Here is a 144,179-nt window from a genome sequence, read left to right on the forward strand (position 1 = left end):
AAGCCAGATCAGAATCCCAATTTGCAGACACGGTGTTTCGGGGTGCTTGCCCCTCGTCAGTGCAAAGTATGGGGGTGTCTGATCTGGCTCATGAGAAAGCTATGTGGGGACCACGGGGGAACACTATTCTCCTTAAGGAGACTTTGCAAGCCAGTCTGGCTGCCAGGTAAGGGGACTTATAGCTGCAATGCCCCTAAAATTCCACGGGGGAACACTATTCTCCTTAAGGAGACTTTGCAAGCCAGTCTGGCTGCCAGGTAAGGGGACTTATAGCTGCAATGCCCCTCTGGGAAATATTCAAATTGTCTCTCCAGTAAAGGAGACAAACTCTAGCACAGCGCCACCTATTGGAAGTAGCGATCCTAAAAGTCACAAGTGGATTTTTGACAATCCTTTGCAATATGACTCAGGATATATAAGCCAGATCAGAATCCCAATTTGCAGACACGGTGTTTCGGGGTGCTTGCCCCTCGTCAGTGCAAAGTATGGGGGTGTCTGATCTGGCTCATGAGAAAGCTATGTGGGGACCACGGGGGAACACTATTCTCCTTAAGGAGACTTTGCAAGCCAGTCTGGCTGCCAGGTAAGGGGACTTATAGCTGCAATGCCCCTAAAATTCCACGGGGGAACACTATTCTCCTTAAGGAGACTTTGCAAGCCAGTCTGGCTGCCAGGTAAGGGGACTTATAGCTGCAATGCCCCTCTGGGAAATATTCAAATTGTCTCTCCAGTAAAGGAGACAAACTCTAGCACAGCGCCACCTATTGGAAGTAGCGATCCTAAAAGTCACAAGTGGATTTTTGACAATCCTTTGCAATATGACTCAGGATATATAAGCCAGATCAGAATCCCAATTTGCAGACACGGTGTTTCGGGGTGCTTGCCCCTCGTCAGTGCAAAGTATGGGGGTGTCTGATCTGGCTCATGAGAAAGCTATGTGGGGACCACGGGGGAACACTATTCTCCTTAAGGAGACTTTGCAAGCCAGTCTGGCTGCCAGGTAAGGGGACTTATAGCTGCAATGCCCCTAAAATTCCACGGGGGAACACTATTCTCCTTAAGGAGACTTTGCAAGCCAGTCTGGCTGCCAGGTAAGGGGACTTATAGCTGCAATGCCCCTCTGGGAAATATTCAAATTGTCTCTCCAGTAAAGGAGACAAACTCTAGCACAGCGCCACCTATTGGAAGTAGCGATCCTAAAAGTCACAAGTGGATTTTTGACAATCCTTTGCAATATGACTCAGGATATATAAGCCAGATCAGAATCCCAATTTGCAGACACGGTGTTTCGGGGTGCTTGCCCCTCGTCAGTGCAAAGTATGGGGGTGTCTGATCTGGCTCATGAGAAAGCTATGTGGGGACCACGGGGGAACACTATTCTCCTTAAGGAGACTTTGCAAGCCAGTCTGGCTGCCAGGTAAGGGGACTTATAGCTGCAATGCCCCTAAAATTCCACGGGGGAACACTATTCTCCTTAAGGAGACTTTGCAAGCCAGTCTGGCTGCCAGGTAAGGGGACTTATAGCTGCAATGCCCCACTGGGAAATATTCAAATTGTCTCTCCAGTAAAGGAGACAAACTCTAGCACAGCGCCACCTATTGGAAGTAGCGATCCTAAAAGTCACAAGTGGATTTTTGACAATCCTTTGCAATATGACTCAGGATATATAAGCCAGATCAGAATCCCAATTTGCAGACACGGTGTTTCGGGGTGCTTGCCCCTCGTCAGTGCAAAGTATGGGGGTGTCTGATCTGGCTCATGAGAAAGCTATGTGGGGACCACGGGGGAACACTATTCTCCTTAAGGAGACTTTGCAAGCCATAATAAGGACCCTACATCTTTTTTGCCTTTCTTGTCCTTTCTGAATGGAGTGTAACTGTGACGCCCTGGACTAGCCAGGTAGTCACAGGTAGGCCCTTACACAAACACCTCCCCCCCGTAATAAGGTGACAGCAGCCAACCTACAAAACCCTTGCCACCTCTCTCAGGGTTCAATGGGCACACCAGGGGGCAGGGCCAGGTGGTTGGCCATGCCCACCTAGGAGTCCAGAGAGCCTGAGACAGGAAACAAACAGTTAGTTCGAGTTGAAGTTAAAGTTGAGTCTGGACAGTGAAGTGAAGAGTCAAGTTCAAGTGCAGCAGGCCTGAGGTGTCAGGCTTGCAGCGTCAACACTGACCGGTGCCGGGGTCGTAGCCTGGTACTGTGGCAAGGAGGCAGATGGTGGTAGCCGCCTGCAGGAGCTGGGATTACAGCCGGTGGAACCGTAAGGGACCGGGACCGGGTAGTGGCCCGCCGGTACCAACCCGGGGAACCGATTGGAAACCGGAGCACCAGGAGGGGTACTCAGACCCAGTACGAGGCCCAGAAACAACTGGACCAAGTCGAATCAACTGATTGAGGTCTGGACTTTAGGCCCTTTCCCACCTAAGACCCGACTGAAGACAACAGCCCAACGATAGGGGTAGAAAGCCACCGCACAGGCATCGAGACCCCACGGGCCAGCGTCTGCGGACACACGGCCTCTACTGGCATACATCAGGCTGGGGAGTGGACTACCGTTGCTCAGGCATAGGAGTCATCATTTTCTATAAAAGTGAGGTGCAGGAGAAAGGCGGAAACCACCAACCTGAAAAGGGGAAAAGCGCAGCCGGCTGCGGGCACTGTCCACCATCTTGTTTCATTTACCAGAGACTCCAGCGTATTTGTAATAGTGAGTACAACAGTACCTTTGGGCCACGCACCACGCCACACCTGCACTGACACGCCAACACGCATCATTTCTCCCGCCTCAGCATCTCCCTCGGGCCCCTGGGACCTGGGACCATCATTCCCCCTACCCACAGAGGGGTCAACACCAAGCTGCGCAACACAGTCCCCAGGAGCCTAGTCTACGGCAGCGGTGTCCATCCATTCACCACAACCCGTGGGTGGTGTCACGAACTTAATCCCAGAACAACCGCGGCCCCGGCCGTGGACCTCTCCACCGAACACCACCCCTCACGTAGCACCAGCGACTCCATTTCAGAGCGACGTGACCCCCCGGGTCCGTGAGGAGCTCGAGCCACCCACCAACGAGCACGGATTTGAGCGGCTGGGCAGCTGGTTGAGCCCCGGGGCGGTACACACCGACTCTTCTGGCGTCATGAACAGGATTGAACCCATCCACTTACCTGTGGAAGTGCACCTTGAAGTTATCGTCAGCGGTGTCCCGTTGAAAAATTTCAGAATTTGCCATCTTGTCACTGTCCAGTGGCGCGAAGTTTCCTGCCCAAGCCGTCTCCTCCAAACAAAAGGGCGCGAAAGTGAAGCCCCGCTCCCTGAGAACAGAGCGGTGCATAAAGAGAGCAGAGTGCCCCGAAAAGACCAAGGGGGGACGGAGGGAAGATGTCCATGCCTAACAGGGATGGCGGAGGGACATCAGCTGCGGGAGTGGCGGTGCTCGAAGACAGGAATGTAGCGGCCCTCGCTCCGGTTGCAGGAGTGGGGAAGGCCGCGGGTCCGGCGGTCACCCAGGTAATGCCGATCTCCTTGCCCTACATGCCCGGTGCTACCTGGCTACCTCAGTACGATGGGAAGCCTGATGCCTTGCAGGTGTTCCGGAAAAAAATAAGCACGATCCTTGACTTGTATGCCATGACCGTCAGACAGCGTGCGACGGTAGTGCTAGGGCAGCTGACCGGTGCGGCTGAGCAGGAGATGGAGACCTGAGCAGACGCGGACCGGGCCTCGGTGACCACTATCTTCAAGAACCTCCAGACCACCTTTGAAACCCGCACCGAGGCTGAGTTGCGGATGCAGTTCTACCAATGTCGGCAACGGCCCGCGAAAAGCATAAGAGACTATGCCTTGTGCCTGCAGACAGCCCTCCGGACGCTGAGGCAGGTGGACACCATCAGTCAGGCCGACAGCAACAAGATGCTAGTGGAGCAGTTCCTGCAGGGACTGGGGTCTGCCGAAGATCGCAAACAGCTGCGGTTATGGACTTTGGAGCACACCGACCTTGACTTTGCAGTATTAAAGGAGCGGGCCATCAAGGCCCTACAAGCCCCAACCATTGGCGCTCCTGATGCGGCCCCTTGGCCGGTCGAGACCGCTCCCGTCTTGGTAGCGCCCCCTCCCTTGGCTCTACCGGCCTCTGCCGCACCCGTCGGGATTATGGAAGCGCTGGCCGCGCAGGTCCGATGCATGAACGAAGACCTCACCCTGATCCTCGTCGCACTCCAGCTACCGACAAGAGCCAAGTTCCAGGAGAAGATTCAGCTCGCTGACAGTCTGGAGGATGTCACTTGGATGCAGCGGAGAAAGAACAACGACCCGCGGTATGGGCAACCTGTCTGCTACAGGTGCAAACAGCCTGGCCACTACTCTAGGCGATGCCCGTTAAACTAGCAATCCCTGAGGCCAAGGGCCAATCCTCAGGAGTAGACCCTCACGGCCTGACTGATTGGCGAGACCGGTATGTTGGAGGTCGCCCCATCATCGCCTTGGCAGTGGATGGCGTTCCGACCATGGCCCTGTTGGACACTGGATCGCAGGTAATGACCATGCCTTACACATTATACCAGCGATATTGGGATGATAGTGAACTTGCCCCTCCCGATGATAGCATGACTATTATTGCGGCCAATGGGCTCACTATGACCCAGGTGGGATTCAAGGAGGTGACCCTGACTGTGGGACGGTCCGAGCTGAAATACCAATGGATGATTATGGTGCTGAATGAGTCCAGTAATCGTAACCCGAAAGTGGTCCTGGGGACCAACGTGATTGAGCACTGTATGGGAGAAGTGTTGAGCCTTTTGCAGCAGCTGTCTACCACAGCAGGAGGGGGTCGGCAGAGGGCACTGCAGCGTGAAATCCGGGCCCTCCTGCATCGATAGCAAGTAAATTTGATGGGTGGAGAGATTGGCAGAGTGCGGGTGATGGACGCAGCCCCTTTGGTGGTCCCGCCAAGGAGCGAGATGATGATTTGGTGCAGGGCAGCAGTAGGCCCCCAGGGATGGGATTACCCGGCGATAGTGGAACTCTCGCCTTCAGAGCACTGGCCCACAGTAATGGCAGCCAGGGGGGTGATTAACATCAAGAAGGGGGGAGTGCCTGTGAGAGTGCTGAATTGCGGGGAGGAAGAGGTTAGGCTCCCCCGCTATGCCACCATAACTAAACTGTTCACCATAGACACCTACGCCATCCATGAAACCATTCCCACTACCCTTGCACCCAACATGAGCAGTGACACCCCATCCATGCAGCTAGAGGAGTGGTGCTGGGAGTTACATGTCGGCACTGAGTCCACACCGATACACCACAAGGATGGGGTATACAGGGTAGCACAGGAGTATGAGCAGGTTTTCAGCAAGCACCCGCTAGACTTCGGGAGGATTAAGGGTGTTCAACATCATATCCCCACAGGCACACATTCACCCATTAAAGAAAGGTATAGGCCGATCCCACCAACACACTATCAATGCGCCGAAGACATGTTGAGGAACATGAAGGAGGCAGGGGTCATCCGAGATAGTTGTAGTCCCTGGGCAGCTCCACTGGTGCTGGTAAAGAAGAAGGATCGTACCATGAGAATGTGTGTGGATTACCGGAAGATCAATCAGATAACGCATAAAGATGCCTACCCTCTCCCCCGCATCGAAGAGTCGCTGGCTGCATTAAAAACTGCTAATTATTTCTCTACCCTTGACCTTACCAGTGGATACTGGCAGATGGCGGTTGCACAGGAAGATCATGAGAAGACCGCATTTGCTACCCCATGGGACTCTGTGAGTTCAACAGTATGCCGTTCAGGCTGTGCAATGCCCCTGGGACCTTCCAACGGCTCATGGAGTGCTGCTTGGGGCATCTCAACTTCGAGACTGTTCTATTGTATTTGGATGACGTGATCGTGTATTCCAAGACGTACGAGGCCCACCTGGAGCACCTGGCAGAAGTGTTTGTGGCCCTCTCCAAGTACGGAATGAAGCTGAAGCCCTCCAAGTGCCATCTGCTGAAACCCAAGGTGCAGTACCTTGGACACGTGGTGAGCGCAGAAGGTGTAGCCCCGGATCCTGAGAAGGTTGCTGCTATCCAAAGCTGGCTGTGACCGACCACGGTGAAGGAGGTGAGGCAGTTCCTGGGCCTAGTGGGCTACTACCGCCGTTTCATCAAGGGGTACACGAAGATGGCCAAGCCCATGCAAGACCTCCTCGTGGGACAGACCAAGAATGGGAGAGCCCTGGGCCCCCGTTTGTCTGGGGCAAGAAGCACGAGGGGTCTTTTCACCAGTTGAAGTCAGCCCTGACAGGGAAAGAATTCTTGGCCTACCCCGACTATGGCCTCCCGTTCGTCCTCTACACTGACCCCAGCAATGTGGGCCTGGGTGCGGTCCTGTCCCAGGTACAGGACGGGAAGGAGAAAGTGATCGCCTACGCTAGCAGAAAACTCCGGCCAACGGAAAGGAACCCCAAAAATTACAGCTACTTCAAGCTTGAGTTCTTAGCCCTCGTGTGGGCAATAACCGAAAGGTTTAAGCATTACCTCGCAGCGGCGAAGTTCACTGCCTACATGCGCTGTCTCGGATGCCGCACCTACCCGATGAAGGGGTGGAGGACGACGACCTTGAGGAAATTGAGCTACCTGCGTTCCATCGGCCACGGGATAAGAAGCCCTGCGTTAAACAACAGCAGGTGAACCTTGATCCGCTGCCCAGCCAAGGGTGGCAAGAAGCTCAGGACCAAGAACCTGCAGTCCAACTGGTCAAAACCATGATTGCGCAGGGTTCTTCCAGGATGGGCCACACAGCCCCCTCAAAAGCTCAGCGGTTGTGGAAGGAGAGAAATCGGCTGTACTTACCTCAAGGGAAGCTGTATAGGGAGCTGATAAACCCAAAGACCCATGAGAAGGTTCGCCAGCTGGTGGTCCCCCAGGCCAGCGTGCCCAGGGTCCTGCAGGCCTACCATGATGGCGCAGGTCACTTCGGTTGGAAAAAGCTGGAAATGTTGCTGAGAGAGCGGTTCTGGAGTGGGATGCGAGAGTCTGTGGAGGCCTGGTGTCGAGAATGTAGCCCCTGTACACTGAGAAGGCGGGACGAGGCCAGCCAGAAGGCCCCTCTGCAGCCGATCATCACTCACCAGCCACTTGAGTTGGTCGCCCTGGACCACGTCAAGCTCACGCCCAGCCGAATCGGGTATACCTATGCTCTGACCATTGTAGACCACTACTCAAGGTTCATGGTGGTCGTCCCCATTAAAGACTTGACGGGCCGTACTGCAGCTAGACCGCATGGCTACCCGGAAAAGATGCTCACGGATCAGGGCCAGGCTTTTGAAGCAGAGGTGTTCCAGGAGTTTTGCCACTTGTACGGATGCAAGAAGATCCGGACCACACCGTACCACGCCCAAACTAATGGGATGTGCGAGCAAATGAACCACCTGGTCCTGAACCTCCTCAAGACACTACCGTTGGAGGAAAGGAATCTGTGGCCGGAGAAGCTGCCTGATCTGGTGGACATGTACAACAATATCCCCTGCAGTTCCACCAAGTGCACCCCCGCGTACCTGAGAGCCCGACTGGGAGGGCTGCCAGTGGACAGAGGCACCGAAGCACTTCCCTCCACCGTCAACTGGGATGCCAAGCGACAGACACAATTCCGACGGATTCAGGAGTATGTGGAGAGGAGTCTGCGCAGAGCCGAGAAAAGCAGGAGCAGGACTTTAACAAGCGGGCTCCTGCTTCCCCCTTTGAACCCGGGGATGTGGTACTGAAGCGCAAGAGAAGGATGCATAAGCTCGATGATCAATGTAAAAGGACTCCCTATGTCATACAGCCTACTGGATGGGAAAACGAGAAAACCTATCTGATCAGTCGCGACCAGGGGAAGACCACGGCTACCGTTTCCAGGGACCACCTGAAGAGATGCCCAGATTCCTTGAGACAGGTAGATGAGACTCTGGTTCCCGTGCCGAGCGGGGAAAAGAGGAAAGAGGTTATTCATACCGTGATGGGTGATTTCCCAGCAGACTGGCCCATGCAGAATGGCGCGGTGATTGTTCCCGTAATAATGCTCCCACAGCCAGTGGAAGAAATGGAGACGGAGACGCCCGCCAGCGAGCCACCTGAACAAGCGCCCAGGGATGCTCCTATACCACACCCCCGTAGGACTCTACCTGCTATACCTGACACACGGGAAGAGAGACCGGTCGTCCCCACTGTCCTGCTGCCTCCCCCTGACAACACTGGGCCCAGGAGGTCCACACGCCCCAACCTAGGTAGGCCCCCGCTTAGGTACATGGAGACTGCCATCTAGGGGTGCAACATGTTGATTGTGTAAATAGCTGAATGAGTAAGCAGCAATCATCCGAGACTTTCACCTGATTAAGATGAAAATTAAAGGTAGCGGATACCGGCTACCAAGTTGAAAAGTCCCCGTTGGGACCATACTGCCCGTCCCCGTTGGGACTTTGTTTTGCCCCGTCTTAAAATGAACATGGCTGAGAACTTGCAGGCCACCCAAAAGCTTTTGGGCTTGTAAATAATTCCTGGACCGACCTACCCCGTTTCACTACCTCTGGAGAGGCAGACTGGAGGATGGGCCCGCGGGAAAGTGATGGCTGAGGCCCCGTCACCAATGCAACTGGTGGCGATCCTCCGGATCCCGGGGGTCCCCTGGACGTGGGGCCCCTGAGAGACAACCGGGTGTGGAACGCTGTACCCGTCCCATGAAGCAACACCTGGGCCCGTTCCTGGACTGGGGAAAAGGGGTGCTGCCCGTTTCTTAGGGGCAGCATCAAGGCTAGGTTTGTTTGGGTGGGTAACAGAAGGACACGGTCCCGTTCCCGTGTTAATAAAAATGTTATAAGTTTGCAATGTTTAAGAATATGCCTCCTGTCAAGGGAAGAAACAGAAACCTTTGTGATTGTAAATATGTTATTATACTTGTAATATGTTATTTTTATCTTTTCCAGTTCAGAAAAATAAACCGGTGGTGGACGGGCAGCCCGCGGACGGTCTGCATTAAACCAAAGGGAAGTGTGACGCCCTGGACTAGGCAGGTAGTCACAGGTAGGCCCTTACACAAACACCTCCCCCCCCTTAATAAGGTGACAGCAGCCAACCTACAAAACCCTTATCGACCTCTCTCAGGGTTCAATGGGCACACCAGGGGGGCGGGGCCAGGCGGTTGGCCATGCCCACCTAGGAGTCCAGAGGGCCTGAGACAGGAAACAAACAGTTAGTTCGAGTTGAAGTTGAAGTTGAGTCTGGACAGGGAAGTGGAGATTCAAGTTCAAGTGCAGCAGGCCTGAGGTGTCAGGCTTGCAGCGTCAACACTGACCGGTGCCGGGGTCGTAGCCCTGGTACTGTGGCAAGGAGGCAGACGGTGGTGGCCGCCTGCAGGAGCTGGGATTACAGCCGGTGGAACCGTAAGGGACCGGGATCGGGTAGTGGCCCGCCGGTACCGAACCGGGGAACCAATTGGAAATCGGAGCAGCAGGAGGGGTACTCAGACCCAGTACGAGGCCCAGAAACAACTGGACCAAGTCGAATCAACTGATTGAGGTCTGGACTTTAGGCCCTTTCCCACCTAAGACCCGACTGAAGACAACAGCCCAACGATAGGGGTAGAAAGCCACCGCCCAGGCATCGAGACCCCACGGGCCAGCGTCTGCGGGCACACGGTCTCTACTGGCATACATCAGGCTGGGGAGCGAACTACCGTTGCTCAGGCATAAGAGTCATCATTTTCTACAAAAGTGAGGTGCAGGAGAAAGGTGGAAACCACCAACCTGAAAAGGGGAAAAGCGCAGCCGGCTGCGGGCACTGTCCACCATTTTGTTTGGTTTACCAGAGACTCCAGCATATTTGTAATAGTGAGTACAACAGTGCCTTCGGGCCATGCACCACACCGACACGCCATCACGCATAATTCCCCCCGCCTCAGCACCTCCCTCGGGCCCCCGGGACCATCATCCCCCCTACCCACGGAGGGGTTCAACACCAAGCTGCGCAACACTGTACCCGGGAGCCTAGTCAACTGCAGCGGTGGTGTCCATCCATTCACCACAACCCGTCATCAATTCCATGGAGCTTTACATGTGAAAGGGGTATACATAATAGGGACAAGTACAATAATCATAAACAGTACAAGACACAGACAGGTACAGGAGGAGAGAGGTCCCTGCCCACGAGGGCTCACAGTCTACAAGGGATAGATGAGGATGCAGTAGGTTAGGGTAGAGCTGATTGTGCGGCGCTGTATCAGACTGAGGGTTACGGCAGGTTGTAGGCTTGTCAGAAGAGGTGGGTCTTCAGGTTCCTATTACCCATTCTTTGAAAACAACTTTGGTCAAAAAAAATACAAGAAAAACTGCCATGAAAACCACAGTGATTTCCACAAGATCGTGGTATGTGATAGCACCTTTATATTTCCTTGGGTTATTTGTTCTCATAAAAGACCCAGTAGCACCATGCATGAATACAGATGTATATAATTTTATGTTGACATTTTACAGCTGAGCAGGTGAGGACATTTAGAGAGGACAGGAAGATAGAGTAGATTAGTTGTACTGGTACCTACTGTATAAAGTCATCAGTCATCATTTGTACTTTACCACTTTCATTTGGCACCTGGACTGGCATCTAATAAAATATTGGAATATAGAATAGTTAGTTTTATATAAAAGTACAGTCTATAGTCTGAATCATAGTCATGATTTACAGACATTAAGAATTTTACAGCATCACATGCAAAATATGACATTACAAAAAAAATAAAGCTTTTCAGAACCAGTCTCAGATATAATAGTGTTCTGTTTCCATTTGGTAGTGCACCAGGACTGTGTGCATCACTTTCAGGAACAACACACCAACAAAGAACTCCAGGACTTACAATTTCCACATTAATTCAGCTAACACTCTCCATACTCGTGATGTAGGTTAGAATTGTGCTAATCATTTCCCAAAAAAGAAATACAATTTGCTGCAGTTTAGAGGGTTGTTTTCTCTTTTTTGCTTTCAAACAGTTCTTTTAAATTTTCCTTTGCCTACATCTTACTAAAAAAAATCCTGAAGTTATAATAGGTCACAAAACCTCCCACGTAAAGGTAGGAGATATTGAAAGACACAACAGCATGTCAAACCTTTACAGTAGCAAAATTAAAAGATTATTTGAAGATGAATTCAATGATTTGTACCACCATTTGTTGCAGGCCATCAAATGCCAAAATGCCTTGTACAGTGGTCTGCGGTTACAAATGCTAATGGCTACAAAATGGGGGAAAAGCTACACATTTTGTGGTGCTTATTTGCTCCTCATACACATACATACTGTACAGACATATAGAACATAGGAAGAGACTTACTGAAATAAAACATTATATATCATAATTTTATTCATTTATATATACGTTGGCAATACTGTCCCCATTGGGACTCACAATCTAGAGTCCCTAGCTGTATGTCTTTGGAGTGTGGGAGGAAACCGGAGTACCCGGAGGAAACCCACGCAAACACGGGGAGAACATACAAACTCCTTGAGATAGTGTCCTTGGTGGGATTTGAACCCAGGACCCTAGCGCTGCAAGACTGCAGTGCTAACCACTGAGCCACCATGCCACCAGTGTTAGAGTGGTACATGTATGTTACATATATGTGCACAGCTGCCAGGGCAGGGTGGGAGGGAGAGGGTTGGACTACCAGACTTTACATAAGTGGTGGGGCCCACCTAGAGCAACAACTATTCTGCATATGTGGTGGTGTGACTCCCTGGACCCCAGGGGTCACAGGTCATTACACACGCACACACCCCCTTCCCTGGACAGGTCACACCAGTGAAACTCAAAATCCTTGTTGCCACCCTCCAGGGCAGATGTTCACACCAGGTGGGGCGGAGCCAGGCGGTTGGCCCAACCCACCGAGGAGTTCACAGCCTGAAGGCGGGAAAAACACAGCAGTCAGTCCAGTTGTGGTCTGTAGTGAGTAAGGAGTGAAAACTGTTGGTGTCTTTCACATTCAGCAAGGTCGGCAGACGGTGGTGGCCATCTGCAGGAGTTGGCGAAGGTCAGCGGAACCGTAGGACAGGGGTCGGGCGGTGGCCCGCCGGTACCGAACCGGGGAGCCGATTGGAGCCAAGCACCAGGCAGGGTACTCAGACCCCGACTAGCCTTAACCCCTTCATGACCACGGGCAGTAAAATTACGTCCTATTTTAACGTGACTTAACGACCAGGGACGTAATTTTACTGCCTAAACTTAATTTGATTGCCGTGGCCATAGCAACGGCTTTCAAATGATGTCCCCTGCTGTTTCTTACAGCAGGGGACCTTTGCTTGACCCCAGGGGGGGTGGCATCGCCACCCCCATAGGCGATCGATGTGATTGGCTGTTCAAATCGGAACCGCCAATCACATTGATCACGCTGTTTTCGGCAAAAAAAAATGCCAAAAATAGTGTGATCTTGTAAAATCCAGCTAGGACCGGGGCTGCAGCAGCTCCGATCATTGGCTGGAAGCAAGCAGACACCGTGGCCCCCCTGCAGCACTGATTGGAGCGATCGTGCGATGACGCGCAATCGCTCCAATCAGTGTGCAGTGGGGCGGTCTGATCTGCCGGTGGCCGCCCTCCCCAGGCCTGTGCTGGTCTGGGGACCCTCCCCCAACATGTCTGCAGCGTGGAGCACTGGCTGGTATCTGCATCCGTGGTCAGTTTTCGGCGGGACTTTTTTTCCCGTATTCCCGACGCTTTTTGTATCGCATCTGTCCGTGCGTCCCGCCGAGCGCTGATCAGGGATGCACATAACGGATCGGCATCCCTGCTCAATTTTTGGCGTGACAAAAAGCATCGGGGATACGGAAAAAAAAGTCACGCCAAAAATTGAGCAGGGATGCCGATCCGTTATGTGCATCCCTGATCAGCGCTCGGCGGGACGCACGGACTGATGCAATACAAAAAGCGTCGGGGATACGGAAAAAAAAAGTATCGCATCTGTCTGTGCGTCCCGCTGAGCGCGGATCAACATTCCTGCTCAATTTTTGGCGTGACTTTTTTTTTTTTTCCGTATCCCCAGCGCTTTTTGTATCTCATCCGACCGTGCCTCCTGCAGCGGCCGATCAGTGCACTGCGTCTGTGCGTTTCAAAAGTCAAATGGCATTCCTTGTCTTCTGAGCCCCGCCATGCGCCCAAACAATTGATTTCCACCACATGTGAGGTATCTGCGTACTCGGGAAAAATTGCACAATACGTTTTATGGTGCATTTTTTCCTGATACCGTTGTAAAAAGAGAAAAAAAAAAACTACCTTGTTGTTGCAAAAATTTAAAAAAAAAAATAAAAAAAAAAAAATAATTTTCATGGTTCAACGTTATCAACTTTCAGTGGAGCCCCTGGGGGTACAAGGGGCTCACTAAACATCTAGATAAATTCCTTGAGGGGTCTAGTTCCAAAATGGGGTAATTTGTGGGGGAGCTCCACTGTTTAGAAACAATGGGGGGGGTCTAAAAACGTGACATGGCGTCCGCTAATGATTCCAATCAATTTTTCTGTCAAATGGTGCCCTTCTCTTCTGAGCCCCGCCATGCGCCCAACAATTACTTTCCACCACATGTGAGGTATCTGCGTACTCAGGAGAAAATGGACAATACGTTTTATGGTGCATTTTTTCCTGATACCCTTGTGAAAAAAAAGCTACCTAGTTGAAGCAACAGTTTTGTGGTAAAAAATGTTTTTTTTCTTTTCACGGCTCAACGTTATAAACTTCTGTGAAGCCCCCAGGTGTTCAAAGTGCTCACCAAACATCTAGAAAAAATATTTGAGGGCTCTAGTTTCCAAAATGGGGTCACTTGTGGGGGAGCTCCATTGTTTAGGCACCTCAGGGGGTCTTCAAACCTGACATGGCGTCCGCTAATGAGTGCAGCTAATTTTGCATTCAAATGGCGCTCCTTGCCTTCCGAGCACTGCCGTGTGTCCAAACATTTGATTTCCACCACATATGAGGTATCTGCGTACTCAGGAGAAAATGGACAATACATTTTACATTGCATTTTTTCCCGATACCCTTGTGAAAAAAAAGCTACCTAGTTGAAGCAACAGTTTTGTGGTAAAAAAAATTTTTTTTCTTTTCACGGCTCAACGTTATAAACTTCTGTGAAGCCCCCAGGTGTTCAAAGTGCTCATCAAACATCTAGAAAAAATATTTGAGGGCTCTAGTTTCCAAAATGGGGTCACTTGTGGGGGAGCTCCATTGTTTAGGCACCTCAGGGGGTCTTCAAACCCGACATGGCATCCGCTAATTAGTTGCAGCTAATTTTGCGTTCAAAAATTCAAATGACGCTCCTTGCCTTCCGAGCACTGCCGTGTGTCCAAACATTTGATTTCCACCACATATGAGGTATCTGCGTACTCAGGAGAAAATGGACAATACATTTTATGTTGCATTTTTTCCCGATACCCTTGTGAAAAAAAAAGCTACCTAGTTGAAGCAACAGTTTTGTGGTAAAATTTTTTTTTTTTCTTTTCACGGCTCAACATTATAAACTTCTGTGAAGCCCCCAGGTGTTCAAAGTGCTCATCAAACATCTAGAAAAAATATTTGAGGGCTATAGTTTCCAAAATGGGGTCACTTGTGGGGGAGCTCCATTGTTTAGGCACCTCAGGGGGTCTTCAAACCCGACATGGCGTCCGCTAATTAGTGCAGCTAATTTTGCGTTCAAAAATTCAAATGGCGCTCTTTGCCTTCCGAGCACTGCCGTGTGTCCAAACATTTGATTTCCACCACATATGAGGTATCTGCGTACTCAGGAGAAAATGGACAATACATTTTATGTTGCATTTTTTCCCGATACCCTTGTGAAAAAAAAGCTACCTAGTTGAAGCAACAGTTTTGTGGTAAAATTTTTTTTTTTTCTTTTCACGGCTCAACGTTATAAACTTCTGTGAAGCCCCCAGGTGTTCAAAGTGCTCATCAAACATCTAGAAAAAATATTTGAGGGCTCTAGTTTCCAAAATGGGGTCACTTGTGGGGAGCTCCATTGTTTAGGCACCTCAGGGGGTCTTCAAACCCGACATGGCGTCCGCTAATGAGTGCAGCTAATTTTGTGTTCAAAAATTCAAATGGCGCTCCTTGCCTTTCGACCTCTGCCGTGCACCCAAACAATTGATTTTTACCCCATATGGGGTATCAGCGTACTCAGGAGAAAATGCATAATAAATTGTAGGGTGCACTTTCTCTTTTCTCCCTTGTAAAAATGAAAATTCTATGGCTAAAGTAACATTTTTGTGTTAAAAAGTAAAATTTTCATTTTTTCCTTCCACATTGCTTTGGTTCCTGTGACGCACCTAAAGGGTTAATAAACTTCTTGGATGTGGTTTTTAGCAGTGTGAGGGGTGCAGTTTTTAGAATGGGGTCACTTTTGGGTATTTTCTGTCACCTCGGCCTCTCAAAGTCACTTCAAATGTGATGTGGTCCCTAAAAAAAATATTTTGTAAATTTTGTTGGAAAAATTAGAAATTGCTGATGAACTTTGACCCCTTCTAACTTCCTACCGAAAAAAAAATTTCTTTCGAAAATTGCGCTGGTGTAAAGTTGACAAGTGGGAAATGTTATTTAGTAACTATTTTGTGTGACATATCTCTCAGATTTATGGCCATAAATTTTCAAAGTTTGAAAATTGCAAAATTTTCCAAATTTTCGCACAATTTCCTAAATTTTCACAAATAAACGCAAAAAATATCGGCCTAAATTTACCACTGACATGAAGTACAATATGTCACGAAAAAACAGTGTCAGAATCGCCAGGATCCGTTGAAGCGTTCCAGAGTTATAACCTGTCAAAGTGACACTGGTCAGAATTGCAAAAAATGGCCCGGTCATTAGGGTGTTTTAGTGGCCGGGGGTGAAGGGGTTAAAGCCATCCTCTAGTCAAATTCTCTGATTGCGGTCTGGACCTCAGGGGTTCATTCCCAACCAAGTCCCAATTGAAGGCAACAACCCAACCAGTACGGATAAGCGTCACCGCCAAGGGCCAGAGATCCAAAGGGCCAGCGTCTGCGGACAAAGGGGCTCCTCAGGCACATACACGTCGGGGAGCGGACTACCGGTGCCCAGGCATTGGAGTCAACATTCAAACACAGGTGCAAGGAAACGACAGCCACCACCAACCCATCCAGGGAAACACTGCAGCCGGCTGCGGGCCCCGTCCATCCAGCCGTTTGGTTTACCAGAGACTCTGTCCATCTGTATCTGAGTGAGTACACCAGTGCTATCCTGCACCGCGCTGCGCTGCACCGCGACCCTGCCTTCTGTGAGCCCCATCCTACTGGAAAGCAATCGGCCACCGGGCCCCGGGACCAACAGCCCCTACCCACGGAGGGGTCAACACCTAGCTGCTCCCCGCCATCGCTCCCGGGAACCCCGTCACCAGCAGTGCTGGTGCCCACCATCACCACAACCCGTGGGTAGCGTCACGAACACTCTATCCATCCCAACAATCCCGCTCCCCTCCCTTTTCACTCGTGGGCGAGGAGCGCTGCTCGAGCCCCCGAGGAGAAGGCACCGGATCCGGGCGCGACCTCCCCGAGCAGCCCCCGCGACGAGGAAGCCGGCCCCCGCCCTCGACAACTTGGCTTCACGAACAGGAATGAACCAGTCTACTTACTGGTAGAACTGTGCCTTGTAATCCTCGTCAGCGGTGTCCCACTGAAAAATTTGAAGATCCGCCATATTGGGAGCAAAGATTTCCCGCTCGAGTCGTCTTCCCGAGCAGTGAAGGCGCGAAAAGTGAAGCCTCGCCCTCGAGAAGGTGAAGTGCTGTGAAAAGACCAAGGGGGGGTGGGCGTAGATTAGGCCCCTTGTGACTCTGCGGATAAGAAGCGGGGATGCCAGGACTCTGCACCCGCCTTGTTCCTGGAACCCGTGCGTGCAACATCCCGAGCAAGAAACATGTCCGCCCCGTCCGGAAGGCCTGAATTCCCGAAGCCCGCGCCTGGAACATCAGTGTGGGTGGAAGCCCGGATGACCCTCATGTGTTGCCGGCTGCAGGTCCAGGTGAGGTACCTGATGGAGCAATGGACAGCCAAGATAGGGGAGATTGCTGTGGCTGTGCGGGCGCGAAAGATGGGGATGAATTTGGAGAAGAGGGCAAGTGACCCACGCCCCTATGTCCTTGAGGGACCGGCCGCTGCGGCTGAGGGACCCGGTCTGCCCCCCGATTCTCCTGTCACCCCTCCACTCCCCTTGTCGGCTCCAGCTTCTCCTCCACTTGGCCCGCCACCCCCAACATTGGCGGCGGAGTCCGACCCAGAAGCCCTGAAGGACCCGCCTGTAGACGCAGCCCGCGGGCGACCGTATGCACGGCCCGCTCCCGTCCCACTCCCGTGGAAGGAAGACTCCCGGAGGAATCCCGTTCCCGAAGAGGCCCTACGGCTCCCGAAAGCAACCGCACCTGAGGAAGTCCAGGCCCCGGCAACCCGCCCAGCCAAGATGGAGGTGCCCGGTGCGCAGAGACCACCCGGCGGGCAAAGCTGGCCGCTGCCCAGATCCAGGCCTCGGCTGAGGCGGCGCTGGGTTGTTGCTTCAGGGCAGCGTCTCAGGCCGCGACACAGCGGGGTTCCCAAAGCAAGGTGCCGATCGTGGTTGGCACGGGGGAACTCCAGCTGGGCCCAACTCGCGCGCCCGAGAGGCAAACAAGCATCCCCTATTGGGAGCAGCAGCGGAGCCAGCTGGGCTGGGAAATTGAGGCCCGGGAGAAGAAGAAGGCCGAGGTCCTGGTCCGCACAATCAAGGAAAAAGACCACTTGAGATGCGCCTCTTTCTTAGTGCAGGGCCCGAGGTACGAGGGCCAGGTTCGGTGCTTTGACCCCGATAAGGGATATGGATTTCTATACGAGCCGGGCCTGGAAAAGGAAGTGTTTGTGGCCCGCCGAGACGTGTACCCTCATCTGCCTTTGGGCCACCCGGACCATGACCTGATCCCCGGTGAGCTGATCACTTACACCCGCCACTGTGGTGAAAGGGGCTGGTTTGCCCTAAATGTCCAGAAGAGGGCACGGCAGGTCGGCCCGCAGTGCTCCCGGACCCCTCCCCACAGTACAGCCCAGATTTAGAGCTGGAGGAGTATGAGGAAAGCGACGTCAAGTAGGCAGCGGATCCCCATTGCAAAAGTATTGTCCCTGTTGGGACCTACAGTTATGTTGTGGCAGCACTGAGCTGTTGAAGCGCCCGTCCCCGTTGGGACTCATATTGTCACCTTTGTCCCCATTCCCCAAAGAACACGGCCGAGAACTTGCAGGCCATCCAAAAACTATTGGGTTTGGAAATATCCTGCCCCACTTGCCCTTCCCACCACTGCCAGTCTCCGGAGAGGCTGGTTGGAGGAAGGACCCGCAGCAGAGAAGGCTGGGGTCCGGTCACCACCAGGAACAGGTGACCATCCTCCGGGTTGGGGGTCCCCTTGGACGTGGGGCCCCAGAGTGACTGCCGGGTGCGAGACACCGCACCCGTTCCTGCTTGGGTAGTCTGGGCCAGGTTCCTGTTTCCAGACTGGGGAAAAGGGGTGCTGCCCATTTCTTAGGGGCAGCATCAAGGTCTAGGTTGCTTTGGTGGGAAAGCAGAAGGACATGGACCCGTTCCCTGTTATTACTAAAAATTTTCCGTTTGTAACGGTTTAAGAATGTGCCTCCCGTAAGGGAAGAAATGAAAAATGCTTAATGTTTACATGTTTTGTTCCTGTGTTTCTTTTATTTTTCAGAAAAATAAAACCGGTGGTGGACGGGCAGCCCGCGGACGATCTGCATTAAACCAAGGGGGAATGTGACGCCCTGGACCCCAGGAGTCACAGGTCATTACACACGCACACACCCCCTTCCCTGGACAGGTCACACCAGTGAAACTCAAAATCCTTGTTGCCACCCTCCAGGGCTGATGTTCACACCAGGTGTGGCGGAGCCAGGTGGTTGGCCCCGCCCACCGAGGTGTTCACAGCCTGGAGGCGGGAAAAACACAGCAGTCAGTCTAGTTGTGGTCTGTAGTGAGTGAGGAGTGAAAACTGTTGGTGTCTGGGTCGGAACCCAGGCACATTCAGCAAGCTCAGCAGACGGTGGTGGCAGTCTGCAGGAGTTGGCGAAAGTCAGCGGAACCGTACCGAACCGGGGAGCCGATTGGAGCCAAGCACCAGGCAGGGTACTCAGACCCCGACTATGCTTAAAGCCAACCTCTAGTCAAATTCTCTGATTGCGGTCTGGACCTCAGGGGTTCATTCCCAACCAAGTCCCGATTGAAAGCAACAGCCCAACCAGTACAGATAAGCGCCACCGCCAAGTGCCAGAGATCCAAAGGGCCAGAGTCTGCGGGCAAAGGGGCTCCTCCGGCACATACACGTCAGGGAGCAGACTACCGCTGCCCAGGCATTGGAGTCAACATTCAAACACAGGTGCAGGGAAACGACAGCCACCATCAACCCATCCAGTGAAACACTGCAGCCGGCTGCGGGCCCCGTCCATCCAGCCGTTTGGTTTACCAGAGACTCTGTCCATCTGTATCTGAGTGAGTACACCAGTGCCATCCGGCACCGCGCTGCATTGCATTGCGACCCTGCACCCTGTGAGCCCCATCCTACTGGAAAACAATTGGCCACCGGGCCCCGGGACCAACAGTCCCTACCCACGGAGGGGTGAACATCTAGCTGCTCCCCGCCATCGCTTCCGGGAACCCCGTCACCAGCAGCGTTGGTGACCATCATCACCACAACCCGTGGGTGGCGTCACGAACACTCTATCCATCCCAACAATCCCGCTCCCTTCCCTTTTCACTCGTGGGCGAGGAGCGCTGCTCGAGCCCCGGGTCCGGCCCGCTCGAGCCACCGAAAAGGCACCGGATCCGGGCGCGACCTCCCCGAGCAGCCCCCGAGACGAAGAAGCCGGCCCCCGCCCTCGACAGTGGCGCCCACCCAGAGCGAATGCCATTACTGGTGGGGCCCACCAAGAGTGACCACCATTCTGTATATGTTCTGGGGCCTATCACGAGTGACCATCATAAGAGATGAGCGAACCGGTCCCGGTTCGGCTCGAGGCCGGTTCGCCGAACGGAGGTCCCGTTCGAGTTCGGCTCGTCGAACGTTCGACGAACCGAACTCGAACTGCATAGGAAACAATGGCAGGCAATCACAAACAGAAAAACACCTAGAAAACACCCTCAAAGGTGTCCAAAAGGTGACAAACAACTCAAACACATGGGAAAGTGACAAGGACATATACTCATGCGAAAACAAAACAGCTGGACAAGGAAAAAGAGGAGGACACACAGATATAGGCATGGCACGCCCTTCTAAAGTCATGTAAAACACCGCAAGGTGACTCCAAGCGGAGTCTCCCTTTTTTCCAAAAATTGGGCCACACTGACACCCACCCCTTCAGTGGCAGCAGTTGTGCCCCAGTTGTACACTTCACAGCTACATTTGCATCAAGCACATTCAAAAATACGCCATTCTTATCCGTCCCCAGGATGACACCGGGGTAGGTAGCAAAGTCTTTCCTGATCCCAGCTCTGTTCATCTTGGCTTCTTTTAAAAACACGGCAAGCAAGGGTTACTCCAAGCGGAGTCTCCCTTTTTTCCAAAAATTTGGCCACACAGACACCCACCCCATCAGTGGCAGCACTTGGGCCCTAGTTGCAAACAGGATGTTTTGATTTGCATCAAGCACATTCAAAAATACGCCATAATTAACCGTCCCCAGCATGACACCGGGGTAGGTAGATAAAGTCTTTGCTGACCCATGACTTGTTCATCTTGGCTTCTTTTAAAAACAATGTAAGCAAGGGTTACTCCAAGCGGAGTCTCCCTTTTTTCCAAAAATTGGGCCCCACACACACCCACCCCTTCAGTGGCAGCAGTTGTGCCCCAGTTGTACACTTCACAGCTAGATTTGCATCAAGCACATTCAAAAATACGCTATTCTTATCCGTCCCCAGGATGACACCGGGGTAGGTAGAAAAGTCTTTCCTGATCCCAGCTCTGTTCATCTTGGATCATTTTTAAAAAACACAGCAAGCAAGGGTTACTCCAAGTGGAGTCTCCCTTTTTTCCAAAAATTGGGCCACACAGACACCCCATCAGTGGCAGCACTTGTGCCCTAGTTGCAAACAGGATGTTTTGATTTGCATCAAGCACATTCCAAATCCACAAGCATTTACTCTCCCCAGGATGACACAGGGGTAGTAAATTCCTTGTGGATCCATGACTTGTTCATTTTGATGAACGTCAGTCTGTCCACATTGTCACTGGACAGACGCGTGCGCTTATCTGTCAGCACACACCCAGCAGCACTGAAGACACGTTCAGAGACAACGCTGGCAGCTGGACACGACAAAATCTCCAAGGCATAACTGGAGAGCTCTGGCCATTTTTCTAGATTTGAAGCCCAAAAGGAGCAAGGCTCCATTTGCAAAGTCATGGCATCGATGTTCATTTGGAGATACTCCTGTATCATCCTCTCCAGCCGTTGACTATGTGTCAGACTTGTTGTCTCTGGTGGCCTTGCAAAAGAGGGTCTAAAAAAATTATGAAAAGATTCCATAAAATTGCTGTTACCAGCACCAGATACGGTCCTACTGGTACGGGTAGACTGTTGAAGATGACGAGACCGTCCCATGTTTGTCAAGTTACAACTGGGAGATTCCCTCCCTGCACCTGCACGGTTGTTTGGTGGAAAAGCCGAGCTAAGATCGAGTAACAGCTTCTGCTGATACTCCTGCATACGTGCGTCCCTTTCTATGGCTGGAATTATGTCACAAAATTTGGACTTGTACCGGGGATCTAATAGTGTGGCAATCCAGTAGTCATCATCACTTCTAATTTTGACAATACGACTGTCATGTTGGAGGTAGTGCAACAAAAAGGCACTCATGTGTCTTGCGCAGCCATGCGGACCAAGTCCACGCTGTGTTTGTGGCATAGAGGTGCTACCCGTTCTTTCTTCCTCTGACATCTCCCCCAACCTCTTTCAACTGAAATTTGACCAAGGTCTCCCTCATCCGCTGAGTCTTCCATGTCCATGGACAGTTCGTCCTCCATTTCTTCATGTTCTCCTGCACCTTGCTCAACATTTCGCCTGCTACTATGCGCCCTTGTCGATCCCTGTCCCCCATGGTCCCATGCCTGCTGCGTTGGTGATGATGAACGTCTGGACCTTGGTGATGTTGTTGTCCCTTGCGCATATGAATCCTCCTGTAGTTCCTCCCCTTCATGTTGTCCCACTCCCTGACTCCGAATAGTGTTTAGCGTGTGCTCCAGCATGTAAATGACTGGAATCGTCATGCTGATAATGGCATTGTCAGAGCTAAACATATTCGTCGCCATGTCGAAACTGTGCAGAAGGGTGCATAGGTCCTTGATCTGAGACCACTCCATCAGGGTGATCTGCCCCACCTCTGCATCTCGTTGGCCCAGGCTATACGTCATGACGTATTGCACCAGGGCTCTGCGGTGCTGCCACAGTCGCTGTAACATGTGGAGAGTTGAATTCCAGCGTGTCGCCACATCGCATTTCAGGCGATGAACCGGCAGGCCGAAAGACTTCTGGAGCGATGCAAGTCGCTCTGCTGCGGCGCTTGAACGGCGGAAGTGAGCAGACAGTTTTCGTGCCCTGTTCAGAAGGCCATCTAGGCCGGGATAGTGTGTTAAAAATTGCTGGACGACAAGGTTCAACACGTGAGCCATACAAGGTACGTGTGTCACCTTGCCCAGGCGAAGGGCCGCACCCAGGTTTGCAGCATTGTCGCACACGGCCTTACCAGGCTGCAGGTTGAGTGGAGACAACCATTTATTAAACTCGGACCGCAGAGCTGACCACAACTCCTCAGCTGTGTGACTCTTATTCCCAAGACATGTCAAGCTAAAGACCGCCTGATGCCGTTGCGCTCTGCTGCCAGCATAGTAATGAGGGGTGCGTGATTCCTTCTGCGCAGTGAGAATGCTGGTGGCCTGACCAGGCAGGCTTGGGGCGGAGGTGGAGGACCCAGATGAGGTGGAGGATGCAGAAGCAGTGGCGGAACTTGGACAGACAGAGGATTGACACACAAGTCGTGGGGACGGCAAGACTTGTGCAGCAGACCCTTCACCATCTATCACCATAGTTACCCAGTGCCCAGTCAGCGACATGTAACGTCCCTGTCCATGCTTACTGGTCCAAGTATCGGTGGTGAAATGCACCCGTTCACACACAGAGTTTCTCAAGGAAGCGGTGATGTTGTGTGCGACATGCTGGTGTAGCGCGGGCACACCTTTCTTAGAGAAGTAGTGGCGACTAGGCATCTGGTACTGGGGCACAGCGACAGACATAAGGTCTCTAAAATCCTGTGTGTCCACTAGGCGGAAAGGCAGCATTTCGGTAGCCAACAGCTTACAGAGGGATAGAGTCAACCTCTTAGCTTTGTCATGGGTCGCAGGAAGTGGCCTTTTATTTGACCACATCTGAGGGACAGAGATCTGGCTGCTGTGTGTAGACGGTGTTGAGTAGGGTGTCCCTGGAAAAATGCAGGTTTGTGAGGAAAGTGCAGGCGGAGACATGATGTTGCCTTCATCCAACGTTGGTGCTATCGATGTCTGAGAGAGCTGTACACACTCACTTGTTTCCCCTTCCAAACCAACTGACGACCTACCAAGCAAACTGCCTGTTGCGGTTACAGTGGTGGAAGTTTTGCGTGGAAAAACAGGTGTGACAGCTGTCCCCACAGTCCTAGAAGATGAAGAGCGCGCGGATGCACTGGAAGGGGCAGGCGGTGGATGGTTCGCTCTGCTAGGCCGCATTGCAGCACAGTGAGCTTCCCACGGGGACCTATGATATTTATTCATGTGACGATTCATGGAAGAAGTTGTCAAACTGCTGAGGTTTTGACCTCTACTAAGAGAACCATGACAAAGTTTACAGATCACATAATTTGGGCGATCTTTTTCTATGTCAAAAAAGGACCAGGCTAGGCAAGGCTTAGAGGCCATGCGACCTGTTGATCCACCCCGAATAATGCTCATAGGCAGAGTGGTGGCTGAGGATGCAGTTGTAGACGTGCTACCAGTGCTCCGACTCTGTCCAGGAAGGCGCAAGGTAACTTCGTCGTCGGTTGCATCCTCCTCCACCGCCTCTGTTGACCTCCTCGAGTGCCTGACTGGGGGTTGACAGTAGGTGGGATCTAGAACTTCATCATCAATTGTTGTGTTTGCACTCCCCTCCCCCTCAGACCGAGCCTCTTCTTGCCCTGACCGAATATTTAAGTTGTCATCCCAATCGGGTATCTGCGTCTCATCTTCATCAGTATGTTCCTCATTGTCTATAACCACAGGTGTTACAGTTTGTGACAAAGGGTCAACATTATGCTCAGAAACTTGGTCCTCACGGCCTGAATCAGACTCACAAAGGTTCTGGGCATCACTGCAGACCATTTCCTGTTCTGTACTCACTGTAGCTTGGGAGCAGACCTCTGATTCCCAGGCTATAGTGTGACTGAAGAGCTCTGCAGACTCAGCCATCTCAGTTCCACCATACTGTGCAGGGCTGATGGAGACTTCAGAGCTGTGAGAAAGCAAGTTTGATTGGGATGACAACTCAGAGGACTGGTGTTTTTTGGATGCGGTACTTGAAGTGGCTGAGAGGGCACTTGTTGGACCACTTGAGATCCATTCAAGCATTTTCCTTTTTTGCCCATCATCTACCTTTCTTCCTGTTGTTCGTGTCCGTAAAAAAGGGAGCACATCGGATTGTCCACGGTAAGTAGTAGACATCTTACTTTTGCTGGTAGATGGTCTATCTTCAGCAGATGATAATGGAGCTTTGCCACCTTCCCCACAGACAAAACCTTTTTTGCCTTTTCCACCACGCCTCTTCCCCTTTCCACCAGCATCTGTCATTTTGCCACTCATGTTGATTGCGACAAGATTGTGGACTGAAAATGTGGTAGTAAAAATTGAGAGGTGGTGAAGATTGCAGTGGTGGTCTAGCTTTATTAACAGCAGAATAATAAAGAATAAATATCCCTGACAATGCAACTACGGCCCTTAAACTGGCAGCAAAAATTGCTAGTATAATGGCTTAGTTATAATGAGTTGGAGTGTGCAATGCAGGCAGACGCGCTCTGCAAATGTCTTTGCACTAGTGGGACTATAGCAAAGTCCAATAGCCACAGATAGGATGCCACTAGGTACACTGAGTGTTTGCTAGTATAATGGCTTAGTTATAATGAGTTGGAGTGTGCAATGCAGGCAGACGCGCTCTGCAAATGTCTTTGCACTAGTGGGACTATAGCAAAGTCCAATAGCCACAGATAGGATGCCACTAGGTACACTGAGTGTTTGCTAGTATAATGGCTTAGTTATAATGAGTTGGAGTGTGCAATGCAGGCAGACGCGCTCTGCAAATGTCTTTGCACTAGTGGGACTAAAGCAAAGTCCAATAGCCACGTATAGGATGCCACTAGGTACACTGAGTGTTTGCTAGTATAATGGCTTAGTTATAATGAGTTGGAGTGTGCAATGCAGGCAGACACGCTCTGCAAATGTCTTTGCACTAGTGGGACTATAGCAAAGTCCAATAGCCACGTATAGGATGCCACTAGGTACACTGAGTGTTTGCTAGTATAATGGCTTAGTTATCATGAGTTGGAGTGTGCAATGCAGGCAGACGCGCTCTGCAAATGTCTTTGCACTAGTGGGACTATAGCAAAGTCCAATAGCCACAGATAGGATACCACTAGGTACACTGAGTGTTTGCTAGTATAATGGCTTAGTTATAATGAATTGGAGTATGCAGAGGACACGAGGGTACAGTGCCAGGATTTTGGGGCTCTGGGTAGAGGAATGGAAGCCTGCCTTTCTATCCCTCCTAATAGGGAAATGCAGGGAGGAAATCCCTGACCTTGGCTACACAGACGCTGGCGCTGTTTTCAGGACCTGTCACCTTAACTCTGACCCTGCCGGTTTGAGCCCTTAAAAGGACTGCTAGAATGTGCTCTCCCTAAGCTGTCTAACGCTGTGTATGCAGTGCATACAGCTGTATCGGCGATAGGACTCAGGAGGACGGAGCTGCGACAGTGATGTCTGACACCAAAGACGCAGAAGAGATAATGGCGTCCTGGAGGAAAATGTCCGTTTTTATAATGCAGGGACATGTGACACGGACATCCTATCACACATGTGTAACGGGGTGCCAGGGGTGCCTCCGGCCTTGTAGTCGTGGCCCTCGGTATCAGGCTTACCCCTGGTTCCACCGTCACTATGGGGACAGGAGCTAACTTGGTGGGGCAGAGTGTGGTCGTGGTGCAGATGTTGTCCGGCGCACAAACACTCTTCAGGCAGGGTACAATGCGATGAACAAACATTCTTTTATTCTTCACAGTTAAAAGTCCAGACAAAGCAATCCGGTCAGCAATAAATCTGGCAGATGACAATTCCTGTGGAGCTGGGGACACCCTGACCAAACGTCACCTCGGGTGGGGATATGCCCTCCGTACTCTACTTCCTTCGGGCACCCACTATTCAGCCAAGCATACACCGGACCCACACCGGTAGAATAGGCTCTGAGGTTACGTCCACCTCCTTCTCTCCGGTGTCCCCTGCTGTTCTGCTCACACACTCTGCCCGACGTGCACACACTGCTGCCCCGGATGCTACTTCTCACAAAGTCCCGAACAAAGCCATAAAGGTGCTGAGACGCTTTCTTAGCTGGGGGAAGCCTGTCCTTGCGTCCCCTCCAGTGGTGATGTGCCTGACTACTCCACTTCGCCCGGCTCCCACTGCTGGCTACCCACAGTCCGGACCCACACCGGACTGCTTCACACTATGAGGTTCCGCTCGCTCCTTTTCTCACCGGCTTCCCTGATTTCCAGCTCCCTTCTTTCTTTCTTGCTTTCTGCCCACTCAGCTCCACACTCTGCCCCGGCTCTGCTGCTCCGCTCCTGTCCCCGAGACAACTGCTTGTCTTACACACTTCCTTTTTCCTCCTAAGCTGCCAGCTCCTCCCCCTTCCCTGTCACTGTTACCAGGGGAACCACTCACTACACTGGCACCTAGGGAGTACCCTGACTCAGCATACATGCATACAACATAAAACATTTTTATTAATAACATTTCCGGGTTAACTATGCTCCCTTTTGCAGAGGGGTCTGCTCACCCACTGCATACCTCCCCTCTTAAAACCCGAGCCTCCCGGCACGGCTCTTACTTAAAACACACAGAAGCACGTAAAAGTCTGCAATACCGTCCACAATAGGCGCAGCCCCCACACAGAGGGTACCAGTGTGCCCAGTTCTGCCCCTCCGGACGGCCACCAGTGTGCGCAACTCTCCTCCTCTGGACGGCCACTAGTGTGCCCAGCTCTCCTCCTCTGGACGGCCACCAGTGTGCGCAGCTTTCCTCCCCTGGACGGCCACCAGTGTGCGCAGCTTTCCTCCTCTGGACGGCCACCAGTCCCGCGCCCGGCGGTTTCTGCAGCGCTCCCGGTCCTTCTTCCAACTAGCGCCCGGAGGCTCAACAGCGCTCCCGGTCTTAGATGAGCGCCCGGAGGCTTGGCAACAGCGCTCCCGGTCTTAGATGGGGCGACTGCCCGTACAAACACACAGAAGGGAGCTCATCCCGTGAACTTTAAAAAACCTTCTGCCGGCTAAACGGCGCCGGACTTAAACAACAGATCAGCAGTGGTGACTTACTCTGGGGGCCAGGCCCTCTTCCCTTCCTCCGCTTGGGTCTGGATGTATGCCCCTAGGGATTGTCCCGGCTGCTGACGGATCCTCTGTAAGGACGCAGGGACGTAGGATGGCTCCACAGGCGCAGCTGCTGCAGCTCCTCTCGGTGGTGAAGGCGTCGCCGCCCCTGACAATCTTGCTGGTAACGGCGGCGGTGTCAATGCTGAGACTGGGTAGAGTGGAGACGGGTCCTCGTTTCCCGCTCTTAAACAGACTCCACCCCCAGCCTCACGCATCATCTTGACTCCTCCGCTGGGGTACTTCTTCTTCTTCTTCCGTGTCCTGGAGCTGGCGCCTCCCCTCTTTGGGCGGAGTACTCCGGCCTTCTTCTTCGGCACCGGCCAGCCCCAGGCTCTTCTTTTGGCGCCAATTCTGCGCGCGCCTTCTGTGTCTTCACAGACAACGGCCATCTTGCCGCCATCTTGTGCCCGGTCCTTCACCTCAGGCACTGTTTCTTCTTCCCACCCTGGGACTGTAAATCTTCGCTGAGAGTCCGGATCAGGGGCCCTCGGCACCACTTGGTCTCCATCTTCTTGGAGCGGGTCCCCTGGCGTACGATCCGGATCCTGCCGACTACGCCACATGTAACGGGGTGCCAGGGGTGCCTCCGGCCTTGTAGTCGTGGCCCTCGGTATCAGGCTTACCCCTGGTTCCACCGTCACTATGGGGACAGGAGCTAACTTGGTGGGGCAGAGTGTGGTCGTGGTGCAGATGTTGTCCGGCGCACAAACACTCTTCAGGCAGGGTACAATGCGATGAACAAACATTCTTTTATTCTTCACAGTTAAAAGTCCAGACAAAGCAATCCGGTCAGCAATAAATCTGGCAGATGACAATTCCTGTGGAGCTGGGGACACCCTGACCAAACGTCACCTCGGGTGGGGATATGCCCTCCGTACTCTACTTCCTTCGGGCACCCACTATTCAGCCAAGCATACACCGGACCCACACCGGTAGAATAGGCTCTGAGGTTACGTCCACCTCCTTCTCTCCGGTGTCCCCTGCTGTTCTGCTCACACACTCTGCCCGACGTGCACACACTGCTGCCCCGGATGCTACTTCTCACAAAGTCCCGAACAAAGCCATAAAGGTGCTGAGACGCTTTCTTAGCTGGGGGAAGCCTGTCCTTGCGTCCCCTCCAGTGGTGATGTGCCTGACTACTCCACTTCGCCCGGCTCCCACTGCTGGCTACCCACAGTCCGGACCCACACCGGACTGCTTCACACTATGAGGTTCCGCTCGCTCCTTTTCTCACCGGCTTCCCTGATTTCCAGCTCCCTTCTTTCTTTCTTGCTTTCTGCCCACTCAGCTCCACACTCTGCCCCGGCTCTGCTGCTCCGCTCCTGTCCCCGAGACAACTGCTTGTCTTACACACTTCCTTTTTCCTCCTAAGCTGCCAGCTCCTCCCCCTTCCCTGTCACTGTTACCAGGGGAACCACTCACTACACTGGCACCTAGGGAGTACCCTGACTCAGCATACATGCATACAACATAAAACATTTTTATTAATAACATTTCCGGGTTAACTATGCTCCCTTTTGCAGAGGGGTCTGCTCACCCACTGCACATGCCGTTGCTTCTCTGGCTAAAAGTCCACTTAGCTGTGTGTGTGTCTGGGATTGGCTGACATGCTGGCCCGCCCCACAAGACGCGCGCGCTTAGGGAAGGAAGACAAGAAAAAAAAAAAAAAAAAATGGCTATCGCCATTATAGAAACAGCAGTGATCTGAAGGCGCTGTTCACGCACACTATACACTGAAATGTCATAATAGTGTGATTCACAGAGTGACTTACACTATTACAGCAGAAACCAAGCTAGGATTTAGCTGGTTTTTTGCTGCTAGAACCGTTCTCGAACGTTTCTAGAACTATCGAGCTTTTGCAAAAAAGCTCGAGTTCTAGTTCGATCTAGAACATGCCCCAAAATCACTCGAGCCTAGAACTGGAGAACCACGAACCACGAACCGCGCTCAACTCTAACCATCATTCTGTATATGTTCTGGGGCCTACCAAGAGTGACCACCATTCTGCATAAGTGCTGGGGCCCACCCAGAGCCACCACCATTCTGTATAAGTGATGGGTCCCACCCAGAGTGACCACCATTCTGTATAAGTGTTGGGGCCCACCAAGAACGACCAGCATTCTGTATTGTGCATAAGATGCTGATACAGTTAAACCCTGCGGTGGAGCATGCCTGCATGTTCAGAAACAATGTATGAACCTTGTGTGTTTGTCTGGTCACATCTTCTTTTAGTTAGACAATCTAGTTTTACTTCAGATCACGACCAAGATGTTACCGAGAGTTAAAAAAGCGAGGGATAATGGCATGAAATTTGTCATCTGTAATTTCAGTGTCACCTAACTCCCCCTATTGACACTAAAGTGCGACTTAAACCCAGCGGCCAATCACCTTGATTTATTGACCCTCTAGACAGACAGGAAAAGAAAATGCTTCTTGTAACATCGCTTTTAAGTAAAACACAGTGTGTTGCCTGGATACCTGGAGCTCCGGGTGTTTAAATTCCTCAGCTGAAGCCCACGGTTGTCACACAGGGACTTACTCGTACACAGATCCATCACATAAGACTTTCATAGAAACAAGGTCACAAATGCGGCTGTCACAGGCAGATCTTGTTGCAGCTATAAATTTTCATTAATTCCAGTGACCGAGAGTAGCAAACATTAAAGCACTGAATCTGTTCTCCAATGTCTTCTTGCCACTGTCTGTGTAACTTAGGCTGCAGGCATTGCTCCCATCATTTCTAACTACTACCCCTTTTATCTCTGCAGCTCGGAAGCCCACCTGTTCTTTATTTTTAAGGCCAGCGATGAATCATTTGAGAACTACAGCATTGCTGTCACCTCTTACAGACAGCGCTTTGATACTGTTAGATTCAGATGAAGTACATGACGTCGCGGATATTAAATATTAATATCCAAATAGCTCAGATCACAGTGATGTCAGTGGCTGACATGCAGGTTTATTTAACATTTTGTACTTATGTAACATTCATATAGTGACAGTAAGTTTATAGGGCATGTGTATGTGACGCGCCCACTGGGTCCGAAGGGTTACTTGTCACCGGGTCGGTGAAGGGGTGGGATGTCACAGCAGCTAGGCCTGATTCCATGACCCTGGTGGTGTGAAGAAATGGTGGGGGATGATGATGCGAATAGTAGTTATTTGTGACACCACCTGTGGTGTGCGGCTAAAATAGGAGCAATTGCTGCAAGAGGTTTCCTGTGGGGGCAGATGGTAGTGTAGCTAGGTTGGTAAAGCTCTCCACAGGCAGAGCTCAGGCCCACAGGGAGGTTGGGAGTAGTAGTAATCTGTCAGCAGAGCGTAGGGTTGGAGGCGGTGAAGAAAGGGAGCGACACAGGGCTTGCAATCAAAGTTCTTTACTCACTGAGATGTCACCGCCTTTGGACTGCTGGACTCCGCTGTCATGGGCTCCAGCCGATCCCGGATAGTTCGGAGGTCAGAACCGGTGTTTCAGTCTGTGAGTCCTTCCTACTTGCATTGTGTTGAGTGAGTCACTGCGGCTTGAAGCTCTGCTGGGACCCGAGTCCTTGAATTTGCTGCGTTCCTGTCCTGTATGGCAGACAGTGCGAGTCCGTTACTGGTGCCACTCTTGTATCGCGGCTCTTGGCTCTAGTTATGCTGCGGGGCCCCGGGCACTTTGTGTGGGACAGAAGACTTGAAATCCTCTGCCCGGTGGATTCTGCTGCCGGAACTTGCAGTGCCCACCAGCCTAGGGCTTCGCACCCTGTTCTGTGCACTCAGTCCTGAGGGAGCTATGGCGCAGCTCTTTCCAGAGTGACCAAGTTCTCTCCTCACTTCTTCCCCATCACTGACTACCCTCAGTGTCTATCTGTTTGTGTGTGTGTGTGTGTGTGTGTGTGTGTGTCACCTTACTCCCCATTGTGTAGCGCCACACCTCGGGTTGCTGAACTAGTGAGTGGGAGGTCCCATACCTTGTGGAGACCATCCAATTGACCCTACCCTAGCCCCGTCCTGGTGGAAGGGCAACTGACTGTTTTGGTGGATTGTGGTGTTTACCAGCAATGACCTCCTCCGTACCCGGGATGAATACTGCCCCTCTGGTGAGGTGCAGTACCCTGTGGCGACTGAAGCCTCAGGGGCGCCACATATGGAGTATGGTTCTACTATTAAAAGCCCAATATATCCAATAATACTGCCAGTGTCCATATAGTGGTCAGATCTCATCTCTACACAGGTACTTTGTGGAATCATTCGGCAGGCTGTATGACGATCACTACCAAATGACTGTAGTCACAGGCAAAACACACAATAACACCACTGAATGGTGAAGTCTTCTCTGCCTGAAGCATTTCTATTCTATTCCATCCACCACAGACAGCCATTACAATGTTTCTAAAAGGTTGCACAGATTGCTTCTTAGACTTATTAATAAATTATATCTGTGGTGCCCGTGATGGTCTAGGCACCACAGAGGTATTGCACCTCAGCCAGAGGTGTGTTACCCCATTCTCTGGTAAGGAGGAGGGCACAGGTCATTGTCCACACACTCACAGCATAGACACACCACTTCAGGTCAGGGTGAGGGCAAGATTTCTCCTAAGGGAGAGCACATACCCGGAGCCAGTCTGAGGTGGGGCTTAGGTAATGGGTGGAACTAGACAGAACAAGGAAAAAGAGTGGAGGGGAGAGGTCCTGAGGACTGGAGCCAGAGGAGCTCGTCTTAGGACAACCAAGGAGGAAGATCAGAAAGAAAGGAAGAAGGGGTCCTAGAGTCACGGGCAGTGGGAGATCCAAACGTGGGCTCTCATCCACATCCGACACACTAGTGTGGAGGGACTAGGCCGCAAAGGGGAACCGGCCCCTAGACTAGTGGAGAACAACCAGGCTCAGCTAGTAAACCAGAGGCTGAGGTATCTTCATGTGCCGAAGCCGCATCCACACACAAATAAACATAAAAGGTGACCACAGAGGACTAAGGAAAAGGGCAGAAGAGCCTCCTAAGCAAGGCCCGCGGACACCGGCTCAGGGCACTGTGTGTGAGGTGCAGGGCAGGATGGTGAAGCCAGCACAGGAAGACAACCAGGAAAGGGATACAGAAAGGGACACCGTTTATGTGCCTCCAAATTACTTGGGGATTGGCTGGATCCCGTTACCACAGGACTTAGCACTCCAAGGGTGGTATTTGACCGGCCGGCCGTGATAATCTGGAACTCACAGCTGTGAGTAAAGACCTAATGACTGCATCCTGCTGTGTCCTGGATTCATTGTCTGCGCCGCCAGCCCTGCGCTATTCAAAACGCCTCATCTGTTAAAAAACTGTACATTCTGCCCTAGGGCCCAGCTCCACCTGTGGGGAGCTGTACCATCTTAGCAGTGTCACCATCTGCTCCATCGGTCCCATCCAGCAGCGTCAGCCATACCTGGTCGAATACCATAGGTGACGTCATGATTCATTAACCCCTGTAAATATCCCCTTCATTTTGCAAACAACACCGCCAGAGTCACGGAGTCCGGCGCTGCCGCCTTGACCTCCCAAACAGAACCGCAGCCTGATTCCGAGTGTCCCCCGCGGCCCTGGTGGGTGTGACATATCAATACATTTTGAGACTCCTAAATAATTTCTTCTAACCATCTCAAATCAGCTGGACAGTCTCAAATGAGGGGAGATGTCCCACTGTCCAAGGTGATCAGAGCTTTATCCTGACGTCAGCTATTCAGATGTGTCTTCAGAGTTCAACAATGTCTTCACCTTTCCTTCAAGTGCAGTCAGACAAGCTGCTATGATCATTCAGTTCCTCCTCCTCTGACACAGGACCTTGGGGGAGGGGCTGACAGTTAATTAAGTCTATGGCTCTGTTTTAATGTTTTCCAGGGTTTATCTCTATACCTGTCACAGGTCAGGCAGCATCTTTAGCTGTAAAACATGCTGTAAACAGCAATTTCAAAGCTTTGACACATATGAATGTGATTTAGGTCTGGACTTTTATTTGCATTAAACATATGGATATGCTTTGATCTAAACTATTCAATTGTAGATCTAGCAGTACGATTAGGGTTGTTGTACTGCTTGAAGGGGAACCCATGCACCAGTCTCATCTTTTTCTGTCAGGTTTACTCCAGGATTGCTCTGGATTTAGCTCTATTCATCTTCTCATCAACACTGACCAGCTTCCCTTTCTGTGCTGAAGAAAAGGCTTCTCATAGCATGATGGTGGCACTCCCACATTTGACCAGAGCATCTTCTTCCTGAGGCCCTTAAATGGCTTTTTGCAAACTAGAAACGAGACTTCATATGACTTGCTATCAAAAATGGCTTTCTTCTTGCCACTCTTCTGTTAAGGTCAGATTTATGGAATTTTCATGTTCGGTTCACGAGCTGAGCCACAGACAAAAGGGTAGCTGAGGAACTGGAAGCCGCAGGCAACTAGAAAATGGCCTTAAGACATCCAACAGGTTGCGGAGGTACTGAAAGCCATAGGCATACAGACAGCTGAAGAACTGAAAGTCGCAGACAGGTAGGAGATGTCCTGGAAACCGCAGACAGGTGTCAGAGATTCTGGAAGCTGCAGGCAAACAGAAGACAACCTGAAGATCGCTAACAGATTGAAGAGATACTGAAAGCCGCAGACACATGGATAACTGTGGAAATAAAGTTTAGCTCAGACCTGAGTTCGAGGGGTAGCATTATGACTAATAGTTGTCCTGTGGACATTTTCTCCCACATGAGCTGTGGATCTCTACATCTTCTCCAGAGTGATCATGGGCATCTTGACTGTTTCTCTACTTATTGCTCTCCATGATTGGGATGTCATTTTACCTGGATGGCCATGTCTGTTACGGTTGCTGTGGCACTGGAGACTATGTTCGGATTTCTTGCTACTGCACATGTGCGAACACTGGAGACTATGTTCGGATTTCTTGCTACTGCACATGTGCGAGCACTGGAGACTATGTTCAGATTTCTTGCTACTGCACATGTGCAAGCGCTGGAGACTAAGTACTATCTTGGAGCCATTGCACATGTGCGGGTGACATCATCGCTGACACGAGGTCACATGTCTCTGACACCTTCTAAGCTGATTGGCCGCTGGTCATGTGCTTGTGACACGTGGTCACATGTCTCTGACACCTTCTATGCCGATTGGTCACTGGTCATGTGCTTGTGACGCTTTGCTCGGTGATAGGCCAGCATGACATCATTGCTGTCGTTCTGGCAGCGGATTGGCTCTGGAGTCCTGCATCTTGGATGAGGCACAGAGTCTATATAAGACCCTGACAAATGCCGCCCGGCGCTCAGTCCTCTTGGTTCATGCATGAGAGTAGACACTCTGTGCACGTCCCTCTAGGCATCTCTCTGTCTATGCTAGGTGAGCACTACCGGCAGGGTAGCGTTCTTGTACCTTACAGCTTCGGCTGCGGTCCGTATCCTTACCTCTTAGTGGAGCGGACATAGGCAGGTGCCTGAGGCACATGGTCCGGCTGGGCCTTGTGATTCTACTCGTAGGTGGATGTTGCCGCTAGGGTAACGTTCCTTATACTGCGTCTGGCAGTTGTTCGTATCCTCGCACACTAGGGGAGCGAACATAGGTAGGAGCTTTGTGTGGCTTGTGCTGCTGTCCGTCTCTTTTGCACCACTAGTGGAGCGGACCTAGGCAGGTGCCATATCTAGTGGTTCGTGTCCTCGCACACTAGTGGAGCGAACGCAGGTAGGAGCTTTGTACGGCTTACGCTGCTGTCCGTCTCCTGGCACCACTAGAGGAACGGACCTAGGTAGGTGCCATTTCACACTCACTGCTTTTGTCTCTGTGATCATTAACAGAGACCATACCACACACCCTCCGAGTAAGGGAGGAATTGCTTTATTTCCTAACTAAATGCCTCTGTGAGTTTAACAGAGGTATTGCACTCTGCACTTGTGCTACTACTATTTACAGCGGCACACTTATATACTCTTCCTCACTCATTAACCTATCCCTTTTACGTTAATGCTAAATACGGTAGTCGCTGTGACTTTAACAGTACACGCCGTGATTGGCTCTAGTGTCACTGAGACGTATCATTGTCAGTACTGCTTCCGTAGTACAAGATACCCCTTATCCTCTGCCATAGTCTGCAGCAGAGACTTTGCACGGTGGACCCTGACTGTCTGATATCCCTTTGGTTTTTATAATCAGACAGCCCTCGTAACAATGTCTTTATAGGTTTGCAACTGTGCCAGTAATTTTACTTTCTTAATTATACATGTTTCGGGTTCATTAACCATTTGGAATTACTGATTGCACTGCATTTGTTCAATAATCAAAATTTTCATCAAAAATACAAATTGGCTATTAACTCCTTAGTGACAACAAATATGACTTAAAATTGTACTGAGATATAAGTGAATAGCATCCCATGATGGGTGACGTTATTCAGCAGCTGTCAGCTGTACACTATAGCTGCATCAGTTACAATTGGTGTTAGCACCAACCATCGCCGTTTAACCCTACATGGTGAAATTAATAGTGACTACAGCATCCAGATGGTTAACAAAGTGAGGAGGCTCCTCCTTAATCCCATCGGCATATTGTGATCATAATTGTGTGGTCCTGATGGTTCCCATGGCACTTCATGCCCAAATAACAATAGTGTGTGCCAGCTATGGTGACCTGTTGAGAAGTTAATAAAATTTAGATGGTACAAATAACATTTTTCTTTCCTGTCATGCCACTTTGCATTAATTTCTGGAAAGCAGCTGAAGGGTAAATAAACTATTCTGACAGAATTGAATATGTTGAGGGGCTCTGCTTTGTGTGTTTTCCATTAAGTCCCCCAAAGTCACTGCAATATGGAATAATGACATATATTATGAAAAATTAGTAATACAATTTTAAGCCTCCTAACAAAATAACAACATTTTACAGATGGTGCCGATGTAAAGCAGACATTAGTGAAATATTATTTATTAATAATTTTGTGTGATATGACCATCTGGATTCAAGGGATAATCATTCAAAGTTTGGAAATTGCTAATTTTTAGAAATTTTTGCCAAATTTCTGATATTTTTTATAAATAAATGCAAAACATAATGACCTGAATTCAACACTATCATTAAATAGAGTATGTAATGGAAAAATAATGTCAAAATCACTGGGATAGGTTGAAACATTTCATTTCAGAAACATTTCATTTATAGCCACACATTTGATAAATTTAGCTAGGTCGCCAATTGTGGACACAGTGTATGTACTGTGTGTATATATATATATATATATATATATATCTATATATATATACAGTACACACCAAAAGTTTGGACACACCTTCTCATTCAAAGAGTTTTCTTTATTTTCATGACTCTGAAAATTGTAGATTCCCATTGAAGGCATCAAAACTATGAATTAACACATGCAGAGAGATCCCATGGGCCAGCGTCTGCGGGCAAAAGGGCTCTCCCGACATTCACAAAGCCGGGGAGTGAACTCCCGTCGCTGAAGCGCAGGCAGTCCACAGATACACAACACAGTGCAGGAAAAAGGCAGAGACCACAAACCGGGTGGGGGACCCGACGCAGCCGGCTGCGGGCACCGACCATCATCAACTTGGTTCACCAGAGACTTATGTGTGTTACTAATCGTGAGTACAACAGTGCCCTTCGGCCGCGCATCTCCCTGCACCGCCCAACCACAGAACACGCAACGGGTCCCGGGGCCATCACCCCTGCCCATGGAGGGGTTAACATCTTGGTGCGCAACATCTCCCCTGGATGCCCCGTAAACGCAGCGGTGGTGTCCACCTTCACCACAACCCATGGGTGGCATCATGAACTGAAACACGGCTCCGGCCGTACACCTACTTCCCCCTAAAGCGCCAGCCCACCCTTTCAGATCGAAGTGGACCACGGGGCCCCCAGGTCCGGAGACGCTCGAGCCACCACCCGGCGAGTCCGGATCCGAGCGGCTCGGTTGCCGCAGAGCACGGGGCGGTACACTATGCACCTAAGTATTCCAACACATGTGAAAGGGGAAATAAATCCTATCTCAATGCAGCTGCACTATTGTGACGCCCTGGCCTATCAGGTCATCACAAGGGTGCCATGCAATCTGCCCTTCTGCATGGTATCTGTGACGCTCCGGACTAGTCAGGTCGTCCCAGGTAGTCAAACACAACACCACACCCCCTCCCGATTAGGTGACAGCAGCCAACCAAGAAACCCTTGTCACCACTCTCCAGGTTTGATGGCCACACCAGGGGGCGGAGCCAGGTGGTTGGTTCCGCCCACCAAGGAGTTCACAGGCCTGGATGCGGGAAAACACACACAAGTTCAAGGACAAGTGCTGAGTAGTCTGGAGGAGGTAGAGAGCAGTCAAGTTCACGGGCAGTCCTGTGTCCAGGCCTGCCAAGAGACTACCGGGTGGCTGGGTCAGAGCCCAGTCACCATTGGCAAGGAGGCAGACGGTGGTGGCCGCCTGCAGTAGCTGGGATTTCAGTCGGTGGAACCGTAGGGACCGGGGTCGGGCGGTGGCCCGCCGGTACCGAACCGGGGAACCGTTTGGAAACCAGAGCACCAGGAGGGGCACTCAGACCCAGTACAAAGCCCTGAACCGACAGGGCCGAGTTAAATCAACTGATTGCGGATTGGACTTTAGGACCTAATCCCACACAAGACCCGTTAGAAGACAACAGCCCAACCATACAGGGTAAAGCCACCGCCAAGGCATAGAGACCCAAAGGGCCAGCATTTGCAGGCAAACGGGCTCCTACGGCATATGCAAGTGGGGAGCGGACTACCGGTGTCTAGGCATAGGAGTCAAACATTTACACACAGAGGTGCAGGAGAAAGGCGGAAACCACCAACCTATTCTGGGAGAAGCTGCAGCCGGCTGCGGACCCCGTTCATCACTCCGTTTGGTTTACCAGAGACTCCGTTGTCTTGTGTCATAGTGAGTACACCAGTACCTTCGGGCCATGCACCGCGCTGCACCGCAACACTTCACCCTGCACCCCGGCCCACGCCAACCGGTCCCCGGGACCAACATCCCCTACCCACGGAGGGGTCAACACCTAGCTGCGCCATTACACCGCTCCCGGGAGCCCCCATACCTTCACCACAGCGGTGGTGTCTACAATCACTACAACCCGTGGGTGGTGTCATGAACTTACATCCCAAATCACCGCGGCCCCGGCCATGGGACTCCTCACCCAAGTCCCCGCGTGTAGCGCCAACTCCCTTGCAGAGCGACGTGACCCCCGGGTCCGTGAGAGGCTCGAGCCACCACCCGCAGTACGAGCACGGATCCGAGCGGCTCGGCGGTCGCAGCCAAGCCCGCGGGGCGGTACACACATCCGCTCCTCCTTGGTTACGGGTCCTGTCTCTTTGGTGTTGCTAAGAACAGGTATGCATAAATCCTGAGGAACACTCTGCACCACACCCACCAAACACCCATTGGGCAGCCTGAGGGGAATAGGGCCGCCCAGATGGAGGGATGGTAGAAGGAGGGCCAGAAGTGTCAGGAGTAGTAGTGGAGAGTGTCAGTGAGCCGTGACAGGAAGAGGTCACGCTGCGGAGATGGGGTCCTGTACCCATCCCAGGTGCCGGAAGTTGGCCTGGCCTGGAAGGAGCTGGAACCCCGGTTGCAGGTGGTATTGTCAAGGGGCACGGTACTGTCACGGAGGGCAGTTCGGCGGCCTTGTGCTACAACCAGGCAGGGGCCAGGGCACGACGGGGTACGTGGACCCTAGTCTGGGAAGTAGCTTTATGCAGACCAGTAATTCACCCGACGAGGACGGAAACTTCATGAACCGCTCTCCACCCGCTCCAAAATCGGGGTACTAGCGCAATAAGGGGGATAATACTTCCCAAAATCGTCCAGAAAATTCCAAGCGTGAACCCTGAGAGCAAGCTCACCCTGCTAGCCACGCAGGTGAGCGGGACCCGAGTAGTCTTAGGCAAAAGAGATCCACCAAGTGTAAACACAGTGCCAAGGGACAAGGCTTCAGACCAACCAGCAACGCCAAAAGCGCACGGACCCAGCGTGTTCGAACTAAGGCTGCAGGGCGTTCAAGACTTTGGTTTACCCGGTGTCAGTGTCAACATCTTTGGACTGTGTGAGTACGTTGTGCCCCTTTTCTTCCAACGGGTCCCCAGCTTACCATCACCGAGCCCCGGGACACCTTCCCCTGCCCATGGAGGGATTAACATCACCATCTGCCATCCCATCGCTCCCGGGTGCTCCCTCTCTCGCAGCAGCTAAACGCAGCAGCGGTGGTATCCCGCTTTACCACGACCCGTGGGTGGGGTCACGAACACTATCCATTCCACACATCTCCCCCCTTTTGTAAATACCTTTGTCCCACTTTTTTATTTGGAGCGGCCGCGCGACCCCGTATCGGGTCTGGAGACCCCTCCAGCCACTGCGGATTCGGATCCGAGCAGCCCGTCGGCTGTCACGGGGGCGGCACACTAGCACCCTACTGATTCCTGTACAGACTAAGTATCCCTTGATGCACAATCTCTAATGGCTCCTGCAGAGGTTGGAACATCCCTAGCTGTAACACTAGAAACCACAACTCAGACCTGTCTGCCTACAAGGCCGTTGAGCCTTTCCTCGTGCCTCCTGAGAAACCAGAAGGGAGCTGGCTACACACTACAAACTAAAATAAGTAAAGCTTGCAGTGAGGGTGCTCAAAGTGAGGAACTATAAAACGCATGCACAAGTGGAAAGGGTGAAAAAGCAAATGCAAACTAGGATAGCCCCCTACAAATTAACTGCTAATGTGACGCCCTGGTAAAACCAGGTAGTCACACAATAGATCCCTGCATAACACTTTGTAAATAACCTGCATAAAAGGTAGGGAATATATATTATAGTAACAAGAATTTGTTATTCCCAAAATACAATTTTATTTATTAATGAAGTATATAAAAAAAGTGGTAAACAGTCACCAACAACCCAAGGTGATCTCCTTTGGCTTTTTATACCATGGGATAGTCTCACCATCTGTTCCTGGATATCAGGAGCAGATTAGAGAATCCTGAATTATTCACATATTAAATTACATCACACAGGTAAATATTGTGCCGACAGATACAAGCATAGAGGTCAACAATATTTTTAGGCCAATAGCTCAATTATATCCTGGTTTAATGTTGAGCAATATCCAGAGTAAACGTCAGTCAGATGACCAATCCGTTTTTGAGGGCAGATGGAATTACTGGTAATCGCAATAAAGCAACCCTCAGTGGAGAGGGGACGCCATAATTACTGGCAAGCAATTGTCCTCAAGGTACAAAAACCAGTTATAAATGAAGATGGTAGGCCTGATGTATAATTACTCCCTTGCCTCTGTCCTTGGCAACAGTAGTCAGTCCTCAAATAACAATGAGCACCATTAGATACAGATGACAAGTCTGGTGATATTAATATATTTTGCCTCGACACGTTTCCCCATAGATGGTTCTTCAGGAGGCCTGTAGACAGATGATACAAGGTGTACATCAGAGATGCAGTTCCATGATGAGCCAAACGATAGTGCAGCCTGGGCTCAGACAATGCTGTAATGATTCAACACCCAGCAGCTAAGGCATCATTGATGGTGTGTGTGGTAAAGTTGGTGTCCCACTTCACCACACACCGTGGGTGGCGTCACCAACAGAATACGGTCAAGGCCGTACAACTATGCCCCCCTTTTCATTCGACATGTCTGCATGACCCCCGGGTTCAGAGGATCCCTCAAGCCACACAGCGGGTCCGGATCCGTGCAGCACCGGCTGCTGGCACGGGGGCGGCACACCCTGAAACTTGGAGTCACGAATAGGATTCAAACCCATCCACCTACCTGGTGGAAGTGCGCCTTGAACTGGACAGTTAGCGGTGATCCGTTGAAAAGTTTTCAGAAGTCGCCATTTTTGTCGTCATTTTTAGGTGCGAAAAACTACAGCCCAGCGTCTTCTCCCCCGAGAAAGGGCGCAAAATTGAAGCCCCGCCCCCTGGGAACATGGCCGAAAGGAAACAACACGCTGAGGCTGAAAACGAAACTGACCTCCCACACGAGGGAAGGCTTGCAAAAGACCAAGGGGGGGGGCGGGTGAAGAGTCTGCAGCATGTGACCCGAGCAGATAAAGGGCAGAGACACCAGGACTCTGCGACCCTTTTGTTCCTGGACACCGACAGTGGAAGATGGCAGACCAGTCTGGCAAACCAGCAGTGGAGGAACCCGTGCCCGGAACAGCCGACTGGGTGGAAGCCCAAACCGAACGCATGTGTGCCGCCCCCGTGCCAGCAGCCGCCACTAATCGGATCCGTACTTTCAGGGGTGGTGGCTCAAGGGTCTCTGGACCCGGGGATCTCACGGACACGCTGAATAAAATGGGGGACGTAGATGTACGGGCTAGGCCGTAATAGGTTTGTGACGACACCCATGGTGTGTGGTGAGGTGGGACACCACCGCTGCTGTTATGGGGCACCCGGGGGAGATGTTGTGTAGCAAGATGATAACCCCTCTGTGGGCAGGGATGGTGGCCCCGGGACCCGATGGATCTGGTGCAGGGGGAATGACGATCACAGAGGGTGCTGGTGTACTCACAGTTAGGAAACACACAAGTCTCTGGTAAACCAAGATGATGGTGGCCGGTGCCACGGCTGGTTGCGTTCGGGATCCTCCACCCGGCTGGTGGTCTCTATCCTTGTCCTGCACCTTTTTAGTAGAAAAGACTTCCTTGTATGAAACGTAGGAGTCCGCTCCCGGCTGGATGTGGCCTAAGGATCCGTGCCCGCAGACACTGGCTCATGGGATCTATGGGCCTTGGCGGTGACCTCTTATCCCTAATCGGTGGGCTGTTGTCTTCTATGAGGGACTTTGGGTGGGACAGGACCTTTAGTCCTGGCCTCAATCGGTTAATTAACCAGTTCCAGTAGGTTCTGGTTCCTGGCTTCAGGGTCCGAGTACCCCCCTTTATGCTACGGTTTCCGGGTCAGTTCCCCGTGTCGGTATCAGCGGCCTCCAACCCTGTCCCAGTCCACCTCGGTTCCACCGAGCCATCTTCGCGTTTCCTGTCGACGGAGACCACCTTCTGCCTCCTAGACAGTGGCACCAGGGCTCCTACCCAGGTACCTGTCAGTTTCCTTCAGGCCTGACATACAGGCCTGACCTCCACCACTGAACTCTCAACAGAACTCACTACTTTCCCGCCCCCGGGCTGTCTAAACCCCTGGGCGGGAGTGCACCAACAGCCTGGCCACGCCCACTGGTGTGTCTAACTGTCCCTAAGGGGGGGTGACTAGGGTTTAATGGTTGGCTGTCTGTTTCCTAATGAGGGAAAGGTGTAATGTGGGGGCCTAACTGTGACTATCTGTTTTTGCCAGGGCGTCACACGTGCCACAAGATCTAGGCTCAGGCTAGCTTCTTGCTGAAGCGATGGATGGCCGAGATGGCGGAGCTGGCTGCAGGCGTTCGGGCCCGTGAAGTGGAGATGACCTCGGAGGAGCGGGTAAGCGACCCACGCCCCTATGTCCCATCGGGCCGAGGGGCCCGGTCTGCCCTCGTCCGACACACCACCTCCCTCGCTGCATGTACCTGCGGCCAACATCCTGCTCGGTCCACTGCCACAAGTCACGGCAGTGGTACCCGTTCTATCTGCCTATGAGGATCCACCAGCGGAATCCTCAGGCCATGAGCAAGGCACTGCCTCAGCACATGTACCAGCTCCACGCCAGACTAAAGCCCGGAAGATGTCCTCTCCAGTCCCGAGCCAGACTGCAACCCCGATGACGGCCCCGGCAGTCCGCCCGGGTGCAGCAGAGGCGGTGCCTGACAGGAAGTTACCAGAGGCTGAGACGCCAACTGCTCCTTAATTCCCAGTCCCGGTTGAGGCGCAGCCGGGATGCACCTGCAGGGAAGCAGAGCGAAACACGACACAGCGGAGCCCTCCATTGCCAGTGGTGCTGGTTTTAGCCGGCTTGGAGGGTGTCCAGCTGGACTCGGCCCCCGCGCGGGTGAAAGCAGAGTGCGAGGCCAGAGCCCCATACTGGGAGCGGCAGTGGCGCCAGATGAGGAAGGAGATCGCCGCCCGGGAGAAGAGGAAGGCAGATGTGTTGTCCCGAACCTGCACTGAGAAGGATCACCTCCGGAATGCCACCTTCCTATCAGGGGCAGGTCCGGCACTTTAATGCCCAGAAAGGATGGGTCTTTATATATGAGCCGGGCCTGGAGGCCAAGATCTTCGTATCCCAGAGGGATGTGGCCCCTCATCTGCCCGTTGACCACCCAGACCTGGAGCCCGGAGAATTGGTTACGTACACCCGGCATTGCGGAGAGAGGGGGTGGTTCGCCCTTGATGTCAAAAGATGGGTGAGCGATGGAGAAAAACTCTATCTTCGCCCCTCTCCGCCACTTTCTAGCACAGAAGATGATGGTTAGGTAGCGAAACCCGGCTACCCCAAGTGTGAGTCCCCGTTGGGACTGTTAACCGTTCAAAGTTCTCGTTTGAAAAAGTTTTAAAATGGACCATGGCTGTGAACCCAAAAATGATTGGGCCTTGTAAATAGTCCCTGACCAACCTTCTCACCCTGCTGCAGTCCCTGGAGAGGCTGATTTGAGGAAGGGCCTGCGGTAGAGTCGGCCAAGGCCCAGTCACCACCAAAACCGGTGACTACCCTCCGGGTCAGGGGTCCCCTTGACGTGGGGCCCTAGAAAAAGACTGCCGGGTAAGCAAATTTTTACCCGGCCCATAAGGGCAACACCCGGACCTGTCCTGGACTTGGGCAAGGAGTGCGCACCATTGCTTAGCAGTGGCACCACGGGGCAGGTTGTTTTGGGTGGGGTGAGAAGAACCCGGTCCGTCCCGTCCCGGTTTTAAATCTGCAACGTTTAAGAAAATTGCCTCCCGTAAGGGAAGAAAAACAAATGTACCACTATTATACTTGTAAGATTTCCATTTTCTATTTCAGTTCCTGTTAAATAAATGTTTGTGGTCGGACAGCCCGCGGACGGTCTGTATTAAACCAAGGGATAATGTGACGCCCTGGCAAAACCAGGGAGTCACACAATAGGCCCCCGCATAACACCTTCCCTCACCTGGGTCACATACAGCCGACCTGAAACCCTAGTCACCCCCCTCAGGGCAAGACAGGCACACCAGTGGGCAGGACAAGGCGGTTAGGGAACACCCATCTAGGGATCTAGACAGCCCGGGCGGGAAAACAGTCAGTCTAAAACAGATCAAGTGGTAGTTCAAGTTGAGAGGAGTGAAGGCTGGAGCTAGGTGTAGCTCCGGCGGAGGAGAAGTTCAAGTTGAACGGTGCCAGGGTTGGAGCCCTGGTACCTTGGCTAGGTGGCAGACGATGGTCTCCGTCAGCAGGAGATGGGAAGACGGCTTGGCCGATCCCAGGAGAACCGGGACAGGGTTGGAGCCCGCCGGTACTAACACCGGAGACCCGACCGGAAACCTTGCACAGAGGGGGGTACTCGGACCCTGAAGCCAGGACCGGAACCAACGGCTTAACTAATCAACCGATTGAGGGCAGGATTACAGGTCCTGTCCCAACTAAAGTACCAAAAGCAGACAACCACCCACAGAGAGGGATAGGGCAACCGCCAGGACCCATAGATCCCACGGGTCAGCGTCAGCGGGCACGGCTCCTCAGACATACAGTAAGCCGGGAGCGGTCTCCCGTGTTCCATACCGGGAAGTCCAAACACACAACCACAACTAGTGCAGAGGAAGAGACGGCGATCACCAGCCCGGGAGGGGGACCAGAGTACAACCGGATGCGGCGGCCGGCCATCAGAATCTTGGTTTACCAAAAGACTCGTGTGATTCATTTAATTGTGAGTAACCAAACATCCCCTGGTACGTCCGGGCGCGCAAGCCCCTACCATCGCCATACCCTGCACAGAGACACTGGGCCCTGGGGCAACAATCCCTACCCACGGAGGGGTTAACATCCGGCTGCCATTACATCTCCCCCGGGTATCCCACAACAGCAGCGGTGGTGTCCCACTTCACCACACACCGTGGGTGGTGTCACGAACCGAATACGGTCAAGCCCGTACAACTACGCCCCCCTTTTCATTCGGTGTGTCCGCGTGACCTCTGGGTCCAGAGGATCTCACGAGCCACACAGCGGGTCCAGATCCGAGCAGCACCGGCTGCTGGCACGGGGGCAGCACACTAACAGGAGAATGGTATAGCTTAGATAAATGAAAAAGCACAGAGTAAATACCACACTGGTCAGATCTAACAGACAATAAATCCCTAGCAGCAGGGCTGAAACTTCTTAACAGGTTCCACATAGCAAATTAGACAACAGAGAATGGTAGAATCAAAAGACTATGCATATTCTCACCCAGGATGGGATATGACAGAGGAAATGAATAAGTGAGGACACCTGAGTGATAACCGCAAACTAAATGGAAAGAAGCAAAGATAAAAGACCAGCAGAATTTAGACAGGGACTTACCACGCTGTGGCTCAGCAGGAAAGGAAACTAACAACGCAGCACAAAGTCATCAAATTAAGTCCTGAACCCGAGTCATGACAGTACCCCCCCCCTCCTTTTATGAGGGACAACTGGATCATCAGAGACCCCATCTTCTGGCATCACTGAAGGAACTATTCTCTCAGGCAATCGGTATGACGATCCTCCACTTTAACTCAGGAGTTATCTTCCAGACCATAACTCTTCCACTTGATGAGATATTGCAATCGGCGTCTGGCATGCCTGGAACCCAGAACTCACTCCACCTCATACTCCCAATACTCCTCCAAATCCACCTCAATTATGTCCCAAGGACCATGTGTCCCCTCATACCTTTTAAGAAGAGAAGAATGAAAGGAGTAATTGAGCTTCCAAGCCATAAGTTACACGCAACGACGTATCTAACGATATAGCGCCGGGGTCACGGATTCCGTGACGCACATCCGGCATCGTTAGCGACGTCGTTGCGTGTGAAACCAACGAACGGCCATTAACGATGGAAAATACTCACCAAATCGTCCATCATTGACACGTCGTTCGCTTTCAAAAAATCTTTGATTGTTGAGGACGCAGGTTGTTCGTCGTTCCCGAGGCAGCACACATCGCTACGTGTTACACCTCGGGAACGACAAACTGCAGCTTATCTGCGGCCGCTGGCAATGAAGAAGGAAGGAGGTGGGCGGGATGTTATGGCCTCTCATCTCCGCCCCTCCTCTTCTATTGGGCAGCCGCTTAGTGATGTCGCACGAACCGCCCCCTTAGGAAGGAGGCGGTTCACCGGCAACAGCGACGTCGCTAGGCAGGTAAGTCCATGTGATGGCTCCTAACGATTTTGTGCGCCACAGGAAGCGATTTGCCTGTGACGCACAAACGAAGGGGGCGGGTGCTTTCACCAGCGATTTCGCTAGCGATATCGCTGCTTGTAAAGCCCCCTATAGGGAGTTGAGATTTAACTGTCACAGGATTCAAGATTTTAATAATGTTATAAGGAACTACAAATTTGAAAACAAATTTCTTAGATGCCACTGTCGTGGGCGAGGGCACAGGCCACGGTCAGTGGGGAGCTACTCGAGGCGCTCAGATCCGAGATCTTGGCTGTGGCTTGAGTGGCAGCCGGATCTGGGGCTTGTGCAGCAGCCCATCGCGGACAACTTAATAGAGGGGGTATTTACAGGGGAAGAGTTTGTCAGTGACACCACCCATGGGTTGCGGTGATAGTTTGGTGACACCGCCGATGTGGGACCCCTGGGGTTGATGGAGCGGGGCAACAGGATGGTATCCCCTCCAGGGGTTGGGGAAGTGTTGTCCCAGGGCCCAAGTGTAGGTGGTGTGCAGTGCTGGGGCACCGTCTGCAGGCTGGACCAGATGACACCGGTGTACTCACTGTTGTTGAATAAACCACACAAAGTCCAAGTAGCAAACCAGTATACCAGTAGCCTCCGGATGGGTGTGCTCGGGTCTTACACACTGGTTGACAGGATAGGAGCCCTTCCTCCTGCACTTCAGTGTTTTGTCTTGTGTGTTGACTAGTCCGCATGAAACGGGAAAAGTCCGCTCCCGGTGTCTTTGCTGTGGGAGCTGTTGCCCACGAGATCTAACCCTTGGGATTTTGGAAGGCACTTGCAGACGCCCTATCCCCCGCATTGGGCTTCTGTCTCGCTCTATCTGGGCTCACTGGTGGGACAAGACATGGAATCTTGTCCCCTGCTGGCTAATTGACAAGGGGCTTGAAGCTGTCTTCGCCCTAGGGTCCAGGCACCCCGACTGTGCACGGCCTCCGGACCGTATTCCCGCCGTCGGCACCGGTGGGCTATAACCCTGCCCTGGTCCACTTAAGTTCTCCCACAACCGGATCTCTGTCGCCTGTGGCCCTGCTCTGCCGTCTGCCACCTAGTCAGCTCAGGTAGTCCGGTAGTCTTGGAGCTACAACCCACGACTACCACTCCACTCCTCTCACTTCCTCACTCCAAACTCGACTCTCTCCTCCACTCGACTCACGTGTTCCCTCCCCTGACACCTCAGGACCCCTAGGTGGGCGTCTCCATCTGCCTGGCCCCACTCACTGGTGTGTCCCTATTGTCCTTGGGGGGGTGACTAGGCTTTGTGGCTGGTGTTTGTACCTGTGTGTGGTATTGTGTTGGAAGGACAAGGAGGAAGGAATCCTGCATCTGAAAGATGGATGCAGTCTCCTGTGACAACCTGGTTTTGCCAGGGCATCACATCACTTTAAAGACAGGAGCCTCTATGTCTGTGATTCACACTTTTCTCTGTCCAGTCACTAGTTACTAAAAGACCCTTCTTGACCTCCCTCCACACTTCAATCAATTGGGAAGAAAATTTATTTTCCTCTTGTATGCAGGACTGCAAACCTGAAAAATTCCCCAAAAGCGGATGAAAATCTCCACAGCAATAAAAAAAAAAGAGAAAAAAAAGGCGAGGTCGTAGTGTGTTTGTTTATAGTAAACTTAGCAAGAAGCAGAAAGTCCACCCAGTGCTCCTGCTGAGATGAAACAAAACATCTCAAATACTGTTCTACTTCTTGGTTCATCCTCTCTGTCCTCATTAGTTTCAGGATTCTGGGGCAAAAATTATGCCAACAGCTAGCCAAAAACAAACCACCTCTATCGGAACACCATGTAATTTTCCAATTTCAGAGATGAATTGAGATGAGCGAATCTATATGGTATAGTTTGAGGTTTCAACCTTACACCTGATGTCCACAGCTCGAACTTGAGCATGGACTTTTAAAAAAGTCTATGTCCAAGTTTGGAGTTCAGGTGCTGTTTGTATGCTAATAAAGTTTGTTGAAAGGCTGCAGCGCAGCCAATCGGCAAGCTTTTTGACATGAAGAAGATGCCTGTTTGCTGCTGTGAACAATAAATTTAAAAAACAGAAATGTGGAGTCCCCCCAGGTAAAGCAGACAGCTGAGGGTTCATGGTTATTTGGCCATTCCCAGCTTAAAAATAAAAGCCCACAGCCGCCCCAGAAGTGGCGCATCATTTATATGCGCCAATTCTGGTGCCTTACCAGGCACTTCAAAATTGCCCTAGTGCAGTGGCAATCTGGGTAATAAATGTTTTAAATTTTTTAAATAAACTAACTTACATAAGGCTATCTTGAGGGCAGAAAAGGCATTTGCAGCCTCGGTAGACCAAGAGTGGAAGACTGTTCCTTTTTTGATGATATCATTAAAGGCTTGACTATAACAGAGTAGTTCTTAATGAGCCTAAGAACCTCTGTAATTCTTTAAGGTTACTCGGTTGCACGCAATCAAGGGCGGCCTGTACCTTAACGTGATCCATCTGAAAACACGATGCAGAGACCAAATATCCTAAGAAGTGTACGTGCTGAACCATAAATTGACATTTTGCAAATAAATGGTTGTCAATAGTGATGAGCGAGTACTAAAAAGCTCGGGTGCTCGAAGCTCGGGCCGAGCCTCCCAAGATACTCGTGTACTCGGCCCGAGCAACGAGCCCAATGTTATCCTATGGGAGACCCGAGTATTTTTGTGAAATGACCCCCCGGCAGCATGGAGAAACCCTAAAAATGTCACAAAAGTCTCAGAAGAGTGCTCAAATGACATGGCAACAGCATGGGGAAGACCCCTTGAAGCATTTATCACTCAAAAGTCACAGCTGTGAACAATTTTGTCCGCGTTTCACGCCATTTTTACGGACTCACCAGAAAACCTTCCAAAATGACCCCAAAATGATTTTTCATGGCAGAAATGTTAAGGGCACATACGCAATAGTGAGATAGAGCTGGTGTATGTTACTTTTTGAGATTAATACATGAAAGATTTTACGTGAAAACATTGTGTGGCACTCCGATGTCCCTGAGAAGAGACGTACATGAAGGCCTCTTGAGTCTAATGTGCCCATTGTAAGGAAGTGGGTCTATTTTAGTATAGCCCTTAGGCAGGGCAGCCAAAAATTGGGAGGCTCCACATTGTCCCTGGATAGAGACGTGCATGATGGCCTGTAAACCTGAAGTGCCCATTGTAAGGAAGTGGGTCTATTTTAGTATAGCCCTTTGCCAGGGCAGCCAAAAATTGGGAGGCTCCACATTGTCCCTGGATAGAGACGTGCATGATGGCCTGTAAACCTGAAGTGCCCATTGTAAGGAAGTGGGTCTATTTTAGTATAGCCCTTTGCCAGGGCAGCCAAAAATTGGGAGGCTCCACGTTGTCCCTGGATAGAGACGTGCATGATGGCCTGTAAACCTGAAGTGCCCATTGTAAGGAAGTGGGTCTATTGTAGTATAGCCCTTAGGCAGGGCAGCCAAAAATTGGGAGGCTCCACATTGTCCCTGGATAGAGACGTGCATGATGGCCTGTAAACCTGAAGTGCCCATTGTAAGGAAGTGGGTCTATTTTAGTATAGCCCTGAGGCAGGGCAGCCAAAAATTGGGAGGCTCCACATTGTCCCTGGATAGAGACGTGCATGATGGCCTGTAAACCTGAAGTGCCCATTGTAAGGAAGTGGGTCTATTGTAGTATAGCCCTTAGGCAGGGCAGCCAAAAATTGGGAGGCTCCACATTGTCCCTGGATAGAGACGTGCATGATGGCCTGTAAACCTGAAGTGCCCATTGTAAGGAAGTGGGTCTATTTTAGTATAGCCCTTTGCCAGGGCAGCCAAAAATTGGGAGGCTCCACATTGTCCCTGGATAGAGACGTGCATGATGGCCTGTAAACCTGAAGTGCCCATTGTAAGGAAGTGGGTCTATTTTAGTATAGCCCTTTGCCAGGGAAGCCAAAAATTGGGAGGCTCCACGTTGTCCCTGGGTAGAGACGTGCATGAGGGCCTCAAAACATTGTTCCCATTGCAAAGGAGCGGGTCTCCTGTCGTTGTAATGTCCATTCTGCAAAGAATGGGCGAAAAAATTTACCACTGGGGGTATACCTGAAACAAAGGCCTAAGTATTGCAATTTGTAACGGTCATCATCATGGTGGCGCATGAGGAGAAGGAGGAGCAGTCCAGCGATTATCCAAAGTCCAGAAGTGTATACCCATGGGTGAGTGGAGGTACATGGCAAACTTTAAATTCCGCTCTCATTTGCTGGTGGTGTGGTGAAGTCTGGCCCAATCCAACCCTTGTTCATCTTGATCAGAGTCAGCCTGTCAGCATTTTCAGTTGACAGGCGGGTGCGTTTATCTGTAATGATTCCACCTGCGGCACTAAAAACACGCTCTGACAAAACGCTAGCAGCAGGGCAGGCCAGGACTTCCAAGGCGTAGAGAGCCAATTCATGCCACGTGTCCAGCTTGGATACCCAATAATTGTAAGGCACAGAGGAATGTCGGAGTACAGTTGTTCGATCTGCAAGGTACTCCTTCAGCATCTGGGCAAACTTAGGATTTCTTGTGGCACTACCCCGCACCTCAGGGGCTGTGGTACGTGAGGGGCTGAGAAAACTGTCCCACATCTTAAAGACTGTTCCCCTACCTCTGGCGGATTGGACTTGTGCCTCTCTCGGCTGTACGCCTCGGTTGTCCACTGATTCCTGACCTATGCCGCTAGCGTTTTGTGAGGGGAATGCTTTGCCTACTTCCGTGACTATGGCCTTCCGGAACTGCTGCATTTTGGTTGACCTCTCCTCCACGGGAATAAGAGACAAAAAGTTCTCCTTGTAGCGTGGGTCTAACAGTGTTACCAACCAGTAATGATTGTCGGCCAAGATGTTCTTAACGCGAGGGTCACGAGACAGGCAGCTTACCATAAAGTCAGCCATGTGCGCCAGACTCTTAACAGCCAGGACTTCAGTAGCCTGACCAACAAGATGACTGAACATGCTGTCCTCCTCCTCCTCCTCCTCCTCCTCCTCATCTACCCTGTCCTCTGGCCAGCCACGCTGAACCGAGGATATGACTGGTGTGCATGTCATATCCTCAATTTGGCCGGAGAGTTGCTCTGTGTCTTCATCCTCCTCCTCGTCATAGTCCTCCACTGCACGTTGTGATGAGACGAGGCTGGGCTGTGCGTTATCACCCACACCCACTACTGTTTCTTGCTGCAACTCATCGCGCTCCGCCTGCAATGCATCATGTTTGTTTTTCAGCAGAGACCGTTTTAGAAGGCAGAGTAGCGGTATGGTGACGCTAATAATGGCGTCATCACCACTCACCATCTTGGTGGAGTTCTCAAAGTTTTGGAGGATGGTACATAGGTCTGACATCCATCTCCACTCCTCAGGTGTTATGTGTGGAGTTTGACCCATTTCCCGACGGCTTAGGTGATGCAGGTACTCAACAACTGCCCTCTTCTGCTCACATATCCTGACCAACATGTGCAGAGTTGAATTCCAACGCGTGGGGACATCACACACCAGTCTGTGAGCCGGAAGATGCAAACGGCGCTGAAAGCCGGCAAGGCCGGCTGAAGCAGTAGGTGACTTTCGAAAATGTGCAGACAGGCGGCGAACTTTTACCAGCAGATCAGACAGCTCTGGGTATGACTTTAGAAACCGCTGAACCACGAGGTTGAGCACATGGGCCACGCATGGAACATGTGTCAGCTGGCCTCGCCTCAAAGCCGCCACCAGGTTCCGGCCATTGTCACACACGACCTTTCCTGGCTTTAGGTTCAGAGGTGTGAGCCAGTGATCTGCCTGCTGTTTCAGAGCTGTCCACAGCTCTTCTGCATTGTGGGGTTTGTCACCTATGCAGATTAGCTTCAGCACAGCCTGTTGCCGCTTTGCCGAGGCAGTGCTGCAGTGCTTCCAGCTTGTGACTGGTGTGGAGGGTACAGTGGATGAGGATGCGCAGGAGGAGGAGGAGGCTGAAGAGCATGACATTCCGGAGCTGTAGAGTGTGGGTGAAACACTGACTGAGGTAGGGCCTGCAAACCTTGGTGTGGGAAGGACGTGTTCCGTCCCTCGCTCAGACTGGGTCCCAGCTTCCACAATATTAACCCAGTGTGCCGTCAACGAGATGTAGCGGCCTTGCCCACAAGCACTTGTCCACGTGTCTGTGGTTAGGTGGACCTTGGGTGAAACAGCGTTGTTCAGGGCACGTGTGATGTTTTGTGACACGTGGTTATGCAACGCGGGGACGGCACACCGGGAGAAATAGTGGCGGCTGGGGACCGAGTAACGTGGGACAGCTGCCGCCATCAGGTCACGGAATGCTTCTGTCTCCACCAGCCTAAAAGGCAACATTTCCAGCGCAAGCAGTCGCGAAATGTTAGCATTTAGAACTGTGGCATGTGGGGTGTTGGCAGTGTATTTGCGCCTGCGTTCAAAGGTTTGCTGAATGGATAACTGAACGCTGCGCTGGGACAAGGACGTGCTTGATGATGGTGTTCTTTCTGCGTAGGCAAATGCAGGTGCAGGAGTGGAGGAGGCTTGTTCGCAGGCAGCATGGACAGGGGATTGGCTCGCATGCACAAGCAGCGAAGACGTAGCAGTGACATCAGCAAGCACTGCTCCTCGACTCTGTTGTACTTCCCACAAAGTCGGGTGCTTGGCTGACATGTGCCTGATCATGCTGGTGGTGGTCAGGCTGCTAGTTTTGGTACCCCTGCTGATGCTGGCACGGCAGGTGTTGCAAATGGCCTTTTTTGAATCATCTGGATCCAACTTAAAAAACTGCCAGACTCGGGAAGACCTAACATTTGTACAGGCACCTTGTGTCGTCGTGTTGTTCCGGGGAACGGTTGCCTGACTTCTGCCTGGGGCCACCACCCTGCTTCTTACTGCCTGTTGTGATGCTACGCCTCCCTCCCCCTGTGCACTGCTGTCCTCGCTCTGCATATCCTCCTGCCAGGTTGGGTCAGTTACTGGATCATCCACCACGTCGTCTTCCTCTTCCGCACCCTGCTCCTCCTCCTGACTTGCTGATAATTGTGTCTCATCATCGTCCACCACTTGTTGAGACACGTTGCCAACTTCGTGAGAACGTGGCTGCTCAAATATTTGGCCATCTGTACAGACGATCTCCTCATGACCCACTTCAATATGAGCTGGCGAGAGGCCAGAATGTGTGAATGGAAACGTGAACAGCTCTTCCGAGTGTCCAAGTGTGGGATCATTAATGTCCGAGGAGGACGTGTACTCAGCCTGGTGGTAGGAAGGAGGATCAGGTTCAGAAATGTGCGGTGCAGTATCACGGCTACTGACACTTGACCGTGTGGAAGACAGAGTGTTTGTGGTGGTGCCAATCTGACTGGAAGCATTATCTGCTATCCAACTAACAACCTGTTGACACTGGTCTTGGTTCAAGAGCGGTGTACTGCTGCGGTCCCCAAGAATTTGGGACAGGACGTGCGAGCGACTAGATGTGGCCCTTTGTTGTGGCGAAATTAGAGCTTGCCCACGACCTCGGCCTCTGCCTGCACCACCATCACGTCCACTTCCTTGTTCCTTGCCAATGCCCTTGCGCATTTTGCAATGCTGTGCACTGCTGACGTGTATATTCACTACTTGTGCGTTATATCAAAGTTTCTGGAAATTGCACACAAGTGCACCTGTACGCTGCCACCAACAGGCACACACGTGTGTCACAAACCACCGGGGGGGTCACTCAGAAATCCCCCGCCTGGCTACCAGTACGTCACAATCGGGGGGTAACAAGTGGGGGTCACCCCTCCTTTATACCTCCCGACCGACAGACAGAGCACGTGATGCGCTCTCTAGCGCCCCTCTTATAGTCAGGCCAATTATGGAATTGCCCGACGATAAGCAAGGAGGCCGCTATACTACTTATGCCGATTATTGAAGGGTCCCCGGTGAGAGTAGGGTATATATTCCCCCGACCTCCGCGGGCGGAATATATAAAATCTCCCCGAATCTCACTGGCCTCCCCACAATAATCCTTGGCACAAACTCGCTGCCACCAACCGCTTCACGGTAACTATTAGCCGAACACACAGACGTGGGATTCAAGATCGAGATAACAGAACAGCCCAAGATTAATTATATAATTTAATCAGCCTAAAGCACACTAGAAACTACAATATATACAATAGGGAATCTACAGAATATACATATGTCAGAGTACAGTTACAGATAAAGCATGGTTTACAAACAGGTATGCAAATTCAATCAGTTACCTTGTGCGTCTGGCCACAGGGGGGCGCTGTAGACCAGGTTTCCAGGAACTCCCACAGATGTTTCTCACACGTGACCCCCAGCGAAAGAACACTGGAAAATGGCCGAAGTAGGGTTATCAACCTGGACAAATCCAGGTCCCCTCCTACCTTCGTGACCTCAGAGGGAGCACTGCTCCACCCCTGGCTGGAGTTATGGACAAAATCCACAACATGGAATATGGCCATAACTTGGCCTGGGAGCGTCGTAGGCGGACGCCAATGCTCTCATTGTGACAGTTATGAATTTAGCTACAGAATGAGAGGTTTCATGACTTGTCTACTAGTTCCACATTGGCTGATATCACGCCTGGGGTATTTCCCAAGCTCCCGCTCCCATAAAAAAGGTGTGCCAGCATCGTCCGCATGCGAAAACACCATTTTTATGGTTGCCGTATTTATCGGAAATATGGCTTGCGAGATATGAACCATTTTTTACTGGAGTCGTTCTGTCTGGCTAGTTCCAGAGCCTTATAATGAGATACAACTCTTGTTACAGGGTGACGGCAGGGAGTCATCCTGTGTCCTTTGTTCCCACATCACCTAATTTCCATATCACAGGAGATGGCCATGGGATGGGTTGCTAAACAAGTTGTGTGAAGGAAAGGGGGGGTGACACCAGGAGAGGGCTTCCTGACAACTTGAATATCATGATTTATCGTCATATCTCCGGATTTACCTCACACCTCCCCCCTTTTGAGGGCGCTAGGGGGCAGCACACTCCGGTGTTCCCCCGTGCGCCCGTCCGCGACCTCTCCTTGTCGGGACAGCCCGTCTGCGTTACCGTGGTCACGGCCCCTTTTGTGGCGAATGGTGAAGTTGTATTGCTGGAGCGCAAGGCTCCATCGCAACAATCGCCCATTCGTCCCAGAGACAGTGTGTAACCAGCTGAGGGGATTGTGGTCCGTCTCCACGATGAAGTGGCGCCCGTATAGATAGGGTTGCAGACGCTGCAGGGCCCACACTATGGCCAGGCACTCCTTCTCCATTGTGGAATAGGCCACTTCCCTCGGTAACAGCTTCCTGCTCAGGTACAAGACTGGGTGCTCTTGGCTCGCAGAGTCCACCTGGCTGAGCACCGCACCGAGGCCGAAGTCACTGGCGTCGGTCTGTACTACAAACGGCCGCGTGAAGTCGGCTGCCTGTAGCACGGGCGGGCTGGACAGGGCGTCCTTTAGGGCCCGGAAGGCTGTCTCGCAGTCCATTGTCCAATCGACTGCAGAGGGCAGCTTCTTCTTGGTGAGGTCCGTCAGGGGCTTTGCCAGGCTACTATAGCATGGAACAAACCTCCTATAGTACCCAGCGGTCCCCAAGAAGGACATCACCTGCTTCTTGGTCCTGGGGGTGGGCCAGGATGCGATGGCCTCCACTTTCTCAGGCTCGGGCTTCAGTGTTCCCCCGCCTACCCGGTGACCGAGGTACTGGACCTCGCTCATGGCCAGCTGACACTTGCCCGGCTTGATGGTCAAACCTGCCCGGTGGACCCGCCTGAGCACCTGTGCTAGATGCTCTAGGTGATCTTCCCAGGTGGGACTGAAGACGGCAATGTCATCCAGGTACGCGGCCGCGTACCCTTCAAGTCCCTTGAGCAGGGTGTTGACCATCCGCTGGAAAGTGGCAGGGGCATTCCTCATCCCGAATGGCATCACCGTGGACTCGTACAGTCCAAATGGGGTAATAAAGGCAGAGCGTTCCCTGGCCTTGCGAGTCAGGGGGATCTGCCAATATCCCCGGCTCAGGTCCATGATGGTCAGGTACTGAGCCCCGGCCAACTGATCGAGCAGGTCATCGATGCGTGGCATTGGGTACGCATCGGCGACCGTGACAGCATTGAGCCCCCTGTAGTCCACGCAGAACCGAGTGGTTCGGTCCTTCTTAGGGACGAGGACTACAGGCGAGGCCCAAGCGCTGTTGGATGCCTGGATCACCCCCAGCTTCAGCATCTCGTCAATCTCCTGGCGCATGTGTTGCTGCACCTCCAGGGAGACCCGATATGCTGAACGCCGGATCGGGGGATGATCCCCAGTGTCCACGTGATGGACAGCCAAGTCAGTCCTTCCGGGCTGGTTGGTAAACAACCCCCGGAAGGGGTGTAGGGTGGCCCACAGCTGGGACCGTTGGTCCTCCAAGAGCTGGTGGCCAACCTCCACATCCTCAATGGATCCGCCTGCCCTAACCTGGGCTAGCATATCCAAGAGGGTTTCCGCTTCTCCCTCCTCGGGCAGGTTGCACACGGGGAGCGCACATGCCTCCCGCTCATGATGTGCCTTCATCATGTTCACATGGAAGGGCTTCCGCCTTCCACGGGCAGGGTCCAGGGTGACCAGGTACGTCACAGGGTTGAGCTGCTGGTACACGAGGTATGGGCCTTCCCAGGCTGCCTGAAGCTTGTCCTGTGGTACGGGGACCAGTACCCACACCTTTTGACCCACTTGGTAGGTCCTCTCACAAGCGTTCTGGTCGTACCAACGCTTCTGATCGGCCTGGGCTTGAGCCATATTGTCGTGTACCAGTTGCGTCAAGGCCTGCATTTTGTCCCGGAAGCGCATGACATACTCGATAACCGACACTCCAGGGGTGGCCAAATCCCCTTCCCAAGCCTCTTTCACCAGAGCCAGGGGGCCCCGCACACGTCGCCCGTACAGGAGCTCAAACGGTGAGAATCCTGTTGAGGCCTGTGGAACCTCCCGGTAAGCAAATAACAGGTGTGGGAGATACCGCTCCCAGTCACGCCCATGGGAGTCGACCAACATCTTAAGCATCTGCTTTAAGGTGCCATTGAACCGCTCGCACAGGCCATTAGTCTGTGGATGGTACGGGCTGGCCACCAGATGTCGCACCTGGACCTGCTTACAGAGGGCCTCCATCAGCTGGGACATGAATTGGGTCCCCCGGTCAGTGAGCATTTCCTGGGGAAAACCCACTCGGGAGAAAATCTCCAGCAATGCGGTGGCCACCTTGTCAGCCCGAATGGACGACAAGGCCACTGCTTCTGGGTACCGGGTGGCATAGTCCACTACCGTCAGTATGAAGCGTTTCCCGGAGCTGCTGGGGATGGCCAGCGGGCCGACCAGATCCACAGCCACCCTCCTGAAAGGCTCATCGATGATTGGCAGAGATACTAGTGGGGCTTTGGGGTGTGGCCCCGCCTTCCCCACTCTCTGACAGGTTTCACACGAACGGCAGTAGGCAGCCACATCGGCCCCCATTTTTGGCCAGTAGAAATGCTGGTTTAACCTGGCCTTGGTCTTAGCGATCCCTAGGTGTCCGGCCATCGGAATCTCATGTGCGATCCGCAACAACTCCGTCCGGAACGGATAGGGTACCACCAACTGTCGGTCCCTGGGCCACGCCTCCGGTGAACCCTGCTGGACCGTGGCCCGGTACAGCCGTCCTTGGTCCCAGACCACTCGCTCCGGGTCCGAGTCCGAGGGAGGCTGTGCCGCCTGCTCCTTAAGAGCTTTCAGGCTGTCGTCAGCTTCTAACGCTGCCTGAAACCCCTGACTAGATGTGGCCAGAATCGACGAGACTGTCACATCTTCAGTCAGTACCCCGGGACCTGTGTCCTGGCCTCCACCTGACTCGGCTGCCACTTGGTCAGAAGGGGAAGAGCTATCGGACCTCCGGGAGGCCCCTTGGCTTCCAGCACTCCCACTGCGGGTGACAGCGGCCACAGCCGCTGCGACCGTGGGTCGTGCCTGCTCCTCCTCCGTTCCTGACCAAGTCGCCGGTTCAGGCAGACCGACCTGGCTTCCTGACACCCCGGTTGTGGGGGAACCATGCACCGAGATCTTACCTGGGAGCACTTCCGCTCCTGGACCGGCCCCAATCTCACCTGCCTGTTCCCCTCCTGCAGCAACAGAACCCCGCTGTGAAATCTCTGGGGACCCCACATTTGCTGTGGTAGCCCCCACCCCACACACTGGTCCTCCCCCTGCAGCACCCTGCTCTCTGCTTATCCCTGCAGAGGGCAGCAGATCCCAGCTCACAGGCTGATTACTTGTAGAGGCATTGTCACACCTTTCTCTGACCCCCTCCCCTGTCACAGCTGCAGCTGTGTGTGTGTCTATGGTGTCTGTGCAAGCAGAAATATCAGAGTTCACTCCCTCCTCCCTTACATCATTCATAGATAACACATTAACATTGTCCGGAGGCATGTCAGTACTGGCTGAAGGTTCAGCCCTTGGTTGGGGCCCAAACTGGGAGGTTATCTGCCCCAAATCTGTCCCAAGTAGCACGTTTGCGGGGATCCGATCAGTTACCCCCACCTCCCTCACCCCTCGCCCTGCGCCCCAGTCCACATAAATGTCAGCAACAGGCAGCGCCGGGTCAATGCCTCCAATCCCGGAGACAGCGAGGGTTTTTCCAGGGATCAAGTCTTGGGGGGACACCATCTCAGGCCGCACCAGAGTCCCCTCCGAGGCGCTGTCTCGCAGTCCTATGGTCACAGACCGGCCGACGGTGACAGGTTGGAAGCTGTCCAGGGACCTACCACCACCCCCACCCACACAATACACCTTGGGCGGCCCTTGGGACGGGGACGGAGCCGGGGCCTTGGGACGCTGAGGGCACATGGCCTTGAAGTGTCCAGGTAGGTTGCACTGGTGGCACCGTCTTGGTTCTGCCACGGGCCTGGAGAGGGGAGTTGAGGGGGACACCCCCTGCAGTCTAGGGGCAGGTGGGGCAGTCGCAGAATTCATCTTACCCCCTCTCCAGGTGCTGCTGGTGGCTGCTCTCCTGGCTTCCGGAGCCCGATTGTTGGTGTAGTCATCGGCCAGGGCAGCTGTAGCCGTGGACCCCTTTGGCTTCTGGTCTCGGATGAACTGGCGGAGATCCTCAGGGCAGTTCCACAAGAGTTGCTCCGTGATGAACAAGTCCAGGATCTCCGGTCCGGTGGAAAGCTGCAGGCCTTGGGTCCAGTGGTCGGCAGCTCGGGCAAGTGCCCGCCTGTGGTCAGCCCAGGAGTCCTTTGGTCCCTTCTGTAGGCTCCGGAACTTCTTGCGGTAGGACTCTGGGGTGAGGTTGTACTGTTGGATCAGGGCCCGCTTGATGGTGTCGTAGCCCTGATCTGCCTCAGCAGGCAAGTCCCCAAGGATATCCAGGGCCTTACCCCTTAAACGGGGGGTCAGGTATTTGGCCCACTGCTCCTTGTCCAGATGGTGCTGCAAGCAAGTCCGTTCAAAAGCAGTCAAGAAAGAGTCCAAGTCTCCATCCTTCTCCAGCACTGGGAAGTCCTCAACACGGACCTTTGGAAGTTTGGTGTCTTGAAGGTCACGTGTGGCTGATGAGGGCCGGAGCTGAGCTAGCTGCAGCTGGTGGTCACGGTCTGCCTGTTGCCGTCGCTCCGCAGCCTCACGCTCTGCCTGGCGCTCTTCACGCGCTGCCTGCCGCTCTGCCCTGCGCTCTGCCAGGAGTTCCTTGTAGCCCTCCTGGTCTCCAGCCTGGAGAAGGGCCATAGCCATTTGAAGAAGGCTATCCGAGCCTCCCAGGCTCGGTGGAATGGCACGTGGTGATCTGCGGCCCGCTGCGGAGCCTGGTGCTTCACTGTCCATTGCAGAGCGGAGGGCTGGCATCTGGCTCGTTGAGGACCCTTGGGTGAGCTGCTCCTCATCTTGTCCAGCAGTGCCAGGTTGTGCAATGTCCTCTGCAGAGCTGTTTTCTGGCGTCGAGCTCCTGGAGGACTCGTGGGCAACCTCCTCATTACTGTCCACAGCACCGTCCTCCCTCTCTTCGGCTCCTGCTTTAGCATTGGCCAGTTGCCTAGCTCTGCTCCTGGTGCCATCAGCCATTCTTGCAGACTTTTGGTCACTGACACAGAACTGACACCTGATGCCTCCACACACCTTACAGTATCTGCACTCTGACACTCTAGTGTTGAGCTAGTCTGAAGACCCCAGTAGCCACAGCTGCTGCAGGCAGTCTTTAGTGTCTGGGAGTATGGGTCTCACACTCACACACACTATTATCTCGATCCCACCGCTGCCACCAATATGTCACAAACCACCGGGGGGGTCACTCAGAAATCCCCCGCCTGGCTACCAGTACGTCACAATCGGGGGGTAACAAGTGGGGGTCACCCCTCCTTTATACCTCCCGACCGACAGACAGAGCACGTGATGCGCTCTCTAGCGCCCCTCTTATAGTCAGGCCAATTATGGAATTGCCCGACGATAAGCAAGGAGGCCGCTATACTACTTATGCCGATTATTGAAGGGTCCCCGGTGAGAGTAGGGTATATATTCCCCCGACCTCCGCGGGCGGAATATATAAAATCTCCCCGAATCTCACTGGCCTCCCCACAATAATCCTTGGCACAAACTCGCTGCCACCAACCGCTTCACGGTAACTATTAGCCGAACACACAGACGTGGGATTCAAGATCGAGATAACAGAACAGCCCAAGATTAATTATATAATTTAATCAGCCTAAAGCACACTAGAAACTACAATATATACAATAGGGAATCTACAGAATATACATATGTCAGAGTACAGTTACAGATAAAGCATGGTTTACAAACAGGTATGCAAATTCAATCAGTTACCTTGTGCGTCTGGCCACAGGGGGGCGCTGTAGACCAGGTTTCCAGGAACTCCCACAGATGTTTCTCACACGTGACCCCCAGCGAAAGAACACTGGAAAATGGCCGAAGTAGGGTTATCAACCTGGACAAATCCAGGTCCCCTCCTACCTTCGTGACCTCAGAGGGAGCACTGCTCCACCCCTGGCTGGAGTTATGGACAAAATCCACAACATGGAATATGGCCATAACTTGGCCTGGGAGCGTCGTAGGCGGACGCCAATGCTCTCATTGTGACAGTTATGAATTTAGCTACAGAATGAGAGGTTTCATGACTTGTCTACTAGTTCCACATTGGCTGATATCACGCCTGGGGTATTTCCCAAGCTCCCGCTCCCATAAAAAAGGTGTGCCAGCATCGTCCGCATGCGAAAACACCATTTTTATGGTTGCCGTATTTATCGGAAATATGGCTTGCGAGATATGAACCATTTTTTACTGGAGTCGTTCTGTCTGGCTAGTTCCAGAGCCTTATAATGAGATACAACTCTTGTTACAGGGTGACGGCAGGGAGTCATCCTGTGTCCTTTGTTCCCACATCACCTAATTTCCATATCACAGGAGATGGCCATGGGATGGGTTGCTAAACAAGTTGTGTGAAGGAAAGGGGGGGTGACACCAGGAGAGGGCTTCCTGACATAACTTGAATATCATGATTTATCGTCATATCTCCGGATTTACCTCACACGAGCGACTAGATGTGGCCCTTTGTTGTGGCGAAATTAGAGCTTGCCCACGACCTCGGCCTCTGCCTGCACCACCATCACGTCCACTTCCTTGTTCCTTGCCAATGCCCTTGCGCATTTTGCAATGCTGTGCACTGCTGACGTGTATATTCACTACTTGTGCGTTATATCAAAGTTTCTGGAAATTGCACACAAGTGCACCTGTACGCTGCCACCAACAGGCACACACGTGCGGTTTTAAAAACCAAGCACGGACGCAATAAGAACCTAACAGGTTTTTTTGGGGAGCGACAATTACAGACAAGTCAGACACTATCTGGACTGTTTTACACTGTGTACACCAGCCCCAGATATGATGAAGGCTGGTATACGGTCACCACTACCCTGCCTGCCTGCCTGCCTGTATACTGGTACAATAGTCCTGACAAGGACTCTTTTGGTCACTAGCCTGTATTCAGACCTGGCTATACCCTGCCTGTATATAGCAACAATAGTCCTGAGAAGGACTCTGCTACTGTACTCCGACCTGGCTATACCCTGCCTGCCTGTATACAACTAGAATAGTCCTGAGAAGGACTTTTGGTCACACTGTTTGCAGCCCTGCAACTGAAAAAGCTATAAAGGGCCGCAAAGCTTTCCCTGAATCAGCGACACTCTCCCTGCACTGACAGTCTGGATAGCTATGACCAGAGCACAGCGCGCCGGCCGATATAAAGGCTCGGTCACGCTGTGCAGGCCGGCCAATCACTGCAATTCCACAACTAACAGGGCTGTGGCATTGCAGTGGTCTGCCAGCCAATCCCTGCATGAGGGCTGGCTCTCAAAAGAGCGCCAACATGCAGAAATGAAGACCACGAGTACAGCACGAGTATCGCGAGATTACTCGGTCCCCGCCGAGCAGCCCGAGTACAGCGATACTCGTGCGAGTACCGAGTAGTTACAAGCATGCTCGCTCATCACTAGTTGTCAAGTATAATTTGAAGGACCTGTCGAACATGTTTATAATGTTCCTCTTGAGAATGTGAGTAAATCAATATGTCCTCCAAATGAATCATCACAAACCTACCCCCTAGAGAGCAAAAAATTTAATCTATTAAGTTTTACAAACCACTACATTTTCAAAATGATCTTCAGGTGGATTGAAAATGGATTTCCACTCATTACCCTGCTGGACACGTATGAAGTTATATGCCCCGCTGAATGAAAGTTTAAAAATCATTTAGCTTCAGCTAGTTGATTCAGTCAGGTATAAATAGTAAAGGATCAAGATTACTCGGGATGATCGAATACCCTAATATTCGCTTCGACGGATATCCGACGAATAGGTCGCCGCTTTTCGAATATTCGCGAATATTTGACGCCCAATGTAAGTCTATGGAAAACCAGAATAATTTCAAGTTGGACCTAACGGTCAGCTGTGGTGACTGAGGAAAAGGCTGAAATGGATGGTAAAAGGCTGAAACAGTATGGGCACAGCCTATAGAAGGTGCCTGACTTCAATTCTGGTGTCTTGGAATAACATTGTCAAAGCAGCATGCGGCGTTTACGTAGTCGCCAGAACACTTCTCAATCCAAAGTAAAAGAGGGGAAATTGCTAAGAAACAGTTTGTAGTGCCTAATCACTGTAAAAAAAAAAGTCAAATCAAGCCCCGACCTCCAAAAAACACTTTAGTATATGTTCACACGTTTTGCTTTATACATTTTGCCTTCTTTTTCGATTAGAAAAGGCTGTAACGTATGCATTATATTGGTGTCTGTCTCACACCTCCTTTTTTGGGACATATTTGAGAGCACTTTAAAAGGTCAGCTACAATGTGCCCGTTGGGATGTTGGCCTTGCCCTCCTCCTCCTCCAACAACACCACCGGCTCCAGTGGCCCTCTATTGAAATGTAGAAAGGGCCTCTAGCTGTCCTCAAATCTCATACTTCTTAGGGCCCTCAGGTGGGTCCTGTAGCATACATTGGGGAGGGACAGCAGTCATTTGTAGTTTTCTGTGTCCTCTATATCATTGGTGTGAAAGTTGGAATACATACTCCGTAACACTTTACAGTGCTATTACCAATGTGGCCATTTGGGTGTTGGCCTTGCCCTCCTCCTCCATCAACACCACTGGCTCCAGTGGACCTTATTCAAATTTTATTCAAATTACCCATCCTTAAAAATCCCTCTCTTGACCCATCTACTGTGTCTAGCTACCGCCCCATATCCCTTCTCCCTTATGCCTCAAAACTACTGGAACAGCATATCCATCTTGAACTGTCCTCATACCTCTCCTCCTGTTCCCTCTTTGAACAGCTACAATCTGGCTTCCGACCACATCACTCTACTGAAACTGCCCTAGGTAAAGTCACCAATGACCTACTAACTGCCAAAGCCAAACAATACTACCCTGTCCTCCTCCTCCTGGACCTGTCCTCTGCCTTTGACACAGTAGACCACTCCCTCCTAATACAGATTCTCTCCTCTCTGGGCATCACAGACTTGGCCCTATCTTGGATCAGCCATTGGCTGTCCTCAAATCTCAGACTTCTTAGGGCCCTCAGGTGGGTCAGTATGTTGGCCGAGGTTGTGCGGATTACTAGCAACCATTGTGAAGTCTGGATCCACAGACACCTCGGGTGCATTAACACTTTGGTCAGTCCGACCATCCAGAGAGCGTTTCAATAAACAAATTAGTGGAATGGTAATGTTGATAAGAGCATCATCACTGCGCACAATGTTGGTACAGTAATCAAAACTCTCTAGGACCTGACAAATGTCTGCAATCCACACCCACTCTGCAGTACTTATGTCTGTCAGCTGCGTCTGACGGGCAAGTTCCAGCTGGAATCGGGATACTGCCCTCTGCTGCCCATGGATCCTGGCAAACATATGATAAGTTGAATTCCATCTTATAGGGAGGTCACATATTAGTCTGTGACGAGGCAAGTGTAAGTGCTGCTGCAGCACTGCCAGGCCAGCAAAAGGGGGAGATGTCTTGCGGAAATGGGCGCTAATACGTCGTACCTTGGTAAGTAGGTCTGGTATCCCAGGGTATTTTTTGAGAAAGTGCTGAACTACTAAATGTACAGCGTGGGCCATACAAGGAACGTGTACAAGCTTTCCAAGCTTTATAGCCGCCACCAGATTACGACCATTATCACACACTACCATCCCTGGACGGAGGTCCAATGGTGGAAGCCACTCATCTGTCTGCTCAGTTACTGCTTTCAAAAGCTCAGGTGCCGTGTGCGATTTGTCACCGATACAGATGAGCTTCAGTAGAGCGTGTTGCTGCTTAGCCGAGGCAGTGCTGCAGATAGCAGATATCCCGACTGGGGAATGATGTCGATAGTTGGACACCAGCTGATGTTGACTAAGATGTACAGGACTCAGATGAAGAGTAGGAGGAGGAGTGAGTTGTTGCTGTGTAGGAGGCTACTGAAACTGTGATTGAAGTGGGGCCCACTATTCTGGGTGTGGGAACTATATGGGATGTTTCCGGCTCAGATTCTGTACCAGCCGCCACCAGGTTCACCCAGTGTGCCGTCAGTGAGATGTAGCGTCCCTGTCCACTTCCGCTTGTCCACATGTCTGTGGTTAAGTGGACCTTCCCTGTTATGGCATTAGTAAGAGCCCATTTGATGTTTACGGACACGTGATTGTGGAGCACGGGGACGGCACTACGTGGCGGCTAGGCACAGAGTACTGATGGTCTAACACCGCCAAAAGATCGCGGAAAGCCTCTGTTCCCGCAAGCCAATACGGCAACATCTCAAGTGCTATCAATCGTGCAATGTGTGCAGTCATGGTTTCTGCCCTTGGGTGCGTAACGGGGTATTTTCGCTTCTTTTTGAAGGTCTGTGGTAAGGACAACTGAACGGAACTCTGGGACACCAAAGCGGATGTGGTCATTGATGATTGAGTGTGGCCAACATCAGGTTGCGAGAAGGAGGCATCAGTGCCACCTTCTTGCACACCAGTTTGGGAAGCAGGCAGCCCAGGGGAAGTGCAAGTGTTTTCAGTCTGGAAATCGTGTTTTTCACCTAGAGCTTTCAAACACTCAGTAGTGTGCTTGGCTAACATATGGTTTCTCATGCTGGAGGTGCCCAAGCTGGAAGTATTTCTGCCTCTGCTAAGCTTGGTCTGACAGATTTCACAAATGGCAACCGTTTGGTCCGAAGGACTCTTGGAAAAAACTCCCACACAATTGCAGCACGGGCCCTTGGACTCTGAGATGGCACAGGTGGTGCACGGACCCTTGGACTCTGAGAAGGCACAGGTGGTGCACGGACCCTTGGACTCTGAGATGGCACAGGTGGTGCATGGACAATTGGGCTCTGAGATGCCACAGGTGGTGGTGTCATGTGCACAGTTTGTTGACTTCTGGCTGTGGTCGAAACCCTATCTATTACAGCCTTTTTGCGGACTAAGGGCACATGCTCCTCTGCACTGTCGCAATCCATGCCACCCGTCCATGTTGGATCAGTCACCTCATCATCAACCAGGTCGACTTCAAATTCCTGAAGGTCAACATCTTTGGTAATGGAGGTTTGAGGCTGACCTGAGGGCAACTGTGTCTCATCATCGTCCAACACTTCCACCTGATTGACCAGCATGTCACGGCCAACAACATGGCTTTCTTCTGGCCTGGGGTGCTCAAAGATCTGTGCATCACTGCACACCATGACCTCACCTGCGTTGGTGGTGTTGCGCGATGAGAGGTTAGAAAGGTCAAAGGGTCCTTTAAACAGTTCCTCAGAGTAACCTGCTTTGGGGTCATATGTTTTATTAGAATATTGATTTTGTGAGGAAGGAGGACCAGGCTGAGGATTGGATGGCCCAGCCTCTGGGCTACTCAAGTCTGTCTGTGTGGACCCTTGGGATTTGCTACTAACAACTAACTGAAGGCATTTTCTGCTTGCCAACTCATTACCTGTTCGCACTGTTCAGGGCGCTAGACTGGTTTCCCACGTAGAACAGAAAATTGGGATAGCAAGGCAGAGGTAGATAAAGCAGGAACCTTTTTCTTTGGCTCAGTCACACTTCTTGGACGACCACCACTGTCAGTATCACCTCATCCATGGCCCTTCCCGCATCTTTTTTGCATTTCTGGGTTTGATTATTTGAAGGTGAATACTGTAATGTGACCTTTTGTACAGGCAGTGGAACAACACTGATGCGAGTTGTTAAACTTGTGTTAATAGTTTCTCACGATAGCTGTTTTAGTAAGTCTAAAAAATGCAAGGTACCTTTATTGGACAAAGTACAACTTGGAGGAGTCGACAAAGATGTTGTGAATGTCTTTCAGCCCTAAAAGAAAACCAGGTTTTTCACCACAGTTATTTTAGCATTGTCTTTTGCCACTCAGACTGTGTTTTAGGAGCAGCAGGCCACAATATAGGTTCTGTAAGATATGAGGTCACCACCAGGATGCTAGGTTGGTGCTATAAAGGTATTTGGCTTCAGGCAGAAGTAGAGCCACTGACACCGAGTATTAATTAAAAATTTGGTAACACTGACACTGTGTTTTAGGCCTCTTTCACACGTCCGTGAAAATCACACACGTTTTTCACGGACGTGTCAAAGGTGCGTATTGCCCTCGGTGAGCCGTGTGTATGGCAAACGTGTGTTCTCCGTGTGTTATCCGTGATAACACACGGTGAACGGGAACTTTCTACTCACCTGTCCCTGGCTTCGATGTCCGTGGTGCTGATCTTCGGTCTCCGGTCCTGCCGACTCCCCGCTGCTGCTGCTTCCGGCCACAGTGAAGTGAATATGCAATGAGCATAATGAGCGGCGGTCTGAAGCAAGTGACAGCAGCGGCAGAGACTTCAGGGCTGTAGCAGGTTAGTAAAGTTTTTTTTTTTCTCTCAGACACATGTTTTCTCCGGTGCGTGTCACATGGAACACATCCGTGTGGTCCGTTTGTGTTACGTGTGACCCGTTTGAGTTCCGTGTGACACCCTTGATGCCGGAGGAAAACGGACATGTCTACGTTTGGAGCACACGGGCACACGTATGCTCCACATGTACACACGGTCCATGGCAGAATACGCCCGTGAATGCAGACCCATTGATTTTAATGGGTCTACGTGTGCCCATGTCTCCGGTACATGAGAAAACTGACTAAACACATACTGGAGGCACGGACATGTGAAAGAGGCCTTAGTAAGAGCAGGACACTATGTAGGTTCTGTAAGATATGAAGACGCCACCACTAGGATGCTAGGTTAGTGCTATAACGGTATTTGGCTTCAGGCAGAAGTACAGCCACTGACACTGAGTATTAATTAAAAATTTGGTAACACTGACACTGTATTTTTGTAAGAGCAGGACACTATGTAGGCTCTGTAATGTATGAAGACGCCACCACCAGGATACTAAGTTGGTACTATAACGGTATTTGGCTTCAGGCAGAAGTAGAGCCACTGACACTGAAGGCCGTTTTACACGCTGCGATATCGTGACTGATATCGCTAGCGTGCATACCCGCCCCCATCGGTTGTGCGACACGGGGAAATCACTGCCCGTGGTGCACAACATCGCGCGGACCCGTCACACTACTTACTTGCCTAGCGACGTCGCTGTGACCGGCGAACTGCCTCCTTTCTAAGGGGGCAGTTCGTTCAGCGTCAAAGCGACATCACAGCAGCGACACTGAACCGATGCCCAATAGAAGTGGAGGGGCAGAGATGAGCGGGACGTAACATCCCGCCCACCTCCTTCCTTCCTCATTGCGGGCGGACGCAGGTAAGGTGAGGTTCCTCGTTCCTGCGGTGTCACACATAGCGATGTGTGCTGCCGCAGCAACGAGGAACTACATCGCTAGCTGCAGCAGCAGCGATAATCGAGAATAAGGGGGCATGTCACCAATGAGCAATTTTGCACGTTTTTGCGACGATTCAAAATCGCTCATAGTTGTCACACGCAACGACATCGCTAAAGCAGCCGGATGTGCGTCACAAATTCCGTGACCCCAACGAGATCGCTTAAGCGATGTCACAGCGTGTAAAGCAGCCTTAAGTATTAATTAAAAATTTGTAACACTGACACTGTGTTTTAGTAAGAGCAGGACACTATGTAGGTTCTGTAAGCTATGAAGATGCCACCACCAGGATGGTAGGTTGGTGCTCTAATGGTATTTGGCTTCAGTCAAGTAGAGGCACTGACACTGAGTATTAATTAAAATTTTGTAACACTGACACTGTGTCTTAGTAGCAGCAGGCCACTATCTAGGTAATGTAAGATATGAAGCAAACACCAGGATGCTAGGTTGGTGCTATAACGTTATTTGGCTTCAGGCAGAACTACAGGCCGTGACAGTAATTTCCTTTTTTATTTTTTTAAACTTACATTATTTTTTTTTAGCAGTAGGGTACTATAGAGTTTATGTACTCTATGAAGCCAACACAAGGCTGCAACTGTGCTGGTATGAATTGAGATGGTGGCAGACAGACACTACCCTACACCTGAACCCGTTTTTTGGTAAATTTTGGGACCGTTTTTAGGAATTTGCAATACCTATCTCTAGTAGAACACACACAAGTGATGTAGTAGTGCTGGGATTTGTTGATATTAGTAGCAGATGTCAGGACAGCTTTAAATCTCTCCCTGCCTGTGAAAAAGTTCTCCCTATATCTGACACTGCACTAACATACCATATGTAGCACTAATAAGAGGGTTTTATGTGACGCCCCGCACTCCGCACATGTACACACGCACACACACACACTCACACACACTCACCTGACCGCAGCACTGCCACTGACATCCTCAGCGCCTGACCCGCTCGGCTCCTCCCCCCGCTCAGCTCCACCCCCTCCCGCACTCCGCATGTGTACACTCACACACACACACACACACACTCACTCACAACACTCACTCACACACTCACCTGTCCCCAGCCATGCAGACCGCAGCACTGCCACTGACATCCTCAGCGCCTGGCTCCGCCCCGATAGGCTCCACCCCCGCTAGGCTCCGCCCCCTCCCGCACACAACGGAGTCCGACAATGAAATTCTTTTCATTGTCATCCATTGTACAACGCATCAGTCACATGCGTCAAGCAATGCATGTAACTGATACAAAACAACGGAAGTGTGAACTTAGCCTTACAAGTACTTTTTAGGATTTTGCAGCAGGAACGCTATCTCATACAATGCACTGCACTGTCGCTATACCTGGTTCTACGATTTACACAGCTGAAAGTAGCTAATGCACACTATCTTCAGCCCTTACAAAGACTACTATAAATATTATAAGTTGGCTGTATAAACGCTCTCCCGCACACAGCACAGTCTATCATCACCGCCAGCTCCCTATGAATGCATGTTTACAAAATAGCCGCTGCTTTATATAGCCCCTATGATGCGGTGCGGCTAAGCCAATCACAGTAACACCACAACAAAGATGGCTGCGGCATTACTGTGAGGGCAAGCAACATCAGATATGTTCATTGGCTGGAAAACAGGCACCAGGAAGTCAGAAATGAAAATGAAAGTATCGGAGCGGATGTTGTTTTATCAAAGCCTGTTATCCGTCGGATACCGAATAGTGGCGAATACATTCGCTCATCCCTAAAGATTACAGATCCGGATTTTATTTATGTCTCTTAAATCCAAGCATGGACGCAATCCTCCATCTTTCTTTTTGACATAAAAGAACCCTACAGTGACTGGAGAGGTGAAAGTTCATTTATGACCCTTGACCAAACTCTTTTGAATATACTCTTTCATAGCCTCCTTCTCAGGAAGAGAGAGATTAAACAAATGAGATATAGGAACTTTAGCAAAAGGTATTAATTCAATAGCATAATCATTTAACCTATGCAATAGAAGAACATTACACTAAAGGCCCTTTCACACACAGAGATAGATCTGTGGCAGATCTGTGACAGATCTGTGACAGATCTGTGACAGATCTGAGGTTGCAGTGAAATTGTGGACAATCAGTGCCAATATGTGGCTGTGTACAAATGGAACAATATGTCCATGATTTCACTGCAACCACAGATCTGCCAAAGATTTATCTCTGTGTGTGACGGGGCCTTTAGTCTCGGAAAAAATATCATCAAAGTCCTGAATGAATTCTGGAGGTTGAGACCTCACAGAAACCAAGGATTCAGATAGACATCCAGAAAAACAAGAGTCACCCCAGGACCTAATCTCATGGGTCTCCCAATTGATGGTAGGATTGTGCTTAACTAACCAGGGCAACGCTAACAATACGTTAGCAGATAAAAATAGTAAAAACCGTGAATGAAATGGACTACTTTGATGCATACATTCTCAACCTTAGCATTATCATGACTTTTTGAAAGGGGAGAATTATCAATTGCTGAAACCTGATTAGAAAAACTGAGAGTAGAGACATTGTAACTATATTCTATAGTGAACAGACTGTCAATATGATTCAAGGTGAAGCCTAAATCTACATATGAAGAAGTGACAATAAAACCATATTTAGTCCCCAGTGACACCTGTAAGGAAAAAACAGTTTTGTGTATGAGAGACAACCTCAAACTCTTAAAACTTGCATCCTTACACCTAAGAATCTCTCCTTCCTTTATTTCCTTGCATTTAACTGAACAGAACAACGGTTTCCACCTGATGAAGATAACTTGTCTATTGAAACGCATTGTGGCCGTAGAGGCAATAAAGGTTTGTTCTTTTAATATACCGAAGTTTCCATCCTTCCCATCGCTGCAATTGACCGTTGTTCTGTTCAGTTATATCCATGTTCTATATCCTGGTGAGGGATTAGCGGCAGGAGCAGCTCCGGAATCCTTTATTCATTTCCAGGTCTAAGGACCTTTAATTGCTGGTTTACCAGTGAGCCGCCATGAGATTCCAGGACCTGAGGTGATGTATTTCTGCTTGGACCGGTCACATGACCGCATGTGGATAACGCCCACAGAGTAACGGACACGGAAACCACCAGCGCCCAATTCCAGCCAGGATACTAGAGGTCTTACCTGCCCTGACTGGGATTGTATTTTAGAGGATTTTTTAATTATCGATGAACAATAGTGTTGAGCGGACCCGGACTGTAAACGTCCGGATCCGCGCGGTTTCAGCGCTATCCCCGAGCCGGACCCGGGATTCCAGCTGCACATTCCGGCATCGGCAATTAATAAAAATGAAAAAAAACAATAAATAAATGAGCGTTTCATACTTACCGAGACTCTGTGTCATGGCGGCACACAGCTTCCGGGTCACGCTTTCACTTCCTGTGCTGTGCACACAATCACACGGCTTTCCGTGTTTTCCCCGCCCACCAACTGTCCTCTCATCTGTGATTGGTTCCTGGCTGACGCTCCCCCCAGCCTGTGACAGTCTCTGCCGTGCAGTCATCGCTTATCGCGGTCAGTAATAGGCTATACTCAGAGCGGGCAGTCGTGCTCTATAGCTGCTCACTCTGACATGTAGCAGAGCTGGATGTGTCTTCGCTGGATCTCGTGTGGATTACGCCGGAGCTGCAGGGTGTTGGGGTAATAAAGTGAAGGAGGAGGCTGCGTTTGTACTTTATTCCAAATAAAGGATTTCTCTATGTCTGTTTATTTACTGTAACTTACAGGTTTGTGATGCAGGTATCTCACAGACGCCCGTGCGATCACAAACCTAGGGTTTAGTAGCAGCCGTGTGCCGCTATTAACCCCTGCTATTACCTTGATTGCCACTGCACCAGGGCAATCAAGATGAGCCGATATCGCCCCGGTATGGTCACATCTAATAAATACCGGGAGGTTGCAGGCTGAGGATATACCAGCCCCCAGCTGGCGTTATCTTGGCTGGGAATAAAAATTGGGGGGGACCACACGTCGGGGTTTTTTTTTTAATTATTTAAATTAAAAAAAAAAAACGCATGCAGTTTATCTTAGGCAGCAGTCACAGCGAGGGACTCCCACAAGTGTGACATCGCAGCACAACCGCACACACATCTGACAGGAGCATGCATGTGTTTCAAGGTACATGCACGCTCATGTTCAGACAGTGGCAGGCTTTACGGTATGATGTCATGTCAGACCCGCACGTGTCTGACATTACATCACCCGTGCACACTTCTGACAGGAGCGTGCATGAGTTTCTAGGTACATGCACGCTCATGTTCAGACAGTGGCAGGCTGTGCCGTGTGTTGTCATATCAGACCCGCACGAGTCTGCCATATCATCACCTGCACACACTTCTGACAGGAGCGTGCATGTGTTTCTAGGTACATGCATGCTCATGTTCAGACAGTGGCAGGATGAACTGTATGATGTCATGTCAGACCCGCACGAGTCTGACATTGCATCACCCGTGCACACGTCTGAGGGCTCTTGTACACTTGCGTACTGCTTCCGATGCGACAGCATCGGCAGCGATATGCAAATGACCCTCTGCTGCGGGTGTCAGCTGAGAGTCATGCGACTGTGATGCGATCTTGATATCGCATGACAGGAGGGGAGAAGAGCGGGAGCACTTTCTCCCCATCTCCTCCTCTCTCTGTCTCCGCGTGCACTGGTGCGATTTTACACTGGTGCGATCCCATCGCATGACACACGGCTCATGCTGGCAGTACAGCAGAGCCGAGTGTCATGCGCGCGTCCCTGCTAGAGGTTAGTGAGAGCAGACCTCTGCTGCGGGGGGCGAGCCGGCACTAAGGAGGGGAGGGGCTGGAGCTGCGGAAGAGAGGATGTCACAGTCCAGCCTGTCACAGCCTCTGCTGCTCAGTCAGTGTCTACACTCAGAGCGGGCAGCCGTGCTCTACGCGGCTACCAGCTGTGACATGTAGCAGAGCCGGATGTAGTGTCGACTACATGTGGATTATGCTGCAGCTGCAGGGTGTTGGGGTAATAAAGTGGTGAAGGAGGGGGCGTTTGTACTTTATTGTAAATAAAGGATTTTTTTCTCTGTGTGTTTATTTACATTCATTTGCAGGTTTGTGATGCGGGTATCTCATTGACGCCCGTGCAATCACAAACCTATTACCCCGACTGGCACCGCATCACGCCTCCGGGAAGAGTCGGTAATGCACTGGGATTGCCGCGTATAATACATGCGGAAATACAGGGTGGCTGCGAGCAAAAATACCAGCCCCCAGTCGGCATTACCATGGCTGGGGATGAAAATTAGGGGGGACCGCACGTCGGGTTTCTTAATTATTTATTTAATTGATATATAAAAAAAAAAGCCGGAGTCACACTTGCGATGGACACACTGCTTTCCCCGCCCACCAACTGTCCTGCTGCCTGTGATTGGTTGCAGTTAGCTGACACGCTGCCACTAAGGGTGGGGGCGTGTCTAGCTGCAACCAACACGCGCCAGTGGGCGGGGAAAACAATGAATTGTCGGCTCCGGAAGGTAACAGCGTGACACGGAAGGAGTGTGCCGCCATGACAGCGCCTTGGTGAGTATGCTGCGCTCGCTCCTAGCCCCCTAGACCCACCACAAACGTTTTTAACCTCCTGATTCTGGTCCCCATTGACTTATATGGGCATTGGATTCCGGAGCGGATCGGACTCTTTTTTTAAATCTAGCAGTGATCCACCGGTACCAGATTATTGGCCGTCCGATCAACTCTAATCAACAACTATATTCTCAATCAACCCAAAAGACTCATAAATATCAAAGTTTAATATTTTTTTGAAGTTGGAATGGGTTTTTTTTAGATTTGGCTATCTTAGGAGGATATCTGTTTGTGCAGGTAACTATTACTGTGCAGAATTATTAGGCAACTTAATAAAAACCAAATATATTCCCATCTCACTTATTTATTTTCACCAGGTAAACCAATATAACTGCATAAAAATTAGAAATAAACATTTCTGACATACAAAAACAAAACACCAAAAAAATTAGTGACCAATATAGCCACCTTTCTTTATGATGACACTCAACAGCCTACCATCCATAGGTTCTGTCAGTTGCTTGATCTGTTTACGATCAACATTGTGTGCAGCAGCCACCACAGTTTCCCAGACACTGTTCCGAGAGGTGTACTTGTGACGCCCTGGGCAAGCCAGGGGTCACAGGTCACAACATCACATGCACCCCACATTCCCTGCAGGTACACCAAGCTAACCCAAAATCCTTGTTGCCTTCCTCCAGGGGCTGATGTCCACACCAGGGGGTGGGCCAGGCGGTTGGCTCCGCCCACCAAGGAGTTCACAGCCCTGGAAGCGGGAAAACCAGGCAGAACAGTTAGGGAAATAAAAGTAGAAGGAAGTGGTAGAGGAGCTGGAGTGAAGAAGTAAAAGGAACAGTTAAGAAAGCCTGAAGTTGGTCCGGGTGTGTGCCCCGGACTGAGACAGCAAGGTCAGCAGACGGCGGTAATAGTCTGCAGGGGGACTGCTTGGAGGTTGCTGGAAGGACCGCGGACGGGTGGTGACCCGGCGGTTCCGGAGCAGTATACGAAGAACAGTCAGCACCAGGGCAGGGGCCTTTCAGATCCCGGCAAGGCTAGGAGTCGCCATAATTTGCCAAATCCGTCAGTGAAGGGGACCTCTGTCTCCTAACAACCAAGTCCCGATTGAAGGCAACAGCCCGACCGTTAAGGGGAAACACCGCCACCGCCAAGGCACCAGTTTCCCAGGGCCAGCGCCTGCGGGCAAGAGAGGGGCTCCTCCGGCCCATATCCAAGCCGGGGAGCGGGTAACCGGTGGGGATCCATCGCTACCAAGAGACTTTACATAGGTGCAGGGAAGAGACAGTCACCGCTAACTGCAGGGAACCGCAGCACCGTAACCGTCCGAGGGACCCGTCCAACCAGCCGTTTGTTTACCGACAACTGTGCCGTGTTTACTGGCTGAGTGAGTACCTCCGTGCCGTGCGGCACAGCGCTGCCCCTGCACCTCCACAGGCCCTATACCCGCCTGTCCACCATACCGACCCCATCACTGGGCCCCGGGATCACCAAAACCCCTACCCACAGAGGGGCAAATCAACAACTGGCTGCTCCATACCATCACTCCCGGGCTCCCCAGACAGAGCAGTGGTGGTGTCCACTTAATCACCACAACCGTGGGTGACGTCACGGACAATAAACTATCCCAAAACCCAATCCCCTTTCACTCACGGGCGAGGAGCGCCGCTCGAGTCCCCGGGATCCGGCCCATCGCTCGAGCCACCGAGCAGCAGCAGGCCGCAGCAGCCGCGGCAGCCGGACCCGAGCAGAGGGAGAGCGTGGCGTCCCCTCCTCCGCCCGCGACAACTTGGCGTCACGAACAGGATCTTACTGCTCTGCCGTTGGGTAGAGGTGCGCCTTGTGACCGCCGGAGGTATACGGCCGAAAAATTTCAGAAGTCGCCATCTTTGGCGCGAAAAGTTCCCGCTCAAGCGTCTTCTCGAGTAGCAGAGGCGCGAAGGCCAAAACCCCGCCCCGATAGAGGAGGGGCCGGAAAGAGGCTAAGGGAGACGGAATGGCGGCTAGCTGCATGTGAGCGCGGCTATACAGATAAGGACGCTGGGGCCCCACGATCCGCCGACCCCTGCAAAGAATGGCCGCTCCCCCTAGCTATGCGGAGGCTACCGAACTGGTGCCCGGAACAGCGGCATGGCTGAGGGCCCGGACGGCAGGGATCTGCCGACACTACCGGGACCAGGTCTGCCGGTTGATGGAACAGTGGACCGCGGAGGTGGAGGATGCAGCTGCAGTTGCACGAGTGTATGGAATGGAGGCCATGATGGAGGAGCTGGTGAGTGACCCACGCCCCTATGTCCCCGAGGGACCGGCCGCTGCGGCTGAGGGACCCGGTCTACCCCTGGCCCCCATGCCACCTCTTCCCTCCTTGCCCGTGCATCGCGCTGCGCCTGGTCCATCGGGCGTACACCCCTTCGTGACCGTGGCCGAGAGAGTGGCAAGCCTGGAAGCTGCGGCAGCTGGCGGCAACCCACCTGGCGCAGAGACAGACGATAGTGATTCCGGGCCTGACACCGAGCCTGTCTCGGAGGAAGATGAAGGAGTCGTCGCTCTGCAGGGCATGGAGGCCACTTACATCCTCCGGAGTGGAAACAACGGGTATCGGGCGGCCCTTCCTCGCCGCACTTGCTATGCGCTGGAGGGGCTGGTGCCCGTGTTCTTCCACCCAGAGCCATGTGAGGAGGACGGAAGTGCACAGTAACGGCAGCGGAGCCCCATTGCACAGTCCCCATTGGGACCACCAGTGTGTTTGTTTAAAAGTTTGAAAAATGATGATAAGCAAAATGATTACCGAAAAGTCATCTGATTCTACCGGGATTGGAAACCGGCCGTTGCCGGCACCGCTGTCCCCGTGGGGACCGTTTGACAAGTTGTTTTGCATGAGGAACTGCTCATGGACAAGCCCGTGAACTTGCAGGGCAACCATAGATGTTAGTGGCTTGTAAATAAGTTGTGTTACCGTTACCATTTCCGCATTTACCGCCTCCGGAGAAGCAGGTTGGAGGGAGGGCCCACAGCAGAGCAAGCTGGGGCCCAGCCACCACAGGAACCGGTTCCTACCCTCTGGAGGGGAAGGACAGATCCCGCTCGGGTAACTTGTGCTGGACTGGGGTCAAGGGGTGCTGCCTGGGCTTTAGGGGCAGCATCAGGGCCAAGTTACTTGGGTGGGAGAAAGCGGAGACCGTAACCGTTAACCGTTAAAACCGTAACGTTTAAGAACTGAACCTCCCGATGTGGGATGATGTTTTTCTACTTGTATATATGTTACCGTTTTTTGTCTTTGCAGAAAAACAAAAGGAAATTAAAACCGGTGTTGGACGGGCAGCCCGAGGACGGTCTGCATTTTGCTAAGGGGGAATGTGACGCCCTGGGCAAGCCAGGGCGTCACAACATCACATGCACCCCACATTCCCTGCAGGTACACCAAGCTAACCCAAAATCCTTGTTGCCTTCCTCCAGGGGCTGATGTCCACACCAGGGGGTGGGCCAGGCGGTTGGCTCCGCCCACCGAGGAGTTCACAGCCCTGGAGGCGGGAAACCAGGCAGAACAGTTAGGGAAGTGAAAGTAGAAGGAAGTGGTAGAGGAGCTGGAGTGAAGAAGTAAAAGGAACAGTTAAGAAAGCCTGAAGTTGGTCCGGGTGTGTGCCCCGGACTGAGACAGCAAGGTCAGCAGACGGCGGTGATAGTCTGCAGGGGGACTGCTTGGAGGTTGCTGGAAGGACCGCGGACGGGTGGTGACCTGGCGGTACCGGAGCAGTATATGAAGAACAGTCAGCACCAGGGCAGGGGCCTTTCGGATCCCGGCAAGGCTAGGAGTCGCCATAATTTGCCAAATTCGTCAGTGAAGGGGACCTCTGTCTCCTAACAACCAAGTCCCGATTGAAGGCAACAGCCCGACCGTTAAGGGGAAACACCGCCACCGCCAAGGCACCAGTTTCCCAGGGCCAGCGCCTGCGGGCAAGAGAGGGGCTCCTCCGGCCCATATCCAAGCCGGGGAGCGGGTAACCGGTGGGGATCCATCGCTACCAAGAGACTTTACATAGGTGCAGGGAAGAGACCGTCACCGCTAACTGCAGGGAACGGCAGCACCGTAACCGTCCGAGGGACCCATCCAACCAGCCGTTTGTTTACCGAGAACTGTGTCGTGTTTACTGGCTGAGTGAGTACCTCCGTGCCGTGCGGCACAGCGCTGCCCCTGCGCCCCTGCACCTCCACAGGCCCCATACCCGCCTGTCCACCCTACCGACCCCATCACTGGGCCCCGGGATCACCAAAACCCCTACCCACGGAGGGGCAAATCAACAACTGGCTGCTCCATACCATCACTCCCGGGCTCCCCAGACAGAGCAGCGGTGGTTTCCACTTAATCACCACAACCGTGGGTGGCGTCACGGACAATAAACTATCCAAAAACCCAATCCCCTTTCACTCACGGGCGAGGAGCGCCGCTCGAGTCCCCGGGATCCGGCCCATCGCTCGAGCCACCGAGCAGCAGCAGGCCGCAGCAGCCGCGGCAGCCGGACCCGAGCAGAGGGAGAGCGCGGCGTCCCCTCCTCCGCCCGCGACATACTCTTTTCCCTCCCTGTAGATCTCACATTTTATGAAGGACCACAGGTTCTCTATGGGGTTCAAATCAGGTGAATAAGGGGGCCATGTCATTATATTTTCATCTTTTAGACCTTTACTGGCCAGCCACACTGTGGACTAGTTAGGTGCATGTGATGGAGCATTGTCCTGCATGAAAATCATGTTTTTCTTGAACGATACTGACTTCTTCCTGTACCACTGCTTGAAGAAGTTGTCTTCCAGAAGCTGGCAGTAGGTCTGGGAGTTGAGCTTCACTCCATCCTCAACCTGAAAAGGTCCCACAAGTTCATCTTTGATGATACCAGCCCATACCAGTACCCACCTCCACCTTGCTGGCATCTGAGTCGGAGTGGAGCTCTCTGCCCTTTACTGATCCAGCCTCTGGCCCATCCATCTGGCCCATCAAGAGTCACTCTCATTTCATCAGTCCATAAAACCTTTGAAAAATCAGTCTTAAGATATTTCTTGGCCCAGTCTTGATGTTTTATCTTATGTTTCTTGTTCAAAGGTGGTCGTTTTTCAGCCTTCCTTACCTTGGCCATGTCCCTGAGTATGGCACATCGTGTGCTTTTTGATACTCCAGTAACGTTGCAACTCTGAAATATGGCCAAACTGGTGGCAAATGGCATCTTGGCAGCTTCACGTTTGATTTTCCTCAATTCCCGGGCAGTTATTTTGCGCCTTTTTTGCCCAAGCACTTTTCGCGACCCTGTTGGCTATTTGCCATGAAACGCTTGATTGTTTGATGATCACGCTTCAAAAGTTTGGCAATTTCAAGACTGCTGCATCCCTCTGCAAGACATCTCACAATTTTGGACTTTTCAGGGCCCATCAAATCTCTCTTCTGACCCATTTTTCCAAAGGAAAGGAAGTTGCCTAATAATTAAGCACACCTTTTAAAGAGTGTTGATGTCATTACACCACACCCCTCCTCATTACAGAGATGCACATCACCTGATTTAGTTAATTGGTAGTTGGCTCTCAAGCCTATACAGCTTTGAGTAGGACAACATGTATAAAAAGTATCGTGCTCAAAATACTAATTTGCCTAATAATTCTGCACACAGTGTATACTGTAGGCATCTATCCAAACAAACAGCCAATGATATTGCTTCCTCCAGAGACAATGAGTAGAGACTGTAAGCCATTGTGTCCCTAATCTAACCCAGAAAGCCCCTCACAGAACTGACTCAGAAGAGCAGGGTCGTTCCAGGAGATCGTTACTACTCAATGTCTAAACTGTGAGCAGTAGGACTCAACTCTATGGTTTCCCTGATCCACCTTGCGGATCAACCACAATTTTGTAAGGATCGTCATAGATGAGGCCAAGAGCCAAGAAAAATGCTCCAAGGGAGTGAAATGCCAGTGCCCACGGATCCCCACAGAGCAAGGAAAAAATAAAGCCCACTTGTTGACTCTCACCCCCAGAGGAAACAGGACAGAGGCAAAAGAACAATTTGTATGAGGCAAAAAAAGTTGAAAACTTACTTTGGTCACCATTGAAGCAGTTCGTCAATACTATCTTTGGTTTTGATGGACCAAATCCTCTGTAATGGCAGGAAATGTGTGCTGCTGCTGCTGCTGCTGATTGATATACGCCATTTCCAGAGACAACACCCATAGATGCGCTACCAAAACATCTACAGGATCCATAATGACTCCTCAGCACACACTAATGGGGGATAGGCTAGCTACAATGTTATGCACATAAGTATTCCAACATGGATAAAAGGAGAAATAATTAGAGATGAGTAAACAGTAAAATACTCAGGTGCTCGATGCGCGGATCGAGCATATTGAAATGCTCAGTCCAATGTTAACCTATGGGAAATTCGAGCATTTTTCCGGCGGCACAAAGCCTAAAAATGTCACAAATGTATAACAACAGTGCTCAAATGACATGGGAACACCATGGGGAAGTCCCCTGTAAGCATTTCTGACTCCCATGTCACTGCTGTGAGCAATGTTGTCTTAGTATTAGGGGGAGGAAGAATCCTGTGTTCCTCCTCCTGTGTGACATGCACTTTTGCTTAGTAGCGTATGTGCGGCAGCCTGTACATTCACTGCTAAGCGAAATCAAAAGTGAACAGTAGAAAAAAAAAAAAATAGCATACTCACCTCTCTGAAGACTCCCGGAACACGTCCGATCGCTGCAGGACCTGTCGGTAACCAGCTGATTTGGTCACCTGACGGCATCAGCTGATCATTTAAGTCCAGCAGTGACCGCATCAGCTGATTATCGGCAGGTCCTGGAATGATCATATGGGACTCTGCACAGAGGTGTATATTTTTTATTTTTTCTACTAATGCATCAGCTGATTGTATAAACGGCTTTTAAACAATCAGATGATGTGTCATGTGATTCAGCTCCTTGAACCTGACACATCTTCTGATTGCTTTGTCTTCCGGTAAACCGGGTGATATTGGATCCGGATTGGACATTGCGGGACCCTCGACCCAGGACTACGCAGGGGGGGTTCTTTAGTTCAATAAAGATGAAGTCACTAATTGTGTTGTGTTTTATTTCTAATAAAAAGAAAATTCTGTGTGTTGTGTTTTTTTTCTTTACTAGAAATTCATGGTGGCCATGTCTAATATTGGCGTGACACCATGATTTTCGGGTTTAGGGCCAGCTGATAGTACACAGCTGGCCCTAAGGGGTACTTTGCACACTACGACATCGCAGGTGCGATGTCGGTGGGGTCATGTCGAAGGTGATGCACTTCCTGCGTCGCTCTCAACATCGTAGTGTGTAAATCCTAGATGATACGATTAACGAGCGCAAAAGCGTCGTAATCGTATCATCGGTGTAACGTCGGCGAATTCCATAATTACGCTGAAGCGACGGTCCGATGTTGTTCCTCGCTCCTGCGGCAGCACATATCGCTGTGTGTGAAGTCGCAGGAGCGAGGAACATCTCCTACCTGCGTCACCGCGGCTCCCGTCGGCTATGCGGAAGGAAGGAGGTTGGCGGGATGTTTACATCCCGCTCATCTCCGCCCTTCTGCTCCTATTGGCCGACTGCCGTGTGACATCGCAGTGATGCTGCACGACCTGCCCCCTTAATAAGGAGGCGGTTCGCCGGCCAGAGCGACGTCGCACGACAGGTGAGTGCATGTGAAGCAGCCGCAGCAATAATATTCACTACGGCAGCTATCACAATGATATCGCAGCTGCGACAGGGGCGGGGACTATCGCGCTCGGCATCGGAGCATCGGCTTGCGATGTCGTAGTGTGCAAAGTACCCCTAACCCCATTATTACCCAGCGAGCCACCTGGCCCCAGGGCCGCTGTAGGAGACTGGTAAAGCGCTTGGAAATGGCCCTTCTCTTATCAATGCGCCATTTTCAGGGGCGGCTCTGGGTGGCTATTCTATAGTGTGGGGAGCCCTAAAACAATGGGCCCTCAACCCGCTGATAATGCCAGCACTCAGCTGCCTAGTTTTACCTCTGCTGGCAATTAAAAATGTGGGGGATAACACACAATTTTTTTGTCAGCCAAGGGAAAATTAGGCAGCTGAGGGTGGCAGTTCTCAGCTGTCAGCTTTCATCAGGCTGGACTTAAAAATGCTGCGAAACCCCACATCATTTTTTTTTAAATTATTTCATGAAATTCCCTATATTTCTGCTTCCAGCTGGGTACAAATAGGCAGATGGGGGTTGGGGGCAGCCCGAACCTGCCTGCTGTACCTGGCTAGCATACAAAAATATAGCAAAGCCCACGTCTTTTTTTTTTTTTTAATTCATTAAAAATAAAAAAAACAAACACATAACCCTAAAGGCCCCGTCACACTCAACGACGTATCTAACAATATATCGCCGGGGTCACGGATTCTGTAACACACATCCGGCATCGTTAGCGACGTCGTTGCGTGGGACACCAACAAATGGCCGTTAACAATCAAAAATACTCACCTTATCGTTGATCGTTGACACGTCGTTCATTTTCATAAAATCGTTGATTGGTGAGGACACAGGTTATTCGTCGTTCCCGAGGCAGCACACATCGCTATGTGTGACACCTCGGGAACGACGAACTACAGCTTACCTGCGGCCACCGGCAATGAGGAAGGAAGGAGGTGGGCGGCATGTTACGGCCGCTCATCTCCGCCCCTCTGCTTCTATTGGGCGGCCGCTTAGTGACGCCGCTGTGACGCTGAACGAACCGGCCCCTTAGAAAGGAGGAGGTTCGCCCGCAACAGCGACATCGCTAAGCAGGTAAGTACGTGTGACGGCTCCTAACGATTTTGTGCGCCATGGGCAGCGATTTGCCCGTGACGCACAAATGACAGGGGCGGGTACGCTCGCTAGTGATATCGTTATCGATATCAATGCGTGTGACGGGGCCTTTATTGTTAGGGGTAAAAAAATGCGTGGGCTCCCGCTGCATTTTCCATTGCTAGCTAAGGGTAACCCAAGCAGCTACTGGTTCCTCACACATCTTTTTCACCTACCCATTCCTTCCACTGCTTCACTGCAGTGAAAGATTTATATCTTTTTGCTTGGAAAGTTGTCCTTAGTAAGCTCCACAATAAATGTACTCATTCTGGAGGACTGTTGGACCCCAATGAACTGCAGGCCATACGGGATCTTGAGGGGCTGCTAGACGAGGTTGCGCCCATTTCGCAAGGCAAGTTTCAACCATGTGCTTCACCCAGATCGACTAGGTTTCCCCCCTTGTCCGTTTGTCCTGCTGTCGAGATATTTACTAAACTTGTTGTCAGCGATTTTGAAAAATTGTCCAGGAGACGTCGCTATGATAATCTAACACATCAGGATAGACTGGCGATTGAGTCCCTGGACAAGTTGGACGACATTGTTATCAAGCCTGCGGACAAGGGGGGAAACATCGTGATCTGGCCCACTATCATGTACGAGAGGGAGGCACTTCGCTAGCTACGTGATAAGGCAACTTATCACCGACTCCACTATAGCCCCGCTCAAACCTTTTCCGCTCAACTCCAGTCTATCCTCGGCAGAGCATGTGATGATGGTATCATCAGTAAGCAGGTTGTAGAGGGACTCACAGTACGTTTTCCAAAAACATCTACTTTCTATCTACTGCCAAAAATCCACAAAGATGCCCTCTGTCCTCCTGGTCGTCCTATCGTGTCCGGCATTGAGGGGTTATATGAGCCAATATGTCAATTTATTGACTATTATTTAAAACCGTTAGTCGAAACACTCCCCTCATATGTCCGTGACACGACGGATGTTCTCAGGAGGATAGACGGCATCTCTGTGGATGAGGGGACACTGCTTGTTACTGCAGATGTTGAGTCCCTCTACACCTGCATCCGCCATGAGGATGGACTTGAGGCCACTAAGTACTTTTTGTTGGATTCTGGTCGGGATGGCCCGATGTGTGACTTAATCCTTGAGTTGCTCCATTGTGTTCTTACCCACAATTTTTTCTTATTTAAAGATATACATTATTTGCAGCAACGCGGCACTGCCATGGGTGCGGCCTGTGCGCCTTCATACGCAAACCTCTTCCTGGGGTACTGGGAGAGGGGTTTGCTTTGTGACGGGGGCGGGCCGGCCGATGCTCATGTGCAGTGCTGGTTGCGATATATAGATGATTTGTTTATTTTGTGGGCAGGCAAGACGGAGCAACTTGACGAGTTCATGGGCCGACTAGGCATGAACCCCTTCAATATCAGGTTAACCCATAAGAGTGACGCAAGGCGTCTGGATTTTCTTGATATTGACATTGAAATTGACGACAATCAGGTTATCCAGACGGATGTTTTCCGTAAAGCAACTTCGGTTAACTCCTTGTTGCATGCCTCGTCGTCCCATGATCAGTCTACTATTCGGGCCATCCCGACAGGTCAATTCTTGCGCATGAAGCGCATTTGCTCCCCTGACCTTAAGTTTGAGGAGCAAGCGGCAGACCTTACGATTCGGTTTCAAGAGCGGGGCTATAGTAATAGGAGCATTAAAAGAGCTTATTTACGGGCAAAACATACCCCTCGCTCCACCTTGCTTTATGGTGGCGCGGCTAAGTCTGGCAGCTCCTCTGATTCAGGTTCAATTCGGTTCATTTCCACTTATAATCATGAGTGGAATAGTATGCGGTCCATCTTGAGCAGGCATTGGGGGGTTCTTCAATCTGACCCCACCCTCCGGAATCTATTACCCAATAGCCCCCTTATAACACCTCGTAGGTCACGTAATTTACGTGACATTCTTGTCCGGAGTCACTACATTCCACGCCAGCCCAGTACTTTCCTGGACCTTGGTAGTCCACTTAGGGGCTGTTTTCCTTGCGGCCACTGTCTGGCCTGCAGCAATGTCCTTCGCACTTCATCCTTCACTTCTGCTGATGGTGACCGCAGTTATGATATTCGGCATTATATATCATGCGGCACCAGCAATGTGATTTATTATGCTACGTGCAGCTGCCGCATGATATATGTTGGTCTTACCAGCAGAGAATTACGTAAACGTGTGAGGGAGCATGTGAGGGACATTGCTGCGGCCCGGACGGTGGTCGACACTGCCAGCTTAAAAACCCTTCCACGTCATTTTCGCGCCTACCATGATTGTGATTCAAGATCCCTACTAGTTAGGGGCATTGATGTCATTCATGGGGGCGCAAGGGGAGGGAATGTACGGAAAATTCTAGCTCAACGTGAAACCCGCTGGATTTATACCTTGGGAACACTGTCCCCTAAGGGGTTAAACGAACATCTTAGCTTTGCACCATTTTTGCGATAATCACTGTCTTCCTCCTGTTTCCCTGGTTTTTAGTGCCTCATTTTAATTATATAATTTTTGTTTTTAATTACAGTAAAAAATTCTTTTCTGGCACCTTTCAAGGAACGCTGAATCCTTCTGCATGGCATTCACTTCTTCATTGTATGACTGTGATCACGGACTGGGACCTATATTCAAGACTGAAGATCTCTTGTATTTTATACTTTTCCTTGTCTGCGTGATCGCGTCTGTTTATGTTTCATGCCACCTCCCTCGTCCCTCCCTGCTCTGTGTCTCACAGCTACACCTCCGGGTTCATCCTTCCGGTCTCCTCGGCATCTTGAATCGCTCCAGCGCATGCACCGGGTGTGGGTGACGCGTCCCCATTCCCGCGCATGCGCATACCGCATTGATGGGCGTTGATTGCTGGGGATTCCGGAGCCCATAATACCTATGGTGCGGCTGTGCTGACGTCGATGGGGGAGTGACCAGGGTGTTTTGGCGCCATGTTTAAAAGCATGGCTTGCTTACAGCGTTGTTATCCCCTTGATGAAATGATTGTCATGATGTATTTTACCTTCTCACTGTATTTGCTGTAATACTATGTCAGGATGTGATGTCACTTTCCTTTGGTTGTACTTACTGAACACTTTGAAATGTCTTGGGATGTAAGTAACCATACCTTCCCCCCATCTCCTGTGTCTCTGGGCCCATAATGCAATTATCTCCTGTCCACACAGCCAGGGGAACTTCTCATTGTTTCGTAAGCAGTGGATAACGCCAACTACACAAACCTGTAGACATCTCGGAGCCAACCTTCTAGAATCTTCTAGTGGGCCCAACCATTGCATAGACCCCTACCCTTGAGGGGCGGGCCCACGAGCTCAAACAATTCACTCCTGTTTCTAAATGCAGTTGGGAGTTGAGTTTTTGAAGAGGAAGGGAGCGAGATCTGAATCTGCGGACAGACCTCGCCGTCCAGTGGATTGTGTGGGATTTCTGGGACTCTGAAAAGGACTATTATGTTGTGATCTGGCACTTTGGATTATCGGGAGGTGCCCCCGAATCTGTTTTATTTGGACTTGTCATGTGCTGTTCCTGTATTCCTGTTAGTAAACCTGTTGGATCATCCTCGGCCTGTTGTCTCTCTTTGCTCTGATGTACACCCCGTCACAAACTGGTGGCAGCGGTGGGATCAGAGCAGAAGAAATGGAGGACAACAGCCAATCGACGTCTGAAACCAGAACCTCAGGATACAGGAACTGGACTGTGGCGAGTCTACAAACAAAGGCCCGTGAATTAGGTGTCGGCTACAAAGGACTCTCTAAGGAGCAACTAATTGAGGCATTGGAACACGCTTGCCTGCAAGATGGCACCGAGGAACAATTTCCACAGCAAGGGGAGCAAAGATGGGAGCCGGAGGTGAATACCCAAAAAAGTCAATGGGTTGTGTGGTACAAGGAAAAGATGGCACTGCTTGGAGATGAGGCCACCATAGAAGATAAGAGGGAGGCCATGCGTGGAGCTGAAGAGAAGGAGCGCAGGATGGAGGAGATGGCATTGCTGGATAAGCAGCTCGCTGTGGAAGCCGCGAGAGGTTCCAGACAGACTGTAACCCCAGCACCCATCATGAGGGAACTTCCCAGAGTGTCCCGCAAAGACTTCAAGCAGTTTAATGAGGCTGCTGGTGACATTGAGGGCTTCTTCCAGGACCTTGAGCATCAGTGTCGATTAATGGAAGTCCCAGAAAGGGAGCGCGTCCGGCATCTGGTTGGGCTCTTAGAGGGTGGAGCTGCTGCAGCCTATAGAGCTATGGACCCTCGGTGGAACTGTGAGTATGCGGATATTAAACAGACTATTCTAGAACATTATGCTGTAACGCCAGACACTTACAGGACTCAGTTCCGTACTCTAGCATGTGATGAGGAAGTGTCCTTCAAGATGTATGCCCACAAACTCAAACATCTGTGGCATCGTTGGTTGGAGGCAGAGGAGGCCTTAACCTTGGAGACCGTCCTCCAGGTCCTCCTAAAAGAGCAGTTTTACTTCAAGTGCCCCGCTGAGATCCGGGAATGGGTGCGTGAAAGGAGACCAGCCACTGTGGAGGAAGCTGCAGCTCTAGCTGATGAGGCTCTCACCATCAAGCCTCAGTGGAAAAAACTACTACCCAGTGAGAAAAAAAACACCAACCCCCCAACGCTGGTGGCCCCTGGTCCTTCTGGCCCCAATGTTCACCATCACCCTAGACCGTCAACTCATGGGGACCTTCGTGTGACTGTGCCTCGCATTACTCATGCTCCACCTTTGGGAATACGACGCGGAGGAAGAATCCCAGAGCGCAGATGTTATGGATGTGGGCAGCCTGGGCACATGCAATTCCAATGTCCAGGTGTTCGTAGACAGAACAGCTACAGACCGCCTTTGCCTGTTCATTACCTACAGACACCTTCACCAGGAGAAGAGCTGGATTCTGTGCCTGATGACTTGCCAAGTGACTCAGATATCCTGGCTCCCCTACCCGGAGTCTATGGGGTGCGAGCTCCAGCCACCTGTTCTTCTGATCTTCAGGACAAACATCTACAGGAGGTCGTGCTGGATGGCCAAAAAGTTGTTGGCTTCCGTGACACTGGGGCTTTCCTCACCATAGCCGATCCCCGAGTAATTCAACCACAAGCAATTCAAAAGGGACCAGGAATTGCCATTGAACTGGCAGGAGGTACCCAGAGATATATTCCAAGAGCGAGTGTGACCCTGGATTATGGCTTTGGGGCAAAACAATGTGTGGTCGGTGTGATGAGCGGCCTCCCTGTAGACGTTCTTCTAGGAAATGATGTGGGGAATCTTCATTGCCACTTTGTCGGTGCGGTAACCAGAAGTCAAGCCAAGAGAGCAGCCCATGTGGACGTGTACAACCCATCCATGGAACTGAGGCCACCAGAACTGCCATTACAGCCGGTGAGTGATTCTTCTTGTGGGGATAATATGAATGTTACTTGGGATAAAGTTCAGTTTAGACAAGAAGTAGAGACTGACCCCACCCTTGCTAGTTTTAGAACTCGGGCTGAAATAGGGCAGCTAGGGGAAAACGGAGAAAGAATTATCAGAGAAAATGGACTTCTGTATCGGGTTGCCAATGCCGACTCCCTAGATAAGCCCTGGACTTATAGCAAACAGCTGATTGTTCCTCAGAAGTACAGAATTCCCCTATTACACCTGGCTCATGACATTCCTACGGCTGGCCATCAAGGCAAAACCCGCACCGAGAGACGATTGACTCAAACTTTTTATTGGCCGGGGATTTCCCAAGCAGTGGCGCATTTCTGCCGAACTTGTGACATATGTCAGCGTAGAGGGCGACCCGGAGATCACCCAAAGGCACCCCTGCAACCGCTCCCTATAATAGAAGAACCCTTTCAAAGAGTAGCTGTTGATATCATTGGACCTCTGGCTAAACCAAGTAAATCTGGAAAGCAGTACATTCTCACTGTTGTGGACTACGCCACCCGATATCCAGAAGCCGTGGCCTTGTCAAGTATCTCTGCAGCCAAGGTGGCCGAGGCCTTGGTTATTATTTTTACCAGAGTAGGATTCCCCAGTGAGATCTTGTCGGACCAAGGCTCCCAGTTTATGTCAGAGTTGGTCCAGTGTCTGTGGCGCACCTGTGGAGTACGAGCGATCCGAACGACCCCGTATCATCCCCAAACAAATGGACTTTGTGAACGATTCAACGGCACTCTGAAGAATATGCTGAGGGCCTTCACGGACCGAGATTCAGACTGGGAGAAGTACCTACCCCATCTCTTGTTTGCCTATCGGGAAGTTCCCCAGGAGTCCACTGGGTTCTCCCCCTTTGAACTACTCTATGGAAGAAAGGTCCGAGGACCCTTAACCCTGCTCAAGGAATACTGGGAGGGGCAAGTTGAAGATACAGGAACCCCTGTTGTCCCTTATGTCCTAAAGCTGCGAGAAACCTTGGCCCAACTTGCTAGTTTTGCACAGAGTCATTTGCGTATGGCTCAAACCAGACAGAAGACATGGTATGACCGTAACGCACGTTATCGGGAGTTTGTAGAAGGACAACAAGTCTTAATGATTGTTCCCCATCGGCAGAATAAACTGCAGACCACATGGGAGGGTCCCTTCCGGGTTCTCAGAAAACTGAATGATACCAATTACCTTCTTGCTTTTGATGATCAGGGGCTAAGGCAAAAGACTGTCCATGTGAATATGATTAAGGAGTACCATGACCGGAACATTCCAATGATAGCAAGCTGTCGGTTGGCTTCAGAAGATGGTCAAGAGGATGAGGACTCTCTACCTGATCTCGTGGAAGCAGCGAGAGCCCCATCCACTGTGGAACAGGTTCCCCTGGGAGATTACCTGGACTCCTTACAGAAAATCCAGATGCTGGAAGTGCTTCAACAGAGACGGGCTGCTTTCTCATCCCAACCAGGTCGAACCACCGTCACCCAACATCATGTGGACACTCAGGGCATCCGTCCCATACAACTGGCTCCTTACCGGGTACCTGAATCAGTTCGAAACACCATGCAGCACGAACTGGAGGAGATGTTACAGCTTGGGGTAATCCAGGCCTCCCATAGCCCTTGGGCCTGCCCTGTGGTGTTAGTACCCAAGAAGGATGGGAGTACTCGATTTTGTGTGGACTATCGGCGACTAAACGACCATACCGTCAGCGATCCTTACCCAATGCCTCGTATTGACGAACTTCTAGACCGACTGGCTGGGTCCCGATATGTCACTACCTTGGATCTCAGTAAGGGATACTGGCAGATCCCTCTAACGGATGAAGGGAGAGAATGGTCCGCTTTTATAACCCCCTTTGGTCTGTATGAATTTCTAAGCATGCCTTTTGGAATGAAAAATGCCCCGGCCACCTTCCAGAGAATGGTGGATCAGATCCTCCGGGGATGTGATGACTTTGCTTGTGCCTACTTGGATGATATCGCCGTCTTCAGCCACACATGGGAGGAACATCTGAATCAAGTAGCCATTATTTTGGACCTGATTCTTGCAGCCGGCCTAACTATTCGACCCGATAAATGCCAATTGGGGATGGGGGAAGTCCAGTACCTAGGACATAGAGTGGGAGGAGGGAAGCTCCGACCTGAGCCTGCCAAAATCCAGGCTATTAGAGACTGGCCTGTACCCCAAACTAAGAAACAAGTTATGGCTTTTCTGGGCACTGCCAGTTATTACCGAAAATTTGTTTCTCATTTCAGTACTGTGGCCAAGCCTCTTACCGACCTGACCAAGAAAACAATGCCCCGGCTGGTGATCTGGACTCCAGCCTGTGATGAGGCTTTTAACCGGCTGAAGGATGCTTTGTTCTGCGATCCTGTCCTGGCTGCTCCAGACTACAAGAGGAGATTCATTGTGCAAACGGATGCCTCTGCTTATGGACTGGGAGCTGTCCTCAGCCAGGTGAATGCAGCTGGGGACGAGCACCCCATCGCCTATCTCAGCCGGAAACTGCTGGACCGAGAAGTGGCCTATGCAACTGTTGAGAAGGAATGTCTGGCTGTAGTGTGGGCCCTTAAGAAACTACGGCCGTATCTGTATGGACGGGAATTCACTGTGGTTACTGATCACAATCCCCTCACCTGGCTGAACAGAGTCTCTGGGGAGAATTGACGCTTACTGCGATGGAGCCTGGCTCTGCAGCCCTATAACTTTACCATACAATATAGAAGGGGCAGCCAACACCAAAATGCAGATGGACTGTCCAGGCAAGAGGAGCCTTGAGTCCTGTCAGCCATGCCTGCGTGTACTTAACCAGCGACCTGTAGAGGTCCCTAGTACGTACACAAGTTGGGAGGGGAAGGAATTGTCATGATGTATTTTACCTTCTCACTGTATTTGCTGTAATACTATGTCAGGATGTGATGTCACTTTCCTTTGGTTGTACTTACTGAACACTTTGAAATGTCTTGGGATGTAAGTAACCATACCTTCCCCCCATCTCCTGTGTCTCTGGGCCCATAATGCAATTATCTCCTGTCCACACAGCCAGGGGAACTTCTCATTGTTTCGTAAGCAGTGGATAACGCCAACTACACAAACCTGTAGACATCTCGGAGCCAACCTTCTAGAATCTTCTAGTGGGCCCAACCATTGCATAGACCCCTACCCTTGAGGGGCGGGCCCATGAGCTCAAACAATTCACTCCTGTTTCTAAATGCAGTTGGGAGTTGAGTTTTTGAAGAGGAAGGGAGCGAGATCTGAATCTGCGGACAGACCTCGCCGTCCAGTGGATTGTGTGGGATTTCTGGGACTCTGAAAAGGACTATTACGTTGTGATCTGGCACTTTGGATTATCGGGAGGTGCCCCCGAATCTGTTTTATTTGGACTTGTCATGTGCTGTTCCTGTATTCCTGTTAGTAAACCTGTTGGATCATCCTCGGCCTGTTGTCTCTCTTTGCTCTGATGTACACCCCGTCACAATGATCATACCTGTTTAGGATCGTGAAACGTATGCGTCGGGGTCTTCTCCAGGGGGACCTCTCTGCTGCTGCTCACAGGCTGTGTTTGGACCATGGGTATGCTTCTCCTGCATTAGGTTTTTGCCGCCCATTGTCTGTTACTCTCTATGTCTGACCTGCTGGTCAGTGTGTCTGCAATCTGCCATATATGATGCAAATTCTATGCATATAAATTTGATTTTATCATGTGTGCTATGTATATCACGGGGATGTGTTTGACACATACTCAGTGTGGGGCATTCACCTTGTGCATTTGCTATGACTTTTGCCCATTTCTCTGTATCGGTAGTTACTACACATCTGCCTTATTGTAAAAAAAATTTTTTATCGCACTCCATGTTTACACTGTCATCTCACAGTTGCAAATTGACACTGTATGTGTATGTTATACGGTTTTCATACACCACTTGTTACACACATGCCTTTGATCTTGCCGCTGATCCTCCTTTGTGCCAGTCCTTTCTTGTTTAATAAATATTGTTATTTTGCATTACACTCTTTTTTGTCCTCCCTGTTCTTCTCATGGTTCCTCACACCACTGCTTGGTATTACAGTTACTGGCAATGAAAAATCCAGGGAAGACCTTTTTTTAATTTTTTTGCCCAAAAGCTAAAAACAAAAATGACGTGGGCTTTGCCATATTTTTGTATGCTAGCCAGGTACAGTAGGCAGGTACGGGCTGCCCCCAACCCCCAGCTGCCTATTTGTACCCAGCTGGGAACCAATAATATAGGGAAGCCCTTTTTTTAATTATTTCATGAATCTTATGAAATAATTAAAAAAAAAAACCGACATGGGCTTCGCCCAATTTTTGTGTCCGGCCAGGTACAACTAGGCAGCTGGGGACTGGAATCCGCAGTGTAGGGTGGCCTTAGGTTTCTAACCCCCCCCGCTGCAAATTGCAGTCCACAGCCATCCCAGAAAATGATGCTTTCATATAGGCGCCATCTTCTGGTGCTGTATTCAACTCTTTCAGCGGCCCTGGTGCCAGGTGGCATGCTGGGTAATAAGGGGTTAATACTAGCTTTGTTTTACCAGCTCGTATAAAGCCTAAGATTTTTATTATCAGGCCAAGTTTGATCCGGCCATTAAGAATCTCCAACAAAGGGTTAAAAAAAGATATCACACAGAGAAAAAATACTTTATTAGAAATTGATACACAGACACACTTAGAGACTCCATGTTTATTACTCCCTCTTATAGGTGCTCCATCTTTATTACACTTTCTCACCCCTACCCGATCCTGGTCTTCTGTCTTCTTTGACCCATGCAGCATTGCTATATCACAAAACACGGGGGGAGGAAGAACGCTACAGGGGGAGCAGACACTGTGGGTTGGTAAGCGGGGACATCACCGCTGCTACCGTTGCCATAGTAACCTAACAAGCGGGTTACTATAGCAGCGGTGATCTCCGTTCACCTGATTCCCGGTGCTGCTATTCACCAGTGAATAGCAGCAGCGGTAAACAGGAAGTTAACTACTGCGGCTCCTGTGGAAGCCGGTGAATAGCGGCGCCAGTAATCAGTTGATTGGAGATCATCATTGCTATAGTAACCCGCTCATTAAGTTACTATGACAATGGTGGCAGCGGTGAGATCAAGTCACCTAGTACCAACACTACCTAAGACACACACTAAATCTGTCCCTAGCTCAACAGCACATCCCCCTACACTAGCTGATTGTGGATCAGAGTCAAGCACAGCGCCGTCAGGTGTCATATAGAACTGATGATGCTGTGCAGTCAGCCAATCACTGTAATGCCACAATCAACATGGCTGTGGCATTACAGTATGCGGCAGCCAATCCCTGCTTGTGGGCTGACTCTGTAAAGAGCTCCAACATGCAGAGAGGGGGAGCGAAGCATGTGCCCGAGCATCTCGGGCGAGCACCAAGTAGCTGCGAGCATGCTTGCCCATCCCTATAAATAGAGCCTAACTCAATGTAGCCTACTACAACATAACTTATAACAGGAAAAATGTGTAGGTTAGATAAACGAAAAAGCACAGAACAAATAGCACACTGGTTTCTGTCTAACAGGCAATAAAACCTTAGCAGTGAGGCTGGAGCTCCTTAGAAGATTGCACATAGAAATACAGTCAGCAAAGAATAATAGAATCAGGAGAGTATAAATAGCCCCACCTGCGATGTGATATGACAGAGAAACTGAGTGAGAACACCTGATAACTGCAAACCAAAAGGAAAGAAGTAAAGTTTAAAGACCATCAGCATTTGGACAAGGAATGACCAGGCTGTAGCTCAGCAGGAAAGGAAACTGACCGTGCACCAGAGCCATGACAAAAAATCATACAACATGGGAGTAAATTCATGACTAGATGTATTTGAGTAATGGGCAACCAACAGAATCAACAGTTATTACAAGCCTGGTGCTCATTCGGTGTAATTGACTCCCTTAATGAGCTCTTATTTTAAGAAGGAAGGCAGAATAATTAAATTGGTGAACAACGGAGAGTTAGGGAGTCATCATTCTCCAATTGGATTATGTTGGAACTTCCAGGATGTTTTTTTTTATTAATTAATTGGTAAATTGGCATGTGGGAGACTGTTCATTCAAATATTTTTTTTTCCTGTATGTTTTTTTTTTAACTCTTTACTTGCTGGGATAGCAATAAAAAGATGTTTGATAAATGCCTACTCACTACTATCCTCTAGGCTTAATGCCAGCTGTCAAATCGAAGCCAACATCAACCCCAAAAGTATTACTATGATTGCCACTGCACCAGTGCAACCAGGAAGAGACAGGTAAAGCAAAAGAATAAGCACATATAATGGAAGTGTGACGCCCTGGCCTATCAGGTCGTCACAGGGTATTGTGCAATCTGCCCTTCTGCACAGTATCCACCTCCTCCTTGGTTACGGGACCCTGACCTTTGGTGTTGCCAAGAACAAGCTAATCAAAATCCTAGGAACACTCTGCACCACATCCACCAGACACATCAGTGGACGGCCTGAAGGGAATAGGGTCGCCCACTGGGGGGCTAGTTAAGGGGGGTCAGGAGTGTCAGGAGACAGTGAGTTGAGCGGTGACTCTCGAGAGGAGAGGTCAGGAGCTGAGCTCCTTGAGACTACTAGGTGGCAGACGTTGGTCTGGGCCTGTTAGGAGTTGGACCCCGGTCGCAGGGGATCATGACTAGGGGCACGGACTGTCGAGGAGGACAGCCGGCGGCCTTGTGCCATCACCGGGTAAGGGCTAGGGCACAATGAGGTACGTGGACCCTAGGCCGGGAAGTAGCTTCAGGCGTCCTGGTAATTTACCCGTGGAGGACGGAGCCTTCAAGATCCGTTCTCCACCCGCTCCAAATTCAGGGTACTAGCACAACAAGGGGGATAGGACCACAGTTGTCTGTGTCAGCGTTATTGGACTGAATGAGTGCATAAGTGACCCTTACCGTCCCAACGGCACCTCACCACAGCCCTCATCGAGTCCCGGGGCATTCCCCCTACCCATGGAGGGGTTAAACATAGGCTGCCCCCACCATCACCACCGGGTACTCCCAACTGCAGCGGTGGTACTCCACCTTACCACACACCATGGGTGGTGTATGAACTTTCCACATCCTCCCTTGTAAATATTCCCCCTTCTTTTATTCTGAGTGGCCATGCGACCCCAACCCCCGTGTCCGGAGATCCCGCAAGCTACCGCGGATCTGGATCTGAGCAGCCCCGGCTGCTGATGCGGGGGCAGCACACCCTGGAAACTTTTGCGTCACGAACAGGATCCGAGCAGGACCCACTTACCTGAGTGACATGCGCCTTAGAGCTGAAAACCGCGAGTCAAAATTCCTTTTCCCGCCAATTCCGCCATTTTCCGCCATCTTTTCGCACCAAAACGCTATCTTCCCCGTGAAAGCGCGCAAAGCAGAAGCCCCACCCTTCGTCCTGAGTGTGAGGCGGAAGTTCCCAGAGGGCCACAGTGCGCGAAAGAGTGCTGAGTGAAAACCGAGGGCGCGTGCCGGAATGTAACTACAGCGGAAGAGAAGCAGGGACACCAGGACTCTGCCATAAAGTTCCTGGATGACATAGAGGCAAAAGGGAGGAGCAGGACTGGTCATCGGAACAAGCTGTTCCCGGGACCACGACTTGGATTGAAGAGGAGACAGAGCAGCAGTTCCTGTCTATCTTCAACCACTGGAGGGAAGAGATGAGGAGCCATGGCGATGGCGGTGTGAGCCCGTGAGATGGAAGTCCCACGTGAAGAGAGGGTAAGCGGTTACCCAGTTCTTATTGATTGCCCATATCCGGCCACAGCGGCTGAGGGACCTGGACCGCCCCCGCTCGCGGTGAGCACTCCACCGTCACCTACCCCGTCCTCAGCGGACGCCGAGCTGCCCTCCACTATCCTGGCAGCGGAACCTTCAGTGCCTTTAAGTACAGCTCCAGCTGCAGAAACCACAGTGCCGTCCCTCATCCCTGTAATGACAGCGGTCATCCGGACTCCGGCCAGACCAGACCGGGCCACATCACCAGGCCCGTTCTCAGAGGCGGAGCACTTGGACCCTGCCACCCTGGCTGCGGAGCAGTCAGTGTAACCATCTGTAGATGCGAAAGTGGAACCTAAAAGATCCACCGGTTCCACTGCCGCACGGCATCCCGACGACTGTTGGGGCCGCAAGAGTCCACATAAAACCAGAGCCAGCTAGGGAGGTGAGGCTGGATGCTGACGCCCCCTACTGGAAATGACACCACCAGTGAAAGCTGACACTATTGATGATAAGTCCAGACCAGCGGCAACAGGAGATCGTTGACCATACGCAGAGGGAGAAAGAGAATCTGAGGAAGGCCACCTTCCGTGTTCGAGGGCCGCAACGAAGGGGCCTCGTGTGGCACTTTGACCCCGAGAAGGGGTGGGGTTTCCTCTGGGAAGCAAGTCTCCCTGACGAAGTCTTTGTAGCTCGAAAAGATATCAAGCAGCATCTCCCGAGGGATCACCTGGGTCGTAATCTGGAGCCAGGGGAGGTGGTCACTTACACACGGGACTGGAGCGAGCGGGGCTGGTATGCCCTAGATGTGAAGTGGCTCGCTATGGTGAATGAGCAAATTGTGCCAGCTGCCGCTGTCGACTACCAGACTCCCAATGAGCAGTACAGAGAAGAATGTTAAAAAAATGTTGAAAATGCCAGAGGTTTAACGATGCCATAAAATTGTTAGGTATCGGTGCTTTCGTTTATTGTTTTCCATAGTTTGTTATTTTCCATATAGAACATGTTAGTAAATAAGTGCCTAATCAACCAGTTTGAATGAAAAGAGTGAAAGTTACCAGATTTGCTAGAAGATTGTTGAGATGTGTACACCCGGTATATGGACTCCGTTAAAGTTTTATATTTAGTAAAAATAGACCATGGTCACAGGACTGGCGTAACCAACATGAACTTGTGTATTGTATATAGTTGCACCTCCTGTGCACACCAGAGTCGTCTAACACAACGCCCGGAACCATAATCAGGGCACGGACCCACCATAGGTATGCAGCGGGTCAGGTTGTTTGGGTGGCGGAATAACGGGATCTGGGACATTGGGACAGGACTGTCGTGGGTAGAGGCAGCAACATAGCAGGTCGAGTCTCCGCTACCATTGAAACCGGTAGCGTCCCATCATTGAGGAGATGAACTCTTTAAAAATTGAGTAACGTTTAAGTGACAAGCCTCCCTATATTGGGATGAATATGTGTTAATAAAAATGTTTTTTTTCATTCTTCTGCTTTTTCTACAGTTAAAAAAATAAATAAACCTCTGATGTCAGGGACGAGCTACGTTTAACCAAGGGGGAATGTGACGCCCTGGCCTATCAGGTCGTCACAGGGTATTGTGCAATCTTCCCTTCTGTACAGTATCCACCTCCTCCTTGGTTACGGGTCCCTGACCTTTGGTGTTGCCAAGAGCAAGCTAATCAAAATCCTAGGAACACTCTGCACCACACCCACCAAACACACCAGTGGACGGCCTGAAGGGAATAGGGTCGCCGACTGGGGAGTTGGTTAAGGGGGGGGTCAGGAGTGTCAGGAGACAGTGAGTTGAGCAGTGACTGTCGAGAGGAGAGGTCAGGAGCTGGGCTCCTTGAGACTACTAGGTGGCAGACGTTGGTCTGGGCCTGGTAGGAGCTAAACCCTGGTCACAGGGGATCGTGATAAGGAGAACGGACTGTCGAGAAGGACAGCCGGCGGCCTTGTGCCATCACTGGGCAGGAACCAGTGCACGACGGGGTACGTGGACCCTAGCCCGGGAAGTAGCTTCAGGCGTCCTGGTAATTTACCCGACGAGGACGGAGCCTTCAAGATCCATTCTCCACCCACTCCAAAATCGGTGTACTAGCGCAACGAGGGGGATTGAACTTTCCCACGAGATAGTCCAGAAAATCCCAAACCCTGAGAGAAAGTGTGACGGCCTGGCAAAACCAGGTAGTCACAAATAGGCCCCCACAGAACACCTTCCATCACCTAGGTAACATACAGCCGACCTGAAACACCAGTCACCCCCCCTTTAGGGCAAGACAGGCACACCAGTGGGCAGGACCAGGCAGTTAGGGAATGCCCACCTAGGGGTCTAGACAGCCCGGGGCGGGAAAACAAGCAGATTAGTTTGTAGTTCAAGTGGAGAGGAGTGTGGGCTGGAGATAGGTGTAGCTCCAGCAGAGGAAGTTCCAGTTGAACGGTGCCAGGGTCGGAGCCCTGGTACCTTGGCTAGGTGGCAGACGGTGGTCTCCGTCAGCAGGAGACGGGAAGACGGCTCGGCAGATCCGAGGAGGACCGGAGAAGGGTTGGAGCCCACCGGTACCAACACGGGAGACCCCGACTGGAAACCGTGCACAGAGGGGGGTACTGGGACCCTGAAGCCAGGACCGAAACAAGCGTCCTAGCTAATTAACTGATTGAGGGCAGGATTATAAGTCCTGTCCCAACCAAAGTCCCGAAAGAAGACAACCACCCACAGATAGGGATAGGGCAACCGCCAGGGCCCATAAATCCCACGGGTCAGCGTCTGCGGGCATGGCTCCTTAGGCACACAACAAGCCGGGAGCGGACTCCTGAGTTCCAAACCAGGCAGCCCACAATACACAAAAACAGTGCAGAGGAAAGGACAGCAACCACAAGCCCGTGTGGGGGACCGGAGTACAACTGTCCTCAGCGGCCGGCCACCAGTACCTTGGTTTACCAAAAGACTCGTGTTATTCATTCAATAGTGAGTAACCAATTATCCCCTGGTCCATCTGGGTGTGTGGGCCCCTGCCGTCGCCCTACCCTGCACAGAGACACTGGGCCCCGGGGCAACCATCCCTACCCACAGAGGGGTTAACATCCGGCTGCCATTACACCTCCCCCGAGTATCCCACAACAGAAGTGGTGGTGTCCCACTTCACCACACACCATGGGTGGCGTCTCAGACATTCTACAATCAACCCTGTACAAATACGTCCCCCTTTTATTCGGAGTTACCACGAGACCCCCGGGTCCAGGGAACCCCTCGAGCCGTACCGTAGGCCTCAGATCCGAGCAGCGCCAGCTGCTGGCAAGGGGGCAGCACAAAAGCTCATTCAGTTAGCCACACTGGTGAGCGGGACCCGAATAGTTTTATGCTAAAGGGACCAGTTAGGAAGAAAAGGTGCCAAGGAAAAGGTCACAGACTAACAGGCAACACCAACGGGCATGGGATCCAGGCGTGCTCCCTCTAAGCGGCAGCGGTGTCAAGAACTTTAGTTTACCACAGTTGTCGGTGTCAGTGTTATTGGACTGAGTGAGTACATAAGTGACCCTTACCGTCCCAACGGCACCTCCCCGCAACCCTCATCGAATCCCGGGGCATTCCCCCTACCCGTGGAGGAGTTAAACACCAGGCTGCCCCCACCATCGCCACCGGCTACTCCAAACTGCAGCGGTGGTACTCCACCTTACCACACACCACGGGTGGCGTCACGAACTTTCCACATCCTCTCTTGTAAATATTCCCCCTTTTATTCTGAGTGGCCACGCAACCCCGAACCCCGGGTCCAGAGATCCCTCGAGCCACCGCAGATCTGGATCCGAGCAGCCCCGGCTGGTGACGCGGGAGCGGCACAGAAGCGCCACTTCCTGGGTGGCTGCGGGCTGCTATTTTCGGGCTGGGAAAGGCGAAAATACCATGGTTCTCCCATCCTGATAATACCAGCCCCAGCAGTGTGCTTTACCTTGGATGGCTATCAAAAATAGGGGAGCCCACTCCGTTTTTTAAATTATTTAAATAATTAAAAAAAAATGGCTTGGGTTCCTTTCTATGTTTGATAACAAGCCAAGGTAAAGCTCACAGCTGAGGGTTGCAGCCTGCAGCTGCTGCTATACCCGCGCTGGTTATAAAAGATAGATGGGTGCTCACGTCATATTATTTTTAAATGTATTCCCTAATCACATTTGTTTGCAGGTTAATTGTCGCCATTTTGTTTTGGGTTTTTTGCAGCTCCCCAGCCCTTATTATGTCCATGTTACAGCCATTTTACAGCTCAGAAGTTCAAGTCCCCTTTAACTTATATTGGGTTATGGTCCTACAACGAACTCTGATTTAAAGTCGTGCCGAACCGAGTGGGTCCGAACTTCCACGGGTCCACTCCTTTCTATTCACAACGGAAACTTTCATTGAGAATAGTTTTTGCGACTGTTTTCTGGTGCATACATAAGCTTGGGTCTGAGTCAGTCAAATGCTTTTTTATACATATCGATATTCTTTAACCCCTTCACAACGACAATTTTGTGGTTTCCCTTTTTTTTTATTTTGCCATTCTTCTTCCGAGAGACATAACTTTTTTATTTTTAAGTCAATATGGTCATGTGAGGGATTGTTGTTTGCAGAACGAGCTGTAATTTTAAATTAATTCATGACTTTTACCATATAGCATACTGGAAAATGGCAAAAAAAAATCCAAATACGGAAAAAGTGCAAAAAAGTGCGATTACACTATTGTTTTTGAGATATTTATTCACTGTGTTCACTATATCGTAAAACTGATGTGTTGGTGTGATGCCTGAGGTCTGTACGAGTTTGTAGACACCAAGCATAGATATATTTACTTTTATCTAAGGGGTTAAAAAAAATCAGATGTTTGCCCGAAAAAAGTGGCATACGTTATGCGCCATTTTCCATGACCCGTAGCATTCTCATTTTTCGGGATCTATGGCTCAATAATGCCTTAGTTTTTGCATCTCGAGCTGACATTTTTAATGGTAGCATTTTTGTGAAGATGCTGCATTTTGATCGCCTGTTATTGCATTTGGCGCAAAATTTATGGTGACCAAAAAACTTAATTTTGGCATTTGGAATTTGCCCCTACGCTGTTTACCGATCAGATCAATTGATGTTATATTTTGATAGATCGGGCATTTTCTGAACACAGCAATTCCAAATGTGTGTATATTTTTTATTTGTTTAAGCCTTTCATTTTCAATGGGCCGAAAGGGGGGCGATTTGAACTTTTATTTTTTTTTATTTTTTTTAAACTTTTTTTAAACTTATTTTTTATTTGTTATACTATAGGAGTCAACACATGACCCTGTGCTACCATGACAACCACCGGATCTATATGATCACGTCACGTGACTTCCAGTATTAACCTGTAAGTAAAGTTTTAGCATGTGTTTATACTATTTAGAGGGCACCACCCACAGGATCAAATAATCCAACATGTAGCAACAATAAGGGATCACCCCTTATATAATATGGAGAAAAAAAGGACAAAGTCTTGTGTAAAAATGAGGGATACACCTTTTAGAGGAAATACAAAAATTTGTTCTTTTTATTAACATGTAGATAGGCTCAAACACACTATTAAAACCATTTAAAAAGACATATAGAAAGCCTCCTTTTCCTTAATTTGATCTCTAAAGGGAACAAATGCCCCCCTTGCATTTAACACCCACAATATACAGGTGAACTTTATACAGGGCTAGGTTATTATGAATACATAACAGAGATCACTCTAACGTAACAGGGTAATAGGTATAGGCATGAACTTTACACCAAAATTGATTCAGATGAAAAAAGGTGCACATACCCTTTAATCATACAAATGTGATGCCCCTGGACTATTCATGTCGTCACAGGGTAATGCACAAACTGCCCTCCTCGTGCAGTATTCAACACCCCATGGTTCTGGGTCTCTATCCTGCAGTGCTGCCTCCATCAGCATTCACAAATCCTAGATACACTTTGCACCACACCTGTCAGGCACACCAGTGGGCTGCTTAAGCAGGAATAGGGACGTCCACCTAGGGGTCAGACAGGGAGTGGTGAGGTGTCAAGTTGAGTTGAGTGGTAACCCTTGAGGTAATGAGCTCTGAGGAAGCTGGGAGTTGGAGCTCCCAGGGGAGAAGTAAACTAGGTAGCAGACGGTGGTCGGGACTTAGAGGAGTCGGACCCCTGGTCGCAGTGGATTGAGGCTAGGTGCCTGGGACCCGTCAAGGAGGACGGCCAGCAGCCTGGTCCTATCACCAGTCCGGGACCGAAGGCACGACGGGGTACATGGAACCTAGGTCGGGGAGAAGCTTCAGGCAACCCGGCAATTAACCTGCGGAGGACAGGGCCTTTATGGACTGTTCCCACCAGCTCAGAGATTGGGAGCACTAGCGCAACAAGGGGGGTAGGGCTTTCCTAGCAAGCAGCCCACTGAAATCTCAAGCATGAGCTCCTGAGAGCAGGCTCCTTCACTTAGCCACAGTGGGGAGCAGGGCCCGGATAACTCCAAGCTACCGGGCTACAACGGACAATCTAAAACTTAGTGCCAGGAGGCAGGTTCCGGACCACCAGCAGCACTGTAGGGAATGGGACCCGGACGAGCATCCCTCCAGAGGCAACGGCAGTCAGAGACTTGGTTTACCCTGTTGTCAGAGTCTGCTTCATTGTTGAGTGAGTACCCGACTGACCCCTGAACTGTGTCCCAGCATCACTATCCCGAGTCCCGGGGCCTACCCCTACCCGTGGAGGGTAACGTCATCTTGCTGCCCCACTCCATCACCCAGGGTACTCCCAATTGCAGCGGCGGTACTCTCAATTACCATACACCACGGGTGGCATCACGAACTATACCAAATACCCTGTAAATACCCCCTTTTACATTTGAGTGTGGCACCTAAGCCCCCGGGTCCGGAGACCCTCGAGCCACGAGTAATCACCATTACCGTATCCAAGCGGTTCGATCCGCTGCAGGGGCGGCACACCTCAAATTTCTGGCATCACAAACAGGATACGAACTGGGCCCACTAACCTGTGTGACGTGCACCTTGAAAAGTGAAGCTGCATGTCAAAAGTCCCGTTCCCGCCATTTTCCGGCATTTTCCGCCATCTTTGGCGCCAAAGCGACATCTTCCACACCAAAAGCGCGCAAAGCCGAAGCCCCGCCCTTCGTCCTGAGAGTTTGCCTGGAACGGGAAGTTCCCAGAGGGCCCCAGCACAGCAGTGAGTGGCTGGCAAAAACCGAGGGGGCATGACGGCAAGTAACGGCGGAAGTGAAGCAGGGACGCCAGGACTCTGCCATAACGTTCCTAGGCATCACAGAGGCAAGATGTGGTCAGAGAAGCATGACTGCTCAGCCGAGGATGCTGCTCCTGGTACAGCTGCCTGGATCGAGATGCGGAGGGCGGCCGTGGCGGTGCGGGCCCAAGAGAGAGAAGCCATGCGTGTAGAGCGGGTAAGCAGAAACCCAGCTCCGGCTAACCCGGCCGCGGAGTCTGGTCTGTCCCCGGCCACCGCTATCGCCCTTTCGCCTTTGCCCCCAAGTGCAGCTGATCCTGATACGCTGCCTGCAACACCGGCAGACGGCCAGGCCGCAACTCCTGATCAGATTGTCCTGGTGATCATAGGATCAGAACCGGAGGAGATGGAGGAAGGAGATTAAGATTCCAGCACTCCGGAGGCTGCGTGGTTGCTACGCTTTAAAGGAAACGGCTATCGGATGTCCCTGTCATCACGGGCGATACAAGAGTTAGAGATAATGGAGGTGGAAGAAGAGTCCACTTCAGATGAAGAGATCCCAGCCAATACCATTGATGTGGTGGTGCCCATATGTCGTCGCTGTGGTTTACCCGGGCTCTTTGCTAGAGTGTATTCAGAAGGTGCCCGACGTTATTCAGGTCGTCACAGGGAACTGCACATACTGCCCTCCCCGTGTAGTATTCAACCCCCCATGGTTCTTGGTCTCTCATCATCTGGGTCTCTCATCGTTCATCAGCATTCACAAATCCTAGATACACTTTGCAACATCTCTGTCAGGCACACCAGTGGGCTGCTTAAGCAGGAATTCGGCCGCCCACCTAGGGAGGTGGAAGGTGTTGAGTTGAGTGGTAGCCCTCGAGCTGTAAGCAGCTCTGAGGAAGCTGGGAGTTGGAGCTCCCAGGGGAGAAGTAAACTAGGTCGCAGATGGTAGTTTGGACCTAGAGGAGTCAGACCCCCAGTCACAGGGGATTAAGACTAGGTGCCTGGGACCCGTCAAGGAGGACGGCCAGCAGCCTGGTCCTATCATCGGTCCGGGACCGAAAGCACGGCGGGGTACACAGACCCTAGATCGGGGAGAATCGGGGGATAGGACTTTCTTAGCAAGCAGCCCACTGAAATCCCAAGCTTGAGCTCCTGAGAGCAGGCTCCTTCACTTAGCCACAGTGGGGAGCGGGGCCCGGATAACTCCAAGCTACCGGGGCACAACGGACAATCTAAAACGTAGTACCAGGAGGCAGGTTACGGACCACTGGCAGCACTGTAGGGGATGGGAGCCGGACGAGCTCCCCTCGAGAGGCAACGGCAGTCAGAGACTTGGTTTACCCTGTTGTCAGCCTCTGCTTCATTGCTGAGTGAGTACCCGACTGATCCCTGCGCTGTGTCCCAGCATCACCATCTCGAGTCCCGGGGCCTACCCCTACCTGTGGAGGGTAACGTCATCTTGCTGCCCCACTCCATCACCCCGGGTACTCCCAATTGCAGCGGCGGTACTCTCAATTACCGTACACCACGGGTGGTGTCACGAACTATACCAAATCCCATGTAAATACCCCCTTTTACATTTGAGTGTGGCCCCTAAGCCCCCAGGTCCGGAGACCCTCGAGGCACGAGTAATCACCATTACTGGATCCAAACGGCTCGATCTGCTGCAGGGGCGGCACACAAGCAACACATATAAGTTGGCAACAATATACCCAAACCTATATAAAAGAGAAAGATCCCTGAAAACCAAAAAGCCCAATTAGTACCAGCAATTGCTGGGTTTACCAGATAAAGGGATCCATATTTTAAGATAGCAAGGGTGTGATAGAAATATCCCCACGTGTATCGCTGTCACACATGGCAGCTTCGTCAGGGGTAGAATATGCCCACCTAGAGAATACAAGTTTAAATAAACAAGAAAGTACCAAATCAGGTGTGCTTGATAGAATACTGACATTCAAACCGCCGCGTAATGCATGTTCCCAGCATCCCGGAAGTCACATGCACGCAGGCATTAGTCAGAGAGAGGCAGAGGATGTTTTTGCAGTCTCGCGCATGTGCGGGACTCCCAAAAAAATGGCGGCCGGCTTATAAGGAGACATAATATCGGTAAATCTTATCAGGAAAACAGCAAAGTGATTTATATCATAAGTATTATGAAAAGGACCCATCGATTAGTCCCCAAAGTACAACAGGATGATAAAATCAATGCAGTAACCTGAAAATGGAAATCAAAAAGAGAGAATGTATACTTCTCTATAGGGACCAAGCAACTCCATAGGGATACAAGGAAGATGGTAATGGGTGCCATGGCAGTACTATGGTACATCAATTATAAATATAATAGGATATATAATACCCCACATCAAATGTATATACCCCCAAAGCCATGAGGCGAAATCCCAAAGATGGTGAAAAAGCTAACCAATTATTCCTATATGGAAAAATTATATTTATTTTTTGGGGATAAAGAAAAGTCACCAGGTGCCATAAATGTCCCATATGGAGTCCCATATAAAAAATATATAAGGTCCCATATATAAATTACTATTATCTCTGCTTGTAAAACTTCGTAAATAGGAGCTTCTTGTTTATTATCAAAAAAGCAAGACAATTTAATTTAAAAATCCAAGCTGATTCGCGCCTAAGGGGTACTTTGCACACTACGACATCGCAAGCCGATGCTGCGATGCCGAGCGCGATAGTCCCCGCCCCCGTCGCAGCTGTGATATCATTGTGATAGCTGCCGTAGCAAATATTATCGCTACAGCTGCTTCACTTACACTCACCTGCCGTGCGACGTCGCTCTGGCCGGCGAACTGCCTCCTTATTAAGGGGGCGGGTCATGTGGCGTCACTGCGATGTCACACGGCAGGCGGCCAATGGGAGCGGAGGGGCGGAGATGAGCGAGATGTAAACATCCCGCCCACCTCCTTCCTTCCGCATAGCCGACGGGAGCCGCGGTGATGCAGGTAGGATATGTTCCTCGCTCCTGCAACTTCACAAACAGCGATATGTGCTGCCGCTGGAGCGAGGAACAACATCGGACAGTCGCGTCAGCATAATTATGGAATTCGCCGATGCTACACCGATGATACGATTACGACGCTTTTGAGCTCGTTAATCGTATCATCTAGGATTTACACACTACGATGTCGAGAGTGACACAGGAAATGCGTCACTTTCGACATGACCCCACTGACATCGCACCTGCGATGTCATAGTGTGCAAAGTACCCCTAAGTCCAGGGAGACATTGCCACCTCTGATGTTTGTTTTGATTCTTTCCAGTCCAAGAATCCTAATATTAGTGGCTCCTTCACCATGCTCCTTCAATAAATGCATAGCCACTGAAGATATTGTCTTGCCCTTTTCCAAATCCATTGTTGCTGTACTGATAGTTGACATATGTTGTTGGATCTGTCTTCTAAGTTCTTGACCCGTTTGTCCAGCGTAGATCTTAGGACATCCACAAATCAACCCATAGACCAAATTCCTTGTCCGATAGTTGAACAATCCACTTGGCTTCTGTAAAGATGGGAAAATATTAAACCAGTACTTATGATAGGACCTTCGGTGACGTTATAGCATGTGACCAGTCACGTGTGTATTATCTCATTGGCTACAGACTGGTCACATGGCTATGACGTCATGCTAGGGCCCGAGCATCTCTGTACTCAGTATATTCGGTGAGTGCCGTGTACCGGCGAGATGCTTGGGCACATGCTTGGCTCCCCGTCCCTGCATGTGGGCGCTCTTTACAGAGTCAGCCCACATGCAGGGACTGACTGCCGCAGTCGGTGAATAGCGGCGCCGGGAATCAGGTGATCGGAGATCACTGTTGCTATAGTAATCCGCCTGTCAGGTTACTATTGCAACGGTGGCAGCGGTGACATCACCGCTTACCAATCCGCAGCCTCTGCTCACTCATTGAGTGATTAGACTGCACGGGGAGCAGTAGCGTTCTTCCTCCCATGCAGTGCTGTCTAATGTAGCAGAGCTGCATGGGTTGAAGGAGAATGAAGACAGAAGTGCAGGATCGTTGAGGGGTGAGAGGGAGTAAAAAACATGGAGACTCTAAGTGTGTCTGTGTATTTATCTCTAACAAAGTATTTTTTCTCTTTGTGGTGTCTTTTTTTAACCCTATATTGGAGATTCTTAATGGCCGGATCAAACTTGCCTGACATTAAGAATCTTTGGCTTAATACTAGCTAGTAAAACAAAGCTAGTATTAACCCCTTATTACCCAGCATGCCACCTGTCACCAGGGCCACTGGAAGAGTTGGATACAGCGCCAGAAGATGGCGCTTCTATGAAAGCGCCATTTTCTGGGGCGGCTGCGGACTCCAATTTTCAGCGGGGGGGGGGCAGAAAGCTTTGGCCAACCTGCGCTGAAAATTCCAATCCCCCAGCTGCCTAGTTGTACCTGGCTGGACACAAAAATGGGGCAAAGCCCGTGTCATTTTTCTTTAATTATTTCATGAAATTCATGAAATAATTAAAAAAGGGCTTCGCTATATTTTTGGTTCCCAGCTGGGTACAAAAAGGCATCTGGGGGTTGGGGGCAGCCGTACCTTCCTGCTGTACTCGGCTAGCATTCAAAAATATGGCGAAGCCCACATAATTTTTTATTTTTTTTTTTGGCAAAAAATGCTTCCCTGGATTTTCCATTGCCAGTGAAGGTAACACCAAGCAGTTGGGGTTAGCAGCCAGTAGCTGCTTGGATTACCCTTAGCTAGCAATACAAAAAATGCAGGATCAAAATACAGTGGGAGCCTATGCATTTTTTTTTAATTATTTATTTAAATACCTAAAAAAAAAAGAGCTTCCTTTTCTTTTGATTGCCTGACATCACAGTACTGTAAAATTTAATAAATCATTAAAAAAAATGATATAGCACTCCGCGATATTTTTGATTCTCAGCGCAGATAAAGTGGACGGCTACGGGCTGCCACCCTCATCTGCCTGGCGTTACCTTGGCTGGCAATCAAAATACAGGAAAGCCCATTACCGTAATTGTTTTTAATTTAAAAAAATAATTAAAAAAAAAAATGCGTGGGCTCCCACTGTATTTTGATCGCCAGTCAGGTAAAGCCAGGCAGCTGGGGGCTGGGATTCTCTGCAGCCGGCAGCCACCCCTGGAAATGGCACATTGTTTCTTAGTGCCATTTCCAGGTGCTTTACCCGGCACGTCCAGCGGCTGTGATGGCGGTGGCTCGCTGGGTAATAAAGAGGTTAATACTAGCTTTGTATTCTCAGATGGTATTAAGCCTGAAATTCATGATGTCATGCCAAATTAGCCATGGCCACCATTAATTTCTAGGAAACAATAAAAAAAACACAACACAGAGAAAAAAAATGTATTAGTAAAAAACAAAAAAAACTTAAGAGACTTCCCCTTTATTATAAAAAAATCTTTAGTCCGACGTAATCAACAGGGACAGCAAAGTCAGCTTCATCACTGTGCACAGACAGTCTATACACAGTGAGAAGCAAAGCACAATGTCAACTCTGCTTCATCACTGTGTATAGACAGTGTCTATACACAGTGAGAAGCACAGAGAGTCATGTCAGGTCTGCTACATCGCTCTGGACAGAGTGATGAAGCAGACGCTGACAGTGAGGGGATGACTCGTGCAGTCTCGCATTGCATCACCCCACTCCCGACAGGAGCGCCTCAGCTGTGGAAATACATGCAGCTGACCCACTGCCGTCGGGAGATAGTTCGCCGTGATGCTATGACACTCGCATCACGAGGCACCAAGATCTTTGATGACGTCATACTCACGTGACCAGTCTGTAGCCAATGAGATAATACAACATTCACACGTGACTGGTCACATGGGTATGACGTGACGGTCACGGCAGGTCCTTTTAGCCAGAGGTGCATACCAGGGGAAACAGCAATGATCGGATGGACGTGGAAGCAGGATAAAGTCTGCAGGACGTCACAGGACCTGTAAGTATAATTGAATGTTTTTTTTAATAACATGGTTTTTTTTTACCAGCCCCTGGACCCAAACTGTAACACGAGCTATAACACGAACATCCCAAAAAGCTCGTGTTTGGGTTCATGTGCACGAACACAATGTGTTCGGCACGGACACCGAACTTTACAGTTCGGGTTCGCCCATCCCTATCCATGGATTGTACCTGGATGTCCTTGTCTCTGCTACAATTTCTTCGAAGATGAAGGAATTGGCTCTTCGGGATTCCGTTACGCAGATGTGCCGGGTGGAAGCTTGTATAGTGCAGAAAGTTGTTCTTTGAAATTTTAGCATGATCGCGATCAGGGCCGTATTTACCACTAGGCACCTGTGGTCCGGTGCCTGGGGCGGCGAGTTGCGGGGGGGGTGGCACATGTTTCTGGCAGCAAAAAAAATATTTTTTTTTTACACATCCTCTCCCCCTCCGTTAGACAGGCGATTAAATCCGCTGTGTTTTCGGAGGGGGGAGGGGGGCCGCACCTCCATTTATTTGTGTCCGCGTCAATTAAGACGCGAATGCAAACAAACTGCGGCCGCCGGGCACAGGGAGCTGATTGACTGGCGCCTGCACTTCCGGGGTCACAGGCACGCGCCAATCAGGTCCTTCCTCTGTGCTGCATCCAATGCTGTGTGGACATTACATTCAGAGCTCACAGCAGGACGCCGCGGAGGACGACGTGAAGGAAGCCAGTGTCAGAAGAGGACACTCACGTCAGCCAGGAAGATGGTGGTGGGCACTGGAGCAGGTAAGTGCTCGCAGAGCTGAAAATTCATAATGAGCGTGGGGGTGTCTCTAATGCAGACTGGAGATCTGCGCATGTGGTGGGGGGAGAGAGACTGATACTGGGGAAGGCTTGGTGGGGGAGAGGCTGATACTGGGGGAGGCTGAGGAGAGAGAGGCTGATAGTGGGGGAGGCTTGGGGAAAGAGAGGCTGATACTGGGGGAGGCTGGGGAGAGAGAGGCTGTTACTGGTGCAGACTGGGGAGAGAGAGGCTGATACTGGGTGAGGCTAGGGAGAGAGAGTTTGATACTGGGGGAGGCTGGGGAGAGAGAGGCTGATACTGGGGGAGGTTGGAGAGAGAGAGAGAGAGGCTGAGACTGGAGGCTTGGTGAGATAGAGGATGAGACTGGAGGCTGGGGGAGAGGCTGATACTGGGGGAGGCTGGGGGGGGAGAGTCTGACACTGGGGGAGAGAGAGGCTGATACTCGGGGAGGCTGGGGGGAGAGAGTCTGATACTGGGGGAGAGAGAGGCTGATACTGGGGGAGGCTGGGGAGAGAGAGGCTTATACTGGGGGAGGCTGGGGAGAGAGAGGCTGATACTGGGGGAGGCTGGGGAGAGAGAGGCTGATTCTGGGGGAAGCTGTGGGGGAAGAGGCTGATACTGGAGTCTGGGGGAGAGAGGCTGATTCTGGGGGAGGCTTGGGGAGATAAAGGCTGAGACTGGAGGCTGGGGGAGAGGCTGATACTGGGGGAGGCTGGGGTGAGAGAGTCTGATACTAGGGGAGAGAGAGGCTGATACTGGAGGAGGCTGGGGATAGAGAGGCTGATACTGGGGAAGGCTGGGGAGAGAGAGGCTAATTCTGGGGGAAGCTGGGGGGAAAGAGGCTGATACTGGAGTCTGTAGGAGAGAGTGGCTGATACTGGGGGAGGCTTGGGGAGATAGAGGCTGAGACTGGAGGCTAGAGGAGAGGCAGATACTGGGGGAGGCTGGGGTGAGAGAGTCTGATACTAGGGAAGAGAGAGGCTGATATTGGAGAAGGCTGGGGATAGAGAGGCTCATACTGGGGGAGGCTGGGGAGAGAGAGGCTGATTCTGGGGGAAGCTGGGGGGAAAGAGGCTGATACTGGAGTCTGGAGGAGAGAGTGGCTGATACTGGGGGATTGGGGGAGAGAGGCTGAGATTGGAGGCTTGGGGAGATAGAGGCTGAGACTGGAGGCTGGGGGAGAGGCTGATACTGGGAGAGGTTGGGGGGAGTGAGGCTGATACTGAGGTGAGAGAGGCTGATACTGGGGGAGGCTGGGGGAAGAGAGGCTGATGCTGGGGGAGGCTGGGGGGAGAGAAGCTGATGCTGGGGGAGGCTGATTCTTGGGGAGGCTAGGGGGAAAGAGGCTGAGGCTGGGGGCATAGAGGCTGAAGCTGTGGGAGGCTGGGGGCAGAGAGGCTGATGCTGGGGGAGGCTGGGGGGAGAGGGGCTGATGCTGGGGGAGGCTAGGGGGAAGAGGCTGATGCTGGGGGAGGCTGGGGGGAAGAGTCTGATGCTGGGGGAGGCTGGGGGGAAAAAGGCTGTTGCTGGGGGAGGCTAGGGAGAGAGAGGCTGATGCTGGGGGAGGCTGGAGGGAGAGAGGCTGATGCTGGGGGAGAGGCTTCTGCTGGAGGCGGGGTGAGAGAGGGTGCTGCTGGGGGAGTGGGAGAGAGGGGCCAATGCTAGAGATGAGAGGGGCCAATGCTAGAGACAAGGGACAAGGGTTGAGGGGGAGTGCAATGACAAAATCGATGGGGGGGGGGAAGTGTAAGGACTCAGCATGAGAGGGGGGGCAGCATTAGGAGCTCATTATGGAGAAGGGGCAGCATGTGTGGGCTCAGAATGGAGTGGAGCAATGTAGGGGAGTCAATATCAAGAGTGGGGTAGTGTGTGTGTGTGTGTGGGGGGGGGGTGTCTCAGCATAAGCGCTAGTGTGGTGGTCTTAGCATGATGAGTGGGACAGCATGGAGTTGTCATTATGGAAAAGAGGAAGGCAGCATTAGGAGCTAATTGAGAGGGGCAGCATGCATGGGACACTGTGAGGAGGGGGCAGCATGCATGGGACATTGTGAGGAGGGGGCAGCATGCATGGGACATTGTGAGGAGGGAGCAGCATGCGTGGGACATTGTGAGGAGGGGCCAGTATGATGTGAGTACAATGTGCAGATCATATTTCATAATCAAGGAAGGTGTGGTGGGTATAATTTATAAGGGAGGGCAGTGTGGTGTTTTAGTTTATTAGGGGCAGTGTGACAGTCACAGTATATAAGTGGGGATGGTGTGGTGGGAATATTTTATACTCATGCTATGTTTTGATGTGCCTGTGGTGATCCCCATTGGGAGGCTTAGTGCCCTTCGTTTCTCATTGATACTTTTTCAAGTGTTTTACAGAGTAGATCTGCTTTAAACAGATGTTGTATGCAAACACTCATAGTTCTACGTTGTCACTAAGGGGCGTGACCACTTAAAGTGCCTAGGGCAGCATGAAGGCAAAATACAGCCCTGATCGCGATTATAATGGCACTGTCACATATTGACAGCTTCATTTAAGGGGTTAAAAGGCACGGGTGGTATGCGATTCCACTTGTGCCTGGCAGGCACACATGTCAGATGTACAAATCAGCTGACGTGCGCTGTTCACCGCAGACTGCTTGCAGCAGCCCTTGGGCATTAACACTATGACCGCTAGGACGTAAATTTTACCACCTGCAGTCATTATGGGTTTGAACTAAGGAAACTAAAAAACAAAGTAAGAATGATTTAAAAAATGTAAAAATATATAAATATTCAAATTATAAACCTAGTTGTATGAAAAACGTGACAAGTGCTATTCAAGCTATCTGAATAAACAAATATTAAAGCTCATAATAAATGAACAGAAAAAGTATTTAAGACCTGCATATTTTAGTATAGATCCATATATGAGAGCAAAAAGATAATAGGCAATTCATAAGTAGAGATAAGTGATTCTGAACGGCAAAGATCAGAAAATGTTAAAATCGTATGATCTTTGGCCGGATCAGGATCAGACATTCGAGCATTTACTGCAAAAGTTGGCTGTTTTGCTAAGGATCAGTAAATGATCGGATGGCAAAAACCATATTCTCCCTGCTCATCTTAGCCATGTCATGTATTGGCATGGCTATATTTGGCCACGGTAAACAAAACAGGAAGCAAAAGGGTTAAAGCAGTACATACCACGTCCTCGGGGCTGCAGCGCTACTTCCAGGTAGAACAATTATCACTAATGCATATTCACTGCTTTCGCCTTCCACCAGAGTCTCTGATTGGCTGCTGTTGGACCATGCCCCCACTCTTTTAGACAGTGCCTGTAATTGGTTGGACTCACACATGCTGTCTGTGTCCATATACTGGTGATAAATAAATAAATAAAACAATTGGTATGCGGTCCCCTATATTGATACTAGCACAGATAAAGCCCCCTTTCCTCTAGACGTAGTGGATGCCCCTTTATCCCCATTGAAGGCCTACGTTTAAAAAGATCATTAGAAAGGTCTCTGTACTGTCCCCTCATATACAGTATTTGTACATTGTAATAAGATTTACCCTAAGTTCTCTTTTCCAAATTGAATAACCCCAAGTTTACCAACTTATCTTGGTACTGTAGTCCACCCATTTCTTTAATAACATTGGTTGCTCTTCTCTGCATCCGCTTTACTTCAGCTATGTCGTTCTTATATACCGGAGACCGAAATTGTACACAGCATTCTAAGCGGTGCTTTATACCTTGCGACATCGCTTCCGAAATATTGTCGGGGTAACGTCGTTAGTGATGCACATCCGGCGCCGGTAGCGACATCGCAACGTTTAAATCAGGTGCGGCGATAAATGATCGCAAAAGCTTCAAAAATCGGTGATCTGTGTAGCGTCGTTCATTTCCATAATAGGTAAGGATGGTTGACCTTAGGGAGATCAACATCCAGCACCGTGGAGCACCATCCCGGTTTTTCTCAACGCAGTGATTCTAGAGCACGTGTTTTCTCAACGCTGGCAGGTAACTAGCCAGGTCTTTCACCGGGAAGGAAAAACCACAGGAAGGGCAGTCTCCAGTCAAGGAAGGGAGATCAACATCCAACATGGCAGAGCCCCATCACGTGTTTTCTCAACGCAGTGATTCTAGAGCAATGCCCCCTGGGAAATATGCAAAACAAGGAAGCCACGGAGACACCATCACATATTTCTCAACGCTGACAGGTAACTAGCCAGGTATTTCACCGGGAAGGAAAAAACACGGGAAGGGCAGTCTCCAGTCAAGGAAACCACCTATGCCAAAACATTGAAGGAAGGAAGGAAGGATTGTTCGGCAGTCATAGTGACGTCGCTGACCAGGTATGTGCGTGTGAAGCTGCCATAGCAATAATGTTCGCTATGGCAGCAATCACCACATATCGCATGTGCGACGGGGGCGGTTGCTATCGCGCTCGACATTGCTAGCCGATGCAAGCGATGTTGCAACGTGCAAAGTACCCCTAAGTGTGGTCGCACTAGAGACTTATATTGTGGTAAAAACTATGTTCTTCTCATGAGTATCTATGACTCTTTTAATGCATCCCTTGGCAGCAGCTGCCTGACACTGGTCAGTAAAGTTGAGTTTGCCATCCATCCATACACCCAAGTCTTTTTCAGTGACAGTTTTACAAAGAGTTTTACAATCAAGTACATAATTATAAATTTTATTTCCTCTGCCTATGGGTATGACCTTACATTTATCCACATTAAACTTCAATTGCCATTTCTCAGCTTAAGCCTCAAGCTTATATAAATTATTTTGTAATATTAAAGTATCCTCCTCTGTATTGATTACTTTTCAGAGTCTAGTATCATCTGTAAATATTCAAATTCTTTTCTCTTTGGCCCTACAAGGTCATTAAGAAATATGTTAAAAATAAGAGGGCCCAATACTGACCCCTATGGTACCCCCATTATTAACTATGACCCAGTCCAAGTGTGTTCCATTAATAATCACCTTTAGTTTCCTATCAATTAGCCATTTCTTAACCCAGTTACACATTATTTCCCCTATTTCAATTATTTTAATTTTATATACCAAATGTTTGTGTGGCATGGTATCAAAGGCCTTTCAGAAATCCATATAGACAACACTCACTGCATTTCCCTGGTCCAGTCTGGAACGTGCCTTTTTGTAGAAGCTAATCAGATTAATTTGACCCCTTATAAACACATATTTATATTGGGTCATGACTCAGCCTATGAGATTGTTTAGTGCACATCATCAACCATGATCTGTCTGTGTAAACAGTCTCGTAAATGACTGCTGATTGGTAAATATTTACCAATTGGCAGTCATTTAGTGCCGATGTTTGGTTCATGAAAAAACAAAACTTAAGATGCCTGACAATCTGTGCCTAATGTAAACTCAGTATTTACAGTGTTCTTAATTTGATTTTGAGGGAGCAGTTATTTTTGAGAACCTGAAAATATAGTGCAGTGAATACGGATTTTGATTAGTTTTATGACCACATCCCAAGTCAAGATATAATAAAAAGGTTCTACACAGTAGTCTTTTCCACCATAAATGGGATAAAAGGACTATGATAATAATGTATCAATGTGTTTTTCTAGGTAATAATAAAACATTTCCAAAAAGAGGTCTGCATTCCTTCGAGTCAAGGAACTTCTGAGCTTAACCCCTTTATATGCGCAGCAAGATGAAAAGAAGAATAATATGGGTCTCTTTAAGAGGGCCACTTCCTGTAACAGCAGTATCCTTTCCTTGGGTTTGTGATATAAAGAGAGGGCGAGAGTGTCTCAGGGGAATAAGGATAAAAGAATCCTTCACTACAGAGAGAAACTTAGAGTGCAGAGCTGTAATTATCATCACCACTTCAAATTCATCTAAATTAAGACAAATAATATATCCAGTTCCCCATTCATCACCAGACCTCCTTCTCTTAACAAGCTGGAAGGACTCGTCTCAAGTCTCTGCTTCCTTTTGCTAACATAACAAGATTTGGGTTGTATTGTTGCCAAAATAACAAGCTGTTCAGTTTTCATATCTCTCCGTTTCTCTATATGTGCCCTGAATATGTTGAACTATGTGGAACAAGGAGGTGTTCTCTAAACAGGGAACTGTGGGGTGCGTGGAATTCTGCTGACATAATTATTCCCCCATGAAAGGGAGGGGTGAGAGGGCGAAGGACATTCAGGATACACCATTGTTAAGCTATCCTTATGACCATTCAGGTCTTGTACAAAGGCCACAATTTATCATAGTGTCTCTCTTTTCCCATACTTGCTGTACAAAATCCACATGATTACAGTTTGCTTTTCGCTTTTGGATGTTTTCTAAGTTATGATGTCCTTACACATAAATATTATTAATTACAGTGCTCAAGCTTCATGCTCTCAACTGCATGATATGGTTCCAATTCAATCACTATTTCAGATTTTCAACCAAGAAAATTGTAAATACAGATATCAAGCTATTGCCCATAAACCTACCTGTGAGTTATAATTTAGCCAAATAATAGAAGTATTCATTTCAATATTTATTTTCCACCTTGTTTTCACTCTACATTATGCTTACCTGGAACTCATCAACAAAATGCTGTTAACAGATGTGGTATTGTTGGCGTCTGTTTAGTCCTGGACAGCATATTGGGGTCCTGCTGTGAATGGGCTACTTGTCTGATTGACACATTAACACCTAAATATTCCCAAATAGTCTGGCTCATTAATATACCAAACTAAATAGGTACTTACCGGTATATGTCAAACAGAAAAAAATAAGTAAGAGATGAAAATATAGAGATGCTAGAGTCTACAATTGGTGACATTAATCAAAGCTGGAATGTGAGTAAAAACTGAATATTTCTTTTTTCTGCTTTCCAAAGTACAATAAGCTTTCAGATATGAATTACAAATCACATTCTGAAACTATATTGCAAAACTCATAAGTGGGTGATTGTTGCACCTTGTAGATACTGTAGCTCTGGTAGGTTTTTTCCCTCCTATAAAAGAGCATACCTTGTATAAGCCATATATGAAGCATAGAAATGAGCGATGTTTGAGTTGAATGGTTCACCAATTTCATGTTCTAGTGATTTTGGGGGGTGTTCGAGTCATTCGTCGAACTCGAACGATTTGCTAAAAGTTCGGCAGTTTGAGTTATGTTCGAGAACAGTTTGATCACCAAAAGCGTGGCTTTTCACAGTAAGTATGTGCGAACGTTGCGTATCTGCATGCGTCCTGCGTCCCCAGCACAATCCCTCTCTCTTTCCTACTCACTGATCACGGGCGCCTCGCTGCACGGCTGTCACAAATCTCCGGCGGCTTTTCCTCTTTTGAAAATGGCTGCCGCTTCATTATTCAATCACGATGAGTGACAGCTGTCTCAATGCAACCAATCACGGCTGCCAGCGGGCAGATCTATATCGTGCAGTAAAATAAATAAATAAATAATAATAATAATAATAATAAAAAAAAAAATGTGGTCCCACCAATTTTGATACCAGCTAGGATAAAGCCACACGGCTGGAGACTGGTATTGTCAGGATGGAGAGCTCCACGTTATGGGGAGCCCACCACCATAACAATATCACCCAGCAGCTGTCCGGAATTGCCACATCCATTAGATGCGACAGTCCCGGGACTCTACCCAGCTCATCCCGAATTGCCCTGGTGTGGTGGCAATCGGGGTAATAACGGGGTTAGTCATGACAAGTGTCTCCCAGAGGCACCTTCCATGATTAACCTGTAAGTGAAAGCAAAGAAACACACACAGCGAAAAATCCTTTATTTGGAATTAAAGAAAAAAAAACCTCATTTACCTCTTTATTAATCCCCAAACAACAATCCAGGTCGGAAGTAATCCACACAACGCTTTCAGCTCTGCTACATGAAGATGACAGGAAGCCCCGTAGAACACGAGCGCTTTGTGTCCTCTCCACGCAGCACCTGAAGTGAGCCGCGCTGTCACCAGAGGCTTCACTCTGCAATGCAGACGTCAAGATAACCAAATCTTCCAATGTTTCTCATTAGAGCCAGTGACTCAATGGTTAGAGCTACTGCCTAAGAAGCATTACTTCACGAGTTCAAGTCCTGGCCGCCCCGGTAAAGAGTTTAATTTATTTTTAATTTTAAATTATAATTATTTATTTATTTATAATTATAATTTAATTTAATTATGCACTGAGGGGAGGAGCTGGACATCAGCTGTGAGCCGCGGGCCACACCTCTAAAATCGGAGCAGTTCACGTAATGAAGCTGCATTGCTCTCTCCTCTCTCTCTCTTCTCTCTCTCCTCTCTCTCTTCTCTCTCTTTCAAATTCAAATTCAAATTCAAATATGCTTTATTGGCAGGACCAAAATACAATTAGTATTGCCAAAGCAAGAGAAATAGAGTAAGTGTGGGGGGAGGGGATCAGGGTTATAGGGAGTTAGGGGCACAATTTGGGCTCTGAAAGTCCTTTAATGGGCCTTATGTCCCCCTCAGCTTATGACAAGTGGTGACATATTGGGTGGCTATCTCCACCGTTGATTCTTCTTCCCCCATAAGAAGCAGAGTTTCATCTCCTCGTCCATGGATGGAAAGTCCGGGGTATGAGTGGTAAGTATCTGGAAGTGGGAGGCTCTCACTGCTGAGTATTTGTTACAGTGCAGCAGGAAATGCGCCTCGTCCTCCAGAGCCCCCTGCTGGCAGTGCTGGCACAGTCTGTTCTCCCGCGGCTTGTATGTGTGTCGGTGCCGCCCTGTTTCCACCTCTAGGCTGTGGGCACTCAATCTGTACAGGCTCAGGGTCTGCCTGTCTTTGGGGTGGTGTAACCTTTCCAGATACGGGGCCAGAGTGTAGTCCCTCCGCAGTGACCGGTAGATGGTGAGTTTCTGGGAGTTCTCTAATTCACTCTTCCAATCCTCAATGTATTGCATCTTGCAGCTCTCTGAGATCTCTTTTATTTGGGCTTTTGTCAGGGTGTGTTGCTGACTTTGGTTGAACTGGTTGCTGGGGTTCCTGGCTTGCTCTGGACTCTGGCTCAGCAGGGCTTTATGATGGTAGGAGCTGGGGTTGCTGTTCTGTATGTGTGCCTGGTGTGATAGCGCCCTCTTGTGTATACTGAGCCATAAGGGGAATCGGCCCAGCTCTGCCTGACAGGCTATGTTTGAGGAGCTGCGATGAACTTGGAGGAGATATTTACAGAACTCCATGTGGAAGACTTCGGTTGGGCTGGAATCCCACTTTGTGTGGTCTGGGTAAGTCGCTGGGCCCCATACCTCACTGCCATACAGCAGTATAGGGGTGATGGCACTGTCAAATATCTTGAGCCAGACTCTCATAGGTGGTTTGAGGTGGTACAGCTGTCTTCTAATGGCATAGAAAGTTCTGCATGGTTTTCCTTTCAGGGCTTCTGCTGCATGCTTGAGGCTCCCATTATTGCTTAGCTCCAGACCGAGGTAGGTATAGTTGCTGGTCTTCTCCAGCGTGAAGCCATTTAATTTCAATCTCTAGTTCTCTCTCTCTCTAGTTTTCTCTCTTTTGCTCTCTCTCTCTTGTTCTCTCTCTCTCTTGTTCTCTCTTTCTCTCTCTCTCTCATTTTCTCTCTTTCTCTCTTTTTCTCTTTCTCGCTCTTTTTCTTTCTTTCTCTCTCTCCTCTCTCTCTTCTCTCCTCTCTCTTCTCTCTCTCTTCTCTCTCTCTTGTTCTCTCTCTCTTGTTCTCTATCTCTCTCTTGTTCTCTCTCTCTCTTTCTTTCTCTCTCTTTCTCTCTCTTTCTCTCTTTCTCTCTCTCTTTTCTCTATTGTTCCCTCTCTCGCTCTCTCTCTCATTCTCTCTCTCCCCTTCTCTCTCTCTTTCTCTCTCCTTCTCTCTCTTTCTCTATCTTTCTCTCTCTTTTTCTCTCTCTCTCCTCTCTCTTCTCTCTCTTCTGTCCTCTCTCTCTCTCTCTTTCTTTCTCCTTCTCTCTCTTTCTCACTCTCTTCTCTCTTTCTCTCTATTGTTCTCTTTCTCTCTTGTTCTCTCTCTCTTGTTCTCTCTCTCGTTCTCTTTCTCTCTTGTTCTCTTTCTCTCTCTTTCTCTCTCTCTCTTTCTCTTTCTGTCTTTTTCTCTTTTTCTCTTTCTTTTTCTCTCAAATTCTAATTCAAATATGCTTTATTGGCAGGACCAAAATACAATTAGTGTTGCCAAAGCAAGAGAAATACAGTAAGTGGGGTGGGAGGGGATCAGGGTTTTGGGGCTCTGAATGTCCATTTAGGGGCCTTATGTTCCCCTCAGCTTATGACATGTGGTGACATATTGGGCGGGGATCTCCACCATTGATTCCTCTTCCCCCAGTAGAATGCAGAGTTTCATCTCCTTGTCCATGGATGGAAAGTCCGGGGTATGAGTGGTAAGTTTCTGGAAGTGGGAGGCCCTCACTGCTGAGTATTTGTCACAGTGCAGCAGGTAGTGTGGCTCATCCCCCAGAGGCCCCTGCTGGCAGTGCTGGCACAGTCTGTTCTCTCGCGGCTTGTATGTCTGTCAGTGCCACCCTGTTTCCACCTCTAGGCTGTGGGCACTCAGTCTGTACATGCTCAGGATCTACCTGTCTTTGGGGTGGCGTAACCTTTCCAGATATGGGGCCATATCCTCTCTCTCGTCTCTCTCTCTTCTCTCTCTTTCTCTCTCTCTCTTGTTCTCTCTCTCTTTCTCTCTCTTTCTCTATCTTCCTCTCTATTTTTCTCTCTTTCTGTCTCTCTTCTCTCTCTTTCTCTCTCTCTTCTCTTTCTTTCTCTCTCTCTCTTGTTCTCTCTCTCTTTCTCTCTCTTTCTCTATCTTCCTCTCTATTTTTCTCTTTCTCTCTTATCTCTCTCCTCTCTCCTCTCTCTCTCTCTCTCTTTCCCTCTCTCTCTTTCTCTCCCTTTCTCTCTCTTCTCTCTCTTTCTCTCTCTCTTCTCTTTCTTTCTCTCTCTCTCTTGTTCTCTCTCTCTTTCTCTCTCTTTCTCTATCTTCCTCTCTATTTTTCTCTCTTTCTCTCTTATCTCTCTCTCTCTCTCTTTCTCTCTCTCTCTTTCTCTCCCTTTCTCTCTCTTCTCTCTCTTCCTCTAACTTGTTCTCTCTCTCTTGCTCTCTCTCCCTCTCTTTTTCTCTTTCTCTCTCTTTCTCTCTCTCCTCTCTCTCTTCTCTCTCTCTTCTCTCTCTTCTCTCTTGTTCTCTCTCTCTTTCTTTCTCTCTCTTTCTCTCATTTCTCTCTCTCTTTCTCTCTCTTCACTCTCTTTTTCTCTCTTGTTCTCTCTCTCTCTCTTGTTCTCTCTCTCTCTTGTTCTCTCTCTCTCTTTCTCTCTCTCTTTCTCTATCTTTCGCTCTCTTTTTCTCTCTTTATCTCTCTGCTCTCTCTCCTCACGCTTCTCTCTCTCTCTTCTCTCCTCTCTGTCTTTCTCTCTCTTTTTCTCTCTTTATCTCTCTGCTCTCTCTCCTTTCTCTCTTCTCTCTCTTCTCTCCACTCTCTCTCTTTTCTCTCTCTTCTCTCTCAAATTCAAATTCAAATTCAAATTCAAATATGCTTTATTGGCAGGACCAAAATACAATTAGTGTTGCCAAAGCAAGAGAAATACAGTAAGTGTGGTGGGAGGGGATCAGGGTTATGGGGAGTTGGGGGGCACAATTTGGGCTCTGACAGTCCATTTAGGGGTCTTAGGTTCCCCTCAGCTTATGACATGTGGTGACATATTGGGCGGCGATCTCCACCATTGATTCCTCTTCCCCCAGTAGGAAGCGGAGTTTCATGTCCTCATCCATGGATGGAAAGCCCGGGCTATGGGTGGTAAATTTCTGGAAGTGGGAGCCCCTCACTGCTGAGTATTTGTCACAGTGCAGTAGGAAATGCGTCTCGTCCTCCAGAGCCCCCTGCTGGCAGTGCTGGCACAGTCTGTTCTCTCGCGGCTTGTATGTCTGTCGGTGCCGCCCTGTTTCCACCTCTAGGCTGTGGGCACTCAGTCTGTACAGGCTCAGGGTCTGCCTGTCTTTGGGGTGGCGTAGCCTTTCCAGATATGGGGCCAGAGTGTAGTCCCTCCGCAGTGACCGGTAGATGGTGAGTTTCTGGGAGTTCTCTAATTCACTCTTCCAGTCCTCTATGTATTGCATCTTGCAGCTCTCTGAGATCTCTTTTATTTGGGCTTTTGTCAGGGGGTGTTGCTGACTTTGGCTGGACTGGCTGCCGGGGTTCCTGGCTTGCTCTGGGCTCCGGCTCAGCAGGGCTTTATGATGGTAGGAGCTGGGGTTGCTGTTCTGTGTGTGTGCCTGGTGTGATAGCGCCCTCTTGTGTATAGTGAACCATAAGGGGAATCGGCCCAGCTCTGCCCTACAGGCTATGTTTGAGGTGCTGCGATGGACTTGGAGGAGATATTTACAGAACTCCATGTGGAAGACTTCGGTAGGGCTGGAATCCCACTTTGTGTGGTCTGGGTAGGTCACTGGGCCCCATACCTCGCTGCCATATAGCAGTATAGGGGTGATGACACTGTCAAATATCTTGAGCCAGACTCTCACAGGTGGTTTGAGGTGGTACAGTTGTCTTCTGATGGCATAGAAGGTTCTGCATGCTTTTCCTTTCAGGGCTTCTGCTGCTTGCTTGAGGCTCCCGTTATTGCTTAGCTCCAGACCGAGGTAGGTGTAGCTGCTGGTGTTCTCCAGCGTGGAGCCATTTAATGTGAAGGAGGGAGTGTTTATTTTGTTCTGGTTCCTCTTCTGAAACACCATGACTTTGGTCTTCTTTTGGTTGATGGGAAGCGCCCATGTGGTGCTGAATGTTTCCAGTACTGCCAGGCTATCTTGGAGGCCTCTTTCAGTTGGGGAGAGTAGCAGGAGGTCATCTGCGTACAGCAGGAACTTCACCTCTCGGTCATGCAGACTGAGGCCTGGAGTGGGGGAGGACTCTAGAGCTGTTGCTAGTCCATTTATATAGATGTTGAATAGAGTTGGACTCAGGCTGCAGCCCTGTCTGACCCCACGGCCCTGTCGGAAGAAAGCCGTCCTCTTTCCGTTCACCTTCACGCTGCACCGGTTCTCAGTGTATGAGCTCTTGATCACGTCGTAGGTCCTGCCACCTATTCCGCTCTCCAGGAGTTTCAGGAACAGGCCTGGATGCCACACTGAGTCAAAGGCCTTTTTGAAGTCCACGAAACATGCAAATATTTTCCCCTGTTTTTTGTCGTGGACGTGGGTCTTGATGAGGCTTTGCAGGGTGTAAATGTGGTCCGTGGTGCGGTGGTTTGGCATGAACCCAGCTTGGCTTCTGCTGAGGACGTCACCCTGGGTGAGGAAGGCGATAATCCTTTTATTAATGATGCTGTTAAACAGTTTTCCCAGAATGCTGTTGACACAGATCCCTCTGTAGTTTGCTGGGTCATATCGGTCTCCATCCTTGTAGATGGGCGTTATGAGACCTTGATTCCAGCTTTGAGGGAAGTAGCCGGCACTCAGGACGTGGGTGAATAGTTTAGCCAGTGCTGCATGAATATCTGGGGAACTGTATTTGATCATCTCTGGCAGGATGCCGTCACTGCCCGCGGCCTTCTTAGATTTTAGCAGTTTGATTCTGTCTTTTATTTCCAGCACACTGATTGGTATGTCCAGAGGATTTTGAAAGTCCTTGATTGTCTCCTCCATGTCCCTCAGTTTAGTCATTATATGCTCTTGTTCTGGGGTTAGGTCGTCTTCTGGGATATTCTTGTAGAGGCCCTTGAAGTAGCTGTGCCAGATGTTGCCATTTTGAATGTGGAGGGTACTTTGCTTGGGACTTGTACCGATATGGCTCCATGTCTCCCAGAATGAGTTATCCTGGAGGGAGTCTTCGAGCTGCTGCAGTTTGTGGGAGATGTGCTTTTGTTTTTTCTCCTTGAGGGTTCGCTTGTATTGCCTCTGTAGGGTGTCATGGACCACTCTTAGCTCCTTGTTGTCCGGGTCTCTGTGTTTTTGATTTGAGGCTATCCTTAGGGAGTTGCGCAGTGTCTTGCATTCTTTATCAAACCATTTTTGGCCTTGTTTATTTGTAGGTCTCTTGGAGTTGGTCCTTCTGAGGCCTGCTAGCTCTGCCATGGTATATAGGATGTTATTAAAGTCGTTTACTGCCAGGTTGACCCCTTGCTGGTTTGATGTATAGGATTTTGTGTGAAAGTTTACAAGCAGCTCTTTAATCTCTGTTCTGTTGGTCGTGTTGGTGTATTCAATGGCTAACTGTTTGGACCACTTGAAGGATGGTGGCAAATTGTGGAGACCGCTCAAGTGGGGCTTTTGTGTGGGTGACTTGTCCGTGGATCTCAGGTACAGCAGTGTCTGGTTGTGGTCTGACATGTGGGTGTCGGGGGTGACTATGAAGGCATTCATGTTTGCTGGGTCCATGTCTGTTATGGCATAATCCACTACACTACTGCCCTTGTGGGAGTTTAGTGTAAATCTCCCTAATGAGTCCCCCCTGGTGCGCCCGTTCAGTATATGCAGCCCCAAGCTCCGGCACAGGTTCAGCAGTTTTCTGCCGCTTTTATTCACCACTCTGTCATAGCTATTTCTTGTTGTCTGTACTGAGTCTCTGTAGAAGGGCTCATCTCCCAGGACGTATGTGTTTCCGTCAGGTGACAGGTAGTCCTTCTCTGTACCTGTCCTGGCGTTCAGGTCTCCACAGATGAGCACCTTACCTTTGGACTGGAATTGGGCAGCCTCCCTCTGAAGTTCCTCGTAGATGTCCGGCTTATAGTATGGGGATTCTGATGGAGGGATGTAGGCTGCGCAGAGGTAGATGTCCTGCTGAGAGGTGAGGATGGAGCTGCTTATCTGCATCCAGATATGGCTTTCTCCTCTTTTTATTGCCTTGATATGTTCTTGGATCTCCTCCTTGTACCATATTAGTATGCCCCCTGAGCAGCGGCCATGTTTGGTGTTCTTGTTTTTCTGGGCGGAGACAGAAAATTCCTTGTATCCCATGGGTGCGAGAGATTCCTCCTCTGCCCGGGCCCATGTCTCCAGGAGGATCTGGATGTCAATGTTCTTTAGCCTTTGTTTGAAGTCTGGGTCATTTGTCTTGGACCCAAAAGCTGAGGCATTCAATCCTTGAATGTTCCAGCTGCTGATAACTAAGGATGTCATATTTAGTTGATATACCTTATAATGAGGAAGGATAGATTTTCATAGGACATAACCGGATTTAGTGGTGGGTTTGGGTGGCATATTTTAGTAGTGTCCTAAGAGTTTGCTGCACAATGTGTTGAGCAATGTCCTTATTTCTCTCTTTCTCTCTCTTGTTCCTTTTCTCGCTCTCTCTCTTGTTTTCTCTCTCTTTCTCTATCTCTCTCTATCTTCCTCTCTCTTTTTCTCTCTTTCTCTCTCCTCTCTCTTCTCTCTTTCTTCTCTCCTCTCACTCTCTTTCTCTCTCTTTTTCTCTCTTTATCTCTCTCTCTGCTCTCTCTCCTCTCTCTCTTCTCTCGCTCTTCTCTCCTCTCTCTCTTCTCTCTCTTTCTCTCTCTTGTTCCTTTTCCCGCTCTCTCTCTCTTGTTCTCTCCTTCTCTCCTTCTCTCTCTCTTTCTCTCTCTTTCTCTCTATTTCTCTCTCTTTCTCTCTCTCTTTCTCTCTCATTCTCTGTCTTTCTCTCTCTTTCTCTCTCTTTCTCTCTCTCCTCTCTCTCCCCTCTCTCCCCTCTCTCTTCTCTCCTCTCTCTCTTCTCTCTCTTTCTCTCTCTTGGTGTCTCTCTCTTGTTCTCTCTCTCTCTCTTGCTCTCTCTCTCTTTCTCTCTCTCTCTATTTCTCTCTCTTTTTCTCTCTTTCCCTCTTCTCTCTCTTTCTCTCTCTTTTCTCTCTCTTTCTCTCTCTATTCTCTCTCTTTCTCTCTCTATTGTTCTCTCTCTCTTCCTCTCTCTTTTTCTCTCTCTCTCATCTCTCTCTCTTCTCTCTTCTCTCTCCTCTCTCCTCTCTCTCTTCTCTCCTCTTCTCTCCTCTTCTCTCCTCTTCTCTCCTTTTTCTCTCTTTCTTTCCCTCTCTTTCTCTTTCTTTCTCTCTCTCTTTCTCTCTCTTCTCTCTCTTTCTCTCTCTCTTTTTCTCTTTCTCTCTCTCTCATTCTCTCTCTCTTCTCTCTCTCTTCTTTCCTCTTTCTCTTCTCTCTCTTCTCTCTGTCTTGTTCTCTCCCTCTCTTGTTCGCTCTCTTGTTCTCTCTCTCTCTTGTTCTCAAATTCAAATTCAAATATGCTTTATTGGCAGGACCAAAATACAATTAGTGTTGCCAAAGCAAGAGAAATACAGTAAGTGTGGTGGGAGGGGATCAGGGTTATGGGGAGTTGGGGGCACAATTTGGGCTCTGAAAGTCCATTTAGGGGCCTTATGTTGCCCTCAGCTTATGACATGTGGTGACATATTGGGCGACGATCTCCACCATTGATTCCTCTTCCCCTAGTAGGAAGCGGAGTTTCATGTCCTCGTCCATGGATGGGAAGTCCGGGGTATGGGTAGTAAATTTCTGGAAGTGGGAGGCCCTCACTGCTGAGTATTTGTCACAGTGCAGCAGGAAGTGCGCCTCATCCTCCAGAGCCCCCTGCTGGTAGAGCTGGCACAGTCTGTTCTCTCGCGGCTTGTATGTCTGTCAGTGCCACCCTGTTTCCACCTCTAGGCTGTGGGCACTCAGTCTGTACATGCTCAGGGTCTACCTGTCTTTGGGGTGGCGTAACCTTTCCAGATATGGGGCCAGAGTGTAGTCCCTCTGCAGTGACCGGCAAATGGTGAGTTTCTGGGAGTTCTCTAATTCACTCTTCCAGTCCTCTATGTATTGCATCTTGCAGCTCTCTGAGATCTCTTTTATTTGGGCTTTTGTCAGGGTGTGTTGCTGACTTTGGCTGTACTGGCTGCCGGGGTTCCTAGCTTGCTCTGGGCTCTGGCTCAGCAGGGCTTTATGATGGTAGGAGCTGGGGTTGCTGTTCTGTATGTGCACCTGGTGTGATAGCGCCCTCTTGTGTACAGTCATGGCTAAAAGTTTTTAGAATGACACCAAAATAATATTTTCACATGATCTGTTGCCCTCTGGTTTTTAATTGTGTTTGTCTGATGTTTACATCACATACAGAAATAGAATTGCAATCATATTATGAGTACCAAAAGGTTATATTGACAGTTAGAATGAGTTAATGCAGCAAGTCAATATTTGCAGTGCTGACCCTTCTTCTTCAGGACCTCCGCATTTCTCCCTGGCATGCTCTCAATCAACTTCTGGATCAAATCCTGACTGATAGCTGTCCATTCTTGCATAAGCAATGCTTGCATTTTGCCAGAATTTGTTGGTTTTTGTTTGTCCACCCGTCTCTTGATGATTGCCCACATGTTCTCAATGGAATTAAGATCTGGGGAGTTTCCAGGTCATGGACCCAAAATCTCTATGTTTTGTTCCCTGAGCCATTTAGTGATCATCGTTGCTTTATGGCAAGGTGCTCCATCATGCTGGAAAAGGCATTGTTGGGCGCCAAACTGCTCTTGGACATTTGGGAGAAGTTGCTTTTGGAGGACATTCTGGTACCATTCTTTATTCATGGCTGTGTTTTTAGGCAAGACTGTGAGTGAGCCGATTCCCTTGGCTGAGAAGCAACCCCACACATGAATCGTTTCAGGATGCTTAACAGTTGGCATGAGACAAGACTGGTGGTAGCGCTCACCTCTTCTCCTCCTAATAAGCTGTTTTCCAGATATCCCAAACAATCGAAAAGGGGATTCATCTGAGAAAATGACTTTACCCCAGTCCTCAGCAGTCCACTCCCTGTACCTTTTGCAGAATATCAGTCGGTCCCTGATGTTTTTTCTGGAGGGAAGTGGCTTCTTTGCTGTCCTCCTTGAAACCAGGCCTTGCTCAAGCAGTCTCCGCCTCACAGTGCGTGCAGAAGCCCTCACACCAGCCTGCTGCCATTGCTGAGCTAGCTTGGCACAGCTGGTAGTCCGATCCCGCAGCTGAAACAGTTTTAAGATATGGTCCTGGCATTTGCTGGTCCTTCTTGGGCACCCTGGAGCCTTTTTGGCAACAATGGAAGCTCTCTCCTTGAAGTTCTTGATGATGAGATAGATTGTTGACTGAGGTGCAATCTTTGTAGCTGCGATACTCTTCCCTGTTAGGCCATTTTTGTGCAGAGCAATGATGGCTGCACATGTTTCTTTAGAGATAACCATGGTTAACTGAAGAGAAACAATGATACCAAGCACCAGCCTCCTTTTAAACTGTCCAGTGGTGTCATTCTTACTTAATCATGACTGATTGATCGCCAGCCCTGTCCTCATCAACACCCACACCTGTGTTAATGGAACAATCACTAAAACAATGTTAGCTGCTCCTTTTAAGGCAGGAATGCAATAATGTTGAAATGTGTTTTGGGGGTTAAAGTTAATTTTCTTAGCCAATATTGACTTTGCAAGTAATTGCTGTTAAGCTGATCACTCTTTATGACATTCTGGAGTATATGCAAATTGCCATTAGAAAAACTTAAGCAGTAGACTTTGTAAAAATTAATATTTGTAGCATTCTCAAAACTTTTGTTCATGACTGTATACTAAACCATAAGGGGGATCGGCCCAGCTCTGCCCGACAGGCTATGTTTGAGGTGCTGCGATGGACTTGGAGGAGATATTTATAGAACTCCATGTGGAAGACTTCGGTTGGGCTGGAATCCCACTTTGTGGGGTCTGGGTAGGTCACTGGGCCCCATACCTCGCTGCCATATAGCAGTATAGGGGTGATGACGCTGTCAAATATCTTAAGCCAGACTCTCACAGGTGGTTTGAGGTGGTACAGTTGTCTTCTGATGGCGTAGAAGGTTCTGCACTCTTTTCCTTTCAAAGCTTCTGCTGCTTGCTTGAGGCTCCTGTTATTGCTTAGCTCCAGACCGAGGTAGGTATAGCTGCTGGTTTTCTCCAACCATTTAATGTGAAGTAGGGAGTGGGTATTTTATTCTGGTTCTTCTTCTGAAACACCATGACTTTGGTCTTCTTTTGGTTGATGGAAAGCACCCATGTGGTGCTGAATGTTTCCAATACTGCCAGGTTATCTTGGAGGCCTTTCTCGGTTGGGGAGAGTAGCAGGAGGTCGTCTGCGTACAGCAGGAACTTCACCTCTCGGTCATGCAGACTGAGGCCTGGAGTCGGGGAGGACTCTAGAGCTGCTGCTAGTCCATTTATATAGATGTTGAATAGAGTTGGGCTCAGCCTGCAGCCTTGTCTGACCCCACGGCCCTGTCAGAAGAAAGCCGTCCTCTTCTCATTCACCTTCACGCTGCACCGGTTCTCAGTGTATGAGCTCTTGATCACGTCGTAGGTTCTGCCACCTATTCCGCTCTCCAGAAGTTTCAGGAACAGGCCTGGATGCCAAACTGAGTCAAATGCCTTTTTGAAGTCCATAAAAACTGCAAATATTCTCCCCTGTTTTTTGCCGTGGACGTCAGTCTTGATGAGGCTTTGCAGGGTGTAAATGTGGTCCGTGGTGCTGTGGTTTGGCATGAACCCAGCTTGGCTTCTGCTGAGGATGTCACCCCGGGTGAGGAAGGCAATAATCCTTTAATTAATGATGCTGTTAAACAGTTTTCCCAGAATGCTGTTGACACAGATCCCTCTGTAGTTTACTGCGTCATTTCGGTCTCCATTCTTGTAGATGGGCGTTATGAGACCTTGATTCCAGCTTTGAGGGAAGTAGCTGACACTCAGAACGTGGGTGAATAGTTTTGCCAGTGCTCCATGTATATCTGGGGAACTGTATTTGATCATCTCAGACAGGATGCCGTCACTGCCCGCGGCCTTCTTAGATTTTAGCAGTTTGATTCTGTCTTTTATTTCCAGCACACTGATTGGTATGTCCAGAGGATTTTGAAAGTCCTTGATTGTCTCCTCCATGTCCCTCAGTTTAGTCATTATATGCTCTTGTTTTGGGGTTAGGCATACCTCCCAACTTTTAAAGAAGGAAAAGAGGGACAAAGTTTGCGGCGCGCGTAGTGCGCCGCGGCAAATTTTTAGGCCACGCCCCCTAACCACACCCATTTCACAGTCACGCCCATATCCACTCCCCATCCACACCCATTCAGCACAAACACGCAGGCAGCCGGCGGGCCTCCAGCACGGACACGCAGGCAGCCGGCGGGCCTCCAGCACGGACACGCAGGCAGCCACAGTGAGGCGGCCAGTCGCCTTCACAGACAGGCGGCCGGCCGCCTTCACAGACAGGCGGCGGGCCGCCCGCACAGAGAGGCGGCCAGCCGCCCGCAGAGAGAGGCGGCCGGCCGCCCGCAGAATGAAGCGGCGGGCCGCCCGCACAGACAGGCGGCGGGGGGCGCCCGCACAGACAGGCGGCAGGGGGGCGCCCGCACAGACAGGTGGCGGGCCGACCGCACAGACAGGCGGCCGGCCGACCGCACAGACAGGCTCCGGCCGGGGGTGAGGGGGGAGGGAGGGAAATCAGCGCTGGGGAGATTAGTTTACTGTACCAGCAGCAGCACAGGCAGCGCTCCTCTCTATGCCACGTCTACTAGGATGGTAGGAGGGAAAAGCAGGGAGGCGGAGAGAGAGTGGGTGGGCGGAGCCCGGGAGCTGGCCGTCCCGCCCGTGGCAACGGGACAAACAACGTAAAGCGTGAAAGTCCCGCTGTATCCGGGACGGTTGGGAGGTATGCAGCATGTTAGAATGTGTACATAAGATCCTGCTGGTGGTTGCCGCAGCTTATAGGCCCCAAATCTGGTGACAGGTTCCCTTTAAAGTGAACCTGTCAGGTGCAATCTGCACTCAGAGCCAGGAGCAGTTCTGGGTACATATTGCTAATCCCTGCCTAACCGTCCCTGTATACACTAGCATAGATAAAGAGATCAAGAACAAATATTTTTAAAGATCTTATATCTTATGCTAATGAGCGCGGGGACTAGTCACAAGGGCGTTACTTCACTTGGCTAGTCGGCTCGCATAGCATGTTAGCATGTTATTACGCCCCTGTGTGAGTACTAACACGCTATGTGAGCCGACTAGCCAAGTGAAGTAACGCCCTTGGGACTAGTCCCCGCGCTAATTAGCATAAGATATAAGCTCTTTAAAAATACTTTTTCTATAGATGCCTTTATCTATGCTAGTGTATACAGGGACAGTTAGGGAGGGATTAGCAATATACACCCAGAACTGCTCCTGGCTCTGAGTGCAGATTGCACCTGATAGGTTCCCTTTAAAGGGAAACTGTCACCAGAAATTTAGCAAAAAAAATAAAAGATTCCCCTCTGCAGCTCCTGGGATGAATTCTGGAAAGGTTCCTGTTGCTATTGAGACTTAAAATAATACTTTATGAAGTCTTACCTTTTTGTATGCAAATCTGTTTTTATGGTCACGGGGGCGGGCTGCCTGGCGTCCGTTATTCCCCCTCCTGCCGTTGTACGCCGTCCCCCATTGCTCATTTCCATACATGAGGACGCCTTCCTCATGTAACTGTCCTCCTGAAGTTTTGTGCATGCCCAGTGCCACTCTCGCGGGAGTGAGCACTGTGCAAAGTGTGAACGCTTTTGAGGTGATTGCGCAGGCGCGAGATTATGGGCGGCGCTGTGATTGTCATCAGCAGCGTCATCCAAGTACCCGCCCATAATCTCGTGCCCGCGCTTCTCACTCTGCCTCCACCGTTATGCGCAAGCACTGGCCATATGAACCATGTTACCTATTACCGTGGGCGCGAGATTATGGGCGGCGCTGTGATTGTCATCAGCAGCGTCATCCAAGTACCCGCCCATAATCTCGTGCCCGCGCTTCTCACTCTGCCTCCACCGTTATGCGCAAGCACTGGCCATATGAACCACGTTACCTATTACCATGGGCGCGAGATTATGGGCGGCGCTGTGATTGTCATCAGCAGCGTCATCCAAGTACCCGCCCATAATCTCGTGCCCGCGCTTCTCACTCTGCCTCCACCGTTATGCGCAAGCACTGGCCATATGAACCACGTTACCTATTACCATGGGCGCGAGATTATGGGCGGCGCTGTGATTGTCATCAGCAAAGTCATCCAAGTACCTGCCCATAATCTCGTGCCCGCGCTTCTCACTCTGCCTCCACCGTTATGCGCAAGCACTGGCCATATGAACCACGTTACCTATTACCATGGGCGCGAGATTATGGGCGGCGCTGTGATTGTCATCAGCAAAGTCATCCAAGTACCCGCCCATAATCTCGTGCAAGCAGTAATAGGTAACATGGTTCATATGGCCAGCACTTGCGCATAACGGTGGAGTCAGAGGGAAAAGTGCGGGCACGAGATTATGGGCGGGTACTTGGTTAACGCTGCTGATGACAATCACAGCGCCGCCCATAATCTCGTGCCTGCGCAATCACCTGAAAAAGCGTTCACATGCGCAAAACTTCGGGAGGACAGTTACATGAGGAAGGCGTCCTTGTGTATGTAAATGAGTAATGGGGGACTGCGTAAAGCGGCAGGAGGGGGAATAACGGACGCCAGACAGCCCGCCCCCGTGACCATAAAAACACATTTGCATACAAAAAGGTAAGACTTCATAAAGTATTTTTGTAGGTCTCAAAGGGGGCACAATAACAACAGGAACCTTTCCAGAATGCAGCCCAGGAGCTGCAGAGGGGAAGCTTTTACTTTTATTGTGAAATTTCTGCTGACATGTTCCCTTTAACTGGTAGAGGAGCCAGGATAAAGCAGAGCTGAACCTGTTGGGAAGCTAGGACCCAGCAGCTCTGCTCCACAGGCAGGAGACCACTGATCGGTAATAGAAGCCTGCAGATGTCACTCTGCATAGGTTATTGTCACTGCTATCTGCAGGAGAGAGAAGTGCTGATTGCACGGTCTCCTCAGCTTCCTGACTCCCCGCGTGTCTGCAGCAGTGAGAAGCCGCACACGGGGAATCAGAGAACAGCTGCAGACAAACGCAGGCTCCGGGACTGGGGGGGGGGGTCGGCTCTGGTGCAGGGGGGGGGGCTCTGCTGCAGGGGGGGTCGCTCTGCTGCAGGGGGGTCGCTCTGCTGCAGGGGGGTCGCTCTGCTGCAGGGGGTGATTCATACCTCAGCAGCAGTCACAGGAGTAGGTGCGCGCTCGGCTCTGTAATGAATAGTAGAAGGGAGAAACAGCGAGGCGGGGCTACAGTGGGTGGGTGGAGCCGGGATAAACAGCCTCACGGGCGGGACCCGGGATCAAAGGCTCAGAAGAGGGACTGTCCCGCTGTATCCGGGACGGTTGGGAGGTATGGGGTTAGGTCATCTTCTGGGATATTCTTGTAGAGGCTCCATGTCTCCCAGAATGAGTTGTCCTGGAGGGAGTCTTCGAGCTGCTGCAGTTTGTGGGAGATGTGCTTTTGTTTTTTCTCCTTGAGGGTTCGCTTGTATTGCCTCTGTAGGGTGTCATGGACCACTCTTAGCTCCTTGTTGTCTGGGTCTCTGTGTTTTTGATTTGAGGCTATCCTTAAGCAGTGCCTTGCATTCTTTGTCAAACAATTTTTGGCCTTGTTTATTTGTAGGTCTCTTGGAGTTGGTCCTTCTGAGGTCTGCTAGCTCTGCCATGGTATATAGGATGTTATTAAAGTCGTTTACTGCCAGGTTGCCCCCTTGCTGGTTTGATGTATAGGATTTTGTGTGAAAGTTTACAAGCAGCTCTTTAATCTCTGTTCTGTTGGTCATGTTGGTGTATTCAATGGCTAACTGTTTGGGCCACTTGAAGGATGGTGGCAAGTTGTGGAGACAGCTCAAGTGGGGCTTTTGTGTGGGTGACTTGTCCGTGGATCTCAAGTACAGCAGTGTCTGGTTGTGGTCTGACATGTGGGTGACGGGGGTGACTATGAAGGCATTTATGTTTGCTGGGTCTATGTCTGTTGGATCTGGTCCGCCTTTATCAATGGTTGCTGTTTGGCACTGGGAGGATCAGTTGTGATATAGTCCTGGTATGTGTAGAGCTTGCTCCACATGCTGGGACCTGGGCTGGTCTCTATCCACAATTGCCTTTTTTGCAACATAGAAGCGGTTATATACAGGTTACAGGTATGTGTGCTCCATTATGGTTCTGCTTTTAACTTTATCTAGGAGGCTGCATGGCACATGAAATACAGAATATAGAGTAGGACCCCCCTATTGAGATTTGCCGTGACGTTGGCAGGGGTGGCTCAAAAAATTGATCAATTATTTGCTAAAAATCTCATTTTTTTATTATAGTACAGTTGGAATAAATCTGTGAATTTTCACTTTTTATATGATGCATGCCAATTTCTGATCGTGCTGGCTCCTTTTTTTCTTTCTTTTTTCTTTTTTTTTCTTTTTTTCTCTTTTTTTTCTCTATGTCTGTTATGGCATAATCCACTACACTGCTGCCCATGTGGGAGTTTAGTGTAAATCTCCCTAATGAGTCACCCCTGGTGCGCTCGTTTAGTATATACAGCCCCAAGCTCCGGCACAGATTCAGCAGTGTTCTGCTGCTTTTATTCACCACTCTATCATAGCTGTTTCTTGTTGTCTGTACTGAGTCTCTGTAGAAGGGCTCATCTCCCAGGACGTATGTGTTTCCGTCAGGTGACAGGTAGTCCTTCTCTGTACCTGTCCTGGCGTTCAGGTCTCCACAGATGAGCACCTTACCTTTGGACTGGAATTGGGCAGCCTCCCTCTGAAGTTCCTCGTAGATGTCCAACTTAAAGTATGGGGATTCTGATGGAGGGATGTAGGCTGCGCAAAGGTAGATGTCCTGCTGACAGGTGAGGATGGAGCTACTTATCCTCATCCAGACAGGGCTTTCTCCTCTTTTTATTGCCTTGATATGTTCTTGGATCTCTTCCTTTTACCATATTAGTATGCCCCCTGAGCAGCGGCCGTGTTTGGTGTTCTTGTTTTTCTGGGCGGAGACAGAGAATTCCTTATATCCCATAGGTGCGAGAGATTCTTCCTCTCTCTTTCTCTCTCTCTCTTTCTCTCTCTCTCTTTCTCTCTCTCTCTTTCTCTCTCTCTCTTTCTCTCTCTCTCTTTCTCTCTCTCTCTTTCTCTCTCTCTCTTTCTCTCTCTTGTTCTTTCTCTCTCTTGTTCTTTCTCTCTCTCGTTCTCTCTCTCTCTCTCTTTCTCTTTCTCTCTCTCTCTCTCTCTCTTTTTCTCTTTCTCTCTCTTTCACTCCTCTCTCTCTCCTCTCTCTTCTCTCTCTCTTCTCTCTCTTCTTTCTTGTTCTCTCTCTATCTTGTTCTCTCTCTCTCCCTTTCTCTCTCTCTCTTTATCTCCCTTTGTCTCTCTTTCTCTCTCTCTCTTTCTCTCTTTCTCTCTCTCTTTGTCTCTCTTGTTCTCTCTCTCTCTTGTTCTCTCTCTCTCTTATTCTCTCTTTCTCTGTCTTTCTCTCTCTTTTCTCTCCTCTCTCATCTCTCTCTTCTCTCTCTCTTCTCTCCTCTCTCTTGTTCTCTTTCTCTTGTTCTTGCTCTCTCTTGCTCTCTCTCTTTCTTGTTCTCTCTCTCTTTCTCTAGCTTTCTCTCTCTTTTTCTCTCTCTCTCTCCCCTCCATCTCCTCTCTCTCTTCTCTCCTCTCTTTCTTTCTCTCTCTCTTTCTCTCTCTTTTTCTCTCTCTTTCTCTCTCGTTCTCTCTTTCTCTCTCTCTCTCTTTCTCTCTCTTTTTCTCTCTCTCCTCTCTCTTCTCTCCTCTCTCTCTTCTCTCTCTTTCTCTCTCTTGTTCTCTCTCTTGTTCTCTCTCTTGTTCTCTCTCTTGTTCTCTCTCTCTTGTTCTCGCTCTCTATTTCTCTCTCTTTTTCTCTCTTTTTCTCTCTCTTTCTCTCTCTTTCTCTCTCTCTTCCTCTCTCCTCTATCTCTTCTCTCCTCTTCTCTCTTTCTCCTATCTCCTCTTCTCTCCTCTTCTCTCTCTCTCTCTTGTCTCTCTCTCTCCCTCTCTCTTCTCTTTTCTCTCTCCCTCTCTCTTCTCTTTTCTCTTTTTTTCTTGCTCTTTTCTCTCTCTCAGACCTGGCGATAATCAGCTGATGCGGTCACCTCACTATTAGTCAAGCATTGAGGCCAGCTTTTTACCGCCCGGCCGGCTAAACTATCAGCTGCTGCTGTCGGACAGGAACATGAGTCTGCACAGATTTGTGTAGTTTTTGGGGTTTTTTTTGCACTGATGCATCAGCTGATTGCATAAAAGCCGTTTATACAATCAGCTGCTGTGTCATGTGATTCAGGCCTTTGAACCTGACACATCATCTAATTGCTTTTACTTTCAGCAAACCGATCAGGTGATATTGGATCCGGATTGGACAGTGCAGGACCCTTAACCCAGGATTACTGCAGAGGGGGATTCTTTATTTAAATAAAGATGGAGTCACTAATTGTGTTGTGTTTTATTTCTAATAAAAATATTCTTCTGTGTGTTGTGTTTTTTTTTATCTGTACTAGAAATTCATGGTGGCCATGTCTAATATTGGCGTGACACCATGAATTTCGGGCTTAGGGCCAGTTGATAATATACAGCTAGCCCTAACCTCATTATTACCCAGTGAGCCACCCATCACCAGGGCAGCTGGAAGAGTTTGATACAGCGCCAGAAGATGGCGCTTCTATGAAAGCGCCATTTTCTGGGGCGGCTGCGGACTGCAGTTTGCAGCAGGGGTGCCCAGAAAGCTTGGGCACCCTGTGCTGCGGATTCCAATCCCCAACTGCCTAGTTGTACCTGGCTGGACAAAAAAATTGGGTGAAGCACAAGTCATTTTTCTGTTTAATTATTTCATGAAATTCATAAAATAATTAAAAAGAAAAAGGGCTTCCCTATATTTTTTGTTCCCAGCTGGGTACAAATAGGCAGCTGGGGGTTGGGGGCAGTCCGTAGCTGCCTGCTGTACCTGACTAGCATACAAAAACATGGCAAAGTAATTTTGGGGGGGGGGGGCAAAAAACTCCTGCATACAGTCCTGGATGGAGTTTTCTGAGCCTTGTAGTTCTGCAGCTGCTGTCTGCTGTCTGTCTGTATGGAGGAGAGCAGACAGCAGCTGCAGAACTACAAGGCTCAGCATCCTCCCTCCAGGACTGTATGCTGGAGGGAGAGGCAGGGGGAGCAGAACTACAAGGCTCAGAATGCAACATTCACTAGTGTATGCAGGAGAGCAGACAGCAGCTGCAGAACGACAAGGCTCAGTATACTCCATCCATTTTTGTATGCTAGCCAGGTACAGCAGGCAGGTACGGCTGCCCCCAACCCCCAGCTGCCTATTTGTACCCGGCTGGGAACCAAAAATATAGGGAAGCCCTTTTTTTTTTAATTATTTCACGAATTTCATGAAATAATTTTAAAAAAAAAAATGACGTGGGCTTCGCCCAATTTTTGTGTCCAGCTAGGTACAACTAGGCAGCTGGGAATTGGAATCCGCAGCAAAAGTTGGCCTGAGCTTTCTGAGCCTCTCTGCTGCGAATTGCAGTCTGCAGCCACCCAAGAAAATGACGCTTTCATAGAAGCGCCATCATCTAGATCTGTATCCAACTCTTCCAGCAGCTCTGAGAAGTCGGGTGGCTTGCTGGGTAATAATGGGTTAATACTAGCTTTGTTTTACTAGCTAGTATTAAGCCAGAGATTCTTAATGTCAGGCAAATTTGACCCGGTCATTAAGAATCTCCAATAAAGGGTTAAAAAAAAAAGAAACCACACAGAGAAAAAATACTTTAATAGAAATAAATACACAGACACATTAGAGACTCTATGTTTATTACTCCCTTTCAGCCCTCCACGATCCTGGTCTTCTGTCTTCTTTCTCCTTCAACGCATGCAGCTCTGCTACATCAGACAGCACTGCATGGGAGGAAGACGCTGCTGCTCCGTGCCGTCTAATCACTCAGTGAGTGAGCAGAGGCTGCGGGCTGTAAGCAGTTACGTCACCGCTGACAGGCGGGTTACTATAGCATCAGTGCTCCGATCACGTGATTCCCAGTGCCGCAATTCACCGGCTGTGGCAGCCAGTCCTTGCATGTGGGCTGACTTTGTAAAGAGGGCCCACATGCAGGAACGGGGAAGCCGACCATGTGCCAGAGCATCTCGCTGGTACACGGAGATGCTGGAACGAGCACCGCGTACTGGAGAGATGCACTGACAGGACCTGGCATGACGTCTAGCCATGTGACCAGTATAGAAAAAACAAAAAGCCAGCACCAAATGTGCACTGCGGCACTAAACATTCCAAACTGTACTTATTTTAAAAATTTTGAGATTTTTGGCAAAAAATTGCAATTTCTTGAGCTGCTTCGCCACGTCACGGCAAATCTCATTTGAAGCAGTCCTACACTAAAATATTTTTATAAAATGTGCCATACGGCCTCACATATGAATGGTAGAACTGCTCTTAGCAGCACTCACCTGGTCTATTTCAATCCCGTACCCATGACTGAGTCATGGCTGTGGGCGGGACAGGTCCAAGCAAATGCTGCATGAAGTAAATAGCCTGTGGACAAAGCCTGATGACTTAATGTGAACAGTCACCAACCGCCAAAATCCAGACAGATGGAATACATCCCAAATTGGGGTGCATAGCAAGGTGGAGGTCAACCACCGACCAATTCAATGAAGAAAAAACAAAAAGCCAGCACCAAATGTGCACTGCGGCACTAAACATTCCAAACTGTACTTATTTTAAAAATTTTGAGATTTTTGGCAAAAAATTGCAATTTCTTGAGCTGCTTCGCCACGTCACGGCAAATCTCATTTGAAGCAGTCCTACACTAAAATATTTTTATAAAATGTGCCATACGGCCTCACATATGAATGGTAGAACTGCTCTTAGCAGCACTCACCTGGTCTATTTCAATCCCGTACCCATGACTGAGTCATGGCTGTGGGCGGGACAGGTCCAAGCAAATGCTGCATGAAGTAAATAGCCTGTGGACAAAGCCTGATGACTTAATGTGAACAGTCACCAACCGCCAAAATCCAGACAGATGGAATACATCCCAAATTGGGGTGCATAGCAAGGTGGAGGTCAACCACCGACCAATTCAATGAAGAAAAAACAAAAAGCCAGCACCAAATGTGCACTGCGGCACTAAACATTCCAAACTGTACTTATTTTAAAAATTTTGAGATTTTTGGCAAAAAATTGCAATTTCTTGAGCTGCTTCGCCACGTCACGGCAAATCTCATTTGAAGCAGTCCTACACTAAAATATTTTTATAAAATGTGCCATACGGCCTCACATATGAATGGTAGAACTGCTCTTAGCAGCACTCACCTGGTCTATTTCAATCCCGTACCCATGACTGAGTCATGGCTGTGGGCGGGACAGGTCCAAGCAAATGCTGCATGAAGTAAATAGCCTGTGGACAAAGCCTGATGACTTAATGTGAACAGTCACCAACCGCCAAAATCCAGACAGATGGAATACATCCCAAATTGGGGTGCATAGCAAGGTGGAGGTCAACCACCGACCAATTCAATGAAGAAAAAACAAAAAGCCAGCACCAAATGTGCACTGCGGCACTAAACATTCCAAACTGTACTTATTTTAAAAATTTTGAGATTTTTGGCAAAAAATTGCAATTTCTTGAGCTGCTTCGCCACGTCACGGCAAATCTCATTTGAAGCAGTCCTACACTAAAATATTTTTATAAAATGTGCCATACGGCCTCACATATGAATGGTAGAACTGCTCTTAGCAGCACTCACCTGGTCTATTTCAATCCCGTACCCATGACTGAGTCATGGCTGTGGGCGGGACAGGTCCAAGCAAATGCTGCATGAAGTAAATAGCCTGTGGACAAAGCCTGATGACTTAATGTGAACAGTCACCAACCGCCAAAATCCAGACAGATGGAATACATCCCAAATTGGGGTGCATAGCAAGGTGGAGGTCAACCACCGACCAATTCAATGAAGAAAAAACAAAAAGCCAGCACCAAATGTGCACTGCGGCACTAAACATTCCAAACTGTACTTATTTTAAAAATTTTGAGATTTTTGGCAAAAAATTGCAATTTCTTGAGCTGCTTCGCCACGTCACGGCAAATCTCATTTGAAGCAGTCCTACACTAAAATATTTTTATAAAATGTGCCATACGGCCTCACATATGAATGGTAGAACTGCTCTTAGCAGCACTCACCTGGTCTATTTCAATCCCGTACCCATGACTGAGTCATGGCTGTGGGCGGGACAGGTCCAAGCAAATGCTGCATGAAGTAAATAGCCTGTGGACAAAGCCTGATGACTTAATGTGAACAGTCACCAACCGCCAAAATCCAGACAGATGGAATACATCCCAAATTGGGGTGCATAGCAAGGTGGAGGTCAACCACCGACCAATTCAATGAAGAAAAAACAAAAAGCCAGCACCAAATGTGCACTGCGGCACTAAACATTCCAAACTGTACTTATTTTAAAAATTTTGAGATTTTTGGCAAAAAATTGCAATTTCTTGAGCTGCTTCGCCACGTCACGGCAAATCTCATTTGAAGCAGTCCTACACTAAAATATTTTTATAAAATGTGCCATACGGCCTCACATATGAATGGTAGAACTGCTCTTAGCAGCACTCACCTGGTCTATTTCAATCCCGTACCCATGACTGAGTCATGGCTGTGGGCGGGACAGGTCCAAGCAAATGCTGCATGAAGTAAATAGCCTGTGGACAAAGCCTGATGACTTAATGTGAACAGTCACCAACCGCCAAAATCCAGACAGATGGAATACATCCCAAATTGGGGTGCATAGCAAGGTGGAGGTCAACCACCGACCAATTCAATGAAGAAAAAACAAAAAGCCAGCACCAAATGTGCACTGCGGCACTAAACATTCCAAACTGTACTTATTTTAAAAATTTTGAGATTTTTGGCAAAAAATTGCAATTTCTTGAGCTGCTTCGCCACGTCACGGCAAATCTCATTTGAAGCAGTCCTACACTAAAATATTTTTATAAAATGTGCCATACGGCCTCACATATGAATGGTAGAACTGCTCTTAGCAGCACTCACCTGGTCTATTTCAATCCCGTACCCATGACTGAGTCATGGCTGTGGGCGGGACAGGTCCAAGCAAATGCTGCATGAAGTAAATAGCCTGTGGACAAAGCCTGATGACTTAATGTGAACAGTCACCAACCGCCAAAATCTAGACAGATGGAATACATCCCAAATTGGGGTGCATAGCAAGGTGGAGGTCAACCACCGACCAATTCAATGAAGAAAAAACAAAAAGCCAGCACCAAATGTGCACTGCGGCACTAAACATTCCAAACTGTACTTATTTTAAAAATTTTGAGATTTTTGGCAAAAAATTGCAATTTCTTGAGCTGCTTCGCCACGTCACGGCAAATCTCATTTGAAGCAGTCCTACACTAAAATATTTTTATAAAATGTGCCATACGGCCTCACATATGAATGGTAGAACTGCTCTTAGCAGCACTCACCTGGTCTATTTCAATCCCGTACCCATGACTGAGTCATGGCTGTGGGCGGGACAGGTCCAAGCAAATGCTGCATGAAGTAAATAGCCTGTGGACAAAGCCTGATGACTTAATGTGAACAGTCACCAACCGCCAAAATCCAGACAGATGGAATACATCCCAAATTGGGGTGCATAGCAAGGTGGAGGTCAACCACCGACCAATTCAATGAAGAAAAAACAAAAAGCCAGCACCAAATGTGCACTGCGGCACTAAACATTCCAAACTGTACTTATTTTAAAAATTTTGAGATTTTTGGCAAAAAATTGCAATTTCTTGAGCTGCTTCGCCACGTCACGGCAAATCTCATTTGAAGCAGTCCTACACTAAAATATTTTTATAAAATGTGCCATACGGCCTCACATATGAATGGTAGAACTGCTCTTAGCAGCACTCACCTGGTCTATTTCAATCCCGTACCCATGACTGAGTCATGGCTGTGGGCGGGACAGGTCCAAGCAAATGCTGCATGAAGTAAATAGCCTGTGGACAAAGCCTGATGACTTAATGTGAACAGTCACCAACCGCCAAAATCCAGACAGATGGAATACATCCCAAATTGGGGTGCATAGCAAGGTGGAGGTCAACCACCGACCAATTCAATGAAGAAAAAACAAAAAGCCAGCACCAAATGTGCACTGCGGCACTAAACATTCCAAACTGTACTTATTTTAAAAATTTTGAGATTTTTGGCAAAAAATTGCAATTTCTTGAGCTGCTTCGCCACGTCACGGCAAATCTCATTTGAAGCAGTCCTACACTAAAATATTTTTATAAAATGTGCCATACGGCCTCACATATGAATGGTAGAACTGCTCTTAGCAGCACTCACCTGGTCTATTTCAATCCCGTACCCATGACTGAGTCATGGCTGTGGGCGGGACAGGTCCAAGCAAATGCTGCATGAAGTAAATAGCCTGTGGACAAAGCCTGATGACTTAATGTGAACAGTCACCAACCGCCAAAATCCAGACAGATGGAATACATCCCAAATTGGGGTGCATAGCAAGGTGGAGGTCAACCACCGACCAATTCAATGAAGAAAAAACAAAAAGCCAGCACCAAATGTGCACTGCGGCACTAAACATTCCAAACTGTACTTATTTTAAAAATTTTTGAGATTTTTGGCAAAAAATTGCAATTTCTTGAGCTGCTTCGCCACGTCACGGCAAATCTCATTTGAAGCAGTCCTACACTAAAATATTTTTATAAAATGTGCCATACGGCCTCACATATGAATGGTAGAACTGCTCTTAGCAGCACTCACCTGGTCTATTTCAATCCCGTACCCATGACTGAGTCATGGCTGTGGGCGGGACAGGTCCAAGCAAATGCTGCATGAAGTAAATAGCCTGTGGACAAAGCCTGATGACTTAATGTGAACAGTCACCAACCGCCAAAATCCATCTGTCTGGATTTTGGCGGTTGGTGACTGTTCACATTAAGTCATCAGGCTTTGTCCACAGGCTTTTTACTTCATGCAGCATTTGCTTGGACCTGTCCCGCCCACAGCCATGACTCAGTCATGGGTACGGGATTGAAATAGACCAGGTGAGTGCTGCTAAGAGCAGTTCTACCATTCATATGTGAGGCCGTATGGCACATTTTATAAAAATATTTTAGTGTAGGACTGCTTCAAATGAGATTTGCCGTGACGTGGCGAAGCAGCTCAAGAAATTGCAATTTTTTGCCAAAAATCTCAAAAATGTTTTTTATAATAAGTACAGTTTGGAATGTTTAGTGCTGTAGTGCACATTTGGTGCTGGCTTTTTGTTTTTTCTCCATGTGACCAGTATGTAGCCAATGAGATAAAAGACACGTGACTAATCACATGGCTATTTTGACATCACGGAAGGTCCTATCATCAGTGCTGGTTACCGGGAGGATGCAGCGATTATCGGAAGGAAAAGCGGCGGGAGACAGAGTGCAGGACGCGACGCGGGGACCT

This window comes from Anomaloglossus baeobatrachus, chromosome 9 (genome assembly GCF_048569485.1).
Source record: "Anomaloglossus baeobatrachus isolate aAnoBae1 chromosome 9, aAnoBae1.hap1, whole genome shotgun sequence".
In the NCBI taxonomy this organism is placed as follows: domain Eukaryota; kingdom Metazoa; phylum Chordata; class Amphibia; order Anura; family Aromobatidae; genus Anomaloglossus; species Anomaloglossus baeobatrachus.